At 48.4% G+C, this 127,689-nt stretch overlaps 4 protein-coding genes across 7 annotated transcripts; 3 read left to right on the forward strand and 1 right to left on the reverse strand.

The window, feature by feature from the left end:
- Positions 1-2,777: 2,777 nt before the first annotated feature.
- Positions 2,778-51,396, forward strand: ASAP3 (ArfGAP with SH3 domain, ankyrin repeat and PH domain 3). The gene is given in 27 exon segments (XM_059690852.1): positions 2,778-3,041; positions 27,334-27,406; positions 27,502-27,647; positions 30,074-30,148; positions 31,261-31,310; positions 38,185-38,343; positions 38,592-38,703; positions 38,921-39,006; positions 39,467-39,542; positions 39,719-39,805; positions 39,973-40,082; positions 41,397-41,466; positions 41,781-41,868; positions 42,930-42,978; positions 43,084-43,274; positions 43,361-43,494; positions 43,689-43,783; positions 44,008-44,185; positions 45,094-45,179; positions 45,363-45,478; positions 46,494-46,561; positions 46,650-46,757; positions 46,875-47,070; positions 47,906-48,116; positions 49,083-49,125; positions 49,127-49,174; positions 50,062-51,396. Coding segments are annotated over 27 exon segments (2,859 nt in total). The 5' UTR covers positions 2,778-2,912; the 3' UTR covers positions 50,137-51,396.
- A 3,559-nt stretch (positions 51,397-54,955) lies between these two features.
- On the forward strand, positions 54,956-98,376 carry TCEA3 (transcription elongation factor A3). Of its 2 annotated transcripts, XM_059690858.1 has the most exons (11): positions 54,958-55,163; positions 61,331-61,393; positions 62,130-62,235; positions 62,782-62,926; positions 70,524-70,589; positions 85,231-85,397; positions 85,568-85,623; positions 88,245-88,400; positions 93,461-93,607; positions 95,774-95,845; positions 97,981-98,374. In XM_059690858.1, exons 1-11 carry the CDS (start codon positions 55,095-55,097, stop codon positions 97,987-97,989), a joined length of 1,056 nt encoding a protein of 351 aa, XP_059546841.1. In that variant the 5' UTR covers positions 54,958-55,094; the 3' UTR covers positions 97,990-98,374. The 2 variants fall into 2 exon arrangements, with proteins under 2 accessions (XP_059546842.1, XP_059546841.1); XM_059690859.1 differs by lacking the exon at positions 61,331-61,393 and having other exon boundaries at positions 54,956-55,163; positions 97,981-98,376.
- On the reverse strand, positions 73,181-76,405 carry LOC132231545 (ubiquitin carboxyl-terminal hydrolase 1-like). The gene has a single exon (XM_059690853.1). The coding sequence runs from the start codon at positions 76,142-76,144 to the stop codon at positions 73,793-73,795; it is 2,352 nt and encodes a 783-aa protein (XP_059546836.1). The 5' UTR covers positions 76,145-76,405; the 3' UTR covers positions 73,181-73,792.
- A 4,502-nt stretch (positions 98,377-102,878) lies between the features above and the next one.
- ZNF436 (zinc finger protein 436) lies at positions 102,879-115,278 on the forward strand. 3 transcript variants are annotated; one of them, XM_059690854.1, is made up of 4 exons: positions 102,879-103,875; positions 105,152-105,244; positions 106,406-106,532; positions 111,492-115,278. In XM_059690854.1, exons 2-4 carry the CDS (start codon positions 105,212-105,214, stop codon positions 112,742-112,744), a joined length of 1,413 nt encoding a protein of 470 aa, XP_059546837.1. In that variant the 5' UTR covers positions 102,879-103,875; positions 105,152-105,211; the 3' UTR covers positions 112,745-115,278. The 3 variants fall into 3 exon arrangements, with proteins under 3 accessions (XP_059546837.1, XP_059546839.1, XP_059546838.1); XM_059690855.1 differs by lacking the exon at positions 102,879-103,875 and adding an exon at positions 104,251-104,598; XM_059690856.1 differs by lacking the exon at positions 105,152-105,244.
- Positions 115,279-127,689: the final 12,411 nt, after the last annotated feature.

Raw genomic sequence — 127,689 nt, forward strand, 5'->3', positions numbered from 1 at the left:
GGCAAGTCCCTTATGGCTCCCTGTCTTAGATTCCTATTCTGTAAAATGGGGTAATAATAGTACCGACCTTAGAGAGAATTCATGAGTTATTGTATGTAATGGGCTTAGAAGAGTACCTACATAAAGTAACTCTGATAACGGTTATTGTTCTTCTTATTATTTCAAGTTGTGGAATTTTGCGGGTGTGATTAAAGATCTTTGAGATGGGGATTACCCTGGATTATCCAGGTGGACCCTAACTGTACTAACAAATGTGCTTAGAAGACCGAGGCTGAGGGTGATTTGACCACAGAAAAGAAGGCAGTGTGGTGCCTTTGCAAGCCCAAGATGCCCTTGCAGATAGAGGAAGTCGGCCACAGGCCAAAGAATGCAAGGTATGCAGTTCTAGAAGCTGGAAAAGGTTAAGGAAACGGATGCCCCCCTAGAACCTCTGCAGGGAGTGTGGCCTGCTGATAACCTTGATTTCAGTCCTGTAAAATGTTTTCAGACTTCTGGCCTCTAGAATCGTAAGAGAATAAATGGGTGTTGTTTTAAGCCACCAAATTTGCAGTAATTTGTTAAAGCAGCAATAGGAAACTAGCACAGAAAACATCAACATTAAGGGTGACAAGGAATCTGGTGGTGTTGGATGAAGCCTGGGTGGAGTGAGAAGAGCCAGGGGTCCAGCAGAGGGCTCCCAATGGCTCCGGCATTTAAGATACACGCAGAGGAAGCACACTCAGAAAAGGTCTCTGAGCAGGAGCCGTCAGAGAGGAGGGAGGACCACCAAGGAAAATGACTGTCCCAGCCCTTGTCCATTTGGCTCAGTGGATAGGGTGTTGGCCTGCAAACTAAAGGCTCTCGGGTTCTGCCCTGACCGGTTTGGCTCAGTGGATAGAGCGTCGGCCTGCGGACTGAAGGGTCCTGGGTTCGATTCCGGTCAAGGGCATGTACCTGGGTTTCGGGCACAGTAGGGGGTGTGCAGGAGGCATCTGATCGATGTTTCTCTCTCATCGATTGTTTCTAACTCTCTGTCCCTCTCCTTTCCTCTCTGTAAAAAATCAATAAAATAGATTTTTTTTAAAAAAGGGTCTCGGGTTCAATTCCAGTCAAGGGCACGTACCTCGCCACCAATTGATGGGAGAGAGAGACACATGTTTCTCTCTGTCTCTCCTCTACTTCTCTCTAAAAATCCATGGGAAAATATCCTTGGTCAAGGGAATGTGTGTTTCAAGAAGAAGTGGCTAACAGTACCAGATGCTCCCAGAAACCAAGCAAGAGAATTAAGTGCTTCTTGTGTTTTAAGAGAAGGAGAGCCTAGCCCTGGCCGGTTTGGCTCCACGGATAGAGCGTCGGCCTGCAATCTGAAGGGTCCCGGGTTCAATTCCGGTCAGGGGCGTGTGCCTTGGTTGCGGGCGCGTCCCCAGTTGGGGGTGTGCGAAGGGCAGCTGATTGATGTTTGTCTCTCATCAATGTTTCTGGCTCTCTGTCTCTCTCCCTTCCTCTCTGTAGAAAATCAATAAAATATTAAAAAAGAGAGAGAGAGAGAGAGAGAGAGAGAGAGAGAGAGAGAGAGAGAAGGAGATCCTAGTTGACCTCCTGCTAGTACTTGGGGTTGAAAACAGACTGGAGCGATTAAAAGGTGCCTGAGGGGTGAAGCAGAGTTGTACTTCACAGCACATTTGTCCTGTCTCCACCAGATTGTACATATTTTTTTTTCAACTTTTAATTGTATTACCTAAGTAGTATATGTCCCTTATAGAAAAGTTAAGATACACAAATTAACCAAAAGAAAAAAAAAATGTACTCAAAATGTCCTCGGTGGTAATATTTTAGTGGATAGCTTTCCAAGTTTTCTTTTTCTATGCAAACTATAACATTCTCTCGATCTCCTTATAGGACAACATACCATTAGGCCATTTTAAGAGGAAGAGATTCCGTTTTAGAGAAGCAAGCAATTTCCTCAGCTGCACACAGCTGGTCAGTAGCAGCACAGGATTGGAACTTAGATCTATCAGACTCCACAGCCGGCTGGCTGGCTCAGTGAGCATGGACCTATGAACCAGGAGGTCACAGTTCAATTCCTGGTCAGGGCACATGCCCGCGTTGCCGGCTGGATCTCCTGTAAGAGGTGTGCAGGAGGCAGCCGATCAATGATTCTCTCTCATCATTGATGTTTCTGGCTCTCTCTCCCTCTTCCTTCCTCTTTGAAATCAATAAAAATATATTTAAAAATATATATATAGCCGAAGCCGGTTTGGCTCAGTGGATGGAGTGTCGGCCTTCGGACTGAGGGGTCCCAGGTTTGGTTCCGGTCAAGGGCATGTACCTGGGTTGCGGGCACATCCCCAGTGGGGAGTGTGCAGGAGGCGGCTGATCGATGTTTCTCTCTCATCGATGTTTCTAACTGGGAACGGAGGGAGGAAGGAGTACCAGGGAGCGGGAAGGAAGGGAGCGGAACCTGGAGGTCGGCGGGGGGCCTTAGGAGCTTCAGGGAGGCCGGGGTGGAGCCGAGACAAGGGGCGGCGCCGAGAGGCAAGAGGCAGGGCTGTGGGGCAAGGGGCGGGGCAGTGAGCCGGCGCTGGGAGGCCAGGGGGCGGAGCCGAGAAGAGGACGGGGCGGGGCCTAGAGGAGAACGGGGCGGAGCCGAGAAGAGGACGGGGCGGGGCTGAGAAGAGGACGGGGCGGGGCCGAGAGGAGGATGGGGTTGGGGACGGGGTGGGGACTCCGGGACCCGAGGTGACTGGACAGTGCGCGGTGAAGGCAGCCGGGGGCGGGGCGGGGCGGCGCGAGGGGTGGAGCGTGCGGAGGCCCTGACGGCGCCCTCGGAGGGCTGTGCGGCCAGCCCAGAGCTGTGAAGTGAGCGCGCCCCGCGCCCTGCGCCCGCAGCCCCGGAGCTCCCGCAGCCTCTGAGCCCCCGCTCCGCACCCATCATGCCCGAGCAGCTCAGCGTCGCGGAGTTCCTGGCCGTCACAGTGGAGGACCTCAATTCCCCGGCTGGGGCCGCAGCCTTCGCGGCCAAGATGCCCCGGTGCCGGGGGGCGGCACTGGTGCGGGAGGAGGTGAGGGGGCCGAGGCGGGCGGGGTCCAGGGTCCCGGCAGGATCTCGCGCCTTGATGTTCACCGGCGTGACGTCGTGACGGGAGCTGCATTGGCCCTTACCACTCCCCAAAACCTGCCCCCTCCCTAGGTCTGTGAGAACTGGGTGCATCTCAGATATCCGCGTCCTCACCGTCGAGGCCTTGGGGAGGGCCGGAAGGATGGTTTGTGGGGGGCCTTGAGGTCACCTCGACGACAGGTCACAGGTCGGGGCTCATACCCCCCCCCCCCCCCCCCCCCCGTGCTCTCGGTTACCTGCACCATCGCATGTGCTCGCTCAGCGCCTCACTGCATCTGTTTGCGTTTTCATCTTCGGAGCCCCACGGGTTTGGCCCCAAAGTCACTCCTCTTCTGGGAAGCAGGCCTGCCCGCCTCAGACAAGAACCTTTCCCTGGCTGCAGGGAGGCCCCCTCCCCCTGGCTGCTGGCTCTGAGATTTGGCCGGTGTTTGCGGAATGAATGCAAATGAGAAGGCGCCGGGAGCCGGGGTTCACCTCGGCCAGGCTGTTGGCAAGTTTCTAGTCTCCTCCCCCTTCCCCTCTCCTCTTTGTCTTTCCCAGCAAGGCGTCCCAGGCCTTTTCTTTCCCCCTTGCAGGCCGCCCCACCCCATTCCCCTACTCTGTGGAGTTCATTCCTCTTCTGGGACCTGCTGCGCTTTACGGGGCTTCCCCTGCAGGGAATGTTCTAGGGCAGACACCCTGCCGCTCTGGGCCAGTGCAGGATATGTTTTTGCAGCTCCCTTTCAGAGGGTGCCCTGAATTTGGGTGACGTTTGGGACCTCAGCTGTTGCCGTCACCTCCCATCCTTCACCATAAGCGTATTGAGCACCTACTGTGTGGCTGACACAAAGCTCAGTAGTTTATAATGCTCTGGATCAGTGTCTTGGGACATTTCTTTTCCTTCTCTCCTCGGGCAGGCTGCGCCCCCTTCTCAGAGTCTGTGTCTGTCACTTTGAAGTGGGGTGATAGAGGACTGCGGAAAGAGCACCGATTTTGGGGGAGGCAGACTGTGTTCAAATTCTGGCTCTGCAGTGTGCCAGCTGTGTATGCTTGGGCCTGTGACCTGATTTGTTTGAGCCCCACTCTGGCATCTGTAAAATGGAGATAATGATATTTACCTACGGGGCTATGGTATTACGTGAGGCAATGCACGTAAGGCATGCATCTTGATAAATGGAATCATGACCAGGTTAACTGACGGGCCTCTTTACAGAGTGACTAGGTCTCTTGTCCATGGCTTTCACAGAGCCCAGCCTAGTGCTTTGCACATAGCAGGGGTACAAGTTTTAATTAAAATAAGCAGCCAATCTTTGGCCTCCGTCCTTGGGCAGAACCAGTAGCTTAGAGTCCACCAACTATGACCACGACTTGTATTTTACTGGGAGGCTCACAGGGAAACAGCCACAGAGCCTCATCCTGAGGAGAGAGCTTCCTCAAGTTTGCCTTCATAGTCTCATATTTCATGACCTGGAAGAATTCAGTGCCTTTGGCACCCATAGAGCTGTCACAGTTCAGCCTCCTTTTTGGGTTGTTCATTAAAATGTTAAATCAGAGCAGGAGAAGGAACTGTACTATGAAGCCTTCGCCAGGGACAGAAATGCCCATTTATGCCGGTGCATCTGGCCTTGCCTGGCTCGGTGTGTGTAAGCACTTGTGTGTGTCTGGAGGGGAGAGGGAGCCCTTAAATGGGTCTGGAGGCTGAAGCAGGCTCTGGTTAGGGTTCAGCTTTGCCCCAATTCAGACCCAACAAAACTCGGTCCCTTTTGCCTTTGAGACTTTGATTTGGCGCACGTGAGGTTTGTTTTTACAGGAGAAAGCCTGTGGCACCCATGCGTTTCTCTGTCACTGCCCCAAAAGTTAGAATCTGACCTTTGGATTGGACTTGCCAGAGGTTTCCTGTTTGGTTTTCCATTTGTGTTTATATTTACACTAGAGGCCTGGTGCACGAAATTTGTGCACTTGGTGGTGGTGGGGGGGGTCCCTCAGCCCGGCCTGCGCCCTCTTGCAGTCCGGGAGCCCTCGGGGGATGTCTGACTGCTGGCTTAGGCCTGCTCCCTGCTAAGCCGTCAGTCGAACACCCTTAGCGCTGCTGCGGAGGCGGGAGAGGCTCTAGTCACTGCCACTGCACTTGCCAGCCATGAACCCAGCTTCTGGCTGAGGGGCGCTCCCCCTGTGAGAGCACACTGACCACCAGGGGGCAGCTCCTGCATTGAGCATCTGCCCCCTGGTGGTCAGTGCGTGTCATAGCGACCAGTCATTCCACCTTTTGGTCAATTTGCATATTATAATGCAACTGATTCTTTTTTTTTTTTTAATCCTTATTGATTTGAGAGAGAGAGAGAGAGAAACATCAATATGAAAGAGAGACATCAATCAGTTACATGCCCTGACAGGGGATTGAATCCAAAATCTGGGTATGTGCCCTGACTTTGGAATTGAACCCATGACCTTTCAGTGTATGGGACAATATTTCAACCAACTGAGCCACACCAGCCAGGGCACAACTGATTCTTAAGTCAAGCCTTCCACTCCCAGTTGGTTTCCGGGGAGTAACTAGGGACTCTGTCCTGGACTTGCAGACCTTTTGTACAGTCCTGCTGAGAAGGACCCTGGGCAGGTCACAGGAATCTAGAATATTAGCCCTGAGGGACCCTTTAGATAGAGATCACCTAGGGAGGCTCTTATTGGAGATGGGGAAACTGATGTCCCCGGAGAGCAAGAGAATTGTCCAAGCTCCTATAGCTGAGTCAGGGAAGAATTGGCATGTCTACGCAAATTTCTAATCCCTGGTTCTATTCTCTTCTAAAGATCTACTGCCTGTCCTCCCTTTGTAAACTCCCTGAATCGCAGTTATTTTCCCTTAAAATGGGTCTAATCATCCCTCCTTCTCTGGGTTGTTAAAGGTTTTTGTTTTTTATTGTGAAACTCTGTACAAAAGTGAGAGAGAGTTAAGACAGATCACCATTCTATCAACCACCTTTTCCTGTTCTGGGGCCCCTTTACATCCATCATCTCATTGATATTCACAATAACACAGGTGAAAGTGGGCCCAGGAGGTTAGCCCGTTGCCTTGTGTCACATAGTGAGTCTGTCTGACTCTAAGGCCTGACCAATTCTCCATGCCATCTCTACGCTAGGCACCAAGGACATTAAGATACTGCTCTTGTTTGCTGGCTGGTTGGGAGAAGTAGCCTATCTTAGAGAGATAAGTAGGTACCCTAGGAATTTGTCCTGAGTGCCCAGAGAAAGGTACAGTCAGTGCCATAGAGGCTGTTAAAGTAGGGCAGGGAGAGAGCAGTGAGGGCTGGTGCAATCAGGGAGAGCTTCCTGGAGGAGGTGACACTTCCAGATGGGTATTGAAGGATGGGAAAACTCCATTAAGTGAAGAAGATAAGAGTGAATTTTGAGATTGGTGGGAAGAGAGCATATTCAGGAACCAAGTAAGCCATTTTGACCAGTGCTGAGAATTCCTGCTATATCATGCATCTCAAACTACTAGTGAACTTATATCTCCTAGTGGGTCTCAAATAAAGCAGTTCACCACAAATAGGAGAGCTTCAAAGGTTTGTGAGATATATATATATTAGACTTAATGAAGTTTTAATTGCACAAAGGACATAATTTTTAATTTAAAAATTTAAAAACAGTCCTAATCAGTTTGGCACAGTGGATAGAGTTTTGGCCCATGAACTGAAGGGTTCCGGGTTCGATTCCAGTCAAGGTCATGTACCTCGGTTGCAGGCTCGATCCCTGGCTCTTGTTGGGGCACATGCGGGAGGCAACCAATCGATGTGTCTCTCTCACATCGATGTTCTCTTTCTCTGTATCTCCACCCCCCCCCCGCTTCCATTCTATCTAAAAATCAATGGAAAAATATCTTTTGTTGAGGATTAACAAAAAAAATTTTTTTTAAAATATACTTCATTGACTTCTACAGAGAGGAAGGGAGAGGGACAGAGAGTTAGAAACATCAATGAGAGAGAAACACCGACCAGCCGCCTCCTGCACACCCCCCACTGGGGATGTGCCCGCAACCAAGGCACATGCCCCTGACCAGAATCGAACCTGGGACCCTTCAGTCCGCAGGCTGACGCTCCATCCACTGAGCCAAACCGGCTAGGGCAACAAAACAATTTTTAAAAACATAACTGAAAAATGTAAAGTCATCTCTGACCATGTCTCACAATCCCTATACTCTCCCCAGAGGTAATCGCATTGGAACTGTGCATGCTTTCCAATGTGTGTCCTCAGAGAAAATATATTATCCGGGAGAGGATGGTAGTTAGGGGGAATATTTGCCTAAATTGGTATCATGTCTTATAATTCACAGTTTTAAATTTTATTAGAGTCAAATTTATCTTTTCTTTTGTGACTTTTGCTTTTTTGTTGTTTTATTGGTTTACTGATTGATTTTAGAGAGAGGAAGAGAGAAAGAAAAACATCGATTTGTTGTTCCCCTTATTTATGCATTCATTGGTTGATTTCTGTATGTGCCCTGGTTTTTGTAGGAAATCTTGGTGTGTTGGGATGGCACTCTAACCAACTGAGCTACATAGCCAGGGCCAACTTTTGCTATTTTGAATCTTGTTCAGAAAGGATTTCATTCTCAATTCTTAATATTCTTGTGAAGTTTACCTGCTTTGTCTATATTCATTTTACAAAAACAATAAAAATTGTGTAATCTTGCCCTCGCTGGTTGGCTCAGAGGATAGAGTGTCAGCCTGCAGACTGAAAGGTCCCAGGTTCGATTCTGGTCAAGGGCACATGCCTGGGTTGTGGGCTCGGTACAACGTGCAGGAGGCAGCCAATCAATGGTTCCCTCTCATCATTGATGTTTCTATCTCTCCCTTCCTCTCCCTTCCTCTCTGAAATCAATAAAAAAATGTATATTTTTAAAAAATTACGTAATGTCAATACAGGATGATCTGTAAGAAGCATAAACCCTCTCAAGCTTGTTTACATTGAAGATAAATTTGTTTTAAAGATTTGGAGGTGCCTCGTGGGACTGAAGAGCAGTCGATAAAAGTAGACTTCACCAGGGCCTCAGTCGTCAGGAACAAAGGCAGCTGCTTCATCATCCTCTCTCTCTTGCCTCTATTTCTTTCTTTTTCTTCAAAATATCTTTTTATTGATTTTTTTTAGAGAGAGAGGAAGGGAAAGAGATAGGCAGAAACATTGATTGGCTGCCTCCTGCATTTCCCGCCCCCCTCAGGGGATTGAGCCAGCAATCTGGGCATGTGCCCTGACTGGGAATCAAACCGGTGGCCTCTTAGTTCCTGGGTTGCTGCTCAACCACTGAGCTACACTGCCGGGCTGCCTCTGTTTCTTTCTGCATATCTGAGCAGTGCTTTTGATCGCTTGTCATCACACAGGCCCCAAAGAGCATAACAATCTTCTGGGGAGGACAGATAGCTTTAGCCCCCACATTCACGTGACCTCACTGGTCCAGCATCTAAAGGTAATCAAGCCAGTCTTGTGTGCCACATCCAAGTTCTTGGCAGAGAGGTTAACAACCTGGCCTAGTTCTGGATTGGTTCCAGAAGCCGGGTCTCCACCCTGCTTTCATCAACAGAGGTCATGGAGACTTGGGCAGGGTAAACATGGCACAGAGTTCTACACTGGGAAGGGGTGCACTTCTCAGAGAAGAGGGGCAGGGCCTAGAAAGCACTCCCCCCCCCCCCAAGCCCCCGCCATGTCCATGGTAATTCTGCTTCGGTTGGGACAACCTAGGATCAGGGAGAGGCACTGTGCTCATCCTGTTTTGTGCCCACCTGGTTGTCCAGGTGTAGATGAACCCCACTTTGGAAAGCTCAAATGTAAGGGAATTAAAGAGATAGATTGGAGATCTCAGGGGATACAGCACGACTTGGAGGGCCTTGAGTGTCAATAAAGCATTTGGGCTTTTTGTAGAGACCAGTGGACCCAGTCGTGTTGGAATGGATGAAACCGGTCCTCTGAGGGACACAGCAGCCAGCATAGTGCCTGGGGACTGTTCCCGGCCAGGCCCTGTGTTAGTCACTGGGTAACACACAGCTCATTAAAGAGATGCCGTCTTTGCTGCATTGGGCTCACAGTGTTCTGGGAAAGACAAGCAGCAAACAGACAAATCAGTAATTGCACGTTGTGACCAGTGGCAGGAAGGCTCATCCTCCCGGTCAAGGCCTTCCTTTAGGTTTGGTCCTGTGTCCTCATCTCTTTGCATCCTAGCCTCTCTCCCCAGGCAATCTCACCCACACCCATAGCTTCAGTCCTCTCCCATCTTTATGTTAATTTTTTTAAACATATTTTTATTGATTTCAGAGAGGAAGGGAGAGGAAGAGAGAGAGAGAAACATTAATGATGAGAGAGAATCATTGATCGGCTGCCTCCTCCTCGCCCCCTATTGGGTGTGATGGTGGTCCCATAAGATTATCATGAAGCTGAAAAATTCCTATTGCCTACTGACATCATAGCTGTTCTGATGTTGTAACACAGTGCATTCACAATTGCCTACAGTGTTCAGTACAGTAACATGCTGGATAGGCCTGTAGCCGAGAAGCAGTAGGGTAGACCTTATAGCCTAGGTGTGTAGTAGGCTATGCTACCTAGGTTTGTGTAAGTGCCCTCTATGGTGTTTGCACAACGACAGAATCATCTAACGACCCATTTCTCAGAATGTATATCCGTTGTTAAGTGATACGTGACTGTAGTAACATCAAGATTTGTTAATGGAGTACATGTGGGAAGTGGTCGAGAATGGTTCCCAAATTCCTAACGGGGGAGTGCCATTCCCCCTTCTTAGGAAGGGGGAACCTGGGAGAGGGACAGGTTTTAGGGAAAGTTAAGAATTCTGTTTGTACATCTTATAGGACTTTGAGACATCCAACTAGAAATGTCAAGCAGGCACTTGGATATATGAGTTTGGAGATCAAAGGAGTGGACCGGAGATACACATTTGAGAGTTGTCAGCACTGAGATACTGAGTTTCAAACTCTGCGTATGAATCACCTGGCACCACTCCCAGAGAGTCCAATTCAGGAGCTGTGTCTTACTTGGGCTCCTTATTGCGAGTAACAGAAACCAACCTGAGCTGATTTAAACAGAAAAGGAGTTCGTTCAAAGGGAATATTCAGCAGTTTGCAGAATTTCTGGGAAGCTGGAGACTGGGGTAAGGCATCAGGCAGGATCTCAGCCAAAATCACTCCACTGAGCCAGTTTGGCCAGGATGCTGCTACTACACACTAAATGCCACAGCTTGCACTGTCACCATCCCCTGGAGACTGGGCACCTTCACTGCTGTTGCCACCAGCATAAGAATGGATCGTCTACTCCCTCTGGCTCCTAATCCAAAGTTTGTAGTAAGTGCCTCTTATTGGCCAAGCCTAGCTCATACACCTGTACCCTAGCTGCAAGAGAGGCTGGAAAAGCAAGCATTTGATCTTATTAGCTCTCCTAGGAGGCAAACTCAGCCAAGATTTGTGCAGGAAGTAATTTCCCATAGTGCCCCCCCCCCCAAAAAAAAAAAGAAGAAGAAAAAAGGGGGGGGGGGGGCAAATGTCCTTGGCGGGTTTGCCAGCATGCAGGAGGGTGTCTGGGAATCTGCATTTTAACCAGCACCACAGGAGATGCTCAGGCAGGCAGTCCACGAACCACATATGCATACATTGAATTAGCTGGTGTTTAAAGCCGTGGGAATGGATGAGATCACCCAGGGAGAGGAATGAAGAGGGCCCAGGCCCAAGCTCCGGGGAGCTCCAGTGTTGAGAGGTTAGGATGGGAAGAGGAGTTGATAAAGGAGACTGAGAAGGAGCTGCCAGTGAGGAAGAAGGGAAATCAAGAGAGTACAGTGCCTCAGAAGCCAGGAGAGGGATGTTGGGAGGAGAGAGCTCCCTCACATGCTGCCTGCGTGTCCAGAAATAAAATAAGGAAATGACAGACATGACCCCTGGCTTTGATAACAGGGAGGTCATCAATGACCTTAAGAACAGATTTAGTGCTATTTCCCTCCACACCGGCCTGGACTGATTTCAGGAGGGGGCAGATGAGAAGTCCCGTTCCCCCCCCCCCCACACACACACACACATAGGGGAACAGAGACATGGATGGCAATCAGGGACCTGGGCCAAGGGGGTTCTCCAGGATGGACTTAGGACCCAGCTCTGCTGAGCCCAGCTTCTTCCCGTACCAGGCTGGCTCTGCACAAGGGCAGGGAGTCTCCCTGGAGTTGTCAGCCTTGAGCTCAGTGTCCCAAAGTCATCGTCGTCGCCCCCCTCCCCCCCCAACCCCTGTCCTCAAATTTCTGTCTTCCATGCTTAATTCCTTGTCTGGTGTTGAGGTGTTTCTGGCAACGAGATAACATAGGCAGGCTTGGGAACTTGAAGTCAGAGCAGAAGGAAAATGCTTTCCCCCAAAGGCAGACCTCAGAGATACTCAGGGTTCATTTCAGACCACTGCAATAAAGTGAGTTTGGCACTAAAGTGAGCTATAAAATTTTTGCTGGTCTTGGGTCTTGCCTTCAATTTGTAAAAAAAGAAAAGAAAAAAAAAAGCAACATCTGTGAAGCACAGTAAAGTGAAGCACGATAAAACATCTGCTTGTATAGTCCTCAGACAGAGTTATTGCTGGAAGTTTCCCTTGAAGGGCCAGAGCACATGGGGCAGTGAGGCCCACGGAGGCACAGTGAGTCCCCTGAGACTCAAGGGCAGGACTCTGGGCTGTGTTTGTCCGGGGAGCATTGTGATCGGGCCTCACTGTGGAGGGTATGGGAGGCTGAGCTGGAAACAGCTGCCTTCAGTTCTCTAACTCAGCTGGTTTTTGACCTTGACTGCTTTTAAGAACTTCAGGCTCCACCCAGATCTACTGAATCAAAATCTCCCCCGGGTGAGGCCTGGACAAATAAGCAGTTCAAAAGTTCCCCAGGCAACGCTGAGGAGCAGAGTGAAAACTATTGTGAGCTATTGCTTGCCCACTCAAGGTTAGTAATCCATTGAAATCTATTTATTGAACCCCCTGTGTACAAAGGTGGGATGGTAGGTTCTGAGGGCATGGATGATTGACATCTGGGAAGGATGTCAATCATCCATGAAAAGATGATCGACAACCCACAGCTTACAGGCTAGTGGCTGAGGTCTATGGAGACAGTAAGAAATAGACAGACCTGGGTTTGAATTCTTACTGGTTGAATGGCCTCAGGCAAATGACTCAACTTTTCTGAATCTTAGTTTCCCCATCTGTAAATCAGGCATGATAATAACAATCTTATGAGGTTGTTTGAGGGGGTTACAGATCAAGAACCTAGCACATACCTGGCACAAAACAGATATTTAATAACTTTTTAAAATCCCCTTTTAGCCCTAACCGGTTTGGCTCAGTGGATAGAGCGTTGGCCTGCAGACTCAAGGGTCCCAGGTTCGATTCTGGTCAAGGGCATGTACCTTGGTTGCAGGCACATACCCAGTAGGGAGTGTGCAGGAGGCAGCTGATCGATGTTTCTAACTCTCTATCCCTCTCCCTTCCTCTCTGTAAAAAATCAATAATATATATATATATATATATATATATATATATATATATATATTTTTTTTTTTTTTTTAAATCCCCTTTTACTAAAAACACAAATACACCTGCACATGGATAGTTACAGAGATCAGGAGCCACACAAAGAAAAGGAGGAGATAATTGCAACAGGGATGCGGTAAATACAATGAGTGTTAAAGTTGTCTGCAGCCCTGGCACCAGAGGAAAAAGAGAAATCGTGTTTACCTTGAAGTGTCCAGGAATGAGTAGCTGAATCTAGGCAGGCTCTCTGCCCAAGCTCTCTCCCATCCATTCATTTCTTCATCAAACACTTGCTGAGAGTCTACCCAGTTCTCAGACCTGGCTGGACATCATAATCCCCTGGGTTGCTTTTAGGTAGACTTTCAAACGTTGAGAAAAATTCACCATTTCAACTATTTATTTTATTTTTTTAAAAATTTTGTTGTTGTTGATTTCAGAGAGGAAGGGAGAGGGAGCGAGAGATAGAAGCATCAAAGATGAGAGAGAATCATTGATCGGCTGCCTCCTGCACGCACCCTACTGGGGATTGAGCCTGCAATCCAGGCATGTGCCCTGACGGGGAATCGAACCTGTGACCTCCTGGTTTGTAGGTCGATGCTCAACCACTGAGCAACACTGCCCAGGCCATTTAAATTATTTTCAAGTGTTCAGTTCAGTGGTCTTTATTCAATGTTGTGCAAGCCTTACCACTAATTCTAGAACATTTCCATCACTCCCAAAAGAAAACCTGTGTTCATTAGCAGTTACTCCCCACTCCCACTCCCCCAGCCCTGGTAACTTTCTGTGTCTGTGGATTTGCCTTATACTGGACATGTCATGTCAATGGAATACTGCGAGATATGGCCTTTTAAAAAAATATATATATTTTTTTATTGATTTGAGAGGAAGGGAAAGGGAGAGATAGAAACATCAATGATGAGAGAGAATCATTGATCGCTGCCCCCTACTGGAGATCGAGCCGGCAACGCGGGCTTGTGCCCTGACCAGAAATCGAACTTGTGACCTTCTGGTTCATAGGTTGACGCTCAACCAATGAGCTACGCTGGCCGAGCAATATGTGGCCTTTTGTATCTGACTTCTTTCAGTTGGCATGATGTTTTCAGGGTTCTTCCATGTCATCTGGGTTGCTTTAAAAGCAATAAGAATAGGAATGGCAAACACCAGGCAGTGTGTAAGCATTTCCCATATATTGATTCATATCATCCCCATCAGGAAACAAAGGCACAGAGAGATAAAATAACTTAGTAAACAGGGTTGCCAAATAACATACAGGATGCCCATGCACTATTTGGGGCATATTTATACTAAAAACTTACTCACTGATTATCTGAAATACAAATATAACTGCATGCCCTGTATTTATTTATTTATTTAAATATATTTTTATTGATTTTTTACAGAGAGGAAGGGAGAGAGATAGAGAGCTAGAAACATCGATGAGAGAGAAACATCGATCAGCTGCCTCCTGCACATCTCCTACTGGGGATGTGCCCGCAACCCAGGTACATGCCCTTGAGTGGAATCGAACCTGGGACCTTTCAGTCCGCAGGCCGACGCTCTATCCACTGAGCCAAACCGGTTTCGGCTATTTTTGCTAAATCTGACAACTCTACTGGCAGGATTTGGACTTGGGCAGCCCAAAGCACTTGGGAGTGCTTCTCCTCACTGCTCTGGTGATGCCTGGCTGGTCCTCCCCCTCCGCAGGGACTTTGATTTAACAGGTCTAAGTGAGATTCCCGCATCCTTACTTTTTAAGTGCTCCAGGCGATTCCACTGGGCAGCCCGGGATGTTGTGAGTCAGGGCCTGGGGAATACAGAGATATCTGCTGGGCAGGATAGCCACCATGCAGACCTTCCTGTATGCCCAGTACGGGGCTAGGTGCTTAAATGCCTGCTCCCATTCCTTTAAGATAGGACTGAATGTTATTATCCCATTTGACAGATGGGGAAGTGGGGGCTCAGATGAACTAAGTCCCTTGTCTCAGGTCACACGGCTAAGAGAACCAGGGTTTGGACTCAGAACTGTGTGATATAAAAGCTGGAGTCCTTCCCTCCTGCTGTCTTTTCTGTGTTTCCATGGGCCCTTGCTAATATCCACTCACTCGTTTACTCATGCATTCATTCCACAAACATTTATGGCTACTCATGTGCCGGTCCCCATGGATGCAGTGGATGCAAAAGCAAATGAGCCGATCCCTGCCATTTTGGCGTTTTCAGAAGTCAGGCATGTGGAATGAATAAGGGCCAGGAGTGCCCTGATAAAAATGGGCACAGGGTGGCACTAAGGCAGCAGGGTGAGTTCTGGAGGGGTCAGTTCTGTGTGGTAGGGATGGGGGTGACCTGTAAGCTGAGTCAGGAAGGATGGAGCGTGTACTAGGCAGAATGGGATAGGGCTCCCCAGGCCATGGGAGCAACATGAGTAAAGGTCTGGCAAACTGAGGAAATTGCAAAAAGTTGGACAGGCCTGGGGCTTAAGGGATTAGTGACGGATATCAAGTCCAAGTGGGGGGCAGGGAGGGGCTCATCCAGGCCTACAAGGGGGCCCAGAGGATGGGAAGTCATGGGACCCTTTGCCACTCTGTCCAGGAGGGCAGGCGGGCTCTCCCCAGGGCTGGGTGGAATTCAGGGCTTGGGGCCAGGCTTGGGTCGGACCAGACTCTCCGGCGGTCTGTCTGCGGAGTTCTTGCTCTCTTAGCTCATCACTGCTGAGCCGTCTCCTGAGGAAAGTCCCAGCCAGGAAACTTGGGTTTGCAGAGGCCTCAGCATATGGTGAGGGTGAGGCTCCCTTCCTGCACCCCCTCTCCATCCCATCTTCCCACCACCCTGCAAGGGGCAACTGGTGGGGCTGAGCTGGCCAGACTGTACAGGTTCCCTGGCTGGGGAGAGGTCTGTGCGGGCCCCACCGAGGGGCACATGGGCAGTCTCGGGCTCCACAGTGCAGGAAGGAAAACAGCGAGAGGTGGAGGGATTCTGAAATAATAAATGTGAGAGCTGGCAGGAGCCTTCCACGTTCCCGCCCAACCCCTTAGTTCCAGAGGAGGAGTCGGGCAATGGAGGAAAGGAGACTTAGCGAGGTCACACCAGAGGCGGGGGCTGGCCTGGGTCCTGGCTTCCAGGCCTTGGGCCTGGCGGTCCTTCCACACGGCTGATGCCAAGGGCAGCTGGAGAGACCCCTGCTCTCCTCTGGCTCCTCCTGACCGGCCCAGCCTGGACGCAGGTGCTGGGGGTGGGGGCTTGTCCACATGAAAACCGCTTGGAGACTTTTACTCCTGAGGTGGCTAAGGTTGGAGCAGCCTTGCAGGTATGACTAACCTTGACTCTGAGTCCCAGAGCCTTGACCCCGAAGGGTGTTTAGAGTTCATGTTCGTCAGCTCTAAGTTGTACAGATGGAGAAACTGAGGCACGGGAGAAAGAAACTTGCTCAGAGGGGCTAATGGCAGAGGCAGGCCTAAAAATTAGCACCCGTCTTCTCTCACAATGTTTCTGCATTGCCTCTCAAGATGCCCAACATCCACCATTAGACAAAATATGGCCTGATTGCATCCTCACAGCTATCCTTACAGAGGTAACTGGGGCTCAGGGAGGTGGGATGGGCCTCAGGGTTTGCTCTAGCGTGGCAGTGAGAGAGGGCTCTGGAGGCAGAGAGCGCTACGCTTCCGAGAGCTACCTCATGACCTTGAGCCAGTTGCGTAAGCGGCCCCAGCCTCGGTTTGCTCCTCTGTAAAAGGGGGAGGATAATGACTACCTCGCAGGGTTATGGGGAGGAATAAGCGAGGTGCCTGCCCCAACGCCAGCACTGGGTACGTGGGCGGAGCTTGGATTCCTGTTTGTCAGTGGACTCACCCTGAGAGCTTGGAATCGAGTCCTTCCTGTTGGGTGATGTGCGCTGGGCTGGGCTGGGCTGGGCTCGGCTCCCATCGCCCTGTCATGTCTGGGAGACAAGGGCACCCCCTTTCTCCCACTTCGACAAGAGTCTGCAGCTGAGCCCCAGAGTTGATCTTTGTACCACAAGAATTTATCAGGTCACCCCTCTCATGTAGAACCTCCAGGAGCTCCGGAACACTGTGGGGTCGGAGTGAGGGGGTAGAGCAAGGGTCCTCAAACTTTTTAAACAGGGGGCCAGTTCACTGTCCCTCAGACCGTTGGAGGGCCGCACTATAGTTTAAAAAAAAAAAAACTATGAACAAATTCCTGTGCACACTGCACATATCTTATTTTGAAGTAAAAAAACAAAACGGGAACAAATACAATATTTGTATTTGCCTGTGGCCCGCGAGCCGTAGTTTGAGGACCCCTGATGTAGAGGTTTTGGTTAAAACCTTGGACTCCAAAGATGAACATCTTGGTGTTGAGTTTAGGTTCCACTACTTGCTGGTTGTGCGAGCCTGGGCACATGCCTTCACTTCCCTGGGCCTCAGTTTCCTCCTCCGTAAAGCCTCCTGGGGTTGTTGACAGGGTTACATGCAATACTATAAAGCGTGTCAGGTACTTAGAAAAAGCCTGGCACGTGGCGGTGATGACATAGAAGCATCTGTGCAGCTCTCTCTGTGAGCATGGTCTGCCAGCCGCATTCATTCCCCGCTGAGCCTCACTGCTCGCCATTTCCCCACTGGCCCTGGCTGTTCCCCGAATGTGCTGAGCGCTCCCACCCAGGGACTTGGCAGGGGCGCCCCTCCTCTCAGGGTCATCTTCCCCGTCCTACTTGGCTTTATCAGTGCCTCCTCATTCTTCAAGCTCTGCGGCATCACTTCATCCCGGGGTGGGGTGGGCGCCCCTCGCCTGTGCCCCCGCACAGGTCCTCTCCTGCTCCAGGTTCTCAAGGCCTCCTCAGCCCTTAGCAAGTGTCTCCTTGCCTCCTTGTGAGCACCTTCAGGGCAGTGCCCTGACATCCCTCTCTCCCCAGCCCCTGCCCATGGTGTGTGTGAACGCGCTCCTACTATGTGCCAGTGACTCCGTTAGAGACTTTACTCTCTGCCCTGCTGGGTGGAGAGGAGCCGGTTTGCTGAGTTGAGATGCTGGACACTATTAAGGGAGTGGAGCTGAGCTGGGATTGCCCAGAGGTGGGATGCTTAGCAAATACTTCTCAGCCCCACCCTTTCCCCTCCTTGCTGGCCACCCAGGAAGGGCCCTGTGGGGCTCCCTGCATTTCTCTGGATCTGGTGATTGGGCCGGTAGGTGAGAAAAAGCAAACTTAGAGCATGACATGAAAGGGCACTTCATGTTTGCATGAGCTTCAAACATTCGTTATGTGACTTGATTCTCAGTGGGAGCGGGCTGGAGCAGCAGCGACTGTCATTCCCATTTTGCAGGTGCAAATTTGCCTAGAAAGGCTGGGACTCACTCAGGGTCTCAGAGCTAGGAAGGAACTGGGTCTGGAATAGAACCCAGGTCTCCTCACTCTACATCCTGTGTCCTGTGCTCTTTCTAAGTGTCCTCTTTGTATTTAGGCCGCGGAGCTTATGGCCACCTTTAGCCAGCAGATCAGCCCTAACCCCTTCCCGTCTCCCCTTCCTGTCCCTTGCCCTCCATTGGTCACCGGTGCCCAGCCCTCAGGTTGACTTCTCCAAAACCCGCTCTCTCCCATCCCATCCTCTGCTGAAAGCCAGGCCCAGACAGCTGCCCATTGACAGGGGCCAGATCACTAAGGTGTCAAGAACCAGTTTCAGGTAACTCAGTGCAGTGGTTCCCAACTTCACCTCTTGCCTTCTTTTTTTAAGTTAGTTTTGTGGAAAATTTCAAACATACACAAAGGTAGACTCACCCAGTTTCAATGACTAATAATTTGCCAATCTTATATTTTCATCTACTATCTCTAACTTTTTTCTGATGATGGAGAATTTAGAATATTCAGAACAGAATAATGAACCTCCCCCCCGCCACTTACCCGTAACCCAATCCTGCCTTCTCCACCTCCCCACCTGCTTCCCTCACTCTCATCTTATTTTGAAGCAAATTCCAAACATCATATCATATCATTTCATCCTTAAATATTTCAGCGTGAATCTGTAGGCAGTAAGGCCTTCTTTTTTGTTGTTTACATAACTACAATACCATTATTGCACCCCCAAATGTTGACAATAATCCCTAAATCATCAATTACCCAGTTTTCAGATTTCCAGCCACCTCATCATTGTTGTAACTTCAAGTTTATTTTCTAGTCAGGCCCATGTGTGTCCACTTGTTGATGTATTTTTAAGCCTCTTAGAGTCCCGCTCCATCATTTGTGCACTTGTCTTTTGCGGTCCACATGTTAAAGAAACTCGGGGACTTGTCTTGTGGTTCCATGCAGCCTGTGCTTGCTGTTGCATCCCTGTGCAGTGTAACGCGTCTCCATCTCCTGCCTTCCCATAAGTTGGTAGTTGGATGTGGAAATGAGAAACCATGTGTTGGTTTCTTGCATTCTACGTATCATTTCATTAAATGTTCTAAGTCTTTTAGTTTGCTTATTAAAATATCATTTTAATTTTCACACTGAACATGTCCATATAACTTAATCTCCTTGTGGACATCAGAGTCAAAGATCAAAAGAGCCAGTATTCTGCCACCTCATGGGAGGACCCCTCTTTTTAAAAATTGATTTTAGAGAGAGAAGAAGAGAGAGAGAGAAACATTGATTGGTTGTCTCCCGAACGCACCCCAACCCCGGAGATTGAACTTGTAACCTGGGCATGTGCCCTAACCGGAAATGGACCTGCAACCTCTCAGTTCCTGGGAGGATGCTCAACCAACTGAGCCACACTGGCCAGCGCAGGACTCCTTTTTAATGTCAAAGTTTCAGTGACTTTCCCTCAACAGTTGTCCTAGGGCCCACAGGGAGTTAGTTATAGTCTAATCATTTTGGTCCCAGGTCCAAGTGTTATAAGCACTTTACCTGTGTGAATTCATTGAATCTCCCCACCTTCTGTCTGTGTGAGCTCAGGCTACTTTATTTCCCTCTCTGGGCCTCATTAACTCATCAGCCAGATGGGGACAAAAGCAATGACAACCTCATTGGGATGCTGTGAGTCTTAAAGAGTGGGTGTCAGACTGCTTTACAAACTGTAAAGCCCTGTACAAGATTCGGTATGTATTCCTTTTTAGTGTATTTGCATAGCCAATGAGACCTGGGGCAAGAAACTCACCTGAGCCTTCGTTTTGCAGCCTGTAAAATGAGGAGTAGTGTTAGATTATCTCTAATATTCTGTGACTTCATCTCTCAAGGAACAACATCATGGTCCAAAGCAAAGATAAAGGTTTCATCTGTGTCAATTCTAGTGTAATAGGTAGAGCAGTCTTAGCAGAAAGAGGAGCAAACCCCAGGGTCAGTGGGAAAGAGACTGTGATTGATTAATGATAGCTGTAATGGTCATGGGATGCCACAAACGTGGTGCCTATGTCTTATAATAGTCCAAAGGAGTGAATGTCTAATGGTAGAATTTAATATTCAACTCCCAAGGCCTTAGCTTTAGCAGCTCTGCCCTCCTTGGCTGGGTCGCCATAGTAACCACAGCTGGCTCTGAGAGATCACAGGAATGAAGAATGGGTCCTATTGATGAATCCTGATTGGGGGGGGGGGGCATGCATGTGGCCTTTCCTAGCAGGACAGCTGGGCATGGCCATCGTGCTGCCATCTGTGGACTTTTGCCTGCAGAGAAGACAAACCAGAGAGTCAGAGCAGTGTGTGTGTGCGTACGCGCATGCGTGCGTGCATGTGTGTGTGTGTGCATGTATGTGCGCACGTGTGTGCGTGCATGTATGTGTATATGTGTGTGCACGTGTGTGTGTGTGTGCGTGTGTGCATGGTTTGGGTGGAGTGGGCCAGTGCCACCAGCTGGAATTCAGGCTTTGTCTAGGACCAGCCAGGCAAGGCTATCAGCAGGCCTCCCATTGGTTTCCCAAGTTCAGACATGTCCCTGAGGCTGTGTTTTGCCTGTCTTTGTCCAATGCCTGCCCAGGCTCTTGCGTGGAGCCATGGGCTCTTAGCTTTGAGAGAAATCTAAGTGGTAGTCAATACTAATCCCAAATCCAGTGCCTGGATCGTTCTCCGGAACCTGAAGTCCTCAGATACTCAAGTGATGGGAAGCGTGCTCATTCCCAGGGGTCATTTATTTTTTCTTAGGAACTTCTTCCTCTGGTTGAGCTGAAATCTGTTTTTATCTCCCCAACTTCCACCTCACAGCCCTGGGAATCCTCCCCAGGGCCAACCTGTAACAGTGGTGGGGCCCCAGCTGCAAATACTCCAAGGGCTATGCTACCAAAGGGAAAACAGATCTGTAGCTTTGCAGCTGGGCCCCACCACTGTTAAAAACTTCACTTTCTTTGGATAGGTCGGTCTCTCTCTCTCTCTCTCTCTCTCTCTCTCTCTCTCTCTCCCCTTCCTCCCTCCCCTAAGTTTGAACAGATGGTGAGAGGATATGGTAGAGGTGGTGGAGTTCGGGTTCTGGTTCAAAGCAGGTCTAGTCCCAGGATCAGAAAAGCCGTGTCCTCTAACCTTTGTGGGGCAGCCTGTTGGTATGGAGGGAACATTGGCTGTTGATTGGCCAGGCCTCGGTTTAAATTAGGACTCTGCCATTGTTCAGCATTCTGTGACCTGGACATACCTGGACATGTTCCTTCCCTTGGTAGCTCTATCTCTAAAATTTGAATGATGATGCCTATCTCAAAGGGTGACTGGGGGAGTGACAAATGACATTCCTGGCACAGAGCCAGCACTCCGGATGTATAATATTTTGCACTCTGTGGCTGCCCAGTGGCAGCGGTTTCAAGGCCACCGCTCTGTACCTGCGGTTCCCACATCTTGCTGAGCAGGATTATTGGGGATGGAGAGGGTGGGGAGAGGCACCTTTAATTAGCTCAAGGAAAGTTAAGAGATTCCTAAACCAAATTGAGTTTAATTTTGAAATAGATAACATTACGAGCTACCAAATTATCCTATATAATAAAAGAGTAATATGCAAATCAACCGAATGGCGGAACTACTGGTCGCTATGATGCGCACTGACCACCAGGGGGTAGAGGCTCAATGCAGGAGCTGCCCCCTGGTGATCAGTGCACTCCCACAGGGGGAGTGCTGCTCAGCCACAAGCCAGGCTCATGGCTGACGAGAGCAGTGGCGGTGGCGAGAGCCTCTCCCGCCTTCACTGCAGGAGGGTGGTAAGGAGGGAGGGGTTGAAGGGTTGAGGGGTCCCAGACTGCGAGAGGGATTTCTGCCTGCCAGACACAGGCTGGGCTGAGGGACGCTCCCTCTCCTCCCCCCAGTGCAAGGATGTGGTGCACCAGGCCTCTAGTAGTGTTATAAGCACTTTACCTATGTGAATTCATTGAATCTCCCCAACAACCCTATGTAGTAGGAACTATTATTATCCTCATTTCATGAAGAGGGAAATTGAGGCACAGAGAGAACACATAGCAAGTACCTAAGGAGCTAATATTAAAAACCAGGTAGTTTGGGGCCAGCCCCATACTCTTGTCAATGATGGTTTACTGCATCTCTGAATTAGACCAGTGATTCCCAAACTTTAGTATGCATCAGACTCACCTGGAAGACTTGTTAAAACACAGTATTTCTGGGCCCACCCCAGATTTTCTGATTCAGCTAGAGAATGTGCATTTCTAACATATACCCAGGCGATGTTGATGCTGCTGGTTCAGGGACCCCCACTTTGAGAACAACTACTGGGGGTTAAATGGACCCAGACCTTATTCCTCCCCCCGTCCCCTTCCCCAACCTATCCAGGCTCAGGCATGGGGAATAAGGGCTGATCTCACACAGAGGCAGAAAACAAGCCACAGTAAGAATCATACTCATTCTTTCCAAATGCCTCAAGCTTTGGCACATGTCTGCGATCTCATGTGGGTCTCATAGTAACTCTGTGAGTTAAGTGGAAAATGGATTTTTCCCGCCATGTTTTACTATTTTTCTCCCATTTTAAAGAGGAGGAGGTTTGGAGAACTGACTGGGCTATTATCTTGCAGGGAGATTATTTTGGGGAGACTGGGGCTAGCACCTCAGCTTGCGACACATCACTGCGCCTTTCCCCAATACCTTCCCATCCCCAGGCTATGATCAGAATCTTCTCCTTAAAAATATTTTTCTTTATAAATAAACTCTTATAAAAAGCATTTTTCTTTAGCTTAAGTCTTTGCCGATTGTATCAGAGTAAATGATTTATACCCCAGTGTAAACGATTTTCGGGTATTTTCTTGAGAAGAGGGTGATTAGAATTCTCCCTTCTTGTGCCCCCTTCAGGCACTTGTGTGTTTATATGTCTGTGAGGCGCTTGAAGGAAGGCCATGCCTGGCTGAAAGAGGCATCAGTAGATGCCTGTTGGAATGAATGAATGAATGAAAGAGCGAACTATGTTAATCTCCTTGCCCACTTAAAAAACAATTTCTTTTTTTTCCTTTTGTGTGTGTGTGTGTGTGTATGTGTTTGTTTCCCAGTTGTTGTTTTTTTAATGTTTGTTTTTGTTTTTGTTCTGTGTTGTTTTATTGCTGATTTTTAGAGAGAGAGGAAGAAAGAAACATCAGTGTGAGTGCAAAACATCATTTAGCTGCCTTCTGCACACCCCCTACTGGGGCTCGAGCCCAAAATCTTTCCGCGCACGCACGGGAATCTTCCCAACCAACTGAACCACATTGGCTGGGGCTCCTCGCCCCTTCTTCCCAGAGCAAGCCTCTCTCCTCTAGCAGTCCTACCGTTTTACCCAGCGCCCTATGCTGCCTCACAGCACAGTCAGTCTTAGTTCCTTTTCTTCCTGTCCAGTCCTAGAGTCAAGCATCATAGCTTAAGCCTTAAGCAGTGGTTCTCAACCTTCCTAATGCCGTGACCCTTTAATACAGTTCCTCATGTTGTGGTGACCCCCAATTTCATTGTTACAAATTGAACATAATTAAAGCATAGTGATTAATCACAAAAACAATATGTCATTATATATGCGTTTTCCAATGGTCTTAGGCGACCCCTGTGAAAGGGTCGTTCGACCCCCAAAGGGGTTGCGACCCACAGGTTGAGAATCACTGGCTTAAGGGAAGCCTTCCCTGCTCTTCCTGAGCAGACAGGGCTCTGCTTCCCGTGGGCTCCCTGGTACCTTGTTCATCTAATCCAGGGGTGGGCAAACTTTTTTTGACTCGAGGGCCACAATGGGTTCTTAAACTGGACCGGAGGGCCAGAACAAAAGCATGGATGGAGTGTTTGTGTGAACTAATATAAATTCAAAGTAAACATCATTACATAAAAGGGTACGGTCTTTTTTTCTTTTTTAGTTTTATTCATTTCAAACAGGCCGGATCCGGCCCGCGGGCCGTAGTTTGCCCACGGCTGAGTTTTACCAGTACCTATTTACTTGGCTCTTTCTCAACCCTTAGATAGTGATGTCCTGAGAGCTGAGATTGCGCCATTTTTTTTTATTGTTTAAAGTATTACAAATAGTAGTACATATGTCTCCTTTTCTTCCCCATTGACCTTCCCCTGGCCTCCCCTACGCCCCGGCACATGCCCTCACCGCACCCCCACCACCCCCCCAGTGTCTTGTGTCCATTGTGAGATTGTGCCTTTTACACAGGTTATGAATGCATAGCAGACACTCAATAACTAGTTCTTTCTGAGAAGCCATTTCCCGATATATGTCTGACAAAGCTATCAAGGGACAGTTTGTGGGTGATTAAGGTGACATCCCCGCCTGTACAGTGATAGAATATTCAACGTAACAGGAGCTGGAAAGTTACCAGAAACCAGGGCAGCCCTTTGCTCCTGCCTTTCGGTGGCAGCATGGGTCTCATGCCTCTTTCTACATATCTGCTTTGTTCTTTTTTTTTTGCACATGGTGGGCAAGGTTTCGCAGCTTAAGCACATTCAGTCATTTAGCTAGCTTCCCAGGGCCCAATTCCAAACTCCTTGGAGAGAGAATCGAATTGGCCTACTTTGGCTCAAGTGTCCACCCTGGTCCAGTCAACGCTGGAACAAACAAGGCAGCAAGGGTTCACCTCTAGAGAAGAGGACGGCAGTTTTCAGAGAGTGGATATCGTGGGATGGAAAGATTCCCCAAAAGGCATCTAGAGCATGGACTTAGTAGACCTCTCAGGTCCGTGCCTAGGACTTTGCAAACTGTCATTCATTTAGGTAAACAGTGTTGAGCATCTTCTGTGTGCTAGGCACACAGATCTACCTTCTAGAGCAAGCATGTCAAACTCGCGGCCCGCAGGCCGCATGCCTCGTTTATTTGGCCCGTGTTAGCCTTCGAGTTTGACATGCCTGTTCTAGAGGGTTTTCTAAATCTCTTTGGAATTTGTTCACATCTTTACCTTGTACTGTCTTTTGGAGTGAAGGCATCGCTCCTTAAGTTGATCACCTCTTAGCTTTCCCTTTTCAAGTTTCAAGGTGGGGATCGAGGGCTTCGGTGGACACGTGTCTCCCCATCCGGGTCTTTGGGAACTATAGAGATGCAGTGTCCTTTCTCCTGGGTCTCCCCAGTAAAAAGAGTCTTAGTTCCTTAGCTATTCAATTATGTCCCAATCTCCCTAAGTCCTTGACTTTCTTTCTTCAGTCCTGTGATGGGCTTCCACTGGCCCTGAACATGAAAGTCTCTCAAGTTCATACTCAGAGAGGAGAATATTAGGTTTCTAATCCATATAGGAAAAATATCCAGGATTTGATGGACCTTTTTAGCACCAGCAGCAGCTGCTGATCATGATCATAGGTCCTATTCATTGAGGACACACTCTGCTTAACACCATGGAAACCCTTTATGTGCATGATCGCCTACAAAATAATCCTCATACCAACCCTGAGAGGTGGGCACTGTTTCCTCTCTTTTACAGATAGCTGGTCAGGGAGCTCAGAGACAATAGGCAACTTGCCCAAGGTCACACAGCACCTGGGCGGTGGAGCTGGGCTTCAAAACCAGACCTCCTCCCTCCAGAGGCTTCCCACATGCCAGAAGCTCCCGAGAACATGCCGCAGGGCCTCTCAGCTCTGCCCCGTCCATGCCCTCTGTGAGCATTGTTTACAGTCCTCGCAGACACCATTCCAACGTGTTTGCTAACTCTTCTCACATTGCAGTAACTCTTTGGAGATGAAACTCTGATCCCATTTAGTCGCTGGACAAAACAGGTGGGGCTGAGGTCAGGGCGGGGCCGTGGATGGAGCACTGTCATGGGGCACCCCTGGAAGCCCAGCCTTGCTGCCTGCCCACTATTTGACTCTGGGCATGGCCCTCCCCTCTCTTGGCCTCAGATTCCTAATCTGTGGCTCTGTGGGCCCTTTGCAACCCTAACATTCCAACTTAACTATATATTTCATGAGGGTTTCCGGAGATTGGCAGCTTCCATGTGGGGTGAGCTCACCTAGAGCATGGGAGGCCGGCTTCTTACCATATCTTCTGGCCTTCCCCAGTCTGCTAGTTGTCCTGTAACCTCTGAACTTGGACATGGCCTGATGTCGTCCCACCAGTTCTCTCCAGTGGGATGTTGAGTGTGTCCCATCTGATCTCACTGCCCACCCATGGTATCCCGCCTCTGCCTCCTCGTCCTCACATGGCTGCTTACGGAGTCAAGGATTTTGGGAGCAAGCATTCCCCCATCATGTCTTTTTTAAAATATATTTTTATTGATTTAAGAGGAAGGGAGAGAGAGATAGAAACATTAATGATGAGAGAGAATTATTGACCTGCTGCCTCCTGCACGCCCCCTACTGGGGATCAAGCCCCAAACCCTGGCACGTGCCCTTGACAGGAATCGAACACGGGACCCTTCAGTCCACAGGCCAACGCTCTATCCACTGAGTCAAACCAGCCAGGGCCCCCATCATGTCTTTCGAGAATGTAGAGATGTCCACGTTTTCTCTCTGGTCTTTTGCTAAGCATTTTATACATATCCATAAAATCATTAATTCCCTCAGCAACTCCTCGAGTCCACAGTATCATCCGTACTTTGCAGACCAGGCGTCCAAGGCTCAGAGAAGATAAGAGATTTGTCTAGGGCCGAAACCGGTTTGGCTCAGTGGATGGAGCGTCGGCCTGCGGACTGAAGGGTCCCAGGTTCGATTCCGGTCAAGGGCATGTACCTGGGTTGCGGGCACTTCCCCAGTGGGGGATGTGCAGGAGGCAGCTGATTGATGTTTCTCTCTCATCGATGTTTCTGACTCTCTGTCTCTCTCCCTTCCTCTCTGTAAAAAATCAATAAAATATATTTAAAAAAAAAAAAAAAAGAGATTTGTCTAGGTTGACACACTAGTTAGTGCCAGAGTTGAGCGTCAAGCCAGGCCTGGCATATCCCACTACACTATATATCTCGAGATCTCGGCGTTCACTCAGCCTGCATTGGAATCGGGGAGAAGCTGCATTCCTCCTGGAGTGGGGGACTGGTCCATGGTTTTCTGGGTAGAAGAGGGTGATCTGTTTATGTTGAGGGAGGTTGTAACGGAGAAAACTATTTTTTTCCTTTTAATATATTTTTATTGATTTCAGAGAGGAAGGGAGAGGGAGAGAGAGATAGAAACATCAGTGATCAGAGAGGATCAGTGATTGGCTGCCTCCTGCACGTCCGCTACTGAGGATCGAGCCCACAACCCAGGCATGTGCTCTGACCAGGAATTTAACTGTGATCTCTTGGTTCATAGGTCAAACCACTGAGCACACCAGCCGGGCTGGAAACTCTATATGTTTGTTTGGAGGGTGGGATCATGGAGTCAGGCACCCCTCCCAGCTGGGCATGCCTGAACCTCTGTCCACATTTGCTTCCAGATGCTGGAGGGAGACCAGGCCATCCTGCAGAGAATAAAGAAGGCTGTGCGAGCCATCCACAGCTCTGGCCTTGGTAAGTGAGCCCGCTCGATGCCCAGCCTGGCCAGGCAGCCCCTTCCCCAGCCCCAGCCTGGAGCTAACTCTGAGCTCCCTTCCCTATCTCCACAGGCCATGTGGAGAACGAGGAGCATTACCGAGAGGCCGTGGAATCCTTAGGCAACAGCCACCTGTCCCAAAACAGTCACGAGTTGTCCACCGGCTTCCTGAACTTGGCCGTGTTCACCCGCGAGGTGGCCGCACTCTTCAAGAACCTGGTGAGGCCCCTAATCCCTCCTCAGGCAGCCCCCAGCCCAGGCTCAGGGTAAACCTCGTGGACTGAAGAACCTGGCCAGGAAAGGGTTGGTTTCCACCCTTCTCCCAGGTTGTCACTGACCTCTAGTCTCCCTTGATCTCTGACCCATGACCTGAGATCCCTTTCTAGTTCTGACCTGCCTTTGCATTCTTCTTCTCTGACGTCTCACCCATATCTTTTCTCTTTGTCTCTCCCCCTTCCTTTCTCTCCACCCTCCTCTATGTCTTCTGTGGTGACTGCCCCTGAGCAGAAGGGATCTCACAGTGGGGAAGGTTCCTGTTTATGCCACCACCAATCCTCAACCCTCTTTGTCCTCCGCTTTCCCAACCTCAAAGCCTAGACCCTGCCTTGTCTCAGCAAGCCTCTCAGCTCTGCAGGGGGCCTCATGGCCTCAGGTTCCTTCCTGAGACTGCCTCCTCCTCTGTCCTTGAGTCCCTGCCTCGAGGCCACCCGAGGTACAAGCTCTTCCCTGTGGAGGCCTGATTCTCAGTGTTAACTTCTTAATCCTGGAGCACAGCTCGGTGGGGTTGGTTGTACTCTTGTCCCCAGTTCACAGGCCAGGAAACTAAGACATGAGTTAAGCAATTGCCTGAGGTCAAGTAGCTGGATTTGAACCCGGGTTGTCTGGCTCCAGCGTCTGACCACAAGCCTGGCTCTGCCCCCTCCCAGGAAAGCCCCTCGCCCTCCGGGCTTCCTTGGACCGGCTCTAGTGGCTGGAGTCCCACCAGTGCCCTCCAGGGCTTGCAGGGTCACACCTCCAAGAAGCACTCAGTGCAGTGATGGCGAACCTATGACACGCGTGTCAGAGGTGACACACAAACTCATTTTTTTGGTTGATTTTTCTTTGTTAAATGGCATTTAAATATAGAAAATAAATATCAAAAATATAAGTCTTTGTTTTATGATGGTTGCAAATATCAAAACATTTCTATATGTGACACGGCACCAGAGTTAAGTTAGGGTTTTTCAAAATGCTGACACGCCGAGCTCACAAGGTTCGCCATCACTGACTTAGCGGTTAAGTACCTGGATCTCGGACTTAGGCTGGGCCTCGAATCCCTGCTCTGCTGCTCACTAGGGGTGTGACCCTGGGTGAGTCACTCAGTCGGCCTGAGCCCCAGGTCTCTGCTCCGTACAACCGGGATAGTGATGGCACCCACCCCACAGAGTTGTAATGGGGATCACACGAGTAAGGGCTCAGTAAGTGTTACCTAATATTGCCATCTGTCATTATATCTCTTTGTGCAGCATGGCCTCGCACACTGGCCTACACACAGAGGCCTTTCTGTGTTGGAGCTGAGCTGAATTAGTGACCTCCTTTGTCTCTACCTCTCTTCGCCTTCTGTCACTCAAGCTGATGTGTGCTGAGGGTCTACCCCGTGGTAGGCCTTGTACCAGGGGTTGGTAACAAAGGAGAGAGTCGGGCTCTGCCTCAGAGAGCCACGGTCTAGTGGGAGAGACAGGAACTGATGTGGGCTGATACCAAGTATTACCAGCGTGGCACAGACCCAAGGATCCAGCAGGTTGGTCTGAGTAGTGCTGCCATGGTTCCGAAAAGGAGAGGTCAGCATAGGCCACAGGCAGGAGTGGTCAGGAAGACTTCCTGGAGGAGGGGGGCCTGGGCTGTACCTTGAAAGGTGGGCTGAAATATTAGACAGGCCATTGCGGTTGCCAAATAACAGAAACTCAACCCAAACGAGGTTAATTTTTAAAAGGGGAATTCATTGGCCCCTGTAACGGAAAGTCCAGGAGTGCTACTGGCTTTAGGCTCCTCCTTTCTCTTTGATAGTTTCTCCTGTCTCTGTTCGGTGTCATATCTTATTGGGAGAAAGATTGCATCTTTCTTTAGGCTTTCTCCCATGGCAGAAAAGTCCCAGAAGGGATCTGATTGGCTGGCTTGGGTCACGTGCCTGTTCCTGATCCAACCACTGTGGCCCAAAGATGGGGTACTCTCTGGTCAGCTCTGACTCCTCTCTTCTCCCCATGTGACCACAGGGGAGACTGGGGCTTAGACTGAGGCCTCCAATCCCTGCTCTGCTGCTCACTAGGCGTGTGACCCTGGGTGAGTCACTCAACCCGCCTGAGCCCCTGGGCACGACAGGAGGACTTCAGAGAGTCAGAGAGGGGAGGGAGGGTGCTCCTGGCAAGAGGACAGAGATGGGACTGATCGTGGATGTCCCTGGGGCAGTGAGGTGCTGAGGCCGCCTTTAAGGGCTGCAGCTTTTATGGGAAGCCGACTGCACCACCCCCTTCTACCTTCCCATCTTTGCATCTTTCTCTCCCCTGCTTCCTTGACCCCCAGCGATGTCCTTTGCCTCATGATGCTTCCCTGTACTCAAGCCCCTTGGGGCTGGGCAGATGGTCACCCAAGGTCTCTGCTCTTTCCAGGTTCAGAACCTGAACAACATTGTCTCTTTCCCGCTGGACAGTCTGTTGAAGGGGCAGCTAAGGGATGGGCGACAGGTGAGTTTCCATGTGGAGGGGAGGGTACCCAGAGGTGGTGAGATACTGCAGGACAGGGGCGGGCAGGGGGCCACGGGGGAGGCCAAGCAAGGCGGTCACAGTAGAAGTACTGACTCCATATTGCGGAACCTTGGGGGACAGGAGCACCTGGCTCTGGGGTTAGCCCGGGATGGCCGGCCTACTGTCTGCCAGGGCCCTATGTGCAATAGCTCATGGAATCCTTACAGCCTTAGGAGGTGGGTCCTGTAGGTACTCTCATCCCCATTTTGCCGTTGAGGAAAACAGGCCCAGGCACCCTGCTTACAGTTCACACAGCCAGTCAGTGGAGGGGCCAGTGTGGGACCCAGACTCCCGACAGCTCCTGGCTTGAGGCCGAGTGGAGCTCGAGACGGCGACAATAATCTCCCTGGAAAGGCTGCCCTGGGAGGTCCAGGGCAGGAGCTGTCCTCCCCCCCCCAAAGGCTTCCCTCCTTGCCCCAGGCTAGACTCCAGATTGGGAACCACCCAAACCAGACAGGCAGCTTTTCACCTGGCTGGCTGGGGCACCGGAAGCCAGGGCTGCTCTGAGGGTGTGAGCAGCTGGGCCCCGGCAAACTAGGCCAGGGACCAGCCAGGCAGCACTGGTTTGCTGTGTGACCTTGGGTAGGAGACCACAGGGGACGCTTTTTAGCTTCTCAGTGCTTCTGTCCTCTACCGAATATCAGGATGATCTACACCAGGCAGGAGAGAATGGTGGGGTAAAGTTGGGGGGGGGGGGGTCTGACCTCCATCCTCCCCATCTTTATCCTCATGGTGATCTCTATCATTTGGGGGCAGACCCCCCCCCCCAAATCTCCCCACAGCCTGGGCCCACCAAACCCAACTGATTCTTGGAAACTGTGGGAAGAGGTCAGGTGGGAGAAGGGGCTCAGCCCTGAGAAATAGGGTCAGTTTCTGTTGGGGGTTGGGGGCAAGTTTACAGTCAGGGCTATGGGGGCAGGGGCTGGTTGGAGTATGGCTTGAACAGCATAGAGGAGCACAAAAGTGCAGGGTTCCTCTGAAGGAAGCAAAGTGTACTGTTGATTCCACACCCCAGGTGCCCCATTGGGCAAATTGTTCTTTTTAAACCACAGGATTCCAAAAAACATCTGGAGAAGGCGTGGAAGGACTATGAAGCCAAAATGTAAGTGGCTGCGGCCAGTGGTTTGTCCAGGAAAGTGACCTTATGTTGCAACAGGAGGCTGGATTGGGGAAGAACCTAACGCTGCCGGGACATGTCACCCAAAAGCACAAGACATCTTGCTCTCTAGAGGCGGTTACGGGAAGTGGGGTGGTTGTGGTGGGGGTGGTTTATGAGCAGGCCTCACTGGAGTCTGGGGGTTGAACCACAGACCGCCAAAGGGGAGCTATTGTGAAGGGACCTCAGAATGCTGCTCTTAGAGACCCCGCTGCTCGGTGGTGCCAGGTGTGCAGAGACAGAGAGGAGCTACCATTTCCCGAACACCTCCTACGCGGATCATTTAACCCTCACAATCACCCAGCCCTGTGAGGGAGATATTAGTATCCCAATGAGCAGAAAAGGAGTTGGAGACTCAGAGAGGTTAAGTCACTTTCCCAAGACCACACAGCTAGGCAGATCTTGGGTTCGTGTTCCTTGATCCTCTTTCTGCAATACCAAGTGGTATCTATAAACATTTAATTGGAAGAGAGGAGAAGGAAGTTGATGTCATACCCTGGCCTCTTGTGTACACCACCAATGGCATCATGGGGACAAAAGGAGCCTCGAGGCAGAGTGGAGCTCCAAGGTGACAGAAGGTCATGGTTTGATTCCAGGTCAGGGAACGTGCCGGCAGCACAGTAATTTTATCATCTGGTTCCTACATAGTTGAGCATCTACCTAGGAACCAGGAGGTCATGGTTCGATTCCTGGTCAGGGCACATGACTGGGTTGCAGACTGGATCCCCAGTAGGAGGCAGCCGATCAATGATTCTCTCTCATCATTGATGTTTCTATCTCTCTGTCCCTCTCCCTTCCACTCTGAAATCAATATAGATAGATAGATAGATAGATAGATAGATAGATAGATAGATAGATATAGATAGATATATATAGATATATAGATATATAGATATATCTTTTTAAAGAGTGGGGGAAGGAAGAACTAGCAAAAACTAGGAGGAAAATCTTTAATTCCCAAGGCTGAAGTATTAACATCTTTCTATTTTCTATATATAAAGAAATATTTTTATAAAACTGAGATAATAGTCATATTGTTTTGTAATCTTTTTCGCGCTTAAAAGTGCATCTCTCTACGTCATTACATATTCTTATACAACGTCACTTACATGGTGCAAGGTGTGCCAACATCTGCATAATCAACAATGTATTTCATCCGCCCCTATCATTGGGGAGGCATCCTTGAAGCTAAATCTTTGTTCCCACCCATAATTATTTCTGTAGGTTCGATTCCAAGAAGTAGGTTCCGGAGCTTTATTGTTCCAGCTCCCAGAGCCCTGGAGAGGGACCTCCCTGAGTCTGAATGAAGGTCATGACTGCTCCCTGCACCAGCATCTCCATTTACACTCCAGCTTGGGTGTAGATTCTGTGGTCACATGTGTGGGAGCTATTTTGGGCGTGGCCATCTGCTCTCATTAGAGGTGTGGACACAGGCTATGTTTTTCTTTATAATTTGATGGGGTCACATGGCTTTTCCTGAGCTGCCTTGACTAGGCCTTAACCTTTTAGGGCATTATCTACCAAATGGGAAGAATAAACCTTACCCTGTTGGCTTTCCCCAAGAAGCTCTGCTTTTACCAGTTTATATATTGAACTTGCCTATGAGGTTACACTTAAAGAAAAGATTCTGTATAATTGATGGGGGAAAGGGCTTGGCTATGACTATTTAGTGAGTTGTCAATAGGGCCTGGTCTAGAACCCAAAGCTTCTTAGTCCAATGTTCTTCCTGCCATGCTATGTGGTCTCCTGGCTTTGGACAACAGTGTTACATAGGTTGAGCTACATATCCTGGTACAGGTATCTGTGTATATTTCTTTATATATGTGTGTGTTTTTATTGATTTTTAGAGAGAGGAAGGGACAGGGATAGAGAGGTGGAAACATTGATAACAGAGAAACATCAGCGATTGGCTGCCTCCTGCACATCCCCCACTGGAGATGGAGCCTGCAATCTGGGTATGTACCCTGACCAGGAATCGAACCAGTGACCTCTTGGTTTCTGGGTTGACATGCAACCACTGAGCTGCCCTGGTACATTTCTTTTTATGAGTGTTTCAGGTACAGCTAGCTATTGATGAGTAATTCCACCTCATTCTTTTTTATATATATATAATATATTTTTATAGATTTCAGAGAGGAAGGGAGAGGGAAGAGAGATAGAGAATGATGTGAGAGGATCATTGATTGGCTGCCTCCTACATGCTCCCTACTGGGGATCGAGCCCGCAACCCAGGCATGCGCCCTTGACCCGAATCAAACCTGGGACCCTTCAGTCCTCAGGCTGACGCTCTATCCATTGAGCCAAAATAGCTAGGGCCCACCTCCTTCTTACAAACCAGTCTCGGCAGCAGCTGGAAGGGCCCAGGGTCCTGATAGCATCTGTGTGGTACCACCCGCAGTCTCACCCCTGGGTTGTTCATGTAGGAGGAGGGTTCCCCTCTCCAGCTGGGGCCGCTGAGAAAGGCATCACAGGTCCTGTGCAGGGGCCACGGGTGTCTAGGCCAGCGGTTCTCAACCTGTGGGTCGTGACCCCTTTGGGGGTCGAACGACCCTTTCACAGGGGTCGCCTAAGACCATCGGAAAACACATATGTAATTACATATTGTTTTTGTGATGAATCACTATGCTTTAATTATGTTCAATTTGTAACAGTGGAAATACATCCTGCATATCAGATATTTACATTATGATTCATAACAGTAGCAAAATGACAGTTATGAAGTCGCCACGAAAATAATTCTATGGTTGGGGGTCACCACAACATGAGGAACTGCACTAAAGGGTCTCGGCATTAGGAAGGTTGAGAACCACTTGCCTAGGCTGTTCCACGTGCAGGACTGTTTCCTCATCTGCAAAATGGGGCTAGGGATACCTTACAGGGTTGACGTGGGGATGAGATTAGTGCAGTGCCTATGAAGCACCTGGCCCTGCATTTCAACAGGTATTTCTTGGCCATCTTTCTGAGCCAGAACCAGGACCAGAATAACACAGCAAGGCGCCGAGAGGCAGGAGCCCAGGGCTCTGCTCCCAGCATTCCCTTGGCCAGCGTGGGATCGTGGGCAATCACTTCCCTTGCCTGGGTCTCAGCTTCATCATCTGTAAAATAGTCCCTGACCATGATCTATCAAAAAAGACACGGTGGCCCTAACGGGTTTGGCTCAGTGGATAGAGCGTCGGCCTGCGGACTGAAGGGTCCCAGGTTCGATTCCAATCAAGGGCATGTACCTTGGTTTTGGGCACATCCCCAGTAGGGTGTGCAGGAGGCAGCTGATGGATGTTTCTCTCTCATCGATGTTTCTAACTCTCTATCCCTCTCCCTTCCTCTCTGTAAAAAATCAATAAAACATATTAAAAATAAAAAAAAGACACTGTGACCATCACCAGCTGGGGGAAGGCAGGAAGGAGGGATGGAACAAATCTGAGCACAGTGCTGGGTACCAGCGCTGTCCCCAGGGCTCTAGCACCAGACAGACCTGGGTTCAAATCCTGCTCTACCACTTAGCTGTGACTTATCATCTCGGGCCCCTCATCTGTAAAATGGGGGATTGCTTTAGTGCTTAAAAATAATAATTAGTGATAATAGCAGCTAGTAGTTATACTTACGTAAGAGCTGCCTTTGCACCAGACACGTGATGAACCCTTTACATCTGTTATCAGATGCATTGCCCTTGGCAGGGAGAGGTGCTGTTATTAAAACTTGGTGGATCCCACTACGTTTTATAAGCAAGGAGAGAGGTGGCTCAGTAAATAGTGAAGCACAGAGTGACAGAGCCATCATCAGCACAGAGGTGGCAGGAAAGGAGGTGGTTTTGTTCAGGCGGAGGGGAGGGTGGTTGGAACAGGCATCACAGGAGACGGGGTTCAAGGGCAGGCTGGTGGGTGCTTGATCCGTTTTGATCCCCATCTTCCTCCTCTGTGACCTCCCCACCCCGTAACCTGTTCCCCATTTCCTGAATGGTATTGCTGTCATCTCCTTCTCCAGTTACCTTAGTCTTCCTAGTAACTAGCAATTCAGCACTTTTCTTTCTTCTAGAGCAGCGGTTCTCAACCTGTGGGTCGTGACCCCTTTGGGGTTCGAACAACCCTTTCACAGGGGTCGCCTAAGACCATTGGAAAACACATATGTAATTACATATTGTTTTTGTGATGAATCACTATGCTTTAATTATGTTCAATTTGTAACAATGAAATTGGGGGTCACCACAACATGAGGAACTGTATTAAAGGGTCGCGGCATTAGGAAGGTTGAGAACCACTGGTCTAGAGAGTGGGAGGGAGGGGGAGAGACAGAGAGAGAGAAACATTGATGTGAGAGAGCCCCAACCAGGGCTGGGGATCTAGCCTGCAACCAAGGTACTTGCCCTTGACCGGAGTCGAGCCCAGGACCCTTCAGTCCACAGGACTGATGCTCTGTTCACTGAGCCAAACCGGCGAGGGCACCATTCAGCACTTTTCACTCACTAGTTCTTTTTACTCCTCTGCTGCCACTCCATTCAAAGGAAAGAAGAACCATCCTAACATTTGAAATGTTTGTAAAACATTGGTGATCCTTTGAGGACAGGGAAGGCCTGGGAGTTGTTATTTTATGGATGGGTGGGGGTGGTGGAATAAAAAGCACTCCCCAGCTATTAGTATGAGGTGTCTCAGGTAATATTAGGCGACTATGTCAGACTTTGTAGGGTAAACCTCTGTAAATTACCAGAGCTGACGCTGAGGGGCAGAGCTATGGTAATTCACGAAGTCGTGTATAATACTTTACAGCTTATCTTCATCCTAAGCTAACTAACTCTGTCCTTTAATCTCCACTAGACCCTGTATTTAGAATATTGAATAAATAACTAAAAAAAGTACCCTATACTAAAAAGATGATCTAAAGATTATCACCAATAGTTCTTATTTAGTCATTAGTATCATTATCATCATCATAATCCTGCCATTTATTGAAGATTTACTGTATGCCAGGGACTATACTAAATGTTTCCCATGTACTCACATCTTCTGAGCACTAGGCAGTATTAGTCTCATTTTTAAAAAGTATGTTTTTATTGATTTTAGAGAGAGAGGAAGGGAGAGGGACAGAGAGATGGAAACATCGATGAGAGAGAGACATCGATCAGGTACCTCCTGCATGCCCCCCACTGGGGATCAAGCCCGAAACCCGGGCATGTGCCCTGACCAGGAATCAAACCAGGAACCTCTTGGTTCATGGGTCAGTGCTCAACCACTGAACCACATCGGCCAGGCTAGTCGCATTTTTGAGATGGAGAAACTGAAGCTTAGAAAGATTTATGAAGGTTGAGTAAGTGAGGGAGCTGCCGTTCCGATCCAGAATCCACATTTCTAGCCACTGAACTATATGGTGACTTCCTTTCTGCCCATTCACTCTGCAGCAGACATCTTTCATGGCCCCCTATATAGAGCCTCCGCATCCTTTGTAAGAGCTGCGTAGTATTCTTATATGGGGACAGAGCATAATTGATTTAACCACTTCCTGTTGATAGACATTTAGCTTACTTTTCATTTTTCACTATTGAAAAATATAATAATAGTGTACACTTGAGAGAGTCCCTGCCCCTCCCAGCTGCTCTGCCCGCTCAGTCTCCCGCCCTGCTTAGCAAGCTCCAGGCTCTGCCAACACACTGCAAGGCCAGCCGTGTCTCTCTCTCTACTGCTCATCTTCAGATCCAAAAAGAAGCATGTGCCCTGATCCAGCTCTTATGTCCCCAACTCCACCACCCTGCCACGAGCTCCCACTTGGAATGAAAAATAACCACTTGTGAGAAAATGTAAATAAAAATTCAAAAGCCTGCATAACCCCACTCTAGAGCAGTGGTTCTCACCCAGGGGTGATTTTGCACCCCCTCCCTCACCCCCAGGGGACATTTCTGGGTGTTACAACTGGGTAGATTAGCATCTAGTGGGAGAGGTCATGGATGCTGCTAAGCATCCTACATCCACAGGACCCCATCCCCCAACCTCCCCAACCCCGCAACAAAGAATTATATGGTCAAAATGTCTTCAGTTCCAAGGCTGAGAAATAGCTCCACATACAGATTCTGCATTTCAACACTGTCCCAGAGGTCTCACCTCAGTAAGGCCTGAAGCTTTAGTGCCCGAAGGAACCAGTCCAGGCCATCGCTCCCTCGGTTTACAGATGGGAAACTGAGGCCTGGAGGGGCCTATAGTCTTCCATGTACTAAGTCTTTGGCATACTGATCTCATCTGGGTACAGATAAGGGTCCCCATTTTCCAGGTGGGAAGACTGAGTCTCGAAGGAAATGATGCAGCTCATAATGCAGCCCATGGCTGTCTTCTCTGCTCAGGGCTGGCACCCACTTGAGATGTCTCCTTTATACAGGTTTCATGGTCACGTGTGCCCAGCCTCCGATATGGAAATACTCTCCTGGCTGGGGGCGGGTGGTCTGATGGGTGTGGCATTTCGCACAGTTCCCCCCATCCCCAAAGGGCGGGGGGGGGGGGGACGCGGGGGACAGACAACCCTTAAGATCTACAGGGAGAAGGCCCAGTTACTTTCAGTTACAGGGATGGGAAGCCCTTTCTGTCTTCACTTAGAAAGAAAAGAACAAAGGTTTTCTAAGTTTTAAATAGGAAGCTCCATGGCTCAGAAGCTCCAACCCACTGGGTGCTACATTCCTTCCAGCAAAGTCAGCGGTGGTCACCCCAATTCCCACCTGGCCCTCATCTGAGCTCATCACCTCCCTGAATAAAAACCCTTAAGTCCTTCCCATTGCTCTTGGGAAAAAGACCAAGAACCTTGACTGGTTCTGAATCAGGCTCTGCATGGTCTGGCCCCTCTTTAGCTCACCTGGAACCACCTCCCTCTCCATCTGGGCTCCTGATCCCTCCTGCCTCCGGCCGTCACATGCTCTGGTCCTCCTACCCAGCCCTAGATACCTCCAAAGCAACTTCTCAGACTTCAGATCCCAGCTCAAACATCAATTCCTGGGCAGCCGGAAAAGGTCGAGTCCCCCACTTTACTCTCCCACCGCTCTCCTCCCGGCTGTGATTTGATTCATGTCTTTCTCCCCCAAGATCCAGTGGGTTCCCCGAACCTGCCTTGTTCACCGCGTCCCCCAGCCCTCCCACACTGATGGCACACAGGAGGGCCCCTCACTCTCCTGTGCCCGTGGCAGAGAGGAGGATGTAGGGATGGCGGAGCATGCAAGGGGCCAGGAGATGTTCAGGCCTCTCTTTCCTTGGGGCCTAGGACCAGGCTGGAGAAGGAGAGGGACCGGGCCCGAGTGGCAGGGGGAAGCCACGGGGAGGTGGCCCAGGACACACAGAGGGAGCGGCGCATCTTCCAGCTGCACATGTGCGAGGTAACGGCTGCTCCAGAGGGGGGAGGGTGGGACGTGTCCTCCCGCCTGCCTCTCCTGCACCTCCCAGGGCCCAGGCACAGGCTCAGCTCGGGCCCTGTTCAGATGGCCGTTGGGATGTCACCAAGCTTCAGTCATGGCCAAGAGGGGGACTGCAGGCCCTTGTCCCAAGGATTCAGCTTCTGCTCACATGGCACATCTTCCCCTCCCCGCCCCCCAGTATCTGCTGAAAGCCGGGGAGAGCCAGATGAAGCAAGGCCCCGACTTCCTGCAGAGCCTCATCAAGTTCTTCCATGCCCAGCACAAGTAGGTTTCTCCCCATGTCCCCAACCCTAGCCCCATGTTCCTCGCCCCTTAACCTGTCAGGCAGCAGAGAACCAGGCCCAGGCCCAGGGTCTGGCAGACCCCCAGGACTCTGTATGCCTGTACCGTCTTGGTAATGTTTTCACAGCTCTTTATTGAGCACTCTCCATGAGTCAGGCCCTAAGTATTGACTCCCTTGATCTCACTCAATCCCCTCACGCCCCTGTGAGCAGGTATTATTGTTATCCCCATTTTACAGATGTGAAAACGGAGGCTCAGATTTACTAAGCTCACACAGCTAGTAAACTGGGATCTGGACCCAGACATTCTAACTCCAGAGGGCCTGCTCTTGACCATCAGACTATACTGCCCGGTGATCCTTGGAGCACCTTCTCCCATACTTGGTGTTTCATCTCTCATTTTCATTCCTCTCTGGTCCCTTGTTTGGCCTCGCACCCCTTAGCTTTTTCCAAGATGGCTGGAAGGCTGCTCAGAGCCTGTCCCCGTTCATCGAGAAGCTGGCAGCCTCGGTACATGCAGTAAGTCGGGCCTTACGCTTTGGCATGTGGTCAAGCCCCCTGTCCTTCTGGGAGAAGCTGGGTGTGGAAGAGCTGCCCCCTGCCCAGAGAGTGAGGCTCCTGCCCTGCTGCGCTGGTCTGGACTCTGCACCGGGCACATCTGCTGGCTGATGATGGGGTCTTGCCCTCTCCCATAGCTGCGCCAAGCCCAGGAGGAGGAGCTGCAGAAGCTGACCCAGCTCCGGGACTCCCTCCGAGGGACGCTGCAGCTTGAGAACAGAGAGGTCAGCCCCTGATGCATCCCAGGAGTGCTTTCCCCCGAAAGGCACACCCTGTGGGAGGTGAGGGGGGGAGGAAGACTTCTCAGAGTCCCCTGAGGTCTCCTCGCAGGAGACCCCTGCAGAATGGGGCTCTTCCCACCCTGAGGTCTCCTTTCATGTCTGGGGAGCAGGAGAACATGAGCCGGAAGAACTCAGGAGGTGGCTACAGCATCCACCAGCACCAAGGCAACAAGCAATTTGGGACGGAGAAGGTGGGCTTTCTATACAAGAAAAGTGATGGGTAAGTGACTTGGAGAACTTTAAGTAGCTTGACCAAAGCCACACAGGCAGTAAATGTCATGGTTGGAGTTACTGACCAAGGGGGCTATTCTTATCACTTGAGGGTTCTTGGACCCTCCTCTGTGGCAATGCAAAACCATCACAGTCCTGGGCATGTGAGCTTCTAAAAGCCATGGTTGGTCTTAACTCGAAGAAACATAGCAGCAGTGAACACTGTTTGAGCATTTATGCCCTAGAGAAGTGGTTCTCAACCTGTGGGCCGCGACCCCTTTGGCAGTCAAACGACCCTTTCACAGGGGTCGCCTGAGACCATCAGATATTTACATTACAATTCATAACAGTAGCAACATTACAGTTATGAAGTAGCAACGAAAATAATTTTATGGTTGGGTCACAACATGAGGAACTGTATTTAAAGGGCCAGAAGGTTGAGAACCACTGCTAGAGATTCTCCATGCCCTCACTCTTAACCTCTGCAATATTCGGAATATGCCTGGAAATGGAAGTGTTGCCTGTGCCTTCCTCCCTGGGTGTAAAAAAATCAGTCTGGGAAATGCATAGGCCCTTATGGGAAGTGTTCATGTTACTACTTTCTTTCTTTTTAAACATTTAACCACCTTTTATTTATTTATTTTTTGTTTGTTTTTGTTAATCCTCACCCGAGGATATTTTTCCATTGATTTTTAGAGAGAATGGAAGAGAGAGGGAAAGACAGAGAGAAACATCGATGTTAGAGAAGCACATCGATTGGTTGCCTCCTGCAGGAGCCCTGACCAGGGCCCGGGCCAGGGAGGAGTCTGCAACCAAGGCACATGCCCTTGACCGGAATCAAACCCGGGACCCTTTGGTCCACAGGCTGATACTCTATCCACTGAGCCAAACCGGCCAGGGCCCTGTTACTACTTTCAAATCAGTTTTTATCAGAGAAGAATAACTCTGTTAAACCAATTAATATCTACGGAAGTTAAGTAGCTCTGGAGCATGGATTTGCTAATTGTATTTTTAGCGTCTCAATATTCATGTTGCTTTGTGTTTAACCCTAATTCACCTGTTGCGGTCAAGAGCCTGTCCCTTCTCTCTGATAAGTTGGGACTGTGTCTTCTCCATCAGAGCAGAAGCGCTCAGAAGGTCACGTGCCCCCTTCAGAATAAGGATTCCCAGAGAGTGCAGCTGGTTCCCCCATCAGACCGGGAGCTTCTTATGGACAGAACTGTGTCTCCTCCTTCAGGAGACCTGGGCCAGGACTCTGTTTTTCTGCTACAGGGGACTTAGGTGTGAGCCTTGGGTCATTGTCTCTCTATCCTCTGGATCCTAGAATTCGAAGAGTCTGGCAGAAAAGGAAGTGTGGAGTCAAGTATGGCTGCCTGACCATCTCACACAGCATGGTGAGGCCGGGAGGGGTGGGGTCTCAGAACACCATGGGTCCTTTCAACCCCTCGGTGTTCTGAGCAGACAAGTGTCAAACCCTCCCCTCTGAGACCTGGATCCAGGTTCCTGGAGATGCCCTGTGTGTTGAGGGAAGGATGGGACCCAAAGCTCCCAGCCTGGTGGTGGCCCACACTCCACGACCTGGGGGTGCTGGGAGAGGGGACACATAAACGAACAGGATTATGCCCATTTAACAGATTGAGAAACAGGGGCCTACGAGTTTGGGAGACGCAGAGGGTAACGTACATCCTCCTCCCCCAACTTCCCACAGATAAACCGGCCCCCAGTGAAGCTGACCCTGCTGACGTGCCAAGTGAGGCCAAACCCCGAGGAGAAAAAGTGCTTTGACCTGGTGACTCGTGAGTAGTTCCGCCCCCTTCCCCACACTGCCCAAGGCTTCTCCAAGAGACCTGTCAGCCACCAGGAGGCTGAGCCAGGGCCCGTGTCCAGTTCCACATGTTTGTCAAACAGCCACTACTGCAGGCAGAAGACTCCCTAGGCCCTGGACACTCTGTAAAGCATATTTGAATGGACTTGGAGGGGTAGATTTTGCAATTATTATTACTTTGGAGTCTTTGGTGTCAGGCTTTCTCAGGGCAGGCGTAGGCTGAGAAAAGCCTAGTCTCATCCTTAGGGAGCCCTCTCTGGCAGGGGTGTGATTGGGGACCCAGGACTGTAAAAAGAGGGGGGGTGTCCAGAAGAGAGGAGCAGATATAGCATTGTCAAAGATTAAAGAGAGGAAGGCCTGCCCTGCTCTGGGCAATCAGGAAGGCTGCTTGGAGGAGGCAGCCCTTGACATTAGCCTTGAAGGACACAGGAGGTAGAGTCTGGGGAGGGCATTTCAGGGGACAGGATTGGCATGAGGAAAAGCATAAAAACAGGAGCGTGGGTCGGGCCAGTTTAGCCAGAGCGTGGGGTTCACATAGGCGTCGTAGGAGATGAGGCCTAGGAATGCCTCTTAAAGGTTTGGATCTTGTTTCCTGGCAGTCGGGAGCCAAGGGGGGCCTTGGGTCAGGGGAGTGGTGTGGTTAGAGCAGAGCCTTAGGCAACAACCATCTGGCAGTTGGTACCGGCTGTGGGGAGCAGAAGAGACGGAGAGCAGGGAGACCAGACAGGGGGCCGAGGGGCAGGTGGGGTGGTGGCAGTGGGTTCAGAGGAGACTGCCTCTGAGCTGCGTGGGGCCTGTGCCCTCCAATACCTCCCCTGACCTGGAACCCCAGCTGCCCACTGAGAGCCTTGCTGGGATCCTACTTTGGAGGTGATTTCTGAGAAACTGCCCCCTCTGCTGGCCACTGCCATTACCCGCCCACTCCTAGCTTGGCAGAGCCTGGCCTCAGGGACAACAGCTCAGTCTGGATCCAGTGGTTCGGGTGAGGGCTCCCTGGGCCCAGGGAAGGCCAGACACCTCCTCTCCCAACAGACAACAGGACGTACCACTTCCAGGCGGAGGACGAACATGAGTGTGAGGCGTGAGTGCTCCCCCACGACCAGCCTGGGGGTGGGAGCAGGGGAGCCCGGTGGGCAGGACCCCAGGCCAGGGGTGTCATCCCCACGCCCCCATGCACTCTCCGCAGGTGGGTGTCAGTGCTGCAGAACAGCAAGGACGAAGCTTTGAGCAGTGCCTTCCAGGGGGAGCCCAGTGGCATCCCGGGGCCCTGGGGGGCCGCCGGGCTGGACGGGGAGCTCCAGGACCTCACCAAGCTCCTCATCGCCGAGGTGAAGAGCGGGCCCGGCAACGGCCAGTGCTGCGACTGCGGGGCTGCAGGTCCGGCGGTGGGGCCGCCCCCAGGAGGGAGGTGGGAGGGGAGGGGAGGGGCCGCACCTCCAGGAACGAGCTGCTCTCCTTCGCAGACCCCACGTGGCTCAGCACCAACCTGGGCGTGCTCACCTGCATCCAGTGTTCGGGGGTCCACCGCGAGCTGGGCGTGCGCTTCTCGCGCATCCAGTCCCTCACCTTGGACCTGCTGTGCCCCTCGGAGTTGTTGGTGAGAGTGGATTCCAGGCGTGGTTCGATCAAGAGGCGGGCCTGGGCACAGTGGCTCAGCCAGAGCTTGGGGAGGGGGGCGGGGTGCCTGGAGGGGGAGGAGGGGAAGGTGAGGGTCAGGGCTGGGCCTCTGAGGGCTCAGTCCTCCAGGGGGCGCTATCCTCACCACCCCGTCTTACTTTCCTGTGACTCCAGCTGGCCTTGAACATCGGGAACACGCGCTTCAACGAAGTCATGGAGGCCCAGCTGCCCTCACATGGCGGCCCTAAACCCTCAGCTGACAGCGACATGTAAGGGGACCCTCAGATGGAGGGCGTCCTGGCTGGGGATTCCGCTTCCCCAGCTCCCAAGGTCTCAGAAAGATCTTGGACGGGAAGTCTGGGGAGAGGGGAGCCTCAGGTCTGGGAGAGTCCAGGACAGGTTCTCGGAGATCTGTGTCTCCTGTGGGAGGGCGCCAGGGGTCAGCTGGGTGGGAAGGGCTAACTGAGGTCCTGCATGTGGTTGTCCTTGGCAGGAGTGCCCGCAGGGACTATATCGTGGCCAAGTATGTGGAACACAGGTTTGCCCGGCGGTCCACACCCGAGCCTCAGAGGCTCTGGATGGCCATTTGCAACCAGGACCTCCTGTCTGTGCTGGAGGCCTTCGCTAATGGGCAGGACTTCGGGCAGCTGCTGCCAGGGCCTGAGGGGCAGGTGAGAACCCCCTCCAGGGACCACTTATAACCCACCCGCACATACATATGCCCCAGGCCTCCAGGACCAGCTATCACGCCCCTCTGCCCACCTCTGACATCTGCTCAAACCTCACCCATCAGAGGGGTAAAAAGGAAAGAGCGCATGTTCAGTCAAGCAGACCCGAGCCAGAATCCGGGCCCTGCCTTTCCCTAGCTGTGTGGTCCAGAGCGGGTTGCTTAACTTCTCTGAGAAAGAGATGAGAAAATGATAGCACCCACGTTGAAATGAGAATTGTCGTGTGAGTAAAGGGCCTACTGCATAATACTAGCATGTGTGCAGTAAATTGTTAGTATCTCTATTTTTCTTGAGTACCTTTGGAAATGGATAAAGGTGGGTCATATTAGAGCAGGGAAGGCCACTGTATGGCATTTTCAGTAACAAACATCATATGAACTGGGGAGTCGGGGGGAGAATAGCAGAGACATTTGAAAGATTAAATCAACAGGAGTTGCTGAACATCAAAAATGGGGTGGCATATCTTTGAGCGGCCTGATACCTCTGTAGGCTGTCCAGCGGGCAGGAAAGTGCCATATGACGGGGAGGTAAGCACCTGGAACGGCCCCTGAGTGACAGCGGAAACATGAGGTTCTCTGAGGTCCTGGTGGCAGTGAGAGGAACAAAGAGAGGAGCCCAGGGCCAAGAACCAAGTTAGGGAAACGTCTTCTATTGGTGGCAAGAGGAGCCAGAGCCACTGAAGGAAGAGATGTCACCCTCCTCTCAAACATGTTGTCCATTCAGTCTCATCTCTCAAGGGTTCTGGCAGCCTCATATCTGGAGGTGTCAGGGGACAGCAGGAATTCAAGGGGGTGATATTGGGGTGGGGGCAGGTGAACCGGGGAAACTCAGAGGGATGGATGTGTATTTAGGCACCTGGAGAGCTCGCCCTGCACTTGGCTGTCAGAGTCGCCAACCAGGCCTCCCTGCCCCTGGTGGATTTCATCATTCAGAATGGGTGAGAACCTCCTTGCCTGTCTGTCCATGACCTCACACTGCCCCTGGCCTTGCTCTCCTCCCTCCCCTCCCTCCTCTCCTCTTCCTCTTCCTCTTTTTCCCCCTGACATTGACCCCTCACCTGTCTATTCCCGACCCCTCACCTATCTATTCCCCTTCCTTCTCCCTGACCATACCTCCCCAGCGGTCACCTGGATGCCAAGGCTGCTGATGGGAACAGTGCCCTGCACTACGCTGCTCTCTACAACCAACCTGACTGCCTCAAGCTGCTGCTGAAAGGGAGAGCTTCGGTTGGCCCAGGTGGGGCTCAAACACCTCCTCCATCAGACTCCCACCCGTGACTCCCCCTCATGTGGGACCCCCTGCCTTTTTCCCAGACAGAGGGCACTGGCTATGAGCATGGACTTCACGGTCCAACTTGGGTCCTAATCCTGGCTTGCCTCTGACCACCTGTGTGACTGTGGGGTTTGTCCATTCAGTTCTTGAGCCTCAGTTTCCTCATCTGTAAAATGGGAATAATACCACTGACCTAGTAGGCCTGCTAAGAAGGTAAAATAAAATACAGTGGGGCCTTGACTTACGAGTTTAATTCGTTCAGAGACCGAGCTCATTAAGGAGCTCGTTAAGGAGCTCGTTAAGGAGCTCGTTAACTCAAATTACGCTGTCAAATCAATGCAAAAAATCAGCGGAGAGACAGCTGGTATCTCAAAAAACTCGTTAGTCGGGACACTCGTAAGTCAAGGCCCCACTGTATTGTTTCTGAAAGTACCTAACCAAAAAAATAATGAGTTGCACCTGAATTATAGTGATTCTAATGGCCACCATTTACTGCTTGACATGTGCCTGGCAATGTGCCAAGTGCTCTACACATATTAACTCATTTAATTTTCACAACACCTGGTCAGGTAGTTGCAAGTATCGTACTCATTTTATAGATGAGAAAATTAAGGCCCAAGGTCACTCAGCCAGGAGGTAGCAGAGCCAGGATTCAAACTCAGACAATTTGATTCCAGTGGCCCATCTTAACCTCTAAACCAGTGGTTCTCAACCTTGGCTGCACATTAGAATCACCTGGGAATCTTTTTTAAATCCCGATTTCTGGGCCTCATCCTCTGGAAATTCGGTTTCTTTGTTATGGGGTGGGGCCACAACATCAGTAACAAAGAAACAGAACTTCCGGAGGCTGAGGCCCAGAAATCAGGATTTTAAAAAGATTCCCAGGTGATTCTAATGTGCAGCCGAGGTTGAGAACCACTGTTCTAAGCTATCAGGCGACTTTGACCCTGACTAAAACTCCTGACTTAACCCCTCACAGTGAATGAGGAAGGAGAAACAGCTCTGGACATAGCCAGGAAGAAGCAACACAAGGAGTGTGAGGAGCTGGTAAGGTCTAGGGAAGGAGGGGTACCCTGACCCTTTCTCTCTCCTCTGAGCCCAGACCCTCTGAACTGCCAAGGCTTTGTTTTGGCAGCTGGAACAGGCCAAGGCTGGGACCCTGGCCTTCCCTCTGCACGTGCACTACTCCTGGGGCGTCTCCACAGAGCCCGGCTCTGACAGTGAGGAGGATGAGGAAGAGAAGGTGAGTCCTAGCCCCTGCCTCTCAGACCGTTAGAACCAGATTGGACCTCGTGTGGGGAGGGGCAGGGTGAACTGGAGAAACCAGGCTGTCCTCCCTCCAACACTTCTGTCCCAGCAGCACTGTCCTCTGAAGCCCCCGGCCCAGGTCCACTGGGCCAGTGGGAGGATGGACATCAGCAACAAGACCTATGAGACCATCACCAACCTGGGATCAGCTGCCCCTCAGAGCCAGAGTGAGGATTGCCCCCCACCCTTACCGGTCAAAAACCCTTCTCGGACCATGGTCCAAGGCCGTGCAGGACATACCAGTGGAGGTATGGTTGGCTGCCCAGAAAAATGCTCATTGTGCCATTCATTGAGGGCCTACTGTGTGCAGGGGCACTGAGCTTACAGTACATATGTTAGTCCATATCATCCTCACTGTCATCTGACAGGTTGGGGTTATCATCTCCCCCTTATAAGTACAGGAACAGAGATGTTCAGTAACCTACCCAAGACCCCACAGCTAAGTCCCTTGTGTGGTAGTCAAACCCAGGTCTGTTTTATTCCAAATCTGTCAATGTTTCACTTAAATAAAAACAGAAAGACACATTTATTGAGCATCTACTATGTCTTGAGGCCTTTGGGGCTACTGAGACACAGTCCAGTGGGGGAGATAAAAACGAATGCAGTCCCTTATAATATAAGGCACAATGTGCTATGGACTGTAAACCCCAAAGGACAGGGACTTTGAGTGTTTTGCTGACTATTTCTCCAGCACCTGGCACGGTGCCTGGCTGTTCTCAAGAACTATTTGTTGAATGAATGGACAGGCTTGTTCTGGGAGTTCAGGGAGGGAGAGGGCACGTCCTGTTGGGACTGGAGGGTGGCTTAGGAAGGCTTCCTGGTGGGGATGGCCTCTGAGCTGAGCCTGAGGGAAGAGCAGGAGATACCAGACCGAGGAGAAGGTATAAGCAGAAGCAAAGCCAGCCCTGGCTGTTGTGAATGAATGCTGTGGGTGAAGAAGACTGCCGTATGATGGGGAGAGTTGAGGGACAGTGCTATCGAGATAGATGGGGGGTGAGGAATGGGAGATCCTAGAGGCCAAAGACTACTTTGAAATTGAGCAGAATAAGAGATAAATACAGGCTTTATCACTTCTGATTCCAGATCATCCCGAAGTCCCCAGCCTGAGCTCAGAGCCTCCTGGGGCCCCCGAGAGCCAGAACAGTCCAACGTCCTCCTCCTCTAGCCTTACAAGTCCCGTGGAACTTGGGGGTACCAACCAAACCCCACCCAGCTCTGAAGAGGGTCTCTGTGAGCCCCCAGGCACCTCCCGACCCAGCCTGACATCTGGAACCACAGCCCCCGTCAGATTCAGGTTGGTGAGAGCCCAGCTGTGCAACCCAGGCAAGTGTCCTGACCTCTCTGAGCATCCACTTATTTCCCCACCTCTGCACTGTGTCTGCCTGAAGACTGGGATACCTTCCAGCTCTGAGGCCCATGACACACAGAAATGCTAGAGCTTAAATGGAGGGTGATTGGACCGCTCGCCCCTTTACACACCTGCTCCTGGGATGTTGATTAAAAATCTGGGGCGCAGCCCTAGCCGGTTTGGCTCAGTGGATAGAGCATAGGCCTGTGGACTGAAGGGTCCCAGGTTTGATTCCAGTCAAGGGCACATGCCCCGGGTTGTGGGCTTGATCCCCAGTGGGCGGCGTGCAGGAGGCAGCCAATCAATGATTCTCTCTCATCATTGATGTTTCTATCTCTCCCTCTTCCTTCTTCTCTGAAATCAATAAAAATATATTTTAAAAAAAAAGAATCTGGGATGCAGACTGCTGAAGCTGGAGTGGAGAAGGTGGGAACCTGTGTGGCTTGTTCTAGAGCAGCGGTTCTCAACCTGTGGGTTGCAACCCCTTTGGCAGTCGAACGACCTTTTCACAGGGGTCGCCTAAGACCATCCTGCATATCAGATATTTACATTACAATTCATACCAGTAGCAACATTACAGTTTTGAAGTAACAACGAAAATAATTTTATGGTTGGGTCACAACATGAGGAACTGTATTTAAAGGGCCAGAAGGTTGAGAACCACTGCTCTAGAGGCTGTCGGTGGGGCATTCGCTCTGTCCCTGCCTTCAACCCAGGATCCAGTCCTCTCTTCCTTACAAACTCTTCCAGTTCGGAGTGTGGGGAGTAGACCGGGAAATCGCCAGAGCTCTCTGGAGGCCAGGGGCCTCGTGGACTCTAAGCCCCAGCCTCACTCCACACCTGAGCCCTTTCTCTCTGCTCTGGGGGGCTCTCTGGGCATGGGGGTCACATTGGCCTCTCCCTGCTTTCCAGCTCCGAGAGCACTCGTTCCTACCGGCGGGGGGCGCCAGAACCTGGAAGACTGTCCCTCAGCCAGGCAGCCTCCACCCAGAAGGAACATGCTGGTAGGTAGGCGCTCAGGACTGTGGTTGGAGGGGAGACGGCAGAGTACCTGGGGGGCAGAGTTGGTCAAGAGTGGGTGTATTGGGGTGGGACACCTCTCCCCAGGATCGGGGTACACAGTTTGGCCATTCCCTGTCCTGGTGCTCCGCCTGCCCCACTCCAGCCCAGGATGGGTGAGGCTGGGGGTACCCAGGCCTTGAGGGATGGCAGAGGTGATGAGGCCCAAGCTCCGGCTGCTCCCGGGAGAGGATGAGCACAGCTGTGTCAGCCAGGCTGGTTGCTCCCCTGCAGCTGCAGGATTAGGGTGCCTGTGCACCAGTCCTCGGGTTGCCTGACTCTCCCCTTGTGCAGGAGTCTCCTGGAATCTGCCAAGACTGGCGGCTCCCAGGCCTAGGGGATGTGCATATATTTAGTTGCGGAACCTGGGAGTGGCCTAGGACAGGGCCAGTAGCGTTGGGAAGGAAGCCTCCTCTCTTCCTTGTTCCCCTGGGAAGTCCTCGGGGATGGTGTGGTTTCTGTGGGGGGTGGAGGAAGGCAGGGGCAGGAGCTGGGTCTCTCTGGGGAATTGTCATCCTCAGTCCACCAAAGTCAGGCGCCAGATACCAATCTGTGTCCACAACCAGGTACCCATCCCTCAGCCTGGCGCTGACACCTGTTGTTGAAGCACAGATGATAATCAGAGCCCCAGCTTTAGAGTGAGGAGACTTGGGCAAGTGGCTTCACTTCTTCAAGCCTCAGTTTCATCGCCTGTAAAATGGGGATACTTTCATCTACCCCCATATTATGATATAATGTCATCCCCATAAGACGTGTGTGAAACTGAGTGAGATAAACAGCTGGCATATAATAAGTGCTTTAAAAATGTCAATTTTCATCCTTCTCTCCCCAGGTTGGCTTCACTGAAGGAGAAGGCTCAAGAACTGGGGTTCTCCCAGCAAGTTCTGTGCTGCTTTTGCAAGACTAGCTCCTTGCTGGCCCTTGCATGCCTGAACCACCCTCATGCTGGACCCCAACGTTCAGAGCTAGGACTTGAGGCCACAAGACTAAGGAGCTGAGGTGTTCACGTCCTTGGGTCGTGCTGCCTCTGTCCCTGTGACCCCGTGGCTGGCCTTCACCCCTCCATGGGCCCATGCCCCTGCCAAGGATGCTGGCCCTTCCATGTTAGGGCTGGTGGTGGTTCTTTCCCCTCTATCTCATTGCTCCCCAGGTTGAGGGAGCCCTGTGGCTAGGTCTGAGTGCTCCCAGCTGCTTCAGCTGCAGAACCCTCACTCCCTCATCATACCAGGACTGTTTCTTCCGCCAGCCTGAGGCTCCACAAGAGTAGGACCAGACTGCCTTCATGATTCTCCAGACCAGGGATTCTGCCAGACTAGGGACCATCTCCTCATCCATTCATTCGTGTTTCTTCACTGAGTTCTGGCTCTATGTCCAGACCTGTACTAGGTACTGCAGATGCCACGTGACTAAGACAAGGGTCCTGCAGATGTGGTCCTTGCTGGGAAGCTGGTCCCAAGGGTTGAGCTTGGGAATGGGCCAGGGCAGATGTTCTGGCTCGAGGGGCAGACTGACCACTGACCATGTGTGACTTGGCAGTTGCCTACAGCCCATCCATTCTGGTTGGTCAATGTCCATGCTGTACTTTCAGTTAAGTAGCCTGATTATCACTCCCTTCGAGGGATAGCACAGCCTTCTGGGGGACCTCTACTACATCCCCAGTCAAGAAGCAGACTGCCCCCTCTCCTTGACTTAGCAGGGAAGGAAGGGATGGCCCCAGATGGTGAGTCCTCACTTCTCTCCTCTTTCTCTTGGTCAACTCAGGAGCCTTCCCGTCTCAGGGAAGGAAAGGGTCACAAAAGGAGAAAGGAGAGAGAGAGAAATGAAACGGGAGGGCAGAGACTTGGCAGTTCTGCTCCCCAGTGCCAGAAATTCCATCCTGACTTTCAGCCCCATGTGAGCAAACACCGAAGCCATCACCAGTCTCTAACACCTCAGCTTTAGAGTCGCTGATGAGCCAGGCCAAACGGGAGGCCAGAGGGTGCCAGTGGCCAACACAGCAGCCTGGCCTGGAGGCTGGGCTGTGTGCCCTGGGGACCTGGCTGCTCTGTGACCCACAGGAACAAAGCCATCTGCCGAGCCCCCGTGTCTGGTTTTGTTCATCTCTGACTTCATCTCTGAGTTGTTCTTTCACTTATCTGTAATAAAAAAAAAATTTTTTTTTAGTAAACCCCTGGTGGTTTTGTTTATGTGATCTGAAGATCAATAGGGAAGGAGAAGGAATCTTAGGACTTGAAATTCCTTCTCTGGGCCCCGTAAGGGAGACAGCCTGGTGCAGAGCAGTGGTTTGCAACCAGGGGCAATTTTGCCCCAAGAGACATTTGGGGATGCAGAGATTTTTGTATTGCTCCCCGTGGGATGGTGCTACTGGCACCTAGTGGCTAGGGGTCAGGGATGCTGCTAAACATGCTACAATACACAGGTCATCCCCTCACAGCAATGACTTACCCAGTCCAAAGTGTTAACAGTGCCATGATTGAGAAACCCTGGTGTGGAGGAAAGACCACTGGACCAGGAGTGAGGACACCTGCAGTTTAGCTCTGCCCCGTTCTTGTCTCCATTTGGTTTCCCCTGAGACAGGTATTTGTGGGCAAGTAATTTACTTGTGAGGTGATCCCAGGAAGTGAAACAGAAAGGTCAAGAAGCAAAAAGGGTGTGTTACGGAAGGGCTATCACTGTATCTAGGTTACCTTATTGGGGAACCTTTGAGACCATATAGATTAGAACGTGCCTTCAAGTTGTCCCACTGAGTGAAGAAATCAGTGTTTTTACCACAAACTCTGGTCTCTTTTTGGTTGGGCAGGTCCTTACTGGAGGTGTTCATTCCCAAGCTCTTCCAGTCTGCCCCAAGCCCTCAGTCAGAGAGAAGTGGGAAGATGTCAAGAGTTTGTCCAGGAATTGCCTGCAGGCAACCTCCAGGGAGGACAGGTAGGCAGAGAGAATATGTTGGGTACCAAGAGTGTCTGAAACAGTTGAACCTGGGCCTCCCTGGGACTCAGTCTTCCCATCAGTACAATGAAGGGGTTGGACTCATTTTCTAAGGGTCTTCTGAGCCCTGATGATGTAAGAGTCTTGGCTTTTTAAAAAAATATATACTTTATTGATTTTTTACAGAGAGGAAGGGAGCGGGAGAGTCAGAAACATCTATGAGAGAGAAACATCGATCAGCTGCCTCCTGCACACCCCCTACTGGGGATGTGCCCGCAACCAAGGTACATGCCCTTGACCAGAATCAAACCTGGGACTCCTCGGTCTGCAGGCTGACGCTCTATCCACTGAGCCAAACCAGTCAGGGCTTACTTTTTGTTGTTGTTGTTGCCATACAACTCAGAGTGAGAACTGGTGGAAATCTGAGAAAAATGAAACTTGTTTGTTTGGAGACAGACCCAGGAGGCCAACCTTGGGGGCCAGGGAAGATGTGGCATCACTTCCGCACCCGTGTGTGGTGGAGGCAACTGGTGTCAGATGAACTCTGATTAGGGCAAGTTTCACCTAAGTCTTCTCCAAGCTGAGGCCCGAAAACACATTTGTTCTTTCTCTCTTTTTTTTTTATTAAATATATTTTATTGATTTTTTACAGAGAGGAAGGAAGAGGGATAGAGAGTTAGAAACATCGATGAGAGAGAAACATCGATCAGCTGCCTCCTGCACACCCCCCAGTGGGGATGTGCCTGCAACCAAGGTACGTGCCCTTGACCGGAATCGAACCTGGGACCCTTCAGTCCGTAGGCCGACGCTCCATCCATTGAGCCAAACCGGTTACAGCTCTCTCTTTTTTTAAAATATATTTTATTGATTTTTTACAGAGAGGAAGGGAGAGGGATAGAGAGTTAGAAACATCGATGAGAGAGAAACATCGATCGGCTGCCTCCTGCACACCCCCTACTGGGGATGTGCCTGCAACCAAGGTACATGCCCTTGACCGGGAATCGAACCTGGGACCCTTCAGTCCGCAGGCCGAAGCTCTATCCACTGAACCAAACCAGTCAGGGCTGTTCTTTCTCTTTTTAAAGGCAATCCTAAGTAACTACAGACAGCTGTCCCTTCAACCTAGAGGAGCTTGCTTGGGGGTTGGCCAAGAGACCTCCCCAAATCCCAAACCATTAGTCTAACCTTCTAGAAGTAGCCTACAATGCTGTACGTGGTCAGGCCCCAACCATCTCTGATTTTCTGTCTCATTTCTCTCTACACTCCTCTCACCTCTGTGTGGTAGCCACACCAATTTTTCAGTTCCTGCAACCCTGACATGCCAGGTACCCTCCCATCCCTAAGCTTTGCACATTTGAAACTCCAGGAGGATTGCTTCGTTCCTCTCTGAATGCCCAGGGCTAGAACCGCCTGGCACATAGTAGGTGCTCGATAAACTGAATGAATCTTTCTTCTCTTATGTGAACACTCTCTTCGTCCTGCCTCCAACTCCCACTCTGCACTTCTGCCCAAAATTTAAATTTTGTTTCTTCAGAGGAGATGACACCCCCCCCCCTCCAATGTGTCCTTGAGGTATCCTCCCCTGCTTGCTGCCCCTCACCCCAGTTGTGGTAATACAGAACTGGCTCTGTCCTTATTTATTGAAGGTCTCTTGCCCACAGACCCGATCTCCAGCCTGCTGGGACTGGGTCTGTCTTGGTCATTGCTTGAATGCTCCATACATTTGCTGAATGAATGAAAAACCTCACCCCTTCCTACCTCTATCCCAGGACACACAGCACCAGTTAGAAGCCATAGGAGTCCACACCACACTGTCTCTGTGCTGGGGCTGGGGTGGGGTTTTCTAAGGTTCTATCAGGAGAGTGTGGGGATTTCACTGAACATCCCAAACCACAACTCCCCACTCTGTACACACGGTGGACCACTTTTCATGCCTCCCCTCCAGGTCCCTAAACACGACCCCCCAAGATAATTTTCTGTCCATTAAACTCACTTGTTTAGGAAGAGGCATGGGTCTGCCAGGGACCCTTGGAAAGCCCCTTCCTCAGAGACACGGATGTGTGCACACTGTGGCGGCACAATTCTGTTTTGTGTCCTCCTCTGCACCAAGATGAGCCTTCCAGACTCCATCCCTTGGGAGAGGCAGTGCCCTGACCCTGAATCGAGGGCGCCCGTGCTCCTGGATCACTAAAGAATCTCCCAGGTCCTCCCTCCTCAGCGCAGTCCTGGGACCGGCAGCACCGGACACATCCCTCCAGGACCTTGTTAGAAATGCAAACTCTCACCCTTACAAAACAGTCGGAAACGGGGCCTGGATTCCCGTGCGCTCAGGATGTGAGCGAGCGCCGCAGGGCCGGGCGGAGCTGGCTTTAACGGTCATGCCCTGAAATGTGGCCTGAGCGCACCAGGTCGCCTCCCCTTGGGCACAGGCACGGAGCTGGGTTCGCGCGCTCTGAACAGTAACGGTGCAGATACCCGGGGGCCCTGAACTCCGGCCGGAGCTCCCGGGCACACGGGCGCCCTTCTCCCCGCGACAGCCCTTTGTGATTCCGGACGACGGCCTCCCGACTCGCCAGAGAGCTCTCCTCCCCAAACCTCCCATCAGCACCCCCACCCCAGGCAGGGAGGGGTCGGGGGTGGGGGAGTCCTCTCTCGCAGCCTCGTCCCGCTTGGGAGGCCCGACTGGCCGCCCCGGCAATCTTTGCCCTGACAAGTCCTTGAAATCTATATTTAGTGCACGCCACCCCTCCCCCCCTCGCAGGCCGGCGGGCGGAGAGGGGGACCCCGCCCCCGCCAGACGTGTGTGCCGCGTGTGTTTGCGTCCCGCGCGGGCTGCACGCCCTCCTCCTCCTCCTCCTCCTCCTCCTCCTCCGCGCCTCCCGCCCCCGAGGCCCGGCTGCTGCCCCTGCGCCCCTCGTCCGCCGGGCGTCGTGGGCCGACATGGGCCGGGAAGAGGAGCTGCTGAGAATCGCCAAAAAGCTGGAGAAGATGGTAGCCAGGAAGCACACGGTGAGGCTGCAGAGTTTGGGCCACGGCGTCCCACCCCGGAGGCGCGGCCCGGGGGAGCCGGGGGGTCCGGGGGACGCGAGCTGGCGGGGCGTCGGGGACACGGGCCCGAGGGAGGCGCAGCGGGGCAGGGCTCAGCGCCCCGTTGGGACCGCGGGGCACCTCCGAGTGGGCGTGTGCATGGCCCGGGGTGGGCAAAGTTCGGCCCCGAAGACGAGGCTTGTGCATGGACCCCTGGACGCGTGGGGTCCAGGGCCCCGGGGTAGCTTGTGCAGGTCCGGGAAGGCGAGGGAAGAGACTGGGACATGGAAAAGGACCTTCCGAGGCCCGGGACGGACAACGTGTGCACGGCCAGGGCAGTGGAGGCGACGGCGGGGCGGGTGGAACCCCATCCTGGGGGCCCCCAGAAGCGTCCAGGAAACTTGAGCTCGTGAGGGTGCGGAGCCGCGTCTGCCCCGCACCGGAGCGGTTCTGGAGGGAGGAGTGAAGGGCCACGGGTCCCGCGACCTCAGTTTGGGGCGCCAGGAGCGGTTCTGTTTGCAGTCTTCCCTTCCCTTGGCCGCGGGGAGGGGCCTGCGCCCGCGGGCGAACAGGTGCGGGGCAGCCGCAGCCCTCGGCCCGGGCGGGGGAGGGGGCCGCTGGAGGCTGGGCGGTGCGCGCCCCGAGCTTGAGCGGAGTCCGGCGGGGCGGGCGGTCCTACCTGCGGGTCCGGGGCGCACGGGGCGCCAGCCGGCCGACGTGCAGTTAATGTTTGATCCTTCGCGTGATCTTTGCCTCAGGCTGGCGCCGCGGGGTTGCCCGGCCAGAGCAAACTTGGCCTTCGTGCAGGGAGGATCTGGGCACACCCAGGGAAGGAAAAGGGGGGCGGGTGGCCCTGCGGGCATGCTCCCCGCCCCTCGCCCCTCGCCCTGGCCCCCCATCTCCCCTATCCCAGGGCCTTCCTCTCCCCACCATCGTAGCCGTGTGCTGGAGCAGGACTTGCGTTTCCGAGGCCTCTGTGACCCTAGGAACTCGGGGGAAGGGGTGGACCGTCAAAGAGGGTTTAAGGCAGAGAAAGGAGAGGCGTCGCTGGAACGTGGAGGGTCAGGAAGCCCTAGAGGAGACATGAGTGGTCAGGAGTTGATGTTAATGCCTCCGTGGCTTCGTCTGTGAGAAGAGCTGAGATTGGCTGTGGCGCGCGGGTGAAGAGGTCTGAAACCCTTAGTAGGACTTGGGACGGTGCCAGCCAGGAGTTAGAAAATGAGACCAACTTCTGCACCGCCCCAGGAAACAGAAACCTACCGAGTGCCGTGCCGAGTGCGGGCGGCTCTCACGCTGACATCCCGGCCTCCGCCCACCCCCATTCCGGATCTTGCAAAGACAGAGACACAAACTGAGCCACAAGTGTGTGTGTGTGGGGGGGGGGGGGGGCGCACTTTTCCAACTGGGGCAGCAGAGCCCAAACCCCGTCTTCTGAGCTAAACTCCACAGAAAGTAGGTTACCCCAGCCCCGCTCCTTGTTGACCCTGGCTTGAGCCAGGAGACTCTGGGCCTCTGCGGGAGACGGGTGGAGGGTGGGGGACAGGGCGGGGGGCGGGGGGCGGGGGGTAGCGTAGGAGCCCGGAGAGAAGCAGCTTGGTTGTGAGTAGAGCTCCGGCTGAGAAGGAGGGGACTGGCTCTGGCTTCCCCTCGCTCTGCTATGGCCACAGGCCCACCACCTCCCCTCTCTGGGCCTGGCTTTCCTCTTCTGTGCAATGGGAAGAGAAATGGTGTTCCTGGGAATGTGCTCCTGTGGAAGTATTCAGAGCTCTGCCCAGGAAAGATGCAAGTCTGGCCACAGGTTCCCCGGAGCTCAGAGCCAGTCTGCAGCCACGTCTGTGCCTGGTTCTCCCAGCTCTGAGTGGGCACAGAGCTCTGGGCATGTGATCAAGAAGGGTGGGGCTGCTCTAGGAGTGAAAATGGGCCGCCAGGGGTGGTTCGGGAGAGGAGGACATGCTTCCTGAAATAAGACGGATCCTCCACGTTGCCACTCAGGCCCAGGGGGCACTGCCAATTACTGAAGGCCCAGCAAGTTAGGGCTTTTGTCAGACGGCGTCAGCGTGCACCCATTGAAACAGCCTCAACATACAAGCGCCAAGTCACAGCTACACAATTACACACAACAATATAGCTACGACCACACAACCACAACTGAACAAGCGACTATGAACATAATTGCGTATGAGACATGGTTACTGACCCTGACGTGATCGCTACACTGGCCGTTATATTTACAGAAAGATACACAGAGACAGTTACACGGGCACACGTGTGCATGCAGATAATAAGCAATACTCAGACATGCAAAACTACAAACTCAACACCTGCGCTTACACATTCAGACGTTAGAACCCAGGCATCATTTCACAGATACAGACAGACATGTTGCACTTCAAGCTGCATGCCCACAGCGCCACACCTGGACAGAAGCTATTACACGCCCCACACACGGGTGCAGAGAGACACACCTGGCAATGCAATGCGACATACAGAGACAAGTGTCCAGTGGTGAGATGGAACTGGCTTAACATTGGTGGTTGAAGTTTCAGGAATTTTGCAAGCCTATTGTTAAATAGAGCCATCACTTAAAAAAATTTAATTGTGCCCTAGCCAATTTGGCTCAGTGGATAGAGCATTGGCGTGCGGACTGAAGGATTTCGGGTTCAATTCCGGTCAAGGGCACATGCCCAGGTTGTGGGCTCGATCCCCAGTAGGGGGCATGCAGGAGACAGCCAATCAATGATTCTCTTTCATCATTGATGTTTCTCTCTCTCCCTCTCCCTCCCTCTCTAAAATCAATAAAAATATATATTTTTAAAAAATTAAATTGTAAGCTTACAAATAAATAAATAATTTTTAAATAAATTATATTTAAAACAAAGGTAATAAATACTCCAAAATCATCATTTCCTAATTATTTTACTACATTTTACCATCATCTATGATCTAGAGCAGTGATGGCGAACCTATGACACGCGTGTCAGAGGTGACACACGAACTCATTTTTTTTGTTTGATTTTTCTTTGTTAAATGGCATTTAAATGTATAATATAAATATCAAAAATAAAAAAATATCAAAAATATAAGTCTTTGTTTTACTATGGTTGCAAATATCAAAAAAATTTCTATATGTGACACAGCACCAAAGTTAAGTTAGGGTTTTTCAAAATGCTGACACGCTGAGCTCAAAAGGTTCGCCATCACTGGTCTAGAGGTTATTTACTTCTATTACATCACTATGGTGGAAATACTCTATAATGCTGTTACTCACCAATAGCTCCTTCAGTTCAGTGACAGCGTGTTGGTAACTTGAGATTGGCCATGGGAGGAGTGTTTACACAGAAATAGGCAAACAATACTAATCAGGTTTTTTTCCCCCCTTAAGACCCGGTTGTTAAATATTGACCAGCATACCACTGCACTTGCCCATGTTGATATTCCATGATGATACAAGTCTGGACAGATCTATGTCCATACCTACGCAGATGTATAGTGATTCGAGCCTCAAATGCCTGAGTTTGAATCCCAGCTCTATTCCTTGTAACTTTGGACAAATTATTTAACCTCTCTGTTTCTTGGATTCCTTTTTTAAAAAAGTGGGATCAGCTATAAAAACGAAGATAGTAATAGTACCTACCTCAGGGTCATTGTAAGAGTTAAACAAGATAATTCACGTAAAACACCCAGAACGGTGTCCACACGTAGTAAGCCTTTAATTAATGTCGCACACAGAGTTACATGCCCCCACGTTTAGATGCACAGGCAAACCCACAGGCCCCACCTCTGAATACATGCCGGGAGCCGGTCCATCCTTGCTGTTTCAAGGGACCTGGCATATATGGCATACGGTTCTTAATATGTTTGCTCACCTTCTTGGCGCTGTGTTTTAACCAAAGCCACCTCTCTGAGAAAGGTTGAATCCCCAGGCAGGGATTTTCCCCTGAAGTTAGGGAGGGAATAAAACCCCTCAACTAAGTGCCAGGCGGGTAATTAATCCCTTTAACTATGAACAATCATGCTTAAACTACATAATCTTTTCTCCCTGGAATGGAGATAAGAAACGCCCTAACCTTTGTAATAGAGATTGATAGGATTGAATCAACTGGTATAAATACAGTTGTAACAAGACAGAAACACTCAGAACTTAGAACAGAATCAAGAAGACAGAACCTACTCGGAGCCTAGAGACAGAGCCTAGCGGGAGAACATGGCAAGGGATCCTGGACTGAACCTGACTGCAGAGGTTGGCAAGAGAGCCTGACTAGAACCTGGCTACTGAACCTGGCTAGAGGAACCTGGCTATGATGATCACCCGAAGGCTGCCTCCGTGTCATTCCTTCTTCGCCGACTCCGTCCACACGTTTGGGGAACCCCTGGACCCGCTGGGACCCCGGCAAATACAGACTGTGAACCCAAGCTCTCAGGGAGGCTGAGGACTGGCCACCCTTGGCACGTGGTCCAGGAAGCCTGGCAGAGGCAGACAGGACCCAGTCAGCTGGTGCTCCCCAGGGAACCAAGCTCAGGGCAGGAGGCCGAGGCTGGCTTCTAGGAAGTGGCTGGGAGGAAGGAGAAAGCTGAAGTGGGCCAGGGGTGGGTGGTTCAGGGCCTGGCCGCCAGCAGATTTCCAAATCTGAGTCTCCTTTCTTCTCCTCCCAGTCTCCCCTCCCACCTTCTGCTTTCTGCTAGATTCATTCACGCAGGGAGTCATGGCTGTGTGCGGAACCCTGAGGTCTAAAACATCCTCTTTACCCCAGAGGAATAAAAGTGTATGCCCATACAAAGACTTGTACCTGGATGTTCCTAGCAGACTTGTTTGTAGTAGCCCCAAACTGGAAACTACCAAAAGTCATCAACAGGTGAATGCATAAGCAAATTGTGGTGTATGCACACAATGGAAGCAACCCAGCAGTGAAAAGGAGTGGTTGATATGCACAGCAACATGGATACATCTCAAGATAATTACGCTGAGTGAAAGAAGCCAGGCGAAAAGGAGTCTATTACAGTACTCCTGATATACAGCACTTACAAATGCAAGCCCAGCCCTTGCTCATGCGGCACAGGTTGTTGGATGTCATCTGGTGCACCAGGAAGTTGCTGGTTGGATTCCTGGTCCAGGGCTCATCCCCTGGTTGTGGCCTCCATCCCCAGTAGGGGGCGTGTGGGAGGCAGCCAATCGATGTTTTGCTCGCTCTCTCTCTAAAAATCAATAAACTATCCCTTTTTTAAAAAATTGATTTCAGGGAGGAAGGGAGAGGGAGAGAGAGATAGAAACACCAATGATAAGAGAGGATCATTGATTGGCTGCCTCCTGCACGACCCACAGTAGGGGATCAAGCATACAACCCAGGCAGGTGCCCTGACCGGGAATCAAACCGTGACCTCCGGGTTCATAGGTCAATGCTCAACCACTGAGCCAGGCCAGCTGAGCTAAAATCTATTCCTTTTTAAAAAATACAAGCCCATCTATCATGACAGAAAGCAGAATAGTGGTGGCCTGGATATGGGGTTGCGAGTGCAAGGAGGGATGGATTACAAAGGGGAACTAGGAAACTTTGGGGAATGGTGGCTGTGTTCTTATCTTGATTGTGGTGATTGTTTCATGGGTGTATACATGTGTCAAAACTCATCAAGTTGTAGCCTGTGATATGTCCAGTTTATTGTATATCCATTATACCTTGATAAAGCTGTATCGAGGTATAATGGATAGACACACACACACCTCTCTCTGCAGAAGCTCACAGTAGGAAAGTGAGGAAAGGAGGATACTAAAGCAATAATAATAATAAGCTGCAAAGTAATTAATTTTAGAGGAAGAGATGGGGAAGGGAGAGCATACCCAGTAGAAAGAACAGGAGAACCAATGGCTTAGGGTCAGGGAAAGTGGTTAGGGCTGAAGCCTGGCTCAGAGGGGCTTGAACCCAGCCTGGGTGGTAAGGGTGACGTGGAGAGCTGAACTGGGGCAGAATCTTTTCCTTCTCTCTCCTTCTTTCTGTCCCTTGCCTGTCCGCCGACTGCCTGTCTGCCCGTGTCCTGTAGCTGGAACAGTCGCCTCCCCACCACCTCCCCTCCTCTTTCCTACCGAGACCAGAGGGTCAGAGAGGGGCCTGGGGCAGAACCCACAGCCTCAGCCCTCACCTTGTGGCCTCCCACAGGAAGGGGCCCTCGACCTTCTGAAGAAGCTGAACAGCTGTCAGATGTCCATCCAGCTACTCCAGGTGGGGTGGGGGTGGAAAGCTTTGGGAACAGTGCTGGGCGGGCGGGGGGGGGGGGATATCCATCTGGGGGGAAGACCTCTAAGGGTGGGGTCTGGGGGCAATTTCTGAGGAGGGGGCTGGGGGATCGTGAGGTGCTCTGAGGGTGGGGACTGGGCGTTTAGATGGGCACAGGAGACCTTCCAAGCACAGGGGCCCTCTGCGTCTGGGAGAAAGACTGAGGTGTTTTCCTTGAATACCCCAATTCCCAAGGCCCTGGGCTTGTGGCATACAAGAGGCCAATGATCCAGTGAAGAGACCCCCCATTTTTTGATCCTCCCTGTGGCCCATATAGCCCCCAAACATTTATCCGATGCTCTTGGCCCTGAAAAAGAATCAGCACAGACCCAAGCTGTAGTAGCCAGGGCTATATCTTAAGGTGAAACTTGAGCTCAAAGATATGCCTCCACCACACCTGGGGACCGGGAATGGGGAGGGGTCCTCATCAGCCAGACCCACCACCACCACCACCACCACCTCAGCTTTTCACCAAAGCTATCCATCAGTGCAGGGGCTGAGCCGGGGGCACTGGCCCTCACCAAGGATGGCAGGTCAGGGCCTCAGTTATAGGGTCAGGGTTATCTCAGGCACAGGTCAGGCTGAGGGAAGGGGTGGTTGAACTGGGGCAGGTCTTTTCAGGTAGGGCAGCCAATCCTGTGTGTCCATTCCCAGACCAGTCCCTAACCCTGTTGCTTTTCAGACAACCAGGATTGGAGTCGCCGTTAATGGGGTCCGGAAGTACTGCTCAGACAAAGAGGTGGTGTCCTTGGCCAAAGTCCTCATCAAAAAATGGAAGCGGCTGCTGGGTGAGAGGGGACAGTTTTCTCCCAGCCCCTGTGACAGGACTATGCTTGGCTCATAGCAGGCACTCAGTGTGTGTTTGTTGAATGACTTAATAAATGACAGATGGTCTCTAGTGGGGAGGGCCCGTGTTTGTCTACTCAAGTGCAAGATTTATAGATCTGTAAATTTTCATGTACACATGTGTATTTCATTTGCCTGTGTGTTTGAACATGTCTATAGAGAGATATTTGTATAAACATGTGCATAGGTGTGTGTGCAGATGTCTTTCTGTCCCCATGGTGAGAGCGTGGATTTGCACACATATGTGCATATTGTAGGTACATCCTATATAATGGTCGTTACATAATGAAGGACCGAATAATGACTGGATCTCGGATCAGCAGGAGGGTGGGGCAGCGGGCTACAAGTGGGCGGTGGAGAGCTGCAGGAGGGGGCAGGGCAGCAAGCTATGGGGGGGGGGGGGCGCGCGTTGGGGGAATGTGCAGTTGTTCCTGTCCCTGCCCTTTGCGCCTTCCTCCCCAAAGCTATGTTGCTGTTGTTGTTTTCAGACTCCCCTGAGTCCCCCAAAGGGGGAAAAGGAGAGGAAAGAGAAAAAGCCAAGAAGAAAGAAAAAGAACTCGACTGTTCCAATTGGAAGTCAGAGGCAGGCCTTTCTCCACCAAGGACAAAGCAAGGAGAAGAGCCCAAAGACAGGTATTTTCTTCTGGGACAGAGAGAAGGGGGCTGACACTTGTCGCGTCCTCTGCCAGCAGTCCTGTTTATATATAACTTCACTTAATCCTCACCACCCGAGAGATGGCTGTTATTATTATCTCCCCCAGGCTCCCCTCACAAGACCCAGATAGGCTGTCCCTGGCACTGGCCTCACCTAGAAGGATGCAGGGGCAGGGAACGCAGTGTTGTTGACACACGCAGGCCTTTTCTCATCAGCAAGAGTTCTCATAGGGGACAACACCGCATCCAGCTACCCACCCAGGTAACGCCCAAGTGCAGGGACATGAGACCACAGCGGGTGGGAACTCCCTGACTTCAATGTCCTATGCCCTAAATCGGTATCAGTCCTATAGACAAAAGCATAGAATTCCAGCAAGGGCACTGACCAGTTACAAGATTCACCCACTTGGGACCAGCAAAAAGCTGTGCTTTTCCACTACTTACTTATAGTTCATTCCTAGCCCTTCCTGTGTAGACGTCACTTACTAATCAGGGCTCATTTGTACTGGAAGGAATGTCGCCTAGTAATGCAGCTGATGTTCCACCTTCGTCAGGGTTGCAGGTAAATAGACTAGGAACTTACTTGCTCATAGAAAAGAAGCATTTTGTTTTCTCTCTATTAAAAATTCCTATTTAGTGATGAGGAGGCTGAAGGTTGGAAAGCAGGACTTTCTGAAGATCACACAACCATTATGTGACAAAGTGTTCCAATCCTCGTCTGTCAGAACCCCAGAGGAATAGAACAGTCCCCAAAATTGCATGATTTTCAGGTTGGGCCCAAAAGCCTTATCCCACACAGTAGATAAAAGCCTTCGTGAATGTATAAATAAGACCTACCTTTTTCATATGTGACAACACAGATTAATTCCTTTGAGGGGTGGTCCTCTGTTGTTCATAATAGATAAGGGGTGGTACTAGCTAATACTGAGTAGTATCTGATGGCACTAGATCAGTGGTCAGCAAACCGTGGCTCACGAGCCACATGCGGCTCTTTGGCCCCTTGAGTGTGGCTCTTCCACAAAATACCACGTGCGGGTACAGTGCGATTGAAACTTCGTGGCCCATGCGCAGAAGTTGGTTTTCGGCCTGGGCGTGTCTATTTTGAAGAAGTGGCATTAGAAGAAGTGGGGGGTGTCGGTCGGTCGGGCTACGGGAGCTGTGGCGCAGGTGGGCCGCGGGATACGCAGTGAAGGGGGAGGCGCCCAATATCAACAGTACTTAAACTATATAGGTAGGTTAATAACAATGAACTTACCTATATAGTTTAAGTTTAAAACATTTGGCTTCAAAAGAAATTTTAATCGTTGTACTGTTAATATTTGGCTGTGTTGACTAATGAGTTTGCTGACCACTGACCTAGATAATACTACATAATCCGGATAATGCTATCCATGATTTCTCAACATCTTTAACGTACATACCTTTCCTCCCAATATATCCACTATAAGGGAATCATATTAAGAAATTAATCAGCCGAACCGGTTTGCCTCAGTGGATAGAGCGTCGGCCTGCGGACTGAAGGGTCCCAGGTTCAATTCCGGTCAAGGGCATGTACCTTGGTTGCGGGCACATCCCCAGTAGGGAGTGTGCAGGAGGCAGCTGATGGATGTTTCTCTCTCATCGATGTTTCTAACTCTCTATCCCTCTCCCTTCCTCTCTGTAAAAAAAATCAATAAAATATATTTAATAAAAAAAATTAAGTAAGTGAACTTTATGCACATTCACAGGAGAAGAGATGAGAAGGGTATGTGCCAGGGTGGTAACGGTGATTATTTCTAATAGATAAGGATTGAGAGGGTTTTGTTTTCTTATTTTTGCAGATTTCTGTCTAATTTTTTCCAATAAATAATGTATTAATTTTGAAATAAGAAAAAATAATGAGACTTTTAAAAATATATATACATGATTATAATTAAGAGCTTCATATTCTATATTATACAAGAAAAATTGTCAATTTGTATTGTTGGCTTTTTTCCCCCACAATGGCCTTGTATATATACATATACACCTGAGGATAGATATTTTTTCCACTAATTTTCAGACTGAGTGGTAGGGAGGGAGAAGGGGAGAAGAGACAGAGAGAGAGAGCGAGAGAGAGAGAGAGAGAGAGAGAGAGAGAGAGAGAGAGAAACATTGATGTGAGAACAAAACATCAGTTGGCTGCCTCCTGCACGCCCCTCACTGGTGGTCAAGTTTGCAAACCAAGCGTGTGCCCTGACTAGGAATCAAACTGGCAACCTTTTGGCACACAGAATGATGTCTAATCAACTGAGCCACATGGGCCAGCCAGGGCACATTTATTTTATGCAGGCAATCACTTGCTCATTGTAGAAAGTTTAAAATATATAAATAGGAAAATTAAAAATCATTCATTTTTTAGAGACAAGTACACATGTCCTGTATCATAAAAGCCTAATATGCTAAGTGCCTGGTAGTCTGGTTGGCCATTCAACCAATCAAAGTGTAATATGCTAATGATATGTATGCTAAGGCTGCTCAACTGCTCACTGTGATGTGCACTGACCACCAGGGGGCAGACAGTATACCAGTCGACCAGTCACTACGTCGTTCACTGACCACCAGGGGGCAGATGCTCTGACCAGTAGGTTAGCTTGCTGCTGGGGTCTGGCTGATCTGAACTGAGCAAGACGGGCTGGACACGCCCTGGAGCCCTCCCGCGGTCCTTCCCAGGCTGGCCAACCTCCCATGTCCCTCCCCAGCCCTGATTGTGCACTAGTGAGGTCCCTTGGCCTGGCCTGTGACCTCTTGCAATCCTGGCTGAGGGACCCCCCACCCACCCGAGTGCACTAATTTTATGCACTGGGCCTCTAGTATGTATATATAATCATGTATGTAAACATATATATATATATATATATATATATATCTCACATATATATCCTTCTAGACTTTTACCTATGTATCATCACCATCCTTAAATTAATAAAATGGAATTATACTCTATATACTATTTTATAACCTTTCCACATTTATTTAAATAGTAAATCATGTTTAGTGTAAAAACTTTAGAAAAGCAAACACAAGAGCAGAATAATAGAAATAACCACTGTATATCTCATCTTTTAAGAACATAGGCATGTACATTTATATTTTCTTAATAAAATTGGAAGCACACTCTACATACTGTTTTGTAACCAGCATCTTACGTTTAACGTCTTGCACATTTCGTGGGAGGTGGAATTGTTAACGTTCGCTTTTCACAGGCGTGGCGCTGTCATAAGAAGCTGTGGCTGAGCAGGGATGGGGGTGGTTGTCTCCTTACCTTGCTGGGTGAATCAAGCGTCCTTTCTTTTTAGTCTCCTTAACGATAATTCATTATTTATTATATAAACACTATAACCACATCAGTGAAATTTAAAATAAGAATTAAAAATATTTGTCCAAAAACAGACCAACAAACCTCAGAGGGAAGGCAGGGGAGGGTGGGAGGGGGAAGTAAAAATAAATATATATATATATATATATATATATATATATATATATATATATATATATCTCCACAGTGTGCCACCTCTGACAAATAAAGCCGTTTTTATTTTTTTCTCTTTTCTCCCAATCCTGTCACTTTTTCATTCCTGTAGGTGGAGTGTACAAACTATTATGCTCTTATTAATTTATCTTCCTATTGTATTCTAGGCATTTTCTTCATGTTCCCGAATAGTTATCCTAATGATCATTTACAATAACTGCAGAATATTTCTGACTTGTTTAAAAAAAAAAAAAAGCAATGAGGACAGGCCAAACAAATGGTGAGGCTCCAGGATCGAGGCTCATGTCTTCTCTGCTTTCTCCGCCTGCAAGATTTCTGGCTCCTGCTCTGGTCTACACTTGTCCATCCTGATAGGGTTCTCAGGGAGGACCTCCTCCCCTCCCCCCAGGAGCTCCAGAGCCAGGTGTGGGAGTAGAGGGGCATGTGACAGAGGTATCACTTCTCTCCCTTGCTGCTTTGCTTCTCCCTCCCCCCGCTCCGGTGTTCAAGCTGGAGTGAAGGTCCAGAGCAATGGGTCTGGCCCACAGGATAATCAAGGCTTGCCCCCAAAGCTGCCTCGCCCACTGTATCACAGACCACCTGCAGGATGAGATGGGAGCTGGAAATCCATGCGGGAATCCTATATAATAAAAGGGTAATATGCAAATTGACCCTAACAGCAGACAACCGGTCACTGTGATGAGCACTGACTACCAGGGGGCAGACGCTTAATGCAGGAGCTGCCCCCTGGTGGTCAGTGCACTCCCACAGGGGGAGCTCCACTCAGCCACCGGCCGAGCTGAAGGCTGCTAACGCAGCGGCGGTGGTAGGAGCCTCTCCTGCCTCCTTGGGGAGTGGGACTAAGCTTCAGTCGGACATCCCCCGAGGGCTCCCAGGCTGCCAGAGAGATGTCTGACTGCCAGCTTATGCCCGTGGACATCCCCTAAGGCAGCAGTTCTTAACCTGTGGGTCGTGACCCCTTTGGTGGTCGAACGACCCTTTCACAGGGGTCGCCTAAGACCATCCTGCATATCAGATATTTACATTACAATTCATAATAGTAGCAACATTACAGTTATGAAGTAGCAACGAAAATAATTTTATGGTTGGGTCACAACATGAAGAACTGTATTTAAAGGGCCAGAAGGTTGAGAACCACTGCTCTAAGGGCTCCCAGGCTGCCAGAGAGATGTCTGACTGCCATCTTAAGCCCATGGACATCCTCTAAGGGCTCCCAGGCTGCCAGAGAGATGTCTGACTGCCAGCTTAGGCCTGATCCCCCGGGGAGCAAGTGGACATCCCCTGAGGGGTCCCGGACTGTGAGAGGGCACAGGCCGGGCTGAGGGACCCCCCTGAGTGCACAAATTTTCATGCACCGGGCCTCTAGTATTGTATAATTTGGAAAACGAGAAATCAGATGTCTGCGATTATGGAGCATAAGGACTTACTTGTGCTGAGAACTGCTGTAGGGACATGAATGATCTAATGTCTTCCTCCCAGACAGCCCCAAGACATAGGTTCTTTTCTTCCCATTTGACAGATGAGGGAACATGATGCTCGGAGAAAACAACCTGCCCTGGGGGTTAGAGCTGGGAATGCAACTCATGTCATCAACTCCCTTTTTATTTTTATTTATTTATTTTTTAAATTTTTTTAAAATATATTTTATTGATTTTTTTTACAGAGAGGAAGGGAGAGAGATAGAGAGCTAGAAACATCGATGAGAGAGAAACACCGATCAGCTGCCTCCAGCACATCTCCCACTGGGGATGTGCCCGCAACCCAGGTACCTGCCCTTGACCGGAATCGAACCCGGGACCTTTCAGTCCGCAGGCTGACGCTCTATCCACTGAGCCAAACCGGTTTCGGCCCTTTTTATTTTTTTTTATTTAAATATATTTTTATTGATTTCAGAGAGGAAGGGAGAGAGAGATAAGAAACATCTATAATATATATAAAAGCCTAAGCGACCAAACGACTGGTTGACCGGTTGCTATAATGCACACTGACCACCAGGGTACAGATGCTCAACACACAGGAGGATCAGGTTCCCTCCTGTCTGGATTGGGCCTGTGGGGATCAGGCCGAAACCTGCTATCGGACATCCCCTGAGGGGTCCCGGATTGTGAGAGGCGCAGGCCAGGCTGCGGGACCCCACTGGTGCACAAATCCGTGCACCAGCCCTCTAATCAATTATAAGAATCATTGACCAGCTGCCTCCTGCATGCCCCTACTGGGGATCAAGCTCGCAACCCAGGCATATGCCCTAACCAGGAATTGAACCGTGACCTCCTGGTTCATAGGTCGATGCTCAAACCCTGAGCCATGCTGGCCAGGCTCGACTCCCTTTTATTTATTTATTTAAAAAATATATTTTATTGATTTTTTACAGAGAGGAAGGGAGAGGGATAGAGAGTTAGAAACATCGATGAGAGAGAAACATCAATCAGCTGCCTCCTGCACACCCTACTGGGGATGTGCCCAAAACCAAGGTACATGCCCTTGACTGGAATCGAACCTGGGACCCTTAAGTCCGCAGGCCGAAGCTCTATCCACTGAGCCAAACCGGTTAGGGCTCGACTCCCTTTTAGAATGACACATGTTATGTATGTTTGTATGCATGTAGAAAAAGACCTGGAAGGAAAGACATTAAACTTTATAGCTGTTACCTCTGGGGAGGTTTGTTTTTCCACTTTTTTTAGTTTTTATATTTATTTCTGTACTATTTGACTTCACAACTTTCGGCCACAAATATTTGTAGAGCGCCTACTCTGTGCCAGGCACTAGTGTATGTGCTTGGGTGAGTCAGTGAACAGGTTGGACTGCGTTCCCCAGAAGCAGACCCTAAGACTTGGATTCGGTGCAGAGGGTTTACTTGGGAAATTATTTCAGGAAATGCAGATAGAGTGAGGAGGTGAGACAGGGAATGGAAGGAAGCCAGCACGGAATGTGTTAGTAAGCCGGTGACTGCCTCGGGTGACCAGGACTTAAATCCTGTTTGGCCGCTCTGTGTGACAGTGGAGAACATGCCTCGGGTTGAGGCAGGTGGGGTGTGTATCCACCCAGCACTCGCAGCCTACTGGTTCTCACTGGAGCGGAGAACTCCCCTGGGTAGGCTGCACCCAGGGGAGCTTGCAGGAGAAAGCCCTTGTGTCCCAGGACACTGGGAGGATGAGTGCCCGAGGGGATATGGGCTCAGCAAGGACAGTGTCCACCACAGTGAACAAAACCCACCAAACTCTGCTCTTGTGGAAGTTAGATGGGGGGGGGGGGGGGACGACACACTCCATATAATAAGTAAGAAAATTAGAGTCTGTTAGGAGGTGACACTTTTGCTGGAATTAAAAAGAGAGTGAGGTAAGTGAGAGAGGGAGTGGGTGTTGCAATTTGCAAACAGGTTAATTTTACAAAACCAATATAAGGGGAAAATGCATTCTATATCAAAAAGAATGTAGCTACATGCATTTTTGGAAAGTTGGGGGAAATTTCACCTCTAATCCCATCATCGTAATATAACCATAGTTAGCATTTGGATGTATTGACTTTCAGTCTCCCCCCCCCCCAACCCCCGAGGCATTTTCTGGCAAGACTTTAGGCACAGCATTCATTTAACTTCGTGTCCTGCTCTCTCCCTTGTCATTCTAACGCAGCTCTTCAATCTCCAAGGCCCTCGTGCTTCCTCTCCTCTCCTCCCTCTAAGGTGCCTGCAGGGGAGGCTGGAGATGACCTCTCTCTCTTCCTGAGAATAAGCAATCCCAGGAATTCCAGTCTCCATGGATTCCAGCTGGCCAAGGCCTGCCTGACAGCAAGGAAGAGCAGGGCCTGCTGAGAATTAGTTATTCATAATTAGTAACAGATGACATAACACATGTAACATATCTGGCCTCACTGATGGAGGGTAGGTGAGGGTGAGCAGCCCCGTCACCTGGAGCTTCCTCTCCTGGGTAGCGGTGGTCTAGCCGGGCTCTGCCATCCTCAGCCCGGCAGGCATGGCTCCGGGATGCGTCCTGCCCAGCTCTGATCTCTCTAGATCAGCACTGATGCTGGCCTGGGAGAGAGTCTCATCTCTGATGTCTGTTCTTTCAGGAGAGACTCTGTGGATTCCAAGTCTTCTTCGGCCACCTCCTCTCCAAAAAGGCCGTCGATGGAAAGGTAAGGGAAGCCAGGGACTTCTCCACCCAGAGATCCTATGCTTGTGTCCCTCTCTCTGCTTTAATGTCGGAAGCCTGAGGCTGGGGAAGGAGGAAACCTTGTATGTTATGATGCCTCTGGAATCCAGGATCCACACAGTAAGACTAAGGGAGGGGGAGAGGGAGGTTGGGGAACTGGATGAAAAGATGAAGGGTTTGAGAAGTACAGACTGGTAGTTACTAAGTAGTCCTGGGAATGTAAAGTACAGCATAGGACATATAGTCAGTAATATTGTAATAACGGTGTGTGGTGCCAGTTGAGCTACTGGAAATAACAGGGGGAACACTTTGTAAAGTATATGATTGTCTAACCAGTGGTTATCAACCTGTGGGTCGCGACCCCTTTAGCGGTCAAACGACCCTTTCAGAGGGGTCGCCTAAGACCATCCTCCATATCAGATATTTACATTACGATTCATAACAGTAGCAACATTACAGTTATGAAGTAGCCATGAAAATAATTTTATGGTTGGGTCACAACATGAGGAACTGTATTTAAAGGGCCAGAAGGTTGAGAACCACTGGAACCATATGCTGTTCACCTGAAACTAATACAAAATAGCGTTGAAGGTAAGCTATAGTTGGCCCTAGCCAGTTTGCGTCGGCCTGCAGACCAAAGGGTCCCAGATTTGATTCCTGTCAAGGGCACATACCTTGGTTGCAGGCTCCTCCCTGGTCCGGGCCCTGTTCAGGGCTCCTGCAGGAGGCAACCAGTCAATGTGTCTCTCTCACATCGATGTTTCTCTTTGTCTTTCCCTCTCTCTTCCATTCTCCATAAAAATCAGTGGAAAAATATCCTTGGGTGAGGATTTAAAAAAAAAAAGCATGTACTAATGATGATTATAAGACTGCTTGTAATAAAGAGAACAGTGTTGTTGTTGTTTTAAATGTAAGCTATAATTGAAAATTTTTTAATAAATAAATATTGTTTTAAAGATTAAGGGACCCCTGAATGAGAGGTGTGGCTCCTTCATGGTGGCTGACCAGTCACTGTTGCCCCATCACTGGGGAACGTTCTCGAGGTGAAGCTGAACCCAGTGAGGACAGAGGCCTTGAGAGCCTATACCTGGGGTGGAAACTCTGGTTTGGGGCTGAAGTGGTTAGGATATCTCCCCCAGAGTAGCATATATCATCAAGTCATTCATTTATCAAATATTTATGAGGGCCTACTATGTGCCAGGAACTATTCTAGGTGCCAAGGATACAGCAGTGAACAAAAGAAACAAAGATTACTACAGCCTCGAGGCCTGTTTTCTAAGAGGGGAGACAGAGATGCATTAATAAGTAAGTTATACAACAGTTTAGAAGATGGCATGTGCTATGGAAAACAGCAGGGTGAGGGGGGTTGGGGAAAAACGGTCATGGGTGGTCAGAAGAGCCCTCATTGAAGACATGACCTTTGCGCAAAAATCTTAAGCAGATGAGGGAATTAGCCACGCAGATGTTGGGGTCATTGCAAACGCAAGGAGCTGTGAGGTGACCACTGGGGCTGAAGCCAAAAAGTGAGAGGAGAGTTGGAGGAGAGTGAAACAGGAGCCACTGGAGGGTATTAAGCTTGTAAATTACATGTTCAACCTTATCAAGACCCCTCAGGCTGCTGTGCTGAGAATGGATTGTCAGGGCAGAAGTAGAGAGACCAGGTGTTGGGGTCCAACCCTAACAGGTCTAGGGGTTCCCAAAAGTGTAGAAGGAGTCGGCAAAGAAGGAATGACACGGAGACAGCATTCAGTTGATCAGCATAGCGAGGTTCCTCTTGTCAGGGTCTAGCCAGGATCTCCAGCCAGGTTCTGTGTTTTATTGTCTTGTTACATCTGACTTATACCACTTGATTTTAATCCTGTCAATTTCTATTCCAAAGGTTAGGGTGTTTCTTATCTCCATTCCAGGGAGTAAAGATTATGTAGCTTAAGGGTGATTGTTCGTAGTTAAGGTGATTAACTACCCACCTGGCATTTCATTAAGGGGTTTTTTTCCCTCCCTAACTTCAGGGAAAAATCCCTACCTGGGGAAACAACCTTTCTCGGGGAGGTGACCTTGGTTAAAACACATAGCGCCAAGAAGGAGAGCAAACATATTAAGAACAGTATGCCATATACGCCAGGTCCCTTGAAACATATGCTGTGCAGATGTTTCTTCCCTGCAGCGACTGTGTCAAGCAGCAAGGATGGACCGGCTTCCGGCAAATTTTTTTTTTTTTAAGCATTTAAAATTTTATTGACCTTATTTTTTTAAAAAGTTAAACTTAAGGTCACACCTATAAGTTTGATATACTATATACAGATCGTGCAGAATATGACTATGAAGAGATACAAATTAGTCCATGCCCAAAAAGATTTACTAAAGAATCATCTTCATGCCCTAGTCGGCTTGGCTCGGTGATAAAGCGTCAGCCTGCGGACTGAGGGGTCCCGGGTTCAGTTCTGGCCAAGGGCACATGCCTGGGTTGCGGGCTTGATCCCCAGTGGGGGGTGTGCAGGAGGCAACCCATCAATGATTCTCTCTCATCATTGATGTTTCCATCTCTCTCTCCTTCTCCCTTTCTCTCTGAAATCAATAAAGAAATATATTTTTTTAAAAAAGAATCATCTTCATAAATACATATAAAATTCTTGTGAAGATAGGACTACCCAGGTTTTCTGAGACACTTTCAAAGCAACCCAAGGCACAAAATGTACACACCATTGTGAATACATACATATTCCAGACTTTGTGCCTCTAATACAGCCCATCAAAGATTTGGCTTCATGACTTATAAAACGAAATGTACTGAAATGATATTCTGCTTCTTAGCTGAAAAACCACAGGACCCATAAACATGTAATTACTCCAAAATATGGAGATACAAATACAAGCACTTTATTTTAAAAAGCAAACACAAAAAAGGTGTAAATTCAAGTGTTTAGTGTTTAAATGCTTTTATTTTGGATAATTCAATTATTAAGAACCTATACAAGTTTTTTCCCGGAGCTAATACATCACTAGTCTCTACTAAGGAAAATGAATTCTAAAAATTAACATGGTTTTCAGTAATTCAAATTTCACTATACAAAAATCTAGAGACGAATAGTATCCAATACCTTCAAAAGATAAGCTATTCTTTTTGATGTAATCAACGTTATCAATGTTTGTCTGGGTCTGTATATATATATAAGGAAAATGTACACTCTATAGTTTCTTATAAAATAGCAAATAAGGAGTAGCTGTAGGAGATGTAGAAGGGGAAAGAGAATTCAAAAAGTCCTTCTCTTCAGTAACTTTTACATTGGAATCATTAAAAAGCAACCACTTCCCCTCATACTCCTTTAAGCTTTGTACTACATATGAAATTTTGTCCTCGAATCCACCAATGTTAATGCCTGTTTGGTCACTGGATTCCTTGTTCCTATCAGATTCATGCGTCCCATAAGTAATGTTAGTCTCAGGATTTCTATTTTCAGCAAATGCTGTACTGGTACCTTTGTCAGGATTAGCTACTTTGTTGTATAGCTCATAATCTGCTTTGCTCTTTTGTCCTCCAAGAAGTCCAATAGCTTCTACATTATTTTTGTTCAAAACTTTACTTGGCTGTGTGTTTCCATCGACTCTAATTGGCACTTCATCATCGTGCTTTTCAGCCATACCCCTTGCCTCCTCCTCATTCAGTGGTTCTGGCTTACTCATTTCACACAACTGGTCAAGCACAAAATTTCCCTTATCTAGTTCTAAACTGTTAAGGTCTGTGACTTTAACAGAAGCAGTGTAGTGTCCACTGCTAATTGTAGTGCCACTGTGCATCACAACTGCAAATAATCCATAGCTGTCATTGGTTGGCTTTGTACTCCATTCTTCTAGTGACAGTTTGAGAGGTGTCAGTAAAGGAGTGTTGATCTTGGAAAGTCCACCATCGTAACCATCAAACTCCAAGCCACTAGCAGCAAAACACTTCAAATGAATGGTTATCACTTCAGGCATTTTGTCAAACAAAAGACTTCGCTCAGCTTCAGTATAATGATGGCAATTTTCACAGAAATATTTATCTTCTCCCACAATCCTCTCCACTGAAGCAAATTGTGAAATTGCCCACCTCAGGGTCTTCATTTCTGTTTTTGGCTCTGGAGAAATTTCAGAACTCTCCTCTACTTTAGAGAGCTTATCTTCTTGTACTGGCACACTGATGTCTCGGAAATCTTCTCTTCTTTCTGTTAAATTTTCACATTCTAAACAACGAGTTCTTAATACCAGCTGACCTTGAAATAACTTCTCTACAAGCTCAAAACCAATTTGCTCTGTGCCTTTGTTGATGGGCTTAACTTCGTTACCATGAATGGACTTAACATTATTTCCTGGAGATTCAGGTCCACAGCCAGTAATTGCGTTATCATTTTCACACTTCCCAGAGTCCTCTTCAAGATCATATTCATTTTCTTTAGATTGTCCTTTGGATCCTTGGTTTACTTTCCCCAGACCACAGAATTTAGAAAGGATGCTGGGTTGCTTAGTTGCAGACTTTAACCGACTTGTTTTAACTTTTGATTTCTTCTGTGAGGGTCTTACACTCTCATTTTCAGGAATGTGCTTGGTGACTATTTTAGGAGGAATCTCTAATATATCACCTGTAGCTTTTCTTTTTGATCTATTTTGTCTCTGGTTCTCTTCCAATGACTGGCGTTCCTTGGATACCTTAACTTTTTTCTTCGTGTTACCAAATTCGGTGTCACTTTTTCTCTTCCCATTTCCTTTTGGGAGTTTTTCTTTATAGTCTTCAGTAAGGCCCATATTGTCCATCTCTGTGCTATGAACCCCATTAATTGCCTCTCTCTGATTAGGTTTTTCTTCTCCCTTGTTAGAGAATTCTGCCACATTCTTTACTTCTTCTTCTTTTAGGAGTTGGCATGTTTCTTGAATGTTTCCCAAAATACACTGTAATACTTCCTGTGCATCTTGCTGTAGATACCCTTCATACATAGGGTTGAGTTCCCTGAGTGTGTTAAGTAGTCGTCTTGGCTGAGTAGCAAGTTCATCGGTGTATTTTTCTGGATTTAAAAGAAAACTAGCCTGAAGCTGTTCAACTGAAATGATTAAGGACTGTAAACTGCATATTAGTTCATAACTTGCCAAAGAATCTTCTTTGCAATTTCCCTTCTCTTTTTGATTGGCTTCATCTTTAAGAGCTTCTTTCTTCCTTGAAATAATATTAAATAAGTGCTTCACTCCAGATTTAAAACCAGGACAAAAATATAATACCTGAAGTATACTATTAAGATAACAAGTATTGCCAAGATTATTTAGCCCCACAAATGGTACCAAGTTTTCTCTCTTCTCACAATTCATAGGTGAGGACTGTGCCGCAGGAACAACTTGATCAATTTCAGATCCTCTATAATCAGAAGAAACCTTTTCTTCATTTTCTTGAGAATCTGTGAAATCCAAGGCTCTCTTGGTTTCCTTTTTCTGAAAAAACTTAAAGGGAAGTCTGTTTTTCTTTGATGGGCTACCTCTTGAAAGCCCATTACTTTCATTAGGTATGACACCAGGCATTTTTTCTTCAAATACCAAAGAGTTGACAAATACTGATTTATATACGGACGTTATAATCACCAATTATATCTAGGGGTTCCTGTTTGGGCGCCAGATGTTGGGGTCCAACCTCAACAGGTCCAGGAGTTCCCAAAGGTGTAGACGGAGTCGGCGAAGAAGGAATGACACGGAGACAGCATTCAGTTGATCAGCATAGCGAGGTTCCTCTTGTCAGGGTCTAGCCAGGATCTCCAGCCAGGTTCTGTGTTTTATTGTCTTGTTACATCTGTATTTATACCACTTGATTTTAATCCTGTCAATTTCTATTCCAAAGGTTAGGGTGTTTCTTATCTCCATTCCAGGGAGTAAAGATTATGTAGCTTAAGGGTGATTGTTCGTAGTTAAGGTGATTAACTACCCACCTGGCATTTCATTAAGGGGTTTTATTCCCTCCCTAACTTCAGGGAAAAATCCCTACCTGGGGAAACAACCTTTCTCGGGGAGGTGACCTTGGTTAAAACACATAGCGCCAAGAAGAGGAGCAAACATATTAAGAACAGTATGCCATACACGCCAGGTCCCTTGAAACATATGCTGTGCAGATGTTTCTTCCCTGCAGCGTCTGTGTCAAGCAGCAAGGATGGACCGGCTTCTGGCAACCAGGAAACGATTTCGATTATTCAGGCAGGATATCATGGTGGCTGAGGGTGGCAGCAGTCAGGGAGAAGGAGAAGGAGTGGACTCCACTCCAGATACATTTTGAAGGCAGAGCTGGTTGGATTTCCTGACAGGTTGGATGTGGGGCACAAGAGAAAAAGTCAGGATGACTCCAAGACTTTTCACCTGAGCACCTATCTGCAAGGATGGAGTTGTCACTAGTTGTTAGGGGAGGACTGAGTAAATCAGGCTGCGGCAAGAGATCCAGAGTTCAGGTTTGGATATGCTGGGTTCAAGGGTTATACCAGTCATCCAGGTGGAGAAGTTGCATGAACAGTTAGGTTATTCCAGGCTGGAATTCAGGAAGAAAGTCTGGGCCAGAAATGTAAATTTCAGAGTCAGTGTGTGGCTAGCATTTGAAGCTGGATGAGATCACTACTGAGAGATTGTGGGTAAAGGAGTGACTTGTAGTCCAGGAGGGAGGTCAGAGGTCAGAGCAGGAGAAGCATGGCCAAGGGAAGTGACTTGGAGGTGGATTTATGCAAATGATGAGGGTCCAGGGGCCAGAGTGGATGCTGGGACAACCAGGTGGGACGGTGAGGTTGGCTTCTAGGTCAGTGATGGCAAACCTATGACACGCATGTCAGAGGTGACACGCGAACTCCTTTTTTGGGTTGATTTTTCTTTGTTAAATGGCATTTAAATATATAAAATAAATATCAAAAATATAAGTCTTTGTTTTACTATGGTTGCAAATATCAAAAAATTTCTATATGTGACACAGCACCAGTTAAGTTAGGGTTTTTCGACATGCTGACACGCCAAGCTCAAAAGGTTCGCCATCACTGTTCTAGGTGACTGTGAGTGAGAGACACACAGCTATTTCAGGCCTAAAGTGCAGTAAGACTGCCACTGGAAAGGCAAGAAGCACCACCACACGGGGTTGCTGAAGGCTCGATGAGGATGAAACAGGCCTGAGAGGCTGACGGGGCTGCTGTCTTGCCCGATTCCAGCTGCCAGCTCCAGCTGATGCGTGAAGGCTCTCAGTGCTGCCGGGAGAGGGAGGCTGAGGCTGCATCCTGCCTAGGAGAAGAGAGTGCTGTGGCCCCTTGGCAATGTCTGCCTTAGGGAGGCCTGGGAGGCCCCAGGGCCATCCTGACCTTAAACTAGTGGTCCTCAGCGGAGGTTCATTTAGAAATTCATGGGAGCATTTTCGGTTGTCACTGTGACTCGGGAGGGAGGGATCTTAGCTCGGGCGGCTATCGCAAATACCATGGACTGCATGGCTTACACAACAGACGTTTATTTCTCACACGCTGGAGGCAGGGAAGTTCCAGGTGGCAGCCGATTCAGTCCCTGGGGCAGGCCTTCTTCCTGGCTTGCAGATACCCACCTTCTTGCTTCTTGCTCTGTCTGCATAGGCTTGGGGGAGAGGGGTGCGCTCTTGTCTCTCTTCCTCCTCTTAGAACAACGATTCTCAACCTGTGGGTCGCGACCCCTTTGGGGGTCGAATGACCCTTTCACAGGGGTCTCCTAAGACCATCGGAAACCACATATAATGACATATTGTTTTTGTGATGAATCACTATGCTTTAATTATGTTCAATTTGTAACAATGAAATTGGGGGTCACCACAACATGAGGAACTGTATTAAAGGGTCGCGGCATTAGGAAGGTTGAGAACCCCTGTCTTAGAAGGCCTATAATCCCATCATGGGCCCCACCCTCCTCTAAACCTGCTTATCTCTCAAAGGCCTTGCCTCCAAATACAACCACATTGGTGGTAAGGACTTCAACATATGGATGGGGGGGTGGGGGGGCATGCATATTCTGTCTGTAATGGGAATGGGGAGGGAACACCCCAGCATTTAGTAGGCAGGGGTCAGAGATGCTAAACATCCTGGAACGTGAAGGGCATCCTGCATAGTGAAGGGTTGTCCTGTCCCAAAAGGAAACACTGACCACTCATCCAGTTCTGGGTTTGAGGCTATAAAATAACAGTCAACATTAGTGGACGGATTTATACATCAGACTCCTCTCCTGACCTTGCCGGTGGCCCTGAAGTCTCCTGGCTCCCTCCCATCATGAACTGTTTTCCTGAAGGTCAAACAGAAGGTGTTTATCCTTCCAGCCATTGTGTCATTTCCTGCTGGTTCAGTATTAGGGGCAGGTAACCCCAAGCGCCAGGAGCAAGTCTTGTAAATTCACTTTATCCTCTACCCAGACTGTTTCCTGCACTCTCTCCCTCTCCCTCTCCCTCTCCCTCTCCCTCTCCCTCTCCCTCCTCCCTCTCCCTCTCCCCTCTCCCTCTCCCCTCTCCCCTCTCCCTCTCCCTCTCCCTCTCCCTCTCCCTCTCCCTCCTCCCTCTCCCTCTCCCCTCTCCCCTCTCCCCTCTCCCTCTCCCTCTCCCTCTCCCTCTCCCCTCTCCCCTCTCCCTCCTCCCTCTCCCTCTCCCCTCTCCCTCTCCCCTCTCCCTCTCCCTCTCCCTCTCCCCTCTCCCCTCTCCCTCTCCCTCTCCCTCTCCCTCTCCCTCTCCCTCTCCCTCTCCCTCTCCCATACATGCATACATACAAGCATACATCCGGTGTACACATTTGTTGAGCACCTCCTCCACAAGCAACATCCTTCAGGGGTCAAGGGCATGTACACACCCTGGGGACTCTGGCAAAATGGAGAGCGCCTCCCCGTCTGTAGGGGGCACCCACTACTCCAGCTGGTTGTTGCTCTATGGACATGCAGACCCACTGTGCCATGTCTTGCAGCTTTTTAAGGGAAACTGGACGTCTAGATTTTCATATGAGACTCCCGATTTTAAACATTGGCAGCATATTCACCTTTTTCTAAGACACAGTAGGGCAGACTAAATGTATTTGTAGCCTTCCAGTTTGTCACCTCCAGGCCAGACAAAGATTTAAACTCATGATCCCTGCCGTCCTGCAGCTTAGTTACTAGTGTAGAGGCAGACACCAAAGTACTTGTTTTTTGAAGATGTAACACACAGTGGGAACACGGGAAGTGTTTCCTTATGACTCTATAAGAAGTCAAAGGAGCCCTGGCCGGTGTGGCTCAGTTGGTTGAGAGTCAACCTGTGCACCGAAGGGTCACTGGTTCAATTCCTAGTAGGGCACATACCCAGGTTTCAGGTTTAGTTTCTCTCTCCTCTCTCTCTCCCCCCTCCCTCTCACTTCCTCTATCTCTAAAATCAATTTTTAAAAACACATTAAAATATAAGATGTTTTTTAAAAGAAGACTTCATGGAAGAGAGAGTATTTGGGCTGAAAATTGGTATATTAATGAATAGGATTTTGCCTGGTAGACAAGCTAAGAGAGGCCATCCCAGAGAGAGGGAATGGCGCATGCAAAGGTGTGGCAGTATGAGTGAGCATGATGCTCTGGGAACGGTAGCTGGAGTACCAGGGAGCAGACCACGAAGGGCATCACTGTGTCAGGGAAGAACGCTGCTAGGGCCGGGCCCAGCTGGTTTTCAGGTCCTAGCGTTTCTCAACCTGTGGGTCGCGAACAATGAAAATACATCCCGCATATCAGATATTTACATGACGATTCATATCAGTAGCAAAATTACAGTTATGAAGTAGCAACGAAAATAATTTTATGGTTGGGGGTCACCACAACATGAGGAACTGTATGAAAGGGTCACAGCATTAGGAAGGTTGAGAACCACAGGTATTTGGCGGTGCAGTACCTGGAATGCCCTCGGGGTGGCGTGCAAGAGCAGCGAGACAGATCTCCCGGTGCCTCTGCTCTGACCTGGGGTGGATGGATTTTCTAAGCACTGCATGGTTGGTATCAGACCACAGGCTGGTGCCGACACTGACACACCCGGGAAGCAGAAGGACGCTCTGATTAATCCAACCCCCTACCTCCACCCTCTCTGCAATTTGACTCAGTTCCCAGTTCTGTGCATTGAAAGCAAAATGAGAGTGGCTGCCTGAAATGCCACCTAGAAACAAATGCCAGCCAACCAGCCAGCTCCTTGCCAAGAGGAGGCATGGGGACTGGGAGGCCCTGCCAGGAAGGTAAGGAAAAAACGTCAACAAGCAGCCTGGCCTTGCCCAGGTAAAGGGATTCTGGAAAACTGCCTTTTAGAGACACGGTGAAATGTATTGAAAAGCATTTTGAAGGCAGGCAGACCTAGATTTGTAGTGTGACTCTGCCATTTGCTAGTTGGAGGACCTTGGACAAGTCAGTTCATCTGTGAGCCTCAGTCTATTGTCCTGTCAAATGGGGATAACTATGACCCTTTTCAGGTTATGAATGGGGGTAATGAAATGCTTAGCACTGTTCCTACTCCGTGTAAGTGCTCAATAACTACATAATGCTCAGTACTAACACTCATCCTTAATGTGGTTACCGATGTAAATTGCCTAATACTTTGTTGCTAGAATTCTCTTAGGTGCTTTAATCCTCTTAACAACTCTATAAGGTGGGTACTATTGTTATCCCCATTTTACATGTGAGGAGACTGAGGCACCGAGAGGAGAAGGTACTCACCCAGGGTCACATAGCTACAAAGTGGTGTTGTCAGGCCTTGAACCTGGAGTTTGGCTTTGGAGCCTGGGTCCTTAATAAATACACCGCCTCGGTGTGTTTACATTCCCTAATGGCAGTGTTATTCTTGTTGCTTGCTAGCATGCCTTCCTCTGAGCAGCATCCTCAGGCTCCCCTTGGTGGTTCCCCACTGCTGAGTCCTAGACATTGAGGATGTCCTGATGGGGCACAGGGGTCGATGAGGGGCAACACCAGGAAGACTCTGGAACGCCATCACAGTTGTAGGAGATGGTCCAGGTCGTAGTTGTTGACAGACACTGGCTCAGAGAGAGATCCTTCTCGTAGGTCACTGGCCTTCCAAAGAGGACCTGCCCCCCACTCAGCTCATCTCTGCCTAAACCTGTTGAATGCACCTTTCATCTCTCTGTGGCAGCTCCCTCATCTCATTCTGCATTCATTCATCAACAAAGGTTCACCAAGTACCCACCTAGAGTGCTGTTAAAGGTGCTGGAAGACAGTGTTGAGCCAGCCAATGGGGTTCCTCTACGATGGAACCTGTATTCTGGAGGTGAAAGCAGACAATGTTTATAAACACATAAACAAGTTAATTATAGATTTGGATATGTGCTATGAATGCAAGAAATTAGGTCATGTGCTGGAGAGTTATAGGGCAGAGACAGTCTGCTTGGCTGGGGCGGGCAGGGAAGGAAGCCTCCCTGAGAATGTGATATTTGAGCAGAGGCCTGACTGGTGGGAAAGAACCGTCATAGGAAAAGCTGGAGGAGGAGCCTCCTGGGAGGAGGGGCCATCTGTGCAAAGGCACTGTGGTGAGAGGACAGGAGTGTTTAGGGAACAGAAAGCAAGAGGGCAGTAGAGGCTTCAGTGAACAGTGAGAGGAGCTCAGCATGAGATCATGTCAGAGGGCAGGCAGGGGCCGATGTGGGGGGACAGGGAAGCCACAATGAGGAGTGTGACTTTATGCTGAAAATAATTGAAAGCCATGAGCCTGGCAGGTGCAGCTCAGTTGGTCGAGCATTGTCCCATGAACCAGGAGGTCGCCAGTTCGATTCCCAGTCAGGGCACATGCCTGGGTTGTGGGCTCAATCCCCAGTAGGGGGTGTGTGGGAGGCAGCTGATCGATGTTTCTCTTTCATTGATGTTTCTATCTCTCTATACTTCTCCCTTCCTTTCTTTCTAAAAAAATCAATAGACACATATGAAATATTTTTTTAAATATTGTGGTAAAATATATGTAACAAAATTTTTTAGCATGAGAAAGAAGAGATATTTCATAATTTTAAATGAATTAAGATTTACCAAATATATAAAACAGGTTGTCATTGTGTATTTCAAGTTTTCTGGCTACTGTTATTCATTGAGGTTAATGTGTGTGTGTATATATATTATTGATTTTTTACAGAGAGGAAGGGAGAGAGATAGTCAGAAACATCGATGAAAGAGAAACATCGATCAGCTGCCTCCTACACATCTCCCACTGGGGATGTGCCCGCAACCCAGGTACATGCCCTTGACCGGAACCAAACCTGGGACCCCTCAGTCCGCAGGACGACGCTCCATCCACTGAGCCAAACCGGCTTCGGCTATATATATATTTTTTTAAATATATTTTTATTGATTTCAGAGAGGAAGGAAGAGGGAGAGAGAGCCAGAAACATCAATGATGAGAGAGAATCATTGATCGGCTGCCTCCTGCACGCCCCCCACTGGGGATCGAGCCCACAACCCGGGCATGTGCCCTCGACCGAAATCGAACCTGGGACCCTTCAGTCCACAAGCCGACGCTCTATCCACTGAGCCAAACCAGCCAGGGCTATATATATATTTTTAAATACACTTTTATTGATTTCAGAGAGAAAGGGAGAAGGAGATAGAAACATCAATGATGAGAGAGAATCATTGATTGGCTGCCTCCTGCATGCCCCCAACTAGGGATCGAGACCACAACCTGGGCATGTGCCCTTAACTGGAATCAAACCTGGGACCCTTCAGTCCACAGGCAGACGCTCTATCCACTGAGCCCAACCGGCGAGGGCTGCTGGCAGCTCCTTAATAACAGGAAGACGGGAAGCCTGTCCGAGCCATCAGCACAGTTACCACTCATAATTGTCAAATGTTTTTTAAAAAAGTGTTTCTCATTATTAAAGTAGATATATTTCTCGTAGATTTAGAAGACATGTATAAGCAAAAGAAGAAAATTAAAATCTCCTATAATCCCATCTCAGAGAGATCATTGTTACTAACATGGTGTTCCGGTCTGAATGTTATCTACTCCTCCTTCCCGAAATTCATATGTTGAAGCTCACTGTGACTGAATTTGGAAGCAGGGCCTTTATGGAGGTAATTAAGGTTAAAAGAGGTCAGATGGGTGAAGCAGATCCCATAGGAGCTGTGTCCTTAGAGGAGGAGATCTGAGAGCTCACTCGCGCTCTCTCCCTGCCACGTAAGGATACAGCGAGAAGGTGGCCGTCTACAAGCCAGGAAGCAGAGCCCTCACATGCAACCAAACTGACCAGCACCTTGGTCCTGGACTTCCCAGTCCCTGGAACCGTGAGAAGTAAATTTCTGTTGTTTAAGCCACACAGTTCAGTATTGTATTTTATTATTTATTTATTTGTGGGGGTTGTTTTTTTTTTTAAGCCAAAACCAAAATGGGATCGTTCTTAGGCAGTGTATCATAGGAGTTAAGAGTGTTAGGGTTAGGCCCTGGCTGGTGTGGCTACATTGGTTGGGCATCGACCCCATGCACCCAGAGGTCGCTTGTGCAGTTCTCAATCAGGGCACGTTCAGGCTCGATCCCCAGTAGGGGGCATGCAGGAGGCAGCTCCCTCTCTCTCCCTTGCCCTTCCTCTCTTTCTCTCCAAAATCAATAAAAACATGCTTTAAAAAAAAAAAAAAAAGGAGTGTTAGGGTTGGAATCAGACAGGCCTGAGTTCACATCTCAAGTGATATAACTCTAGGTTTGTTTCCTCAGCTGCAAATGGGGATGCCAACAGTATTTACCTCCTAGGACTACTGTGAGGAGTAAATTAGAAAGTGCTCCTACAGTGCCTAGCACCGTTCCTGGCACATGGTAAGAGCCGGCACTCTTAAGTGGTGGTGCATTCACTAGTCAGTAGACTATAAGTTTCTTGAGGGAGGGAGCTTTTCTGCCTTGCCTGCTTTATCCCTTGTTCTCAGCACAGTACCTGAGAATAGGTGCCTAATTAATATTTATTGAACTATTTATTGAATGAGTGAATAAATGGTTCAATGAGAGCTGAGAGAGAGGGAGAGAGAGAGAGAGAGAGAGAGAGAGGAGCTCTTGCAGTCCCTAATGGATATAGTTTTTGGCATTGTTACACCGTTCTGTAACCAGTAGAGCACAGTGGGAGGTGAAGATCCTGGGTACTAGAGTTCAACTGCCTGGGTTTTCATTCTGGTCCTACTGGTTTCCGGATGTGTGACCGGAGTATCATTATTTAAAATGCATCTTTAGCCCAGCCAGGGTGGCTCAGTGGTTGAACATTGACCCATGAACCAAGAGGTCACTGGTTTGATCCCAGGGTTTCAAGCTTGACCCCCAGTAGGGGGCGTACAGGAGGCGGCTAATCAATGATTCTCATTGATGTTTCTATCTCTCCGGCTCCCTTCCTCTCTCTGAAATCAATAAAAACATATTTTAAAACCCCCAGAAAACAGTTTGCATGTTAACTTCATATTAGTACTGTAGCTAGTCATGGTTTGAGTTCAGTTGAGTATTAAAAAAAAAAAAAGAATAGTATCAACCTCATGGGGTTATGAGAATTAAATGAGATGATCCATATCAAGTACCTAAAATAGTTCCTACCTCATAGGCTTGTTATGAGATTAAAGGGATCATTGCTCAATAAATGCTTTATTTGCTTATTATCAGAAAGTCGATTACTGATTGTCATCCTCAGATCAAACAGCAGCAAATCGAAAGCGGAGACCTCCCCCAAAACACCCAGCAGCCCCTCAAGCCCCACCTTTGCCCCCTCCATCTGCCTCCTGGCATCCTGCTACCTCACAGGGGACTCTGTCCGGGACAAGTGTGTGGAGATGCTCTCGGCGGCCTTGAAGGCGGATGGTGAGAAGGCCTGGGCCGGGGATGGGGAGGGAAGGGCTTCCCAGGGGCAGATGAGATGTGGCCTTTCTCAGTGCCATGGGAGGGTTCAGGATGCTGTAGTCCTTGGTACAAGCAGGCCTCACTGCCAAGGTCATGCCTGGCTGATGCCTGTGTTCCCCAATCTCTTTTAGATGATTACAAGGACTATGGAGTCAACTGCGACAAGATGGCATCAGAAATTGAAGATCATATCCTTGAGCTTTGCCAAGGCTGTGGGTGCCTGGACCGTCCAGCAGCAGGTGTTCCAAGTACAGGGGACCCAGGACAGTGAGCAGGGAGGGAAAGGGCTCCGGACAGCCCCCTGCTCGTCCCCCGAACCAGAGTTCTTGATTCTAGCAAATATTTATTAAGTCTTGCACCTGCCGGCCTCATGCTGAGCTGTGTATGAGCAGTACTTCATTCAGTGTTGAGAACAGTCTACGAGGTAGGTTTCCTCATCAATCCTGTTTCTCAGGTGAGGGAACTGAGGCTCAGAGAGATTGAGTCACTTGCCAAAGCTCACACAGCAAATAGTAGTGACATCGTTGAGACTGGAACCCAGAAAGTGTGATTCCTGAACCTGAAGGCTCAGTGTCTGTGCCAGACAGTCTATGTCATAACATGCCTAGTGTGTGACGTCAAGTAGGTGAGTAGACAGAGAAGGACCGCATTTCTCACACTCAGCCCTCCCCCCTCTTCCAACTGCTGAAGATAACAGCTCCCATTTTTCACTCCCCAATATGTTCCAAGCCCTGTGATGGGCAACTGACACTTCCTACCTCTGTTAATTTTCACAACCATCTCTGTGAAGCAGGGACTGTCGTTCCCATTTCTCAGATGAGGAAACTGAGGCTCAGGAACTACTGATGTCAGAGCTGGACTGAAAACCTTGGTCTTTGGATTCCACATCCTGAGGTCGTTCCATAAGGAGGTGACCACCTACCTGTGTGATACGGGCCTATTGCACCAAAAGATTTCCCTCTTTGAGGGAAAAAACCCCTCGGCGCTGTGCCCCACTGAGTGAATGCTGGGATTTCTTTTACTGGAGACAAAGCTTTGCATGTCCAAGAGGTGTGGAGGGAAGCGGACAGAATCCCCAGGAGAGAGGGCCTCTGAGTGTCACACTGAGGTACGAGTGACCCTCTTGGGCTTTCCCTGGGGAGCCAGCTGGAGTCAGGGAGAGGTAGGGGCCAATCTGCAGACAACAGACTTGCCTGCTTCCATCTCCTTCCTGCCTGAGGCCCACACTAATATCCTCCAACACATCTTCTGGGAGTTTCTCTCCACCATCGTTTGATTATTAGCCACCCTTGAGCGACCCAGCATCTCACCAAATGCATACTCATAATTTCTCACTCACTCAGAACACGGAGCATGGGCTTCCTCTTTGTTTTCTCTGGACAGTTGTCCCTCCAAGGAGGTCCCTTCCCAGTTTGAAACAAAGGTGGGTGATCTAGTGTCTCGTTCCGCTGGCCTTTCCTCTGTGTTTTCTTCCTCCTGAATGTCGGTCACTGAAGGAGAGGAAATCAGAGCCACATTGACCCTGTGTCCTCTTCAGAGCGACCCTGGACGAAATAGCAGCTGTGGGGCTCACGTGTGCTCCGTTGAGGGGTCAGTGCCACCCAGGTCCGCGCTCTGCTCTACCTTGTCCTCCCCTGTGATCCAGGAAACAGTCGGGAAGGAGCTGGTGGAAGTACTGCCAGCCCTCCTGTCCCCACATGAGCAGATCCACACCTCCAGGAATCCCAAACACAGATTTTTAAACATACGTTTTGGCTTTCAAATGCATTTTGGCATATTCTTTCTTTTTACACTTTTATTGTACAAACAACATTAAAACAAAAACAGAAATAATACCGCCTTCCTTCCCAAGCAAGTCAGCTGTTTCCATTTTTCTACATTCCCCGCAGTCTCTTTCTCGTCTCTGGCTTTACCCAGCAAAGGCCTCATCTTCCTGAGTCTCCTTGGCTTAGGAGACCAAGCACACTCGGCTGTGTTCCCTGAGCTCCTCCAGAGGGGGAGCAGGAGGCCTGTCTGGGATACGGCATCTGGACAGAGCAGTCAGTGTGATCCGTGGCCAGTGGCGACTTCCTGCTGGCTGAGCAGCGAGCATTACCATTAGGAGGGGCTCTGGCATCCAGCCCTGTCTCTGCCGGGAATTTGCCTGTGACCTCAAGCAAGGGCCTTCATTCTTCCTAAGCCTCCGCTTCCTCACCCATTAATGACCAGCAATTCCCAAAGTAGATTCCAGGGAATGATGACAGAGAACTGGGAGCACTGGATCAAACAAAGTTCAGCAACTGATTTATTGCAGTATTCTTAGAGCCTTAAACACGTGGCTCCTATCTTGTTTTTCTCTGCCAGCCGGACTCACAACCCTCAGGTAACTAGAGGTAACCTTCATCATTATCCTCATAACAGCCCCTGAATGTTGAACTCTTGCTATGTCCCAGACACCACGCTAGTGCATCATGCAGCTTTGATTGCTGAATCCTCATAACAGCCCCGTATTTTATAAATAAGGAAAGTCAGGCACAGAGAGGTCACGTGAATCACCTGAGGTCATACAAGAGGCTCAGACAAACCTGGGCTGCCCCTTCCCGGAGTCCCGGACACCACAGTGCTTGCTGTAACCTTAGAAGCTGTCTCCTGTCCCCTGCACATGGCTGACCCCAAATGCCTACTGAAATTCCCTCAAATGCCACAGAAGTGCCCGACCCTGTACAAGTCCAAGGAGAGGAAGAGATGGCCCTGGATCTCCTCAGGCTTCCAGGAGAGGTTCCCCATCCTCCCCTCTATGAGCAGCTGGGCTGGCCCTTGACCATGTCACATATCTACCAGGAGCTCAAGAGCACGGATATGAAGTACCGGAACCGCGTGCGCAGCCGAATCAGCAACCTCAAGGACCCCAGGAACCCTGGCCTGCGGCGGAACGTGCTCAGTGGGGCCATCTCCACCGGCCTCATTGCCAAGATGACAGCAGAGGTGAGGGCCAGGCTGGGACCTCTGCACAGTGGGGTGGGAGGCCAGGCCCCTCCAGCTTTGTCCAAGTTTGAGAGGCAGTGGCTTGTGACTCCATAAAAGATGAGCCAGGGAGCTCTTACGGTCAGACCATCTCGGACTCCCAGCCTCTCAAGGCTTCTGGACCATCAGGATGGTGGACACGGCTAATACGCATTAGGCACTGTGCTGGGCACTTTAGGCACCCTGGCCAATTCTATCTTCACACCCACTGGGGTGGGAGTGTTTATTATCCCCATTTTACAGATGTGGAGGCTGAGGCTCAGAGGAGTTAACAGATTTGCCTATAAGCACATCTAGAAAATGTTCAAGCCAGGAGGCGAGCTGTTGGGTCTCAGAGTTTCACTCTTCACTGCTTGGTTATCTGCCTCCCTCCTCTGCCTGTAGCCCATTACTGCTCTGGGCCCAAGCCAGAACAGGAGTCTCTGTCTACATGGAGCACAGTCCAAGGTGGGGAGACTGATATACTTACAAGTATGTGTAAAACCGGTGTAAGTGCCATGATAGAGGCATCGTGGGGACTTAGAGGAAGGAAGGATTGCTCCAGCTTAAAAGGGTCAGTAAGGGAAGGAAAAGGGAACAAGCCTGTTTGAGTTTGAATTCTGCCTATACCACTTAGCTGTGTAATCTTAGGCAAGCCACTTAACCTCGCTGTGCCTCAGTTTTCTCATCTGTAAAATGGGATGATAATAATAATAATGGCTATCTCATAAGCATTAAATGAATTTAGAAGATTAATATATGAAAAGCCCTCCTCAGAATTAGTGTACAAAAGGCCCATTCACCAACCATTTCATGTAACCCTCAGCACAATGCTATGAAAGAGGAAATAGTATTCTGATCTTTTAAAATAGATATTTTTATTGATTTCAGAGAGGAAGGGAGAGGAAGAGAGAGAGAAACATCAATGATGAGAGAGAATCATTGATTGGCTGCCTCCTGCACGCTCCCTACTGGGGATCGAGCCCCCAGTCTGTGCATGTGCCCTGACTGGGAATCAAACCTGTGACCTCCTGGCTCATAGTTCAATGCTCAACCACTGAGCCACGCTGGCCGGGCTAGTATCCTCATTTTATGGATGAGAAAACTGAGGTCACACACAACTTATAAGTGACAGATGAGGGTGTAAAGATCTTTACACATCCCCAGGTACAAGCGGCTCTTTACTGCCACGGCTAACAGAGGGATTCCCCACAGCACCTGGAGATGGCACACGAAGCACTAGTCAGGGAAGTGGCCCCGAGAAGGGGAGGGAAAATGCATGACATCTGGAGTTTGGGTGTGCCTCAGGGTATCTGGGAATCTGCTGAAACTCTTGGCAAGAGTGGGCCTTTGTGTGTGTGTATATGATGTGTGATGTGTGTATTTAGCCTATGTGTGTATGGTGTGTGTGGTTAGGGTACGTGTGGCATATGTAAGTGGTGTGTGCCTGTTATGTAGTGTGCATGTATGTTTTTCTGAGAAGCTAATAGAGGGAAGCTAACTGACTTCCTCAAATACCCAAAATAAGGAAGATAATATCCCCAGCTTTCAGATAAAATGGGGAACTAGGCCAGTGGACCAGGATTGTCTTTCTGCTTAATTTTAAATATCTGATCTTTTTAGGCAACTAGCAATCTATGCCCATGGTTACCACTGCAACTTGGCTTTAGGCACATGCTCCTTCCCTGCAAGGTGTAGCTGTGACCTTTCTGGAAACCCAGCCTTGCGTTTATTCCTCTGTCCCGCACCCGTGGCCCTGGGGTCACGCTGCTTCTCTGTGTGTGTGCTGTGGGATGCTATCCAGAGTCTGTGTTACAGGCCATTCCAGAGCATGTTGGGAAACAGAGCCCAGGGGAACCAGGAGCAAGGTTTGGCACAAGTTTGAGCCAAACCCAGCAAGTTCCCAGAAGCTGGAGGTTAGAACAGAGCTGAGCGTCCGGATTAGGCCAGAGACAAGCCCCAGAAGTCCCAGCAAAGCAACTGGCCAAGCCAGACACGTGGATGAGATCGGGCCCCACCCAAGGGCTGTTCACTAGAACAGGGCAAGAGAATCGGGTGATTAACCCAGGCCCAAAAAAGAGGCTGACCAGACCAAGGGGAGCAGGCCAGGAATCTAGCAGGCCCTTGAGAAGGGACTGCCAGGGCCCGCCGCCAAGGAACCCCTGCCAGCAACTCAGCCAACATGGATGCCAAGGAGATCTTCCTCAGGTCACCTTTTGCTCCAGGCAGGAGGTTTCTATAAGAAATATAGGACCATTTTTGCTCCAATAAGAAAAATAACAGCATTGTGTGGGCTGCGTGCAGTGCTGGGCTCAGAGGACAGGCAGGTGCTGTCAGGGAAGGCCTGGGACAGGGGAGGCCCATGGGGATCCAAGCCCCTCTCCACGTCCCTGTCTCCCTAACTCCCTTTCTGTGTCTCTTTCCTTGTCCACCTGATTCCCTCATGCCTCCTCTCCACCCAGACACGTCAAAGAATGGAGTAGAGTCTGAGATACCCATTAGAACTGTTGCGTGGACATACTGTCGGTCCCACAGGAGAGGGATTTTGTCTGCTCACTGAGTCAGGGCAGAGCTAGGTAAATGGATTTGTGGGTGAGTGGATAGAATATTTTTCTGTTTTTATTCTTTAGGTGGCACATAAGACTGTCTTTCTACAATCTGACCCTCAGCCATGTCTCCCACACTCCTCGCCCTGAGCCCCACTCTATATACCCTTCCCCAAACATGTTATTGATCTTTTAAGTTTCATTTCCTTAAAAAAAATTTTTTTTTATTGATTTAAGAGAGGAAGGGAGACAGAGAGAGAGAGGGAGAGAGAAACATCAACGATGAGAGAGCATCATTGGCTGGCTCCTACACCCCACACACTGGGGACTGAGCCCACAACCCAGGCATGTGTCCTGACCAGGAATCAAACCTGGACCTCCTGGTTCATAGGTCGAATGTTCAGCCACTGAGCCACACTGGCCAGGCTGTCCTCTGAACTTTTGCTATGAGCTAAGGACTATTCGCTAAGTCTAGAATGTGCCCTGGAAGTTTGTTTATCTTTCAAGATTGGTTAAGGTGTCAGTTTCTTTAATGAGTCTTTCCTGCCCCCAAGCAGTTAACCCCACACTGGGGGTGGGGGCTTTCCCTGCATTTTATATGCTTTTAACACTTCATAAGCTATCTTGCTATCCTGTGTGAATGCTAGGCTACTAGACCAGACTAGCATTACCTGGGGACAGGAACCAAATCTTATCTTGAGGGCTTAGAGCAGCCCTGGGCAAACTACAGCCTGAGGGCCGGATCTGGCCTGTTTGAAATGAATAAAACTAAAAAAAAAAAAAAAAAGACCGTACCCTTTTATGTAATGATGTTTACTTTGAATTTATATTAGTTCACACAAACACTCCATCCATGCTTTTGTTCTGGCCCTCCGGTCCAGTTTAAGAACCCATTGTGGCCCTCGAGTCAAAAAGTTTGCCCACCCCTGGCTTAGAGGCAGTGGTGTTCTGAAACCAGCTCCAACCAGCTCAGGAGACAGGATTATGTGTAGCTACTCCCAGCTCTGCATTCAGCAACATCCACATTAGTCGCTTGAAATTGGCCCTGATGGAAATATTTACACTATGGAAATAGATAAATGCTACAAATCAGCCACCCCTATGGTCAAACCCGGTTCACCAGCACACCAATGCAGTTAGACATTCAATAAATTAGCGTCCCATAGATTTTGAATGAACAAATGCATTATGCTCTGGGAAATTGCCCCCAAATTAAAATCAGCTGCTTTTTGCTTACCAGTATATGGCCTTGGCTGATGTGCTTTACCCCGTTGTTGGTTAGAACCTATTCCTTGAATTTAACATAGAATTTAAACATTTGTGTGCACCAGAGTAACTTGGGGACACTAGTAGAAATGCATATTCCTGGGCCTGCCCTTCGAGTTTTCGGTTCCTAGGAATCTGCATTTTGACAAGAAGCCCAAGTGGTTATAGCGCAGTGGTCAGCATTAGATTTAGTGGTCACTAAACTATAGGACCTGTGTGCCAGCTCTGCTCTCCGTGGCTGAAGGAGTCAGGTTAGAAAGCAACAGTGGAAATGTTGAGCCACTCCCAGATCCTCACTCATTTTAGCATCAGCCTCTGCCTTCCTCCTTCCCCCATACCAACCTTCCCTAGGACTCTGGTTTGAGTGACCCCCTCTCTGTTCTCATCTGGCAGAGGTTTAAGGGCAGTCAAATGGCCAGGGAGAAGGATAAAGAAAGGAAGGACCTAGACCAGTGGTCGGCAAACTGCGGCTCGCGAGCCACATGCGCTCTTTGGCCCCTTGAGTGTGGCCACGAAGTTTCAGTCGCACTGTACGTGCGCGCCCGCACGTGGTATTTTGTGGAAGAGCCACACTCAAGGGGCCGCAGTTTGCCGACCACTGCCCTAGACAATGCGGACACTGAGATGACACAAGACAGGAGAGTCTGGTCTGTAGGATCTTAACGATGTTCTGATGCACTCACAGGTGAGCAGTTAGTGGTGTGAGCCCAGGTGCTTCAGGTCCCGCGTGGGTGGGGACAGCAACAGCAAGTCATGGTGAGACCAGGTCCCCACAGGCAGAATGGGCTGGGCAGTGATCACAGCTCGGGCAGGCCTGGGTCATGTCCAGACTAGATGGATAAGGAGCACATCATAGATCAGGTGGTCACTGGTCAAGTCAGCTCAAGCAGGAAGGCTCAGGCAGGTGCCCAAGGTCCAGGCAGGCAGGGTAAGCACCAGGTCTGAGGAAATGTGCCCCAGAGTGTTGAATCGGGGGCAGAAACAGTTTACCTTCTGCTCTCCCGCACACGCCCTTCTGCACTTGCCCACCAGACCCCCCCAGGTTTGCCTCTCCACCCAATGGGAATGGCCTTTTCCCTGCGAAGGCAGGGCCAGGAGTCCAGGCTTCCCTCCAGCTCCTTGTACTTAATCCAGCAGGTTCCCCTCCTCTGTTCAGGCTCCCTAGACACCAGGTATGGGGCAGGGCACCCGGGACTCCCGGCCCTGAAGGACAAACTTGTTTCTCTCCAGGAAATGGCCAGTGACGAGCTGCGGGAATTGAGGAACGCCATGACCCAGGAGGCTATCCGTGAGCACCAGATGGCCAAAACGGGCGGCACCACCACTGGCCTCTTCCAGTGCAAGAAATGCAAGAAGAAGAATTGTACCTATAACCAGGTAAGGTGAGGAGGGGGAGGAAGCCACAGGGGCACAGAGATGGAGAACCAGAGAGAGCTCAGGAAAGAGCCAGAGGGGGGAAGAGTTAAAACTCCAGGCTGCAGAGAAAAGGACAAGTCTTGGTACACCAATATGAACCCATGGCTCCTGTTTGTTTTGTTTTTGTTAATCCTCACCCAAGAATATTTTTTCCATTGCTTTTTCAGAGATAGGGGAAAGGAGGGGGAGGGAGGGAGGGAGAGAGACAAGAGAGAGAGAAACATCGATGTGAGAGAAACACATTGAATGGTTGCCTCCCACATGAGGGATTGAGCCTGCAACCCAGGTACGTGCCCTTGTCCAGGAATCGAACCCACGACTCTTCGGTGCGCAGGACAACACTCTAACCACTGAGCAACATCAGCTAGGGTCCTATGGCTTCTAGAAAATGGCATTCTGCATATACAACCACCCAGATTTGTGTCTGTGAGGCTCGGCCAGCATGTTCTGGCTGTACCTGCAGCAAGACTAAGAGGAACCAGACTCACAGGGCACAGAACTGTAGAGTCACAGATGGCTGGGAGGGAACGTAGCAATATAAAACTCAGCTCTCTCATTTTGCACACAGGGAAACTGAGGCCCAGACAGGGGGCAAGCTGTGCAGCTTTGTCCAAGATGGCAAAGATGGTCAGTGACAGAGACAGCAATAAGTCTAGATCTAGACCTTTCTGCCTGCATCACAGCCAACTTTGTGTGCAAAGCCAAAGGGTTTTAGCCCCGAGTGCTGAGGATGAAGACCATTGCCCCTGTATGGGGAGCCACGTAAGGCATGGAGGCCCCTTCTCTGGGAGACTTTAAACCAGAGAACCGCCTGCTGTTTCTGGGTGGCACATATTATGCCCTTGGGGCACCAGTGTTCTTGGATTCTAATTGATACCCAGTCATTCTGGAACTCTATTCACTCCTCCATCTGCTCAGCAAGCAGGTGTATCAGGAGCACCTTGCCTGTGGGGATCTGTGGCTACAGCAGAAATACAGTCAGCCTTGCCATTCCGGAATCGCCCCTCGGAGAACCCCGATTCAGGAATTCCGATATGTTTGTGCAAGCTCCTGCTCTCCTCTGAGCACTTCTCGTGTGGAGGGTGTGCGTCCTGCGCCTGGCTTCCCCCCAGAAGTACACTGCCCATCAGCAACGTTTCTCTGCACAGAGGAGCCCCAGTGCTCTCCTTCCTCCAGGTGCCATTGCTCTCCAGGGACGAGGCGGTGCTAAGCTGCATCCTCCTGGTCGGCTGCCGGGCTCCCTCATTAGCCCAGGGACTACCTCCCACCCCGGGGACTCCCAGCTGACATCATTCATAGCTGAGTGTCAGCAAAGTAACCACGTGCTATATGTCATGGCCATTTATAGAAAATCAGAACAACAGCCCTAACTGGTTTGGCTCAGTGGATAGAGCGTCGGCCTGCAGACTGAAAGGTCCCAGGTTCGATTCTGGTCAAGGGCATGTACCTGGGTTGCGGGCACATCCCCAGTAGGGGGTGTGCAGGAGGCAGCTGATCAATGTTCTGTCTCATTGATGTTTCTAACTCTATCCCTCTCCCTTCCTCTCTGTAAAAAACCAATAAAATATATTCAAAAAGAAAATCAGAACAGCAATCTTTAAATCTGGAAATGCCAGAGATTTGCTGTGGGAAATCTGCACCTGACTGGTTTGGGTAAGGAGGTGAGAAACTAAAAAAAAAAACCATTACATTAAATAGTCCCCATGATCTTCAAATCTTTTTTCCTCTCTGGCCTCAGTTCTACCACCTATAAAGTAAGGAATGAACTAAGTGATCCCTAGGGGTGCTTCCAGCTCACCTAATCGAGCATGTTCAGAGGTGAGTCAGGGAATACTTCCTGTAGGAGATGAGTCTTGAGGCAAGAGAAGAGAGATCAGTTCAGAAGGATCAACAAGAGTGGAAGTGCCAACATCAGGTTGAGCCAGTGAGATACTGAAGGTGAGCTGATGGGCCTACAGGAGAGGAAAATATACATTAGAGAGTTCTCAGTGATAAGGGCTTGCCAAAGTGGGGTGGGAACAACAGTGCTAAGCTCTGGGACTTGGATCCACTTCTGCAGACAGTGGGAACTGAGGCAGGTCCTAGAGCAGGGGAGTGACTTCATGAGTGGGCCTCTCTCTGTCTCAGGTGCAGACACGCAGTGCTGATGAACCCATGACTACCTTTGTCTTATGCAATGAGTGCGGCAATCGCTGGAAGGTCTGTATCTTTCTCCCTCTCCCCTCCCCCCCCCCCCCCCCCATCATCCACAGACGCTGCCCCATATCAGGAGTAGTAAACCCACAGCCAAGAAGGGGCCTTGTGCACAGGGGCTTAACAGCCTGTGCAGAGTGGGATCTGCAGAGCTGGAGATAGTGGTGGGTTGTTATTGGTGAGGCAGGAAGAGAGTGCACAGGCATGTGTGTGTTTTGGAAGGTACCCGGCTGGGATGGGAGCAGCAGCCACATTTCATCAGAGGATGGGCAAGTCCCTCATCTGAGCACAGAGGGAGTCAGTCACTCCACCCCCCACCACCCAGTTCCACAGAGGAAAAACAACAGCACTCTCCACTTGGACCACACTGCTTTACAAAGTGCTTTCACAGATGCTATTTCCCTTGAACCTGGCCACGCCAGGAGGGGCCTCTCCCGCAGTGCTCCCAGGTCATCCTCCCTTCCCAAGGCAGCCCTGGAAAAGCTTACGTTACCCAAGGCTGTCACCTGGGCTGCCCAAGCTCCTGCGAAGCCAGAGGTTTTGTTTTTAGACATGAGAGCCAAGCAAAGACTCCTCCATGGTGCTCCTCTCTGCCGTGTCTTCTTCCGAAAGAACTCAGTGTGGTCATGTGATCAATGTCGGTCTCCAGTACCACCTGACTGGCACGTGCACTGTGTGATGTCTGGGCCACCGGGCAGGCTGTGGGTTCTCCATAAGTTCTAAGGTCCTTAGCAAGGAGCCCCAGACCGAGCATGGGACTGGGCGTCGGGAGCCCTGCTTTCCGGTCTCCACTCTGCCCTACTCGCTGTGTGACCCTGAGCATCCTACTCTCTCCCTGGGCAAAAGGACAGTCATGCCTTTCTCCAGTGATTGATGCGAAGCAGATTACATATGCATGCACGCTTTGCAAACAGCTAGGAGAAATGTCCCTTTAACTACTACTTTCACTTTTGAACGAGGAAACTGAGCTACCGAAATGTTTCACAAGCATAAGGTCACATGGTTTGGAGCAAATTCCTGAACGATTGTGTTTCTGCAACTTTACTGAAGGCCTCCATAGCCCCGGGGCCTCATTGGATCTGCCATATTTTTTAATGCGAAAGTCAGACCATTGTGTATTTTTCCTTCGTTCATCTATTGAGCACCTAGGGATAGGGCCAGTACAGCGGCCTAGTGGTATGGGCCGTGGCATCGGGTTCAAATCCTCGTTTTATCACTTTATTACAAAGTGACCTGAACGCTCTAGGCCTGGATTCCCTCCTCTATAAAATGGGGATGTTGACATCTAGCCCACAGAGCTGTTGTGGGGGTTAAGGAAGGGAATACACGTGAAGCATTCACAGGGCCTCTGGTGGCTCAACTTGCCCGTTTTGCCAGGCACTCCTGTGCCGTGAACAACCCGTACGACCACACAAAAAAGCCCTGGGCACTTGTGTTCCTGGTACATAGAAACCACCATTCTTGCTATCCCGAGTTTGGCACTCACTAGCATTACGGGAGCTTAGGCAAATGACTTAATAACCCCTCTGAGTTGCTTCTTTACCCGTGAAAATGGGAGTGACGTAGTGCCTACCTCCTAGGGTGACTGTGAGGACGAAATGAGTGGATAACTGTTAACACTGCCTATCCCAGAATTACTAGTCGTGAGTGCCCAATACATGACAGCTCTTGTCATTGTTACTGCTGAGGAGCAGACATTCTGCCTGCTGCCAACCCAGCTCCTCCTCCCTTCCCCATTAGTCAGAGAGGCTGGGCCACTTGAGGTGGCAGGGACATGGCTTCTGACCACATCTTCAGGTAGTGTCCATGGCCATGTGGAAGGCCTAGAGTCTAATCAAGCGATTGGTGATCATCACAGTGATATTTTGATGATGAGTTGAGAGCACACCACATGTCTGGCATCACAGTTCCATTCATTTATTACCCAATATCCTTCTTACATTGGCCGGCATTGTGATCCCATTTTACAGATGAGTGATTTGTTCATAGTCACACAGCTAACGATGCCAGAGCTGGGATTTGGACTCTGGTCTGTGTGGCTCCAGACCCTGCCTTCTTTTTCATGTCCCCTCCCCCTTCCCCTGCTTCCTTGGGGGGCGCAGGAAAAGCTCTAAAATTCTGTTGCCTTTTTGGTTTTGTAGTTCTGCTGATAGAACTGCCAGCCAGGATTTCAGTGAACAAGTTGAGGAAGAACAAAGAGAAAGCACTAAGCCATCATAACTGGAGAAAAAAAATAAAATGTAAAATGAAGAAAAACGCTGAACTCTGAATGGGGTACTAGGGATCAGAGGGAGAAGCCTTTCACAAATTAATCCCTGGTTATGAATAATGATTAGCTAATAGAGGGAACCCAATTGGGATACCATGCGAAGAGTCTGTGTTCACAAACCTCTTGTAGAAATCAGAGACTCAGGTGTCAAATCTTTGACACGCTGGCAGACCTTTGCTTTGCATCCCTTCCCTCACATCCCAATCTCCCAGCCTTTTGCTGAATTGAAAAATAAAATAACAGACTGATGCAAGTCTTACCCCACCCCAGAGTCACACACGAGAACACTTGGCACACGATTTGGCTCAGGCAGCCATGACTCCACGCCACGTGGGAGATTTCTTCCCTGCTCTGCATCTTTTCCCAAACTCTGCTATTCCCTGTTCATAGCTGGCTTTGGGGGCCTTTGAACCAGGGAGATCATCTTGAACTGAGTCTTTCTGCCTGAAGAGTACAGTGCCCCCCCGCCCCCGCCCCGGTTCCATGGCCCCTGGAAGGTGTGGAGCCTCGGAAGCCGCCTAGGCCCTGGCAATGCGTTCCTCACAGCTCCATCTGTGGCCCCCGCTTCGGGGGAAGTCTGCAGGGAGGGTCCTTATCATGCTTCTCCCATGATGACATCGGCTTGCTTTTTACACCGATGGGAACCTCAGGCAAAGCTGGAATCTTCCGGAAAAGCCTGGGGAACAGGTCAGGTAGGCCTGTCCTGAGTCTAAGCCTCTGTCCCTGGCCTTGCAGCAGCCCCAGCCTGAGCCTCTTGGGCTCTGTGTTTCCTAAAATGACATGCAGGAGCCTGTGAACGCTTGGGCCAGTCACTTCCCTCTCGGGGCTGTTTCCTTACCTGTGAAAACAGGAGTGGTACTAGCGCCGACCTCAGAGGGTGACAGAGAGGCCGCTGGGTCTCCATCTGCCTTGGTACAGCCTTAGGGCAGCTGTTCTGAGTAACTTCAGCCCTTTATATGCCCTGGGCATCAGCCACTCTGAACTGGTTATCACCTTCCTCCTTCCACCCGCCACGTGCCTCCTCCTAGATGGAGCCTGGGAATAAACTAGAAACCTACCACCATCTTCAGTTCCAGCAGTCAGATTCGGGGCGGGGCCTTTGGAAGGCGTGAGAATCCTCTCGCAGAGGACACAACATACACAGCCCGCAAATGGCAGGATCAGGACCGAAACCCAGGTCTCCTGCTTCCTGACATTGTGCTTGATGCAATGAGAGATCCAGGGCCATGCACAATGCTTGGTGTATACCTCCCAGGAGTTCCCAGCCTGGAAAGAAATCATAGGCACTGGCTTCCATAGCAGACCGGATGTGATACATGCCTGAGGTACGATATTCCCTACAGAAGTCTGGAGGGATGTTGCTTAGATATCCAGGAGCTCTTACACTTTAACATGGGTGGGAATCCCCGGGGACTGTGTCTGGGGTGGGGCCCGAGATTTTTCATTTCCAATAGGCTCCCAGGTGATGCCCACACCGCTGGTCCACACTGAGGGTTGAGATATCCAGGTTTTTCTCTGCATTATCGAATCCTCCATCTAAATGTCTAGAAGACAAAAGTGGAACAAAATAGCAACTACTTTTTAATAGCAATTACAATTTAATAATGTTATCGATCAGCTGCCTGGGATCGAACCTGTAACCTGGGCATATGCCACGACAGAGAACTGAACCAGCAACCTTTAGGTGCAGGGGATGACGCCCAACCAACTGAGCCACACTGGCCAGGGCTATTACGCTCTTGGTTGTTTTAAATTGTAAAAGATACATAACATACAATTTACCATCTTAACCATTTTTAAGGGCGCATACAGTTCAGTAAAGTACATTCACATTGTTGTCCAGCCAATCTCCAGAACTCTTTTCATCCTGCAAAACTGAACCTCTTATGTGTATTAAACAATTCCCCATTTCCCCTTCCCCCGGCCCCTGACAAGCACTATTCTACTGTCTCTATGAATTGTATTATTATACACTTTTCACACACAGAAAACCAAGGTTCAGAAAGTAATTTGCTTCTAGGAGACAGAATCTGAACTTGAACCCAGACCCCTATTCACATCCTGAGCCAATTTGAAATATGGCTTCACTTCACAGCACATGAGGCATTTTACTTTCCCCATAGCAATGATGGCCACTGTGAACCAAGACACTCCTTTGTGCTCCTGTTTTTTGCAGCCATTCTCACATTTGATCTTTTTTTATTATTATTGATTTTAGAGAGAGGGGAAGGGAGAAAGAGACATTGATTTGTTGTTCCGCTTTTTTTTTTTTGCTTTGTTTTTGCTTTATTAATCCTCACCTGAGAATATTTTTTCCATTGACTTTTAGAGAGAGTGGAAGGGAGGGAGAGAGACAGAGAGAGAAAAACATGAGGTGAGAGAGACACATTGATCGGTTGCCTCCTGCACGCGTCCCAATTGGGCAGGGGATGGAGCCCTTGACCAGAATGGAACCTGGGACCCTTCAGTCCTCAGGCCAACACTCTAACCACTGAGCCAAACTGGCTAGGGCTATTCCACTTCTTGATGCATTCATTGGTTGCTTCTTGTATGTGTCCTGATCACAGATCAAACCTGCTCTAACCAATTAAGCTACCTGTTGGGCCCTCTCAAATTTAATCACAACAGCCCTGCAGTCATTGTGTGAGGGAGTGCCCTATCTCCCAGCAGTGTCTGGTACAAAACAGGCTCAATTAACATGCTTGGTGAGTATGGGCCTACTTGATGCCTTTAAGTAGTCTAAACAAACTAAATAAGTTTGTTGTACATTTTTAATGCAATTGTTTACATTTTTTGAAAATGTTGATTCTCTCAGGAGAAAACCAGCTGAAAGGCACGAAGGTCATAAAAAGCTTCCCAATCCTCTGCACTCCCCCGTCTTCCTGCAGGGTCCATCTGCTCTCCTCGCCCCAGGCCAGTCCCAGCCGCCCCCCACCTGCACCTCACCACCAGCTTTTGCTGATCCACAGCCAAAGGCAGAGACAAACAGGCAGTGGGCAAGGGGACATAAGAGACTGTCCCTGCTGTGTTCCCTCCCCCTGCCACTCCACCCCCACACTCTTCCTTCCAGCCATACCCAATCCTGACCATCCTGAACACCCTCTGTCCTTTCATGCCTCCATACTTCGCACATGCTGTTCTTGAAGACGGGAAAGCGCTGTCCCTCCCCTTGTTCGCCACCCCTAAGATTCCTACAGTCTTCGCTAGCCAGCTCAGATGTCATCTCCTCTGTGAGGCCTCCTCCCACGCCCCCCAGCAATGAGTGCACCCCTCTTCTTGGTGCAGACTAGCTAGCTCATCATTCATATCCTATAGCAGTTGGACTGCAGTCAGTGTGTCCCCATGTCCCCAACTCCTTCGGCTGTGTTGAGGCTTCATCTCTGCTCCTAGCAGGGTCAAGAGAGAAGCCCAGGTTACTTCATTTTTTAAAATATATATATCACTGGTATATTTGAAAATGAAGAAATGACAAAACAAGATCACAAATATTAAGGCATATTCTTCAATGTTTAACACATTAATGCTTCTAATACAAAAAATTACAACATAATTGTGCGGTTCACAATTATCGATTTATTAAAGCATAATAACTTACAGTGCTCCATAGGCACTGTGGCCTATTAATAAGAAACAAGCTTAAAGATATACTAGGAGCGTCTTGGATTAAACTGGTCAGTGGATCTGACAACCTATAACTCCATCTGGAGATCCTGGACAAATGGTTCTCCTGGACCCTTCCCCTGGTGATAGGCTGTGCTACTGCCTCTGCACACAGTAGGTGCTCATTGTTTGCTAAGTGATGGGACACATACAGTTTTCCGAATTGGTTATTGAAAACCCACATACGATATTCCTGAGAAACAATGAAGTCCTGAACAATGAGGCAGGAAGTCACTTCCTCCTCCAGTGACCCAACCCTCAGAGTCCCGCTGAAGGCTGCAACAGGAAGCCCCTCACCCACTTTCTTTCCTCCCCCTGTTCCACTCCCCCCGACCCCACGCCTACCCCAGGGGCACCAAAAGAAGTCAGCCTTCCATCTCTCTCAGCCTCTCTCCTCCACCCTCTGGAGGGTCCCAGGTGAAGAAAGAGAAAAGCACTTACTCACAGGAGGAGGCAAGCAGCCAAGCAGGGTTTAGAGAGTCGCCCTGCCCCCAGCCAGGCCTAGGACTAAAAGAAACAGCAGAGGACAAAGAAGTGTTTAAAGCCCTGGAGCAAGGGGGAAGAAGAGGCCTAAGGAAGTTTACAAAGCAATCTGTCAGAGAAGGGATGAAAAGGGAGCCCTGCTGGGCTGAGGGGCTGGGCGCCCAGCTCACCTCACCTTAGGCCCAGTTAGAAACCTGCAATTACAGTATTCAGCCAAAGAATGAACCCATCTCCCTTGACCCAGAGGTTTTTCCTAAGGGTGAGGCCTTAACTTGCTGGATTCCTGGCAGCTCCAAATATCTCTGCTCTGCTGGGCTCAATTCACCAGTTTGTCTGAACCCACCAAACTGGTCCAACTTGGAGTTCCCTCTGGATTTCCAGCAGAAACATTATGTGAGAATAAGGTCACCAGCCGATCCTCACAGCTATGGAGCCACTCTGACTTCCCAGGTTTTTCTGAGCCAATGAAAATACCCACAGAAAGTGCTCACTTTCTGGAAGTCTTCCCTGCACCCACAGCTGTCATCTGAGTGCCCACTTTAAGTCATCTCAGTGCTCACCATCACCTTGGGTGTGATTACCCCATTTTACAGAGAGGGAAATGGGCCTGGAAAGATTAAGTGACTTTTCAAAGGATATACAGCCTGGATTTCAACCCAGGTCTGTCTGACCTTGACTGCCTTTCGGGGACCCTCTGTGATTCCATTTTTTTAAAACTTTTTGTGTGTGTGGCGTATCCATATCAATTTTAGGTGGGGTAAGATGGTACGATTTTGTGGTATCTAAAGAATTCCTCCCCGCACAGTTGGGGGTGTGGAGTGGGAGAGTCTGCCTCATGGCTGGGTAGAGTCCTAGTTCTTTTCAGACACTTGAGTAATTTAACCATCAATAACTGGGCGGTGGGAACAGGACACTCACTAATAAAAGCATAGCCTGGAGTCATGTTCGAGGAAAAAAATTCAAGTCACTCGGTGGGTAGATGTATCTGCAAAACAAAAGAAAAGCCCCTTTCCCAGCGCAGGCAGAGAAGTCTCCCGTACAGTGAGAGACAACAGGCTTCTGGGCACATGGCCAAGGTTCTGGGGATATTTATAACTCGAAGAGGGTGGGAGTCCCTAATAAGCTGCTATATTCTTTTTCCATCACTTCCCTCTCCAAGGCTACAGCGAGCTCAGGGCGCTTCTCCACGCAGAATGCCTGCTTTTCCTCGTGCTGGGCTCCCATTGTCTAATTTTCTCATCCTGGCTGGGGAAGGGGAAGGGGGCCAGTCCTTCCGTTCGGAAGAAACCCAGCTGCATGCAGCCTAGCTGCTGCTGGTGTTTCTTGGCCAGCTCCTGTGGTCTCTGAGGGACCTGCCTGTGAGCCTGTGGTTTCCGAGCAGCCTGAGCGTCTGAGGTCTCGGCATCTGTGCGAGTCTTTGGGATCTCTGGGCTTTGCCTGCAAGCCTGCGGATTCGAGATCTACCTGCAGGTCTGAGAGAATCCGGAAATCTGCCAGTCGTGATTTCTAGAACCTTCCCGAACGCCTGAAGCGGCCAAAGAACGCTGCCTGCGGATTTGGAATCTGTTTGGGGGCTCGCGGATCTTGGAGCCGGCGGTCTAGTGGACCTTTCGCGGGCCAGGAGGTAAGTCTGCTCGTTCTCAGCTCGGGTTTTCGGCTTCCTATCTTCAGCGATCAGAGACTGCTAACATGTGGAGGGCCCGCCCGGCTCAGGCCCTCAGGGGCCGGTCCGTGTCAAAGGCGGCCAGGAAACCTTTGAGCAGAGCAGCCTTCGGAACGATAAGGTCGGTTCTGCCCAGCGCTGGCGCCTGGCTCGCTCCCTTTACACGCCCTATCCCCCACATTCGCTCAGCGTTTTGGCTTCCCGCTCTGCCAGCCACAACTCTGCCCGCCCCTCAGGGGCGCCCTCTTTGGAAGGACGCAGTCAGACTCCCCTACAGGGTTAATAGCGATGGAGCTTGGACACCGCCTGTCCAGCCACCCACCACACTCGCTAGCTCCCCGGCGGCGCGGGGCCTCTTGGAAGTTGTAGTCTGTGTAGCAGGGTGCGAAGGCCGCAGGCGCTGCTGGGACATGTAGTGCGTGGGCGGAGCTCAAAGTTCCTGCGAGGCCGCTGAATCTTCCCCGGGGAGTGGGCGGCTGCTTCTTTCCTCTCAGGCCCGGCTGTCAGATGAGTGTTAATCCGAGCGGAACCCAACACAGGCCAGCACCTAAATTAGGCCAGACGTCGCAATTAAGGTCTGATCCACGATAAGCTTCTAGGGACGTGAGGAGAAGCAGGGCAACTTCCCTTGCTTAATCGGGCTGCTGTCTCCGACAGAAGAAAGCAGAAGATACTCTGTCCTGAGTAGGAGAACGCGGTCCTTCCTTCACCCTTTTGTTCTTTTCCCTCCTTGGCTTTTGGCCCCTGAGTGGCCTTTGTACGCCAGAATGGAACTCAAACTCCCAGCAGGCCGCAGGGGCAGGCGCAGGCGCGATGGAGGTGTCCAGCCTTGTTACAAGAGGCGGGCCTAGTATTCGGCTTGTAATTGGTAGAGCGTTTTCCGAGCTTCGCTCGCTGATTGGCTGAGGCAGCTTCCGGAAAGGCCTCATCCTGGAGATGGAAGAGCGGAGGCGTTCTGTGGGCTGGGCTGAGAGCCGCCTCCCGGAGACAGCAGCGGCTTGAGCCCCGGCGGGAGGGACGGAGCCAGGGAGCTGTCCTGTCCTGCTAAATCCCGGCATTGCCTCCACCCCGTGGTGGCGGAGACACGGAGGGCGGGTCGCGCTCGAGGGTCAAGGAGGAGAGTGACCCTGCCCGGGTCCAGGGCCCTCCCTAGCCGCCCGGCGGCCAGAACTCCAGCCCTGGGGAGTGGGCAGGGCCTGTGTTCTGTGCCTCACGCCCTGCTTTTCGCCTCCTTTAGTGCTGTCTGCTAGCTGCTTTTCCTGCTCTTTCTCCTGGGAGGCGAATCCTTGAGCCCGAGATGGCAGCCACCCTGCTCATGGCTGGGTCCCAGGTAAGCCGGGGGTGGCTTCGCGGACCCTGCCTCTGCTTATCCACCTGGTCCCGGCGTTTCTTTGCAAATCCCTGTGGGAAATTCCCTGGAAATAGTAATTACCTCGCTTCGGTATTGTGCCTCCAGGAACCCAGACCGGTTTAGCCACAAACAAGCATTTATTGAACACCTGCTGCATGCCTTTAAATGCCGGGGAGACAAAAGGTGGATGGATGAAACGGGCTCTCCCGCCTGCTCACAATCTATAGGGAGACAGATGCATTCGGTTAACCGTGATACAACGTGATAAGAGCTCCATTTGCTGTAGGAACGAAGTGGTTGGTGTGAGAAGGAAGGCGTGGGAGTGATTAATTCTATCTGAGGGGTCCGAGGGAGGAGTGGAGCCAAGCAGAGGGATGGGGGGCACCGAAGAATAGTTGGTACTGGAACAGGACCTAAAAGAATAGTAGGATACCTGGAGGAGGAGGGCCAGCGCTTCCATTCATAACTTATTTTGCTCCTTACATTCTTTTTATTTCTTAAAACCCGTTGTCACTTAAATATTTGTCAGTGGTTTTCCTCATCTGGAATAAAAAAAGAATAATAGGATTTTTCTGGTTTGAGAAAGATATCCCAGGAAAAGAGGAACATTGTGAGTAAAGTTGTGGTGCCATGTGGGTGCTAGATGTGTTCTGAGCAAAGTACAGGATTCCCGTGTGGGGCAGGGTTGTCTGGCCATTGGACCAGAGCAATTAGCTTGTAAATTGCTCTCTTCTTTATCTCTTTTTAGCGTGTTCATTTCTTCTTTGGACTCTATAAATCAGATTTAATACCCTTTGCCTCCTCAATAATTCTAGCTGTGTCTGTAATTTCTTTTCTTTTTTTTTTTTTAAATATATTTTATTGATTTTTTACAGAGAGGAAGGGAGAGAGATAGAAAGTTAGAAACATCGATGAGAGAGAAACATCGATTAGCTGCCTCTTGCACATCTCCCACTGGGGATGTGCCCACAACCCAGGTACATGCCCTTGACCGGAATCGAACCTGGGACCCTTCAGTCCGCAGGCCTACGCTCTATCCACTGAGCCAAACCGGTTTCGGCTGTGTCTGTAATTTCAAGGAGAAAAACTGGTACCAATCTATGAGATGTCAAGTAATGGAGAAGCATTGTGTGATTTCAGGCACCGGTGACATTTGAAGATATGGCCATGTACCTCACTCGGGAAGAATGGAGACCTCTGGACCCTACGCAAAGGGACCTTTACAGGGATGTTATGCAGGAGAATTATGGGAATGTTGTCTCATTAGGTAAGTAAGGGTTCTCTATCATTCTTCACCCCACATTTTGAGACTAGCTCTTTCAACACAACCTAGTTGTTTGATTTAAAAAAATATATATACATTATATTGATTTCAGAGAAGAAGGGAGAGGGGGAGAGAGAGAAACATCAATGATGAGAGAGAATCATTGATGGGCTGCCTCCTGTATGCCCCCTGCTGGGGATTGAGACCACAACCCAGGGCATGTGCCCTTCACTGGAATCGAACTTGGGGCCCCTCAGTCTGCAGGCCAATGCTCTATCCATTGAGCCAAACAAGCTAGGGCAAGTTGTTTGATTTTTAAAGCACTTAATTGGAAGGCAGCTATGCTCACCACTATACCACCAACGCTAAAGCACTTAATTGGATATTGACTTGATTCCTCAGACAAATGTTTGAGTGGGAATTTCAGAGTCATATTGTCTATTTTTAAAATTTTATTTATTGATTTTAGAGAGAGAGGAAGAGAGAGACAGAGAAACATCGATTTGTTGTTCCATTTATTTGTGCATTCATTGGTTGATTCTTGTATGTACCCTGTCCAGGTATCAAACCTGCAACCTTGGCATATCAGAAGATGGGGGGGTTCTGACCTGGGTTAATGGGAGGGCAAAAGCCACCTCTCTGTGTTTGTTTTGACTTTGGAGCCTTAGCTTTGCCTTAGGTCCTTCATCTGGAGTAGGTGCTAGTCTAGAGATGTTTCAGAGTTGATCATAGATTTTGAGTATGTCAAATGTTGTTCCAGGAAAATCCTAAGCTATTAAATTAGATTGCAAATTATATTATTGAGGAAAGCTAATTTTTAAAAATTACATATTTTTTTATTTCAGAGAGGAAGGGAGAGGGAGAGAGAGATAGAAATACTGCCCTGACTGGTTTGGCTCAGTGGATAGAGCGTTGGCCTGCGGACTCCAGGGTCCCAGGTTCGATTCTGGTCAAGGGCATGTACCTTGGTTGCGGGTGCATCCCCAGTGGGGGGTGTGGAGGAGGCAGCTGATCGATGTTTCTCTCTCATCGATGTTTCTGGCTCTCTATCCTTCTCCCTTCCTCTCTGTAAAAAAATCAATAAAATATATTTAAAAAAAAGAAAGAAAGAAAGAAATATCAATGATGAGAGAGAATCATCGATCGGTTGCCTCCTGCAAGTCCCATGCTGGGGACTGAGACCGCAACCTGAGCATGTGCCCTGACTGGGGATCGAACCATGACCTTCTGGTTCATAGGTTGATGCTCAACCACTGAGCCACCCCGGGTGGGCAAGAAAGCTAGTTTTTTTTGATGGTCTGCAAACCTGTCTTTTTAAAAAATATATGTTTTTATTTATTTTTTTTAGAGAGAGAGGAAGGGAGAGGGATAGAGATTACTACTGAGCCACACTGGCCAAAACCTGTCTGTTCTCTTAGTTATCCTTTGGTCTGAGTGTAACCAGAACAAACAGTATATTCTTGAGCTGGATAGCCTTTAGACCAGTGGTTCTCAGCCTTCTGGCCCTTTAAATACAGTTCCTCATGTTGTGACCCAACCATAAAATTATTTTTGTTGCTACTTCATAACTGTAATGTTGCTACTGTTATGAATCGTAATGTGAATATCTGATATGCAGGATGGTCTTAGGCGACCCCTGTGAAAGGGTCGTTTGACCGCCAAAGGGTTTCCAACCACAGGTTGAGAACCGCTGCTTTAGACTCATGTTGTCTTGTGTTTAGACTCAACAGAAGTTAGCAACCATGTATGGTTCACTAGGTCATCTGCCACTCATTGAGGACTAATTTTTTATCCCTATAGCCTTTTCCAGAGAAAAGGCAAATAGAAAGGGTTTTCTTCTTATTTTTTTTTAAATATATTTTATTGATTTTTTACAGAGAGGAAGGGAGAGAGATAGTTAGAAACATCGATGAGAGAGAAACATCGATCAGCTGCCTCCTGCACACCCCCTACTGGGGATGTACCCGCAACCCAGGTACATGCCCTTGACTGGAATCGAACCTGGGACCCTTCAGTCCACAGTCCGACACTCTATCCACTGAGCCAAACAGGTTTCGGCTCTTATTTTTTTTTAATCATCACCCAAGGATATGCTTTTTTCATTGATGAGAGAGAGAGAAAGAGAGAAACATCAGTGTGTGAGAGAAAAATTGATTGGTTGCCTCCTGTTTGCACCAGGACCAAGGATTGAACTCAAAACCTAGGTATGTGCGTTGACCAGGAATCAAACCCAGGACCCTTCAGTGTGTGGGACAGTGTTCTAACCACTGGTCACATTGGCCAGGGTGAGACGTTTTCTTTTTTTTTCTTTTTTTAAAATATATTTTACTGATTTTTTACAGAGAGGAAGGGAGAGAGAGAGTTAGAAACATCGATGAGAGAGAAACATCGATCAGCTGCCTCCTGCACATCTCCTACTGGGGATATGCCTGCAACCCAGGTACATGCCCTTGACTGGAATCGAACCTGGGACCTTTCAGTCCGCAGGCCGACGCTCTATCCACTGAGCCAAACCGGTTTCGGCAAGACGTTTTCTTTTTAACTGGCCTTTCTCTGATATTCAAAGTTTCTTGGATCCTTCCTTTAGGAAGCTACTAGAAATTAAGTTATTTACCCAGATCTGTTGCAGTCTGTTATCCAAATATTCCACTTAACGCAACAGAAATTAGAAATGAGAATCTCAAAGAAATATGAATCTATATGTCTAAGGTTGAGTCCAAGGAACACTTAGGGATGGAAACATGGAAGCACAAAAAAAAAAAAAATTATTTGCCCAAATAAGTGGGAATAATGTTAACAAGGTCTCTTTACCTCAAGACTCTTTAGAGCCTTTATTATGTTATCAGGCAATGTGAATTTCTGAGATGTTGTTGCATGCATCATTTACCAAAGTAATTTATCCTTGGGACCCTTTTCTCTCAGCATACCTACCTCTTTCTGAAGAATGTACTAAGAAATGCAACTTGGAAAATGCAGTGTCTGGTAGAAAGGTTTTTTTTGTACACAGTGGTTATATATTTTGATTCTCATTTGAAGACTATGCTTAGTCAATGCCAGGAATGTTCTAAGCTAGGCATCTTTTTTGCGTTCTCAAATCTTCCCACCCATTTTCATTAAAAGGCCCCTAGAAAGTAGCATTTGGCAGTCACTTTTTCTGTCAACTAAGATTTGAAAGAAATAGATAAAAATTCACTTTATCCATGCTAACCCAGTAGGTTCTTAGTAAATTTATATAATGGTAATGACGAAGGCTTGATTAGTTAAGAACAAGCACATATACATACATACATGCCTTCACATACAAAATATCTAGGTTCTTGGCTCTTAGAGATTCTAATTTAGAGTTTCCAGTATTCTCCTTTTTTGAAAAAAACACACAACATATTTATTGATTTCAGAGAGGAAGGCAGGGATAGATAGGAACATCAGTGATGAGAGAGAATCATGATTGGCTCCTCCTGCATGCCTCCTACTGGGGATCGAGCCTACAACTTGGGCCTGGGCCTTGACAGGGAATCGAACCGTGACCTCCTTGTTCATAGGTGGATGCTCAACCACTGAGCCCACTGGCCAGGCTGGTTTTCTCCTTTTGAGAAACCAGGAATCTATACAGTTTTTATAAAGAACCATTAACTGTATTGATACAGAGTATGAACTTTGATCAGACAGACCTGAATTTGAATCCTGGCTCCACCATTTATGACCTTTTGTGTGTTTTTTTCCAACTACTGTTTAAATTCAATACCATTCCACAGCAGTTTTGTTTTGTTTTTTTAAATATTTTATTGATTTTTTTTACAGAGAGAAAGGGAGAGGGATAGAGAGTTAGAAACATCCATGAGAGAGAAACATTAGTCAGCTGCCTCCTGCACACCCCCTACTGGGGATGTGCCCTCAACCAAGGTACATGCTCTTGACTGGAATTGAACTTGGGACCCTTCAGTCTGTAGGCTGATGCTCTATCCACTGAGCCAAACCAGTCAGGGTCCACAGCAGTGTCAGATGTATAGCAAAGTAGCCAAAAAACCATGCACTCTACAGAGTGGTCCTTTCGCTGACCCAAGCACCCACCTGGCCGCCTACCCAGTTATCTCGACATTATTGACAATATTCCCCTGGCTGTAATTCGGATCTCTGTGGTGATTCTGCAACTATCAGTTTATACTGCTTAATCCCCTCCTCACCTTTTTCTTTTTATATATTTTTATTGATTTCAGAGAGAATGGGAGAGGGAGAGAGATAGGAACATCAATGATGAGAGAGAATCTTTGATCGGCTGCCTGCTCCACATCTTCACAGGGGATTGAGTCCGCAACCCAGGCATGTGCCCTTGACCGGAATCAAACTTGCAACTCCTCAGTCTGCAGGCTGACACTTTATCCACTAACCCAAACTGGCTAGGGCCCCTCCTCACTTTTTCACCTAGTCTCCCAAACCCTCTCCCCTCTGACAGCTGTCAGTCTGTTCTCTGTATCTATGAGTATAGCCTTTTGTTTTTAGTTTTTATTTTAAAAAATTTTTTAATGAGTATGACCTTTTGGAAGTCATTTCTCTCAGTCTTAGGTTTCTTTGTTTCTTTCTTTTAATATATTTTTATTGATTTTAGAGAGGAAGGGAGAAGGATAGAGAGATAGATAGAAACATCAATGATGAGAGAGGATCATCGATTGGCTGCCTCCTGCACGCCCCCTACTGGGGATTGAGCCCACAACCCAGGCATGTGCCTTTGGCTGGAATCGAACCTGGGACCCTTCAGTCCCCAGGTTGATGCTCTATCCACTGAGCCAAACCAGCTAGGATATAGGTTTCTTATTTATAAAGTGGAAATCATAATTCCTGATTCAGGGCAGTTGAGGTACTAATGCATGTAAAGAACTTAACATAATGCCTGGTACATACTGGTAGTAGGTAATTCTTTGTGTGTTTACCAGTATTATTATTATTATTTACTTTTTATTACAGATTTTGAGATCAGGAGTGAGAACGAGGTGAATCCAAAGCAAGAGATTAGTGAAGATATAGAACTTGGGACAGCATCTGAAAGACCTGTTGGGAATACAGAGGAAAATCCTGAAAATGAAGAGGCCTTTGAAAGCAGGGATAGATCAGAAAGACAGTGGGGAGATTTAACAGCAGAAGAGTGGGTAAGCTATCCTCTCCAACAAGTCACGGATCTGCTTGTCCACAAAGAAATTCACACAGGTATTCAATATCATATATGTTCTCATTGTGGAAAGGCCTTCAGTCAGATCTCAGACCTTAATCGACATCAGAAAACCCACACTGGAGACAGACCCTATAAGTGTTATGAATGTGGAAAGGGCTTCAGTCGGAGCTCACACCTTATTCAGCATCAAAGAACGCACACTGGAGAGAGACCCTATGACTGTAATGAGTGTGGGAAAAGTTTTGGAAGAAGTTCTCATCTCATCCAGCATCAAACAATCCATACTGGAGAAAAGCCCCACAAATGTAACGAATGTGGGAAAAGTTTCTGCCGTCTATCTCACCTAATCCAACATCAAAGGACCCACAGTGGGGAGAAACCCTATGAGTGTGAGGAGTGTGGGAAAAGCTTCAGCCGGAGCTCTCACCTAGCTCAACACCAGAGGACCCACACAGGTGAGAAGCCTTATGAGTGTAATGAATGTGGGCGAGGTTTCAGTGAGAGATCTGATCTCATCAAACACTATCGAGTCCACACAGGAGAGAGGCCCTACAAGTGTGATGAGTGTGGGAAGAATTTCAGTCAGAACTCTGACCTTGTGCGCCATCGCAGAGCCCACACAGGAGAAAAGCCGTACCACTGTAATGAATGTGGAGAGAATTTCAGCCGCATCTCACACTTGGTTCAGCACCAGAGAACCCACACTGGGGAAAAGCCATATGAATGTAATGCTTGTGGGAAAAGCTTCAGCCGGAGTTCTCATCTCATCACACACCAGAAAATTCACACTGGAGAAAAGCCCTATGAGTGCAATGAGTGTTGGCGAAGCTTTGGTGAAAGGTCAGATCTAATTAAACACCAGAGAACCCACACAGGAGAGAAACCTTATGAATGTGTGCAGTGTGGAAAAGGTTTCACCCAGAGCTCCAACCTCATCACACATCAGAGGGTTCACACGGGAGAGAAGCCTTACGAATGTACTGAATGCGAAAAGAGTTTCAGCCGGAGCTCAGCTCTTATTAAACATAAGAGAGTTCACACTGACTAAGTCCTGTAATTATGACTGAGAAACAATTCATTTGAAGGTACAATTTTATTTGATATCAAAGAGCTCTTTTAAGACTGAGTTTCTTATACCATACCGAATTTTCTTGTTGTAGGCCACAGTTTAAAATATCAAAGAAGACAAGCCATTTGAAATTCTCACCCACGGCTTTGGGAATGTTATTCCCTCTCCAAAATAGTGATTTTTATTCACTCAATGAAGTACTTCATCGAAATCAGCCCCATGAGTAACTGGAACTCTGAAGTCTAGATAATAAATGCTGGTAAATGCTCAGGACTGGAAATAGAGTAAATTTTTTAAGGTATTTCTCCTTGCCTTAGCTCAAAAAACTGTGCTAGGGGAAATGTTGGACTGTAATAGGGTGGTCACAGCTGCTTTGGAGAAAGATGACAGACTGCCTGAACTGCCACACTTATTCACTTACCATAGTATTTGGGCACACACATCTTACCATTCAAAAGGCTTTGTCCTTGAGTTGCTCATGCACTTGTACCTTTCTGACTTCCTGAGAGCTGGATTCTGCATGATGAAGGCAATGATCATAAAATTTTTCCTTCTCATTGTTTCTAATTAACTTTCTAAAAGCTTGCATCTTTGTGAAAGCTAACTGAAGATACAGATTGCAAGGATAAATGAAACACAGGTTTGGGGACAAGGACTCATCAATGGTGGTGACTTTAGGAAGTGATGCCCACTATTTTTATTGCCATTATTCGGAATTTATTAATTTCCTTTGGGGAATCACTCTAGGGAACATTGTAGGGAAAATATCTTCAAGGAAAGATAGGACCATAAGTGTTGGTGGAGTGTAAGGAGCAGGTGGATTTGACAATTTCAGGGGAGGAAGCACAGAGTCCCTTCCCGAGGAACACAGGTCATTTCTGTGTACTTTCCCCTCTACCCTTTAAGATCAATCCTCCCTATACTGCTAACTCTAGGATTTGATAAGGGCCACATCCCAGTGTTTCTCTTAGCTTGCATAAGAGCATGTGTATGTACAGTAAAATGTGTATTCCTGTGGTTTTTCCAATAGCAGAAACTGAATTCACACAGAATTAGCATGTTCTTGGGTGATGTTGATTGTGTGACAGAACTACAGACACACTCCAATTGAAGAATGTTTTTTTTCATTCTTTATGATGAAAAAATTTAAACACTAATGCTTTAATGTGCACTCTTGTAAGATCTGTCTTTGTACAGAACTACACACTTGTTTATATTTATCAGTCAATTGTGGGAGATAACTGATTGTCCTGTTCTCAGAGTGAACGTCTCTTTGGGCTAGTAACAAGGAATTAATAAGCCTATAGGAATGTATTTTCATCCTGTCAGCCTACAGATATAAATGGTTAAAATAAGAGTTGACCCAATGTAAGCCCAGTAGTGTCAGTTCTCCTTATCTCAGCCCAAGTAAGAATTAAGAAATATCCCAAATGTTGGTGCTTATCCAAGTACTTGGGGGTGTGAGTGGAAGAAAATTGATGCCCAGGAAATGGGACTCACGGAAATTTTTGTTTAGCGTGTCTCAAGTTATTTCTACTGTGCTTTATTATGAAAGTTGTAACATTTGAAAACTACTTTTGCCATAGCTCTTTGGGACTTGGTGTTAAAGAGCTCATGGTCTCTAGGGTCGGGTACTATAGTGAATTATGACCCACAGCTGTGTGGGACTGCATCACTTGCAAATGACACAACCTCGAAAGTAACAAAATGAAAAACCACTCCACCGAGGAGCTTTCTTTCTGTTGCCACTCCTATTTAAATGTAAACTCGGGCAAGAAGCATGTTTTTCTTTCGATACAAAATCTAGCCGACTGTGGGTATTCATATTTTAATTGTTGAATGACTTACATGTTCTTAATGACTAAACTCGAATATGTCTTTACCATATCAGTGTTGCTGATGGTTTTAATGAATATCAAAGTTCTCCTGTTTCTGTTAGCCATTAGGGCATCAGTTTTGGAGTGGCCATAGAAGACAGCATCTTCTTGACCTAATTGTATTTCACTCCCTTTTTCTTCCCTTCTCTCCTGCCCCAACCTGAAACTGCGCCTGTTGCTGCTTTTGGCTCCTAAGTACCCCAGCCATCTCTCCAAACATGTACACTCCAGCTGGGAAGTTAAAAGGGCAAGGGCCAGACCAGCTCTTTCTCCTCTTTTTCTACCAATTGCTGCCCATATGTTGAACTTTGTGTAGCAGTTATGCATCAGACTCTCTTTGCATGCCTTCTGCTCCCAAGATTCTGGCTGCTTCTGCACATACCCTGAACACTTTGTGCCTGTTTTCTATGGTTGTGGAGAGTGAATGAACAAGTAAGTACCTAGAACAGTTTTCCTTATGGTATTGGTCAGTTATCCTAGTGTCTATATCTGTATTATTCTAACAATATTCTATAATTAAAAGTATAATTTTTAAAATAAAAAAACCTGAGAATTATTTTAGTAATCCAGCACGGATTCACAAAATGGGTTTTTATCAGATTCATTAAAATTGGGCACAATCATTCTTTACATTCATTCCTTTGTACAGATGTTCTTATGGTAATTTAGAGTACATTGTATTCACACATTGGTGAACCCTTTGGACAGGGGTCCTCAAACTACGGCCCGCGGGCCACATGCAAATACAAATATTGTATTTGTTCCCGTTTTGTTTTTTTACTTCAAAATAAGATATGTGCAGTGTGCATAGGAATTTGTTCATAGTTTTTTTTTAAACTATAGTCCGGCCCTCCAACAGTCTGAGGGACAGTGAACTGGCCCCCTGTTTAAAAAGTTTGAGGATCCTTGCCTTTGGATATTGCCATATTTTGGGAAGATGCAAAAACTTGAACAATTTCCTATGAAGATTAGGCTGGTGGCAAGGCAACATGGACATATTTGGTATGAATGACTGGCTCATTAGCTTTGTTGGAGAAGAGAAAAGAAAAAACAAACAAACCACATCCAAAAGGAAAACTGAAAGGAGGCCTTGTTGCTTTAAGGAGATATTTTTGGTATCTATTAAACAATTTCTACTGAACCTGTGCTGGGAGTCCAGAACAGATACCTCTTAGAAACAGTCAAAGGCTCTCTATTCATGACACAGTTGCACCATCTGCCTAAGGCAGTGATTATGTGTTGCCAGGGTGTGGCCACAATTTTCAAATGACTTACAAGTAATTTTCTCTTATGAAACTTTTTTTTTTTTTTAAATGAAGGGCCAGTCTAGGCAAAGGTAAGGAGTGGAAGTGCTTTACATTGGGCAAAGATACAAACATGGAAGAAAAACTGAAATAATCTCATAGCCTAGACTTGGAAAAGAAATTTTATCAAAGCATTTTTTAAAAAAGATTTCTCCATCTACAAGTTCTGCATTTTTAATTTCTAGGAAGGAAAATGCCATTTCACCAGGAGAAATTCACCTGGAGCCTTCCCTCTAAGGCTATTGGATGTGTTAATATTTCCCTATTATAACAAAGCAGATTTCCTCTTTGTTCTCTAGGAGGCTAGAGAGTGGTTCTCAACCTTCCTAATGCCGCGACCCTTTAATACAGTTCCTCATGTTGTGGTGACCCCCAATTTCGTTGTTACAAATTGAACATAATTAAAGCATAGTGATTCATCACAAAAACAATATGTAATTATATATGCGTTTTCCAATGGTCTTAGGCGACCCCTGTGAAAGGGTCGTTCGACCCCCCAAAGGGATCGCGGCCCACAGGTTGAGAACCGATGGGTTAGGGCTGTGCTTCCAGATTAGGACCCCACTGAGACTACTGAAATGATAATTTGTTAAATGGTTCCCTTGTGCTTCAAAAGTTAGTGCTGTACAAAGGAGAGTTCCTATGTCCTGGGAGAAAAAGACAGTGGTGTAGACAATTTGGGCCCTGCTTCTCTATAGACTTCAAGGTAAAGGGCCATTAGTAAAAAATAACTGAGAAGTAAAATTAATAGAACACTACCCTGTAATGATCTAATATTGTTTTGTAGTTAAAACCATTGGAGTAAGTTTTTCTAAATGCTTCATGTTCAAAGTTTGTATAGTTTTCAGCTTTTCCAAAGGTGGTTTTGATTTTGTTTCTGGGAGAGGTTGAGGCTGATGACATCAAAGACTCACTTTGAGGTTCACACCAGCCCCTGCAGCTAGCTGCGTTGTAGATATCTCCACTTGGAAACTACCCAGGCACGTTAAAATCAAACCTCAAACTGAACCTACCACTTTCTTCCACTACCACCACTTGCTTCTGTGTTTCCTAACTGGCTCATTACCTAGTTATCCAAGCTAGAAACTTGCATATCATACTTGATAATTCCTGCTCCTGTAGCCATCCTCCCAAAATCAATAATGAGTTGAATAGTTATCTAGACACGACCATACCACCTCTTAAATATTTTTCCAATGTTCCTACCTTGCTCTACTGCCACCACTTACCTTGTGACCTTGGACAAATTATTTAGCTTTTCTGTTCCTTGGGTTTCCCATCCATTAAACGGGGTAATTATATCTACCTCATAGAATTGCAAAGATTAAAAATGAAATAACAGGGCTCAAAATATTAACTGCAATTATTCAGACCACTACCACGCCACATCTTCCTTACATAACCCCATGATGAGCCTCCTGTTTTCAAACCCCTTCAGTCTACTCCCTTACTGCAGCTAGTATGAGCTTTCTGAAGGGCAAATCTCTTCTTGCCACTGTTCTATATAAAACCTCCTCATGCTTTCCATCACCGGCAGCACACAGTGAAACTCCATCAGTGTGACTTGGGAGGAGGCCATCTATGATCTGGCCTCTGCTGCTCTCCTCAGCTTCTGTTCTCTGTACTTTCCCTGCACTTGCAACACTATCCCAGCAGCATCTCTTTCTTTCTGGCCGACTCATCCTCATCTTTCAGATCTCATACCTAACTTGTTCTAGGAGTTACTATAGTTTGAGTCTCAGCTCTGACTTGAGCCTTAGTTTCTTCATTTGTGAAAGGGAGATGATACCTTTTGGTACTTGGCCTCATATTCATATATTGTTGTGAGCATTAAGTAAGATAATATGGTAAATTCTTAAGTGTTAAGTAATATTATGAAGTCCATAGGGGTAAACCTTTATGAAACCTTTTCTTTTTTGTTAATCCTCATCTGAGGATATTTTCGTCCATTGATTTTTAGGGAGAGTGGAAGGAAGGGAGGGAGGGAGAGAGAAAAAAGAGGGAGGAAAGCATCGATGTGAAAGAGACACATCAATTGGTTGCTTCTAGAATGCGCCCTGAACGGGACAGGGGTTCAAACCTGCAACCCAGGTATGTGCTCTTGACTAGGAATCAAACCCGAGACCCTTCTGTATAAGGACTGATGCTCGCCACTTAGGCATGCCAGCCAGGGCAAGACATTTTCCTTTCTAACAAACCTACCAGCCGGAACCGGTTTGGCTCAGTGGATAGAGCGTCGGCCTGCGGACTGAAAGGTCCCAGGTTCGATTCCGGTCAAGGGCATGTACCTGGGTTGCGGGCACATCCCCAGTGGGAGATGTGCAGGAGGCAGCTGATCAATGTTTCTCTCTCATCGATGTTTCTAACTCTCTATCTCTCTCCCTTCCTCTCTGTAAAAAATCAATAAAATATATTAAAAAAAAAAAAAAAAAAACCTACCTGAAGGTTTGTTGCTCCCCAGTGCTGAGATCTTGTGAGGCCACAATTTTGTTTTGTAGATACTGTCATTCCTCAGGATAAGCTCAAATTGCATTGAGAAACTAATTTGCAAATCATATGAAGAAATGTCCTCATTATGTTTTTTTTATTTGAGAGAGATTGATTGATTTGTTGTTCCACTTATTTATGCATTCACTGGTTAATTCTTGTATGTGCCCTGACTGGGGATATATCAGGACAACTCTCTAACCAACTGAGCTACCCAGCCATGCCTATTCTCATTACCTTATATCACAGTTTGCTTTGGTCCCTAAATAGTATCTTCCAACTTATTAATCAGATGACTATGATTATTATTTGACTAGTAAAAATATGTACCTTTATAAATGAAGAATCTGCCAATGCTGAAACTTCATGTTGAAAAACAGCTTAGTGGCTGAAACCGGTTTGGCTCAGTGGATAGAGCGTCGGCCTGTGGACTGAGGGGTCCCGGGTTCGATTCCGGTCAAGGGCATGTACCTGGGTTGTGGGCGCATCCCCGGTGGGAGATGTGCAGGAGGCGGCTGATCGATGTTTCTCTCCCATCGATGTTTCTAACTCTCTATCTCTCTCCCTTCCTCTCTGTAAAAAATCAACAAAATATATTTTTTAAAAAAAGAAGAAAAACAGCTTAGTGAAGTAGCTTTGGAGTCACACATACCTGAATTTGAGTCTTAGTTCAGCTATGTGGTTTTGAGCAAATGTTTTAACCTCTCTGAGCCCTGTTTTCTCAATAAAATGGCATGATATTATTAATCTTTAAGGTTTGTGTAAGGATCAGCAATAGTATATGACATACAATTGACAGGGAGTAGAATGGTACTGATTATTGTTTAAAAGGTTGTGCCACTAAGATGAAAATATACTTTCTTCCCATTAAAACAGCTTTGGTGAATTTGAGAATTAGAAGGGAATTTAATAAGCTAGCCCAAGGATAATCTTTTTAAAAAATGTTTAAAAAATTACAATAAAGCAGGCATTCAATAACATCTTAAGGGTAGGTTGACTACAAGCTATTGCAAGTCAGCCATATGGCACCTTTAAAAAAAAATGAAAAACAGCCTTCAGTTCTGGTCAACTTCTATTGGAGCACCACCATTTTGGAAAGTGCCTTAAAATAATACAATTTATTAAAGTTTGAGAAGAAAATAAGTAGTTCTATTTGACAACGAAACAATTCAAGGCAAACTGAAGTTTTCAAGTGAAGCTGAGTAGAGGATTCTTGGCACCTAAGTGTCAGCATGAGTTGATTTTTAACGCACTTTCCACAAACAATCTGCACATGGAGTTCCTCCATTTTCCATCTCTCTCTTGTGGGTTCTTCCTTTCTACATTGTTTCTTTATTTTCCTTTTTCCTGTCTGTGCCTTTGAACTAATGCCCGGGTGGCTTATTCTTGTGAGTGGCAAGTGAAGGCTTTTTGGAGAGGCTGAATAGATGTAATCATGTTTGGAGTCTGAGGAATAGGCTAGATGTTATGAAACAAACAAGCATGATGAAGATTAATCTAAGGATCCAGTAAGAAGGTTTGATCATTTAAAACGTCCTCTGTTAACTTCAGGTTGTAAGTCAAAGCTTCAATTTGAATATTCTGGTGCCCTGTCATTGTTTTAAGAAGCAAAAACATGTTCATTGACATACCAACTCAGACCACAAATTTGGTGTGTGACAGGGAAGGGTTGTGGAATGGCCTGGTGCACTGATTTATTATCTAATCTCAAAAGATTAGGGATATAGCTGGGGCTCTTGTTAACAACTAATTTTCATTATATGCATATATTTTTTAAATGTATTTTTATTGATTTCAGAGAGGAAGGGAGAGCGAGAGAGAGATAGAAACATCAATGATAAGAGAGAGAATCATTGTTTGGCTGCCTCCTGCACGCTCCCCTACTGGGGATTGAGCCTGCAACCTGGGCATGTAACCTTGACCAGAATTGAACCTGGAACCCTTCAGTCCACAGGCTGATGCTCTATCCACTGAGCCAAACTGGCTAGGGCTCATTTTTATTATACAGTGGGGCCCTGACTTACGAGTTTAATTCGTTCTGTGACAGAGCTCGTAACTCAAATTACTCGTATGTCAAATCAAAAAGTGAACGAGTGAGACACGTGATGCTGGGCTGATGTTGTGGCGTTCACTGTGAGGTTCGCTGCGCCAACTAGCAGTGGGGTATCTGAAGCTGGCTTGTAACCCGAATTTTAGCTCGCAACTCAAAGCAAAAAATCGGCCGAGAGACAGCTCGTATCTTGAAAAACTCGTTAGTTGGGACACTCGTAAGTCAAGGCCCCACTGTATTTATTTGTATACTTTGCTTGCCTTGTCTGCTCAAATGTAAGTTCTTTGAGGGCAGAGATTATGTTTTATTCAGTTTATAGTTCCTATTTTTAACAGTGATTTGTATGTAGAGGGCATGTGATAAACATTTGTGGAATATTGAATTCATGAACACACACACACACACACACACACACACACAGTTTTCTTTTGGAAATGCAAAGCTCAGGTGACCATGTTTTCCAAATAAAGATATCAAGATATATGGTCTAAAATGGTGAAGTATACTTAGAAGGACTGTATGGCTACATACTCGAAATATTACATCAGAAACTGTTGGATGATAGAATTGCTTTGATTACCAAAGGGTTCTTATCTTGTGGCCACTGTAGCCTTAAAAGAGCCTTTGAATGAAATTCAACAATCTTTTGACTGAGATGGAAAGAAATAACATCTTTATTTTCACTAACGTCCAACTGAAATTTAGCATTTTCCTCCATTGTGAATGCAGGCAACAAACCACAATAGAATTAGCAATACCTTTCACTGTCAATAGAAATCCCAGACATTTTCTTTCTTTCTTTCTTTTTTTTTGTTTTGTTAACCCTCACCAGATGATTTTTTTCACTGACTTTTTTAGAGAGTGGAAGGGAGGGGGAGAGACAGCAAGAAAGAAACATCAATGTGAGAGAGGCACATTGATTGGTTGCCTCATGGGTCTGGGGATCGAACCTGCAACTGAGGTATGTGCCATTCAGCAGAATTGAACCTGAGACTCTTCAGTTCTTGAGCAGATGCTCTAACCACTGAGAAACCAGCCAGGGCGAAATCCAGATATTTTCATATCACATTTTATTATGGATTTCTTGAAATATCTTCTAGTTGCTTTAAAATTTCAGTAGTTATTTGACCCACTGCAAGATCTTGACATTTCATGTGTTAATAAAGAAAAACATTAATATATCACAAGTTTTTTAAAAGTATTTTTATTGACTTCAGAGAGGAAGGGAGAGGGAGAGATAGAAACATCAATGATGAGAGAACCATTAACTGGCTGCCTCCTGCACACCTCCCACTGGAATCGAGACCACAACCTGGGCATGTGCCCTGACCAGGAATCAAACCCAGAATCCTTCAGTCTGCAGGCTGACGCTCTACCCATTGAGCCAAACCGACTAGGGCCATAGCTTTTTAAAAATATATATATTTTGCCCTAGCCGGTTTGGCTCAGTGGATAGAGCGTCGGCCTGCGGACTGAAAGGTCCCAGGTTCGATTCCGGTCAAGGGCATGTACCTGGGTTGCGGGCACATCCCCAGTGGGAGATGTGCAGGAGGCAGCTGATCAATGTTTCTCTCTCATCGATGTTTCTAACTCTCTATCTCTCTCCCTTCCTCTCTGTAAAAAATCAATAAAATATATTAAAAAAAAAAAAAAAAAAAACCTACCTGAAGGTTTGTTGCTCCCCAGTGCTGAGATCTTGTGAGGCCACAATTTTGTTTTGTAGATACTGTCATTCCTCAGGATAAGCTCAAATTGCATTGAGAAACTAATTTGCAAATCATATGAAGAAATGTCCTCATTATGTTTTTTTTATTTGAGAGAGATTGATTGATTTGTTGTTCCACTTATTTATGCATTCACTGGTTAATTCTTGTATGTGCCCTGACTGGGGATATATCAGGACAACTCTCTAACCAACTGAGCTACCCAGCCATGCCTATTCTCATTACCTTATATCACAGTTTGCTTTGGTCCCTAAATAGTATCTTCCAACTTATTAATCAGATGACTATGATTATTATTTGACTAGTAAAAATATGTACCTTTATAAATGAAGAATCTGCCAATGCTGAAACTTCATGTTGAAAAACAGCTTAGTGGCTGAAACCGGTTTGGCTCAGTGGATAGAGCGTCGGCCTGTGGACTGAGGGGTCCCGGGTTCGATTCCGGTCAAGGGCATGTACCTGGGTTGTGGGCGCATCCCCGGTGGGAGATGTGCAGGAGGCGGCTGATCGATGTTTCTCTCCCATCGATGTTTCTAACTCTCTATCTCTCTCCCTTCCTCTCTGTAAAAAATCAACAAAATATATTTTTTAAAAAAAGAAGAAAAACAGCTTAGTGAAGTAGCTTTGGAGTCACACATACCTGAATTTGAGTCTTAGTTCAGCTATGTGGTTTTGAGCAAATGTTTTAACCTCTCTGAGCCCTGTTTTCTCAATAAAATGGCATGATATTATTAATCTTTAAGGTTTGTGTAAGGATCAGCAATAGTATATGACATACAATTGACAGGGAGTAGAATGGTACTGATTATTGTTTAAAAGGTTGTGCCACTAAGATGAAAATATACTTTCTTCCCATTAAAACAGCTTTGGTGAATTTGAGAATTAGAAGGGAATTTAATAAGCTAGCCCAAGGATAATCTTTTTAAAAAATGTTTAAAAAATTACAATAAAGCAGGCATTCAATAACATCTTAAGGGTAGGTTGACTACAAGCTATTGCAAGTCAGCCATATGGCACCTTTAAAAAAAAATGAAAAACAGCCTTCAGTTCTGGTCAACTTCTATTGGAGCACCACCATTTTGGAAAGTGCCTTAAAATAATACAATTTATTAAAGTTTGAGAAGAAAATAAGTAGTTCTATTTGACAACGAAACAATTCAAGGCAAACTGAAGTTTTCAAGTGAAGCTGAGTAGAGGATTCTTGGCACCTAAGTGTCAGCATGAGTTGATTTTTAACGCACTTTCCACAAACAATCTGCACATGGAGTTCCTCCATTTTCCATCTCTCTCTTGTGGGTTCTTCCTTTCTACATTGTTTCTTTATTTTCCTTTTTCCTGTCTGTGCCTTTGAACTAATGCCCGGGTGGCTTATTCTTGTGAGTGGCAAGTGAAGGCTTTTTGGAGAGGCTGAATAGATGTAATCATGTTTGGAGTCTGAGGAATAGGCTAGATGTTATGAAACAAACAAGCATGATGAAGATTAATCTAAGGATCCAGTAAGAAGGTTTGATCATTTAAAACGTCCTCTGTTAACTTCAGGTTGTAAGTCAAAGCTTCAATTTGAATATTCTGGTGCCCTGTCATTGTTTTAAGAAGCAAAAACATGTTCATTGACATACCAACTCAGACCACAAATTTGGTGTGTGACAGGGAAGGGTTGTGGAATGGCCTGGTGCACTGATTTATTATCTAATCTCAAAAGATTAGGGATATAGCTGGGGCTCTTGTTAACAACTAATTTTCATTATATGCATATATTTTTTAAATGTATTTTTATTGATTTCAGAGAGGAAGGGAGAGCGAGAGAGAGATAGAAACATCAATGATAAGAGAGAGAATCATTGTTTGGCTGCCTCCTGCACGCTCCCCTACTGGGGATTGAGCCTGCAACCTGGGCATGTAACCTTGACCAGAATTGAACCTGGAACCCTTCAGTCCACAGGCTGATGCTCTATCCACTGAGCCAAACTGGCTAGGGCTCATTTTTATTATACAGTGGGGCCCTGACTTACGAGTTTAATTCGTTCTGTGACAGAGCTCGTAACTCAAATTACTCGTATGTCAAATCAAAAAGTGAACGAGTGAGACACGTGATGCTGGGCTGATGTTGTGGCGTTCACTGTGAGGTTCGCTGCGCCAACTAGCAGTGGGGTATCTGAAGCTGGCTTGTAACCCGAATTTTAGCTCGCAACTCAAAGCAAAAAATCGGCCGAGAGACAGCTCGTATCTTGAAAAACTCGTTAGTTGGGACACTCGTAAGTCAAGGCCCCACTGTATTTATTTGTATACTTTGCTTGCCTTGTCTGCTCAAATGTAAGTTCTTTGAGGGCAGAGATTATGTTTTATTCAGTTTATAGTTCCTATTTTTAACAGTGATTTGTATGTAGAGGGCATGTGATAAACATTTGTGGAATATTGAATTCATGAACACACACACACACACACACACACACACAGTTTTCTTTTGGAAATGCAAAGCTCAGGTGACCATGTTTTCCAAATAAAGATATCAAGATATATGGTCTAAAATGGTGGAGTATACTTAGAAGGACTGTATGGCTACATACTCGAAATATTACATCAGAAACTGTTGGATGATAGAATTGCTTTGATTACCAAAGGGTTCTTATCTTGTGGCCACTGTAGCCTTAAAAGAGCCTTTGAATGAAATTCAACAATCTTTTGACTGAGATGGAAAGAAATAACATCTTTATTTTCACTAACGTCCAACTGAAATTTAGCATTTTCCTCCATTGTGAATGCAGGCAACAAACCACAATAGAATTAGCAATACCTTTCACTGTCAATAGAAATCCCAGACATTTTCTTTCTTTCTTTCTTTTTTTTTGTTTTGTTAACCCTCACCAGATGATTTTTTTCACTGACTTTTTTAGAGAGTGGAAGGGAGGGGGAGAGACAGCAAGAAAGAAACATCAATGTGAGAGAGGCACATTGATTGGTTGCCTCATGGGTCTGGGGATCGAACCTGCAACTGAGGTATGTGCCATTCAGCAGAATTGAACCTGAGACTCTTCAGTTCTTGAGCAGATGCTCTAACCACTGAGAAACCAGCCAGGGCGAAATCCAGATATTTTCATATCACATTTTATTATGGATTTCTTGAAATATCTTCTAGTTGCTTTAAAATTTCAGTAGTTATTTGACCCACTGCAAGATCTTGACATTTCATGTGTTAATAAAGAAAAACATTAATATATCACAAGTTTTTTAAAAGTATTTTTATTGACTTCAGAGAGGAAGGGAGAGGGAGAGATAGAAACATCAATGATGAGAGAACCATTAACTGGCTGCCTCCTGCACACCTCCCACTGGAATCGAGACCACAACCTGGGCATGTGCCCTGACCAGGAATCAAACCCAGAATCCTTCAGTCTGCAGGCTGACGCTCTACCCATTGAGCCAAACCGACTAGGGCCATAGCTTTTTAAAAATATATATATTTTGCCCTAGCCGGTTTGGCTCAGTGGATAGAGCGTCGGCTTGCGGACTCAAGTTTCCCGGGTTCGATTCCAGTCAAGAGCATGTACCTTTGGTTGCGGGCACATCCCCGGTGGGAGGTGTGCAGGAAGCAGCTGATCGATGTTTCTAACTCTCTATTCCTCTCCCTTCCTCTCTGTAAAAGAGCAATAAAATATATTTAAAAAAAAATAAAAATAAAAAAATACATATTTTATTGATTTTTTTACAGAGAGGAAGGGAGAGGGAGAATCAGAAACATCGATGAGAGAGAAACATCCATCAGCTGCCTCCTGCACACCCCCTACTGGGGATGTGTGCACAACCAAGGAACATGCCCTTGACCGGAATTGAACCCGGGCCTTTTCAGTCCGCAGGCTGACGCTCTATCCACTGAACCAAACCGGTTAGGGCGGGCCATAGCTTTTTAAAAAATAGATTTTTTTATTCACAGAGGAAGAGGGAGAGAGAGGTAGAAACATCAATGATGAGGGAGAATCATTGATCTGCTGCATGCCCCACACTGGGGATCGAGCCCGCAACCCAGGCATATGCCCTGGCCAGGAATCAAACCACAACCTCCTGGTTCATAGGTTGATGCTCAACCACTGAGCCACACAAGCTGGGCGAGATCCACCGCTTTTACCAGACTGGTCAAATAGCCAAAAATAGTTTAAGAATCCTTGAGCTAGAGGCTAATAAATTTTAAGCTTCAAGGTCTTTTCCTTTTACCATGTCCTTCCTAGACTCTGTTTCTAAATTTGTATTCATCATTTTAAATCATTTTTCTTAAAGATCCCAGCATTTGTCTGTGTTTCACATCTCACAACACAAAACCTGGATTCACCGAGACAGCTCAGAACTGGGCACATAGTAGATTTTCAATAATTAATTTTTGGTTGGTAGGGTCTGAGAAATTTATTTTAAAATATTTTTATTGGTTTCAGAGAGGAAGGGAGAGGAAGAGATAGAAACATCAATGATGAGAGAGAATCATTAATCTGCTGCCTCCTGAAGGCCCCCTACTGGGGATTGAGCCTGCAACCTGGGGATGTGCCCTTGACTGGAATCGAACCTGGGACCTTTCAGTCCGCAGGCCAACACTCTATCCACAGAGCCAAACCAGCTAGGGCAGAAATTTATTTTTTATTATTTATTTTTAAATATATTTTTATTGATTTCAGATTGGAAGGGAGAGGGGAGACAGATAGAAATATCGTCGAAACCGGTTTGTCTCAGTGGATAGAGCGTCGGCCTGCGGACTGAAAGGTCCCAGGTTCGATTCCGGTCAAGGGCATGTACCTGGGTTGCGGGCACATCCCCGGTGGGGGATGTGTGGGAGGCGGCTGATCGATGTTTCTCTCTCATGGATGTTTCTGACTCTCTATCTCTCTCCCTTCCTCTCTGTAAAAAATCAATAAAAATATATTAAAAGGAAAGAAAAGAAAAAGAAATATCAATGATGAGAATCATGGATGGGCTGCCTCCTGCACGCCCCCTACTGGGGACCAAGCCCACAAATCCAGGCATGTGCTTTTGACCAGAATCGGACCGGGACCCTCCAATCAGCAGGCCCAGGCTCTATCCATTGCGCCAAACCAGCTAGGGCGGGTCTGAGACATTTAACTGATACTAGAGAGTGTCTGGAAATGCTGCAGACCCCTGCTGAACCATCTCCACTCCCTGAGGGCGTGGGGCATTGGAGGCTGGGCTCAGGATAGGGAAGGAAGGACTGGCTCTCCCTAAGTGAGCTTGGAGGTCTGCGGGATGAAAGGACTAAGGCGAAGCTGGGGAACCAAGCTAGGAGGGCGGGGAAGGTGAGAAACAGGTTTGGAGATCACGGGAATTAGTCTCCTTTGGGAATCAGCCCTTTCCCCAGCAAGGAAAAGGCTTCACGGAGGCACATGTCTGCCCTACTTTATCAACACTAATGGACTCCAAGCCCTGTGGGGAAGAAGTCCCCGCTCTATCATTTGTGGGTAGCATTGCTTTTGAGCGTTGCCCA

This window comes from Myotis daubentonii, chromosome 3, assembly GCF_963259705.1.
Source record: "Myotis daubentonii chromosome 3, mMyoDau2.1, whole genome shotgun sequence".
Lineage (NCBI taxonomy): Eukaryota > Metazoa > Chordata > Mammalia > Chiroptera > Vespertilionidae > Myotis > Myotis daubentonii.

Excerpts from the sequence above, each read along its gene's own strand:
- LOC132231545 (XM_059690853.1), bottom strand. The coding sequence starts at position 76,144 with ATGCCTGGTGTCATACCTAATGAAAGTAATGGGCTTTCAAGAGGTAGC.
- TCEA3 (XM_059690858.1), top strand. The coding sequence starts at position 55,095 with ATGGGCCGGGAAGAGGAGCTGCTGAGAATCGCCAAAAAGCTGGAGAAG. Across the intron at positions 61,394-62,129 it reads TGTCCATCCAGCTACTCCAG|ACAACCAGGATTGGAGTCGC; the intron begins GTGGGGTGGGGG and ends GTTGCTTTTCAG. Across the intron at positions 62,236-62,781 it reads AAAATGGAAGCGGCTGCTGG|ACTCCCCTGAGTCCCCCAAA; the intron begins GTGAGAGGGGAC and ends TGTTGTTTTCAG.
- ZNF436 (XM_059690854.1), top strand. The coding sequence starts at position 105,212 with ATGGCAGCCACCCTGCTCATGGCTGGGTCCCAG. Across the intron at positions 105,245-106,405 it reads TGCTCATGGCTGGGTCCCAG|GCACCGGTGACATTTGAAGA; the intron begins GTAAGCCGGGGG and ends GTGTGATTTCAG. Across the intron at positions 106,533-111,491 it reads TGGGAATGTTGTCTCATTAG|ATTTTGAGATCAGGAGTGAG; the intron begins GTAAGTAAGGGT and ends TTTTTATTACAG.